The 144,179-nt window shown below is 43.0% G+C and overlaps 2 long non-coding RNA genes and 1 other non-coding gene across 3 annotated transcripts; 2 read left to right on the top strand and 1 right to left on the bottom strand.

Annotated features, from left to right (window-relative positions):
* The first annotated feature begins 41,101 nt into the window (after positions 1-41,101).
* Positions 41,102-112,456, top strand: LOC116475683 (uncharacterized). The gene is made up of 7 exons (XR_004249955.1): positions 41,102-41,384; positions 91,642-91,711; positions 96,010-96,130; positions 97,112-97,207; positions 105,460-105,507; positions 106,151-106,244; positions 111,666-112,456. It is a non-coding gene; the product is annotated as an uncharacterized LOC116475683 (long non-coding RNA).
* On the top strand, positions 92,368-92,474 carry LOC116477247 (U6 spliceosomal RNA). The gene has a single exon (XR_004250408.1). It is a non-coding gene; the product is annotated as a U6 spliceosomal RNA (small nuclear RNA).
* A 17,363-nt stretch (positions 112,457-129,819) lies between the features above and the next one.
* Positions 129,820-134,324, bottom strand: LOC116475679 (uncharacterized). The gene is made up of 3 exons (XR_004249953.1): positions 134,135-134,324; positions 133,407-133,535; positions 129,820-129,972 (listed from the first exon to the last, which is right to left on the bottom strand). It is a non-coding gene; the product is annotated as an uncharacterized LOC116475679 (long non-coding RNA).
* Positions 134,325-144,179: the final 9,855 nt, after the last annotated feature.

Genomic DNA, 144,179 nt, shown 5'->3' with positions numbered 1-144,179 from the left:
ATCCAATGGATATTTCCGAAGTTACCATTTTTTAAAGGAATTTAACACCCCATCTTGGTCAGCCATGTGGATCTGAATCAGTTAAATTTAATCCAATGGAGATAAATTTGATTTTGCATGAATTAGAGCAGCATTTGCAAAAAAGCTTTTGACAGAATGTTTTATTCATATTCAGTACCAGCATCTTTTGCTTTTCTTTTAAGTTGGTAAGAAAAGTATTTCAATCACACATTGTAGGCAAATGTCCTATGTGCTTTAATGTGTAAGGAGCATAAGATGTTATTATGATAATGTTAATAAGACCTTTCATGTAGTACATTTTGGTTGACATTTAATCCCAACGGAGAAAAACCTAAAATTAATTTTTGTAAGAAACAAGACCAGAGTGGCTCATCAGGCTTAGAAGTGGGACTAATGGTACTATAATCAGATTGATGAGCTGTTAAATATCTGATGTGAAAACCATATCATGAAATGATAAGAAAGAATCTGCACAAAAGTCCTTTTGAATTTGCTCCTTGTCCTTTATTTTGAAGTTTGTTCAAAAGGCTTATTACCTTGGCTTCAAAACACACATCCAAGATACTTACCAGCTGGTAACTTTTATTTCTTAATCAACTCAGCTTTCCTCAGAAAGATCCAAAAGGAGGGGCAAAATCATTTTTTTTACCACCTATTCGTCCAGGGTAAGATATTGCTGGTTCTATTTGGGTAAACGGATGAGCCACGAGCCTGGTTGCCCAGGACAATGATGCTAAATTGCGGGGATGAAGATCTCGCTGACTTGGATGATGTACAATTAATTTTCAAGTCTGTTTTTGGTTAAGTTGTTGCTTATATGGGACGTGGCAGAGAGACAGGGCAAAAATGGGATTGTGAATCTTGGCAGGGTAGGATAGATTTGAGAATTAATTTTTCGCTTAAGTTAAATTCCTCTCATCGTCCCTGGGCCAGGAAAGCCTTTGCCTGTGTCCTTGTCAGCACATTTAGTCCTCAGGATCTGTACGGGTTCCACGGAGATCATGCAGGACATAAAACACTAATTCAATTTTTGCTTTTCTCTCTTAAGAGGCGGAAGTTAGAGGTAGGTATTCTATGGAAAGATTTCTTGAAATTCTATGAGAGACGATCTAAAAATCTCTAAGACCATCCAAACCCAGGAAAAAAGTTGGTCAATGTCATCAATTTGATGACACTGATGAGGTCCACAGCCATGTGCTCACTTCTCCAGTCTTTGTTTAAGAACAAGTTATTGAAGTAAAGGGTTGTAACCTCAGATTTAAGTTGTAAAAAGATACTGAGGAAGAAAAAGTCAAGAAACTCAACTGCATTAAAAAAATTTGTTTGCTCTGTGAAAGACACTGTCAAGAGAATAAAAAGATAAGCCATACGCTGGGAGAAAATATTTGCAAAACACATATCTGATAAAGGACTGCTATCCAAAATATACAAAGAAGTCTTAAAACTCAACAAAAAGAAAACAAACAATTTGATTAAAAAATGGGCTTCAGACCTAAACAGACACCTCATCAAAGAAGTATACAGATGACAAACATAGGAAAAGAAACTCCACATCATGTGTCATTAGGAAATTACAAACTAAAACGACTATGAGATATCAACACACACCTGTTAGAATGGCCAAAATCCAGAATACTGACAACAAAATGATGGCAAGGATGTGGAGCAAAAGGAACTCTCATTCACTGCTGGTGGGAATGCAAAATGGTTCAGCCACTTTGTAAGACATTTTGGCAGCTTTTTACAAAAGTAAATCGTCTCTTACCATACAACCCAGCAATCATGCTGTTTGGTATTTACCCCAAACAATGAAAAACTTACGGCTCCATAAAAACTTGCAAATAAATATTTATAGCAATCTTATTCATAATTGCCAAAACTTGGAAACAACCAACATGTCCTTCAGCTGATAAATGAATAAATAAATTGTGGTACATGCAGACAATGACATGTTATTTAGTACCAAAAAGAATTGAGCTGTCAGGCCATAAAAAGACACGGAAGAAACTTAAATGCATATTACTAAGTAAAAGAAGCCAATATGAACAGACAACACACTGTACGATTAACTATATGATGTTCTGGAAAAGGCAAAACTATGTAGACAGTAAAAAGATCAGTGGTTGCCAGGGGTTAGGTAGGAAGAATGGAGGAATTAATAGGCAGAGAACAGAGCATTTTTAGGGCAGTGAAATGCCTCTGTATGATACTATGATGGTGAATACATGTCATTATGCATTTTCTCAAACCCGTAGAATGTACAACACCAGGAGTGAACCCTAATGTAAACTGTAGACTCTGGCCGGGCGCAGTGGCTCATGCCTATAATCCCAGCACTTTGGGAGGCCGAAGTGGGTGGATCATGAGGTCAGGAGTTCAAGACCAGCCTGGCCAAGATGGTGAAACCCTGTCTCTACTAAAAATACAAAAATTAGCCGGGTGTGGTGGCACACGCCTGTAGTCCCAGCTACTTGGGAGGCTGAGGCAGGAGAATCGCTTGAACCCGGGAGGCAGTGGTTGCGGTGAGCCGAGATCGTGCCATTGCACTCCAGTCTGGGCTACAAGAGTGAAACTCCATCAAAAAAAACAAAAACAAAAACACAACAACAACAACAACAACAACAACAACAACAGCAACAAAAACCTATAGACTTTGGTGATGATTTGATGATGATGTGTCAGTGTAGATTCATCAGCTTTAATAAATGTACCATTCTGGCGGGGAAATGTTGATAAGGGGAGAGCCTCTGCAAGTGTGGGGAAGAGGGTATGTGGGAAATCTCTGTACGAAAAAAAAAAAGGATACTGAGGGGTGGGATAACAAGGTACAAAGCTATCTAAGCTATCCAGGCTCAATGTTTGGATGTGGAATTTGAGGCTGAAGATGGTGGAAGCAGTAGGTAGGAATCAGAGGTGGACTCAGACAAGAAGCAGGGTTGTCAACGGAGTATAAACATAGGAAAGTCTAACTCAGAGGAGAATATTTGTATGTTTGTACATGCAAAATGTACATGCTGTAAACATCCAAAGATGCTCGTGGCATAACTGATATCACTGTTATTTGGGAGTAGGAGAAAGGCATAGTTTAATTATATGTAATTAAACCAGGTAATTTCCATTCTCCTCTGCCCCCACCTTCCCAGCATAAAGGGCACAATTTAACCAAGAATTTTTATTTTATTTTATTCTATTCTATTAAATTAATTAATTAATTTTTTGAAACAGGGTCCTGCAGTGTTGCCAAGGCTGGAGTGCAGTGGTGACTTCTCAGCTCACTACAACCTCCACCTCCTGGGCTCAAGCAATCCTCCTGCCTCAGCCTCCTGAGTAGCTGGGACTACAAGCGTGTGTCACCATGCCCAGCTAGTTTTTTGTATGTTTTGTAGAGATGGGGTTTCACCATGTTGCCCAGGCTGGTCTTGAACTCCTGAGCTCAAGTGATTTGCTCACCTTGGCCTCCCAAAGTGCTGGGATTACAGTCGTGAGCCACCGCACCCCACCTGAATGCAGAATTTTGAAAAGTGATTTAATGCACTGAAAATAATATCAACATCTATTGGCTGGACAGTGGGCCTCCTGAGAATATTGCTCGGTCACCCATAGTCACTGGGGGTAGAGTTGGAGATTTATCTCATTCTCGTCACCTTGAACCTCTAAATGCTCCATGCTGGTGCATTTCTTAGCAAGAAACCTGCTGCATCCTAAGCTTCTCCAGCCTCCTGGAAGGGGAATCCCTCCTGTGAATACAGCCCAATTGCCCCCACTCCCCACCCCCCCAGATCCACCTCCTCATCTGGGTTCTCACTTAGCCTGCTAGGTTGGTACGCTCAAGAGGCTGCCTCATTCCAAGGTGGAATTTTCACCTTGAAAGTCCTTCATTTTCTAGAGGCTCGTTCAAGACAGAGATGAAGAATCCCAGCAAAGATGCGGGTGTCTCTGGTTCTGACCTCACCGGCTGACCTTGAGTCTTTCACCGCTTCCAGCTCCCTGCCAACCTACCAGGACAATCTTTCACACTGCCCTTCTGGCCCCCAACTCACACCACAACTTGAAGGGCAGGTCAGCAAAGGAACTTTACAATCATCCCGCAAAAGTAGGGGAGAGGAGCTGGTAGACAAATCCACAGGGATGGCTTTCAGCAGAGACCAGAAACTCTGGGTAGAGAATCTGAGACAATCTTGTCTGGTCAAACCCTCCTCCCCATGCATGGAGTATAATGACCCAATGTGGATTTTTAAAAATGTTTTAGGGTCAGGTGTGGTGGCTCATGCCTATAATCCCAGCACTTTGGGAGGCTGGGGCAGGAGGATTCCTTGAGCACAGGAGTTCGAGACCATCTTTGGCAACATGGTGAGACCCTATCTCTACAAAACGTTAAAATAAAATAAAGTAAAAATAAAAACGTTTTTGGCCAGGAGTTGTGGCTCACACCTGTAATCCAACAATTTGGGAGGCCAAAGCAGGGGGATCATTTGAGGCCAGGAGTTTGAAACCACCTTGAGCAACACAGGGAGACCCTGTCTCTAGTTTAAAGAAATGCTTTAAAAACACTTAAAGAAACTAAGCCCAGGTGTGGTGGCTCATGCCTGTAGTCCCAGCACTCTGGGAGGCCAAGGTGGGAGGATTGCTTGAGCCTAGGAGTTCTAGACCAGCCTGGGCAACATGGTGAGACCCCTTCTCTACAAAAAATACAAAAATTTGGCTGGGCTCAGTAGCTCATGCCTGTAATCCCAGTACTTTGGGAGGCCGAGGTGGGTGGATCCTTTGAGCCCAGGAAGTCAAGACTGCAGTGAGCTATGATTGAGCCACTGCATTCTAGCCTGGGTGACAGAGTGAGACTCTTTCTCAAAAAAAAAAAAAAAAGAAAAAGAAAAAGAAAAAGAAAATAAATACAGTCATACCTTGTTTTATTGCACTTTACAGAAACTGCATTTTTTACAGATTGAAGGTTTGTGGCAACCCTACATCAAGCGAGTCTATCAGAGTTTAAAAAAAAAAAAACTAATGCAATGCTAAACACATGTAAAAAAATACATTTAGTCTGGGTGCAGTGGCTGATGCCTGTGATCTCAGCACTTTGGGAGGCTGAGGTGGGAGGATCACTTGGGCAACATAGCAAGACCCCATCACTATTTTTTTATTTTTAAATTAAAAAAGTACATTTATATACATATAACTCAAAGAAGATTAAACATTTTTTATTTGACAATGTCTCCTGTATAATTTAACATACCAAATAAGACTAATAAATCTCTCTTGGACTTCCAAGGGCCCTTCTGTTGAATGTCAAAAAACTAGTTTGAGGTTAAAAAAACACTTAATTTAGAATATGAAATTTGATCTTGGGAAGGCTGTTAAGTGTATCAAAAGTTTAAAACACTTGATTAAAATAGAATCACAGATCACTGTAAAATAAAAGTCATTCATTTAGCCAAGTGATTATTAAAAGACATCAGAAAATAAAAACCATTACTCTTTGATAGAGGGAAGACTCAATTTTCCAAACAAAAGATCTAATAAAGACAGCAGGAAGCAAACTCTCTTCCCTTTTTTTTCTTCAGTTTACTCAAAAGGTGAACCAAAGCCTTTTATTGTCTCTTGTTAATATTACATAAAAATCTTATTCAAAAAAGAAAACCAAATTCTACCTTTGTATCAGTTATATTATTAACACTAAACAATTTCAGTAAAACCTTATAAACAAATCCATCAAATCCATCTAATCACAATTAGCTTTACCACACAATGTAAGATTTCTATAAACCTTCTATAACCACTTATAAAATATTTCCCCTCATTTTCTTTCCCCCGACTTTCTGTATCCATTCAGTTTATCTATCTCATTTTTCCATTCTTTTATTTCTTCTGAAACAACTTTCAAATAACTTGTAAACTACACAAAGTCACTTTTTAAAATAAAAACATATTCTCATACTTCATAATTTCCTTGATAAAACATGTCATACTTTCCTTATATACTCTGTATACAGAATTATTTCCCTTTTTATCTCGTTTTACTAGTCAGAATTTTAATTCTTAGTAATCTTAATTCATAGTGAAAACCTAAGAAGTAAGCAAGTTTTAACTGTCAGTCACATAATAATAATCTATGAATACACATTTTATGATTTTTAGAAACATAGGCTTTCTAATGGAACAATTTTTAAATGTGGAACAGAACATATTTGCTAACATATTTAACTGTCTTTTGTTTTTCCAAAATAAAAAGCCTGCTGGGGGCGGTGGCTCATGCCTATAATCCCAGCACTTTGGGAGGCCGAGGCAGGCAGATCACTTGAGGTCAGGAGTTTGAGACCAGCCTGGCTAACATGGTGAAACCCCATCTCTACTAAAAATACAAAAATTAGCCGGGCATGGTGGCATGTGCCTGTAGTCCCAGCTACTCAGGAGGCTGAGGCAGGAGAACTGCTTGAACACGGGAGGTGGAGGTTGCAGTGAGCTGAGATCATGCCAGTGCACTCCAGCCTGGGTGACAGAGCAAAACTCTGTCTCACAAAAAAAAAAAAGTCAAAAATATGTAAGCTTAAATCCATATTTAGTAATTAATAGCTTAACATTAGATCTTATTGGAAAAATCTAGATATTTGATGATATCCATCATTTAATTTTGCTTGGCAAAATTCTAAGCGTATAGCTACCAAAAAGATTTGAGAAACCTTTTAAAGCAAATGTATTAGAAAATATTATTATTAAAAAGTTGATTTTAAAAGTTTTATCTCACGTACATCTATTTTATTTTAACAATTTAAATTTTATTTAGTTTTAACAATTATGTTTGGAAGATTTTATGAGACATTGGACAAATCTAGCCATTATCCCTAGTTAAATCCTCTATTAACCATTTTACATTACTGTATGTTAGGCAAGTATCATAAAAGCAGAAACTTTAAAGTTAAACACACATATATTTTGCTGATAGCACAGAAGACAGAGTTATTTTTATTAAAGCAAACATATGGCCGGTGTCTCACACCTGTAATGCCAGCACTTTGAGAGGCCAAGGTGGGAAGATTACTTGAGCCCAGGAGTTCAAGACCAGCCTGGGCAACATAGGGAGACCCTGTCTCCACACACACACACACACACATAATAATAATTTAAAAAAAAATGCCAGGCAGTGGTACATGGCTGTGGTCTCAGCTACTTGGGAGGCTGAGGTGGGAGGATCCCTTGAGCCTGGGAGGTTGAGGCTACAGTGAGCCATGATCGAGACACTGCACTCCAGCTTGGGTGACAGAGAAAGACCCTGTCTCAAAAAAATAAACAAACAATCCAATCCAACAATATTAAACTAGTCTTATAAATCAAAAGACTTATTCAAGTCATGTGAATATGAAAAATATTTGGGTTTATTTATTTAATGAATGAGTACTCATTTATCTTTAAGTTAATTTGGAACCATGTAGACAATATACAAATATATATAGACATATACATACATGTAGTGACATCATATAACATACATATGTCTATGTGTATGCATCTAAAGGCCAAAGAGAATCAAGGAGTTGAATGCAAAAAAGAGTAAAGCTTTAGACTTGAGAGAAATCTGTCCCTTAGAATTCTTGGGGATGCATCAGGAAAGACAGAGGTTCCTCTCAAAAAGAGGAGTCTGTGGCATGTTTTCTGTTTTTCTCAAGTGGTTCCAGGGCATCTTCTGTGACCACAGTGGAATAAAACTAGAAATCAATAACAAGAGGAATTTTGGAAGCTGTAAAAATACATGGAAATTAAACAATATGCTCCTGACTAACTGTGGGTCAATGAAGAAATTAAGAAGAAAATTGAAAAATTTTTTGAAACAAATGATAATGGAAACATAACTATCAAAACCTATGGGATATAGCAAAAGCAGCACTAAGAGGGAATTTTATAGCTATAAGTGCCTACAACAAAAAAGAAGAAAAACTTCAAATAAACAACCTAACAATGCATCTCAAAGAACTAGAAAAGTAAGAGAAAACTAAATCCAAAATTAGTTGAAGAAAAGAAATAATAAAGATCAGAGCAGAAATAAATGAAATAGAAACAAAGAAAACAATATAAAAGATCAATGAAACGAAAAGTTGGCTTTTTAAAAAGATAAACAAAATTGACATTTAGCCAGACTGAGCAAAAGAGAGAGAAGACCCAAATAAATAAAAACAGAAATGAAAAAGGAGACACTAAAACTGATATTACAGAAATTCAAAGGATAATTAATGGCTACTATAAGCAACTATATGCCAATAAATTGGAAAATCTAGAAGAAATGGGTAAATGCCTAGACACATACAACTTACCAAGACTGAACCATGAAGAAATTCAAAACCTGAACAGATCAAAAACAGGTAATGAGATTGAAATCATAACAAAAAGTCTTGCAGCAAAGACTGTGACCTGATGGCCCCACTGCTGAATCCTACCAAACCTTTAAAGAATGAAAATCAATCCTACCCAAACTCTTCTGAAAAATAGAGGCAGAGGAAATACTTCCAAACTCATTCTATGAGGCCAGTATTATCCTGATGCCAAAACCAGACAAAGACAAATCAAAAAAAGGAAACTACAGGCTGTTATCCCTGATGAATATTAATACAAAAATCCTCAACAAAATGCTAGCAAACCAAATTCAATAACATATTAAAAAGAACATTCATGATGCAAGTGGGATTTATCCCTGGGAAGCAAGGATATTTCAACATATGCAAATCAATCAATGTGATACATCATATCAACAGAATGGAGGACAAAAACCACATGATCCTTTCAACTGATTGTGAAAAAGCACTTGACACAATTTAACATCTTCTTGATTAAAAAAAAAAACCCTAAAAAAATCTGAGTACAGAAAGAACATATCTCAATAAAAGCCATAAATGACATACTCACAGCTAATATCATGCTGAATGGGGAAAAACTGAAGGCCTTTCCTTTAAGATCTGGAACACGATAAGGATGCCCACTGTCACCCACTGTTACACAACATAGTACTGGAAGTCCTAGCTAGAGCAATCAGACAAAAGAAAGAAAGAAAGGGCATCCAATTGGAAAGGAAGAAGTCAAATTATCCTTGTTTGCAGATGATATAATCTTACATTTGGAAAAACCTAAGGACTCCACCAAAAAAACTATTAGAACTAATAAACAAATTCAGTAAAGTTGCAGGATACAAAATAAACATACAAAAATCCATAGCATTTCTGTATGCCAACAGTGAACAATCTGAAAAAAAATCAAGAGTCTCATTTACAATACCTATAAATAAAATTAAATACCTAGGAATTAACCAAAGAAGTGAAAGACCTCTGCAATGAAAACAATAAATCACTGATGACAGAAATTGAAGAGGACACACAAAAAACAAAAGATATTCCATGTTCATGGATTGGAAGAATCAATATTGTTAAAATGTCCATACCACCCAAAGCAATCTACAGATTCAATGCAATCCCTGTCAAAATACCAGTGACTTTCTTCACTGAAATAGAAAACACAACCCTAAAATTTATACTAAATTACAAAGGCCCAGAAAAGCCAAAGCTATCCTGAGCAAAAAGAACAAAACTGGAGGAATCCCAGTACCTGACTTCAAATTACACCACAGAGCATAATAATCAAAACAGAATAGTCCTGGCATAAAAACAGAGGACCGGGTGCGGTGGCTCACACTTGTAATCCCAGCACTTTGGGAGGCCGAGGCGGGCGGATCACGAGGTCAGGAGATCGAGACCACGGTGAAACCCCATCTCTACTAAAAATACAAAAAATTAGCCGGGCGTGGTGGTGGGCGCCTGTAGTCCCAGCTACTCGGAGAGGCTGAGGCAGGAGAATGGCGTGAACCCGGGAGGCGGAGCTTGCAGTGAGCCGAGATTGCGCCACTGCACTCCAGCCTGGGTGACAGAGCGAGACTGCATCTCAAAAAAAAAAAAAAAAAAAAACAACAGAGACACAGACCAATGGAACAGAATAGAGAACCCAAAAATAAATCCATACATCTACAGTGAACTCATTTTTGACGAAGGTACCAAAAATATACATTGGGGGAAAGGATGGTCTCTTCAATAAATGATGTTGCAGCTGGGTGTGGTGGCTCATGCCTGTAATCTCAGCACTTTGGGAGGCTGAGGCAGGCAGATCACTTGAGGTCAGGAGTTCAAGACCAGACTGGCCAACATGGCGAAACCCCATCTGCACTGAAAATTCAAAAATTAGCTAGGCAGGGTGGTGCACGCCTTTAGTCCCAGCTACTTGGGAGGCTGAGGCAGGAGCATCATTTGAGCCCGGGAGGCGGAGGTCGCAGACTCCATCTCAAAAAAAAAAATGATGCTAGGAAAACTGGATATCTATATGCAGAAGAATGAAATTAGACCCCTATCTCTCACTATATGCAAAAACTAAATCTAAATGCATTAAAGGCCTAGATCTAAGACCTCAAACCATGAAACTATTAATACTAAAAGAAAACATTGGGGAAACCCTCTAGGATACTGGACTAGGCAAAGATTTATTGAGTAATTCCTCCAAAGCACAGATAACCAAACCAAAAATGAACAAATGGGATTAACATCAAGTTAAAAAGCTTCTGCACAGCAAAGGAAACAATCAACAAAGTGAAGAGACAACCCACAGAATGAGAGAAAATATTTGCAAATTCCCCGTCTGACAAGAGATTAATAACCAGAATATATAAGGAACTCAAACAACTTAGAAAAAAAATATAATAATTTGACTAAAATGTACAAAAGATTTGAATAGACATTTCTCAAAAGAAGACATACAAAAGGTAAACAGGTATATGAAAAGGTGCTCAACATCATTGGTTATCAGAGAAATGTAAATAGAAACTACAATTAAATATCATCTCACCCCAGTTAAAATTTACCAGCATATGCTGGTGAGGATGTGGGAAAAAAAGGGAACTTTTGTACACCGTTGGTGGGAATGTAAATCAGTACAACCACTATGGAGAACAGTTTAGAGGCTCCTCAAAAAACTAAAAATAGGGCTATCCTATGATCCAGCAATCCCACTGCTAGATATATACCCAAAGAAAGGAAATCAGTATATCAAAGGGATATCTGTATTCCTATGCTCACTGTAGCACTATTCATAATAGCCAAGATTTGGAAGCAAACTAAGTGTCCAACAACAGGTGAATGGATAAAGAAAATGTGGTACATATACTCAATGAAGTACTATTCAGCCATAAAAAAGAATGAGATCATATCATTTGCAATGACATGGATGGAACTAGAGGTCATTATGTTAAGTGAAATAAGCCAGGCACAGAAAGACAAAGTTCACATGTTCTCACTTATTTGTGGGAGCTAAAAATTAAAACAATTGAATTCAGGACGATAGAGAGTAGAAGGATGGTTACCAGAGGCTGGGAAGGGTATGTGGGGGATGGGGAGGGAAGTGGGGATGGTTAATGGATACAAAAAAAATCATTAGAAAGAATGAAGAAGAACTGGTATTTGATAGCACAACAGGGCTACAATTATTATTGACTGTAGTCAATAACACATTTTAAAATAACTAAAAGAGTATAATCAAAATGTTTGTAACACAACAAATAAATGCTTGAGGGGATAGACACCCCCTTCTCCATGATGAGATTATTACGACTTTCATGCCTGTATCAAAAAATCTCATGTACCCCATAAAGATATATATCTGCTGTGCACCCACAAAAACTAAAAATAAATAAAATAAAACACATAGAAATAAAGTAAAAAGTGAAAGTTTCCATTCCCTTTCTTTTTCATTCACCCCTGTCTTCTTCCCAGAGGGAAACACTGCTGGCATTTGAAATCAGTCCTTTCAGGGTTTTTTCTACGCAATATGAATGAATAGCAATTAGGTCTTTTCATGCTAGATTGTTATAACCACAAAATGGAATCCAGAAGCTTCTTGGACAACCAGAATATGCCACTGAATTATTAATAGCAAAGCCTGTAGACGTTGAGGCTCTGTTCTTTTCATTTTTTTCTGTCACTTCTCTATTCTATCTGAAAATGTAAAGTGCTAACAAATACGTGTATAGCGAATCTTCACTTGCTCTGAAACTCACACGTATCAAAATTCATAGCATTTAATGATCTCCTTTCCTCCTCCGCAATTCCATCTGTATCTGTGCAGCCCTCTGTTTAAATGAATTCTTAGCCAAGACTCATCAATATAAAGCTCTGGGTTTCTAATTTCAGCCTGCTTTGTGTGTTAGATGTGTACTTCTGTACACTTAAAAAACAATCCTAATTATTGAAAACAAGCAAACAGGTAGTAATCGTTCTCATGCTCCAAATTCCCAGAACTTCTTGTGAAATAACTGCTTTGAGAACTTCCTGATTTTGTTGCTTCAGGGTAGAAACAGCCATAACCTGAATTTTTTGCATTCTATACCCATTCCTTGGTCATGCAGGCTGCATCCAAGGTCCTCAGAAGAAGCCTGTTCCCGTTATTAAGAGATAGACTCAGCATTTCCTTTTTTTTTCCAAGGGTCAAACTCCCTGCAGAGACCATATGCTTGTGTCTTTTAGGGTCTAGCATCTTGGCTGAAATGGGAACCTTATTAAGATTGGGGTGGCCATCGCAGTCACCGCGTGCTTGTGTTTCTCAGTGTCTAGCATCTTGGCTGAAATGAGAAATTTATTAAGATTGGGGTGGCCATCTTAATGTACTGTTTCTTTCAAAGGAAAGACACGGGAAGGTGGGAGATTGTTGGTTTCATGAGAAATTTTCGAAGCGGCTTTGGAAAATAATGACAACACAAACAAGAGGCTTCCTTCTACAGTCCTGATCTGAGCCTGCCAGAACAAAGCAAAGTCAAGGAACCCTTGGGGCATGAGCTTCAACTGGGAGATCTCATCAAAGATTCCATGGGAATTGAGAAATAAACCTTGGAAAGAGGGTCCAAGCCTCTTCTGGAATCTCAGTTATTATTATTGCTGAAGAAACCTTAGAGATTTTCTAGCGTAACTCTCATAGTCCATAGGTAAGAAAGGGAAGATCCCAAGAGGGAAGTAGACTTGTCAACAGCCACATTAACTGGAGCGAGAGCCCACAGCTCTTGCTTTCTATCCTGGTTGATTGGCTGCCTGTCTATTTATGATGCTTTCAAGTTCCTTCTCCTTTGAGTTTTTGCTTCAAAATTGGTGAAGGAAGTTGTATACATTGCTTTTCTTACATTAGTAACCATGCTCATTTTTGAGGTGATGTTTTAATTAGGAGTTTTATTTGTGGCTGCCAAATAGTACCCGGAGCCCCGCTAGATTGACGTTGTGGAGTGTCGACTAGGAGGAACACATGGGCACCCGAGGTGACTGCGCATTCAGAGGGAGGGGGCCTAACCAGGAACACAGACATGAATGTTAACACGTTCCTCGGAAGAGGTCAGCTTCACGTCTGGGGGCACACCGCTGTTGCAGTGTGTGCTGTGTCTCAGGTTATAGGGTGCAATGTTGATGCTGTCTTAGAGCTGTGGCAAAGCCTATCAGAACTTGCTTTAGGCTGGGTGCCATGGTTCACAGCTTTGGGAGGCCAGAGGTGGGTGGATCACTTGAGGTCAGGAGTTCTAGACCAGCCTGGCCAACATGATGAAACCCTCATCTCTAGTAAACATACAAAAAATTAGCTGGGCATGGTGGCACATGCCTGTAATCCCAGGTACTCAGGAGGCTGAGGCAGGAGAATCACCTGAACCAGAGAGGTGGAAGTTGCAGTGAGCCAAGATCATGCCACTGCACTTCAGCCTGGGTGACAGAGCGAGACTCCATCTCAAAAAACAAACAAACAAACAACTTGCTTCAAATCAGTGGGGGATAGATAATTCAATAAATGGTGTTGGTTTAAATGATTATTCCATTGAAAAAAGTGTATCACTGATTTTTTTCCACCAGGCATGGTGTCTCGTGCCTGTAATCCCAGCACTTTGGGAGGCAGATGCAGGCAACTTGCTTGAGCCCGGAAGTTCGAGGCCAGCCTGGGCAACATGGTGAAAGCCCGTCTGTACAAAAAATACAAAAATTAGCAGGGCACGGTGACACATGCCTGTGGTCCCAGCTACTCAGGAGGCTGTGACGAGAGGATTGCTTGAGCCTGGGAGTTTAAGGCTGCAGAATGAGCCATGATCATGCCACTGTACTCCAGCCTGGGTGACAGAGTGAGACCCTGTCTCAAAAACAAACAAACAAAGAAGTATCATTTTTTTGTTTCTTATATCAAAATAAATTCCAATTGGATTGCAAACTTAAGTGCGTCAAAAAACAAAATTACAATGAACTTAAAGATCTCAGCTGACTTTATTGCAATTCTAAACTCATGCAACTCTTCTTTCCATAAACTAGAAAAAGTGTTCCAATGAGCTGAGTAGAGGAGGTTGATTTTATAGACAGAAAAGGGCTGAAAAAAGCAGAAGCAAAAAACAAAACATAGATTGGTCATTTCAAAATTGCTTTTCTTGTGGGGCAGGAACAGAAAAACAGAACAATAGAGAAATAACCGATTGGTTAACATTAGATTACTTCAGGTTACCTTTTGTTTTTTGGTAAGGATTAAAGCAGAGGGAACTTCATTATCCTGATTTCTTAGAAGGTCAGAGAACAACTCAGTTTTGGTTTAGTGATGTGGAACCTGAGCACAAGTGGCACCATTTTGATTTTTAGTCTGATTGATTGGGGCCTACTAGAGGAGCTTAGTCCAAAACAATGGTCTCTGTGAAAGTTGCAGCTACTAGGATGAAATCACCTCTGTGAGACCCAGACAAAAAAGGGTCAGGAAGGCCCAAAGGAGAGTAGGCTCATGCCTACATGTCTGAGATAAGAAGTGTTTCCAAGGCCTTTCTAACCCTTTCATATTCTTCATGCGTCTCCTGCTTTGATCAGGTTTATCACTAGACATTCTTTAGGACTGCATTAATTCACATAAGATGTTCCCAAAAGAGCACTTGTCCAGTGACTGCAATAACTGTGGCTTTGAATCTTTGGAACCAATCAATTCTGTTTCTAATCAGCATATGTAAATCTCTTTTTGCTAATTAAAGCTCCCTTTACTCTTCCCTCATCAAATGCACTGGTGGCTTGCCATTTCATGTGTTATGGATTATAACCCTTATTTCTACTCCTGAGAAAACCCCACATACTTAAAGATCATTTTCTCTAGTGTCTTTTGTGAGGTATACCTCTTACAGTTTTTATTTAACAGGGGTAAGATAGTTAAATGATTTTTTAAAATATTAGAAATAAACATGAAATAATTCTATAATTTGATTATCTCAGTGGATCCTGACTTTCTTAGGCCATCTATGATGAAATTAGAAGCCGCAAAAGAAAAGACCAGTAAGTTTAACTACATAAAAAATTTAGATTTCTGCATAGCAAAGAATTACCACAGAGATATTCAAAATACAAATAATTTTTTTTTTTTGAGACAGAGTCTTACTCTGTTGCCCAGGCTGGAGTGCAGTGGCATGATCTTGGCTCACTGTAACCTCCACCTCTCAGGTTCAAGCGATCCTCCTGCCTCAGCCTCCCTAGTAGCTGGGACTACAGGTGTGTGCCACCACACTGGGCTAATTTTTGTATATTTAGTAGAGACAGGGTTTCATCATGTTGGCCAAGCTGGTCTCCAACTCCTGACCTCAGGTGATCAGCCCACCTTGGCCTCCCAAAATGCTGGGATTACAGGTGTGAGCCATTGGTCCTGGCATAAAATACAAATAAAAATCTAAGGAATGTATTTTATACACATTATCAACTAAAGAATGATAAGGTTCATAAATTTGGAAGGGAGAGCTTCGTTTCTCCTAAAGGTTTGCAGCTTGCAGGGTGGCCATTCTGACAGGCTGGGAAGCGTAGCCTCTGGTCAGAAGCCAGTAACAGGCACTTCATGGGAGGGGTAATAGGAATGGGAATTTATGCTGAGTGAGGTGGCTGGATATACATAATTAATAAGCTATCAGAGGAGTCATGAATATTTATGAAAGGAGAAACATGCACATGTGCAACTGAGCTTCGTACCTCCTCATGGATCTGAGGGTGGGGTTTCTGGCCCTCTGACTTCAACAGGTGAAGTAGAGGACACGAAGGCCCTTTGTGTGCAGCCCCTGTAGACTGGCCAGAAACACTCCTTGGTCAGTGGTATCTTATCAGGAGAGAATGCTGGTCAGTTGTGTTGAGACCGCAAAAAGGGAGAGGCAGCATCAGGCAGTTGATTGATATCAGTTGTGGAGCCAGTCTTTTAAAAGGGCCGGTTTCTGCTTAACACTTAGGGAAGAAGCCTAATGGTGGTTGGTGAGGGAGAGAGTAGAATGAGTTGTTCTGATCTCCCACCCCATCATGGCTGGGAACTCGGTTTTCAAGGTTTCTCTGGTGTCCCAATGGCCAAGAGGGATCCATTCAGTTGGTTGAGGGGCTTAGGATTTTATTTTTATTTCTCCACCCCCTCACATGTACACAGACATAAACTCATATGTATAGGAGACAGAACTAATTTACTGAATATATTTTTAAAAGTTTTGCAACTCAGTAAGAAAAGGACCTACAATGCAACAGGAAAAAGGACAGGGCAAAGGACAACTAGAGGCAGAGAGATGATTTATAAGCATAAGGAGAAAATGGCCAGTCACATGAATAATTAAATACTAATTAAAACTTACCAGCAAGATAATATTTTTCATGTATTAGGTTGTCAAAGATCACAGTTTTTATAATAAGCACTTTAGGCAAGGCCGCAGGGGAAGAGGCACTCTTAAACACAGTTGGGAGAGTTGTAAATTAGTGCAAGCTCTTTGGAAGGAAAATCAACAATATTGACAAAAATTTAAATTTCAAATACATTTTGACCTAACGCTTTCTTTTTATGGAATTATTCTAAGAGATTTATATATAAGGATGTTCATGCAGCAATGTTTGTTACATAGAAATTGGAAATCACCTAAATGATTTTCAATATTGAGTTGGCTAAATAAATTATGCACTCCTCCTCCCCTCATAAGGAAATACTGCAGGATGTAGACATATAATTTGTGACAGGACATCTGCACAGGGATAGTCATGGAAGCATGTTTGTAAGTAGCAAGAGAAGGAGGGATAACCCCAGTGTCCTTCGATGGGGGTCTGGTTAATTGGACTGTGGAATGAATTGGCAGTAATGGGGAGCAGCTGCTAAGATATGGTGCTGGAGGCAGATGATGGCAGGTATACGATGCAATGCTATTTATGTGGCAAACACAGAGACATGTATATGTCTGCATGTTCTTTGACCACTGTCTTGATCCATTTGGGAGGCTATAACAAAATACTGGAAACTAAGTGGCTTATAAACAACAGAAATTTATTTCTCAGAATTCTGGGGATCACAAAGTCCAAGATCAAGGGGCCAACAGATCTGATGTCTGGTGATGTCCTGTTTCCTACTTCATAGATGGCACCTTGTCACTGGGTCCTCATATGGTCAGAAGGGGCTAGCTAGCACTTTCGGGTCCCTTTTATAAGGGCACTAATCTCAATCATGAGAGGTCCACCCTCATGACCTAATCATTTCTCAAAGGGCCCATTTCCCAACACTATCATTACTTATGGCTTTGGTTAGAATTTCAACATATGAATTTTGGGGGCATACATGCATTCAGATGATAGCAACCACCTTGGAGAGAAATCACAGGAAGAGGGTGACTGTGCCTGCCTCAGGAGAGAGGGCTATAGAACAGGGTAGAAGACCTGCTTTTCATTGTGTACTTATTTGTTCCTTTTAAATTTAGTGACATATATATGCACTACCTATTCAAAATAATGTATTAATTTATTTGTTAAAAAAAAAAAAAAAAAAAGCAAGGTGGCCAGACACAGTGGCTCACACCTGTAATCCCAGCACTTTGGGAGGCTGAGGTAGGTGGATCACCTGAGGTCAGGAGTTCAAGACCAGACTGGCCAACATGGCAAAACTCCGTCTCTACTAAAAATACAACCTCCCCTCCCCACTTTTGGCAGATGAGAGCCACCCCTTCTGGCCTGACTTGCCTCCCTCTGTTGGCTTTTCTGGGTCAGATCACAAAAGCCAGAGCTGTGGGTGCAGCCAACGTGCTAGGCTCGTCTCTCCAGGGCTAGAAACTCTCATGAGCTGGTTTCAGGCACCAACTGCCTGGCAGAAGATGGGGTTGGGCAGGAGCAGACACAGATTAGGTTCATTTGAAAGAGTGGAAAGTGATATTCTGGGGAGGCGGGGAGAAGGGGGCAGGCCAAGAGAGGCCTCATTCACAGGGGGGCTGAAGCAGGAGGGTCAGGCCCCTGAAAAGACCCTGAGAGTTGGAGCTGACCTGGAGAAGAGATTGACAGAGAGATGTAGGTGTCCCTGGGCATTAAGAGGTCCCCCAGGGCTGCCTTTGTGGGAATTCCTCTTCTTTTCCAAGTAGGTGGGTAGGTAGTACTGTTGATGGGTTTCGTGATTCAGTCACTCCCTGCTTCATTCCAGAGACGGTTATCAGTCCACTGGGAATCAGCTAACGGGGCCGCGCTTGACTGTGGGACTCAAGTTGACCTGGGCAAAACACTGGGTCATGCACTCCCCATATGTGTCCTCTGGGCCTCAGTTTCTCCACCTGTAAAATCAAGCCCAAATGACGTAGCTGGTCATGGGGCTCTAAAAATAAATGAGACATGGGAGGCCCTCATTATGTGGGGAAAGAGTAGTTCTGGGGGTCAGCTACTCACATGTATCCTCTTAAAATGCAGACAACATGTCTCAGGAAATAGCTCTGTGGGGGGTGAGTTGAAGCCAAGTTCTGCCTCTCCTCTGTCTCATGCCACATTGAGACATTTTATCCTCCTTCTTCTTAAGGAAAAAGGGCAGCAGTCTAGTCTTCTGGAGCTACTTTCTGCTGAACAGGGTTGTCGTCCTTGCCCATCCCTGGAGGCCACAAAAATCTTTTGATTTAATGTTTTATAGGGGCTTGGCTCTTCCTGGGATGGGAGGGTTTGGAATCCTTGCACAGCTATCAGCTTGACATGGAATGTTGAAGCCTGAAAGACACAAACTTTTATAACTGTCTGCACCCCTGTTGAATATAAGAAATAATTATTTTAAAAATCAAATCCTATCCAGTGATAATAAAACGCTTAAGCCCAGTTTAATAATGCTTATAAGAACAGATCAGATGCCATTTGGAATTTAAGTGAATAGACTGGAAAACCAGTCTCCTGTTGTTTGAAATATAAGGCAAACAGACTTTTAATAAGTATTTCTATGGTAACAGAAGAAAAACAAACATTAATGGTGAGCATAATCTATCCAGATGTTAGACTCAAAGCATCTTTAGCTACAGAGAAGGAAGGTAGTGGTACTTCTACACATTCTTCTCACCTGTACCACCAGAAATAAGCTTAAGCTCACTGGGCCTCGGGAAAAAGATAGCAGCAATTATATTATGTTGAAGTCAGAAAAATAGAAGAAAAATTTGAAAACATTACCTTGGGGACTTGTAACCTGGAAAGGATTTAAGATTCAATCCAACTTGTAGAAAATAATATTTGAAAACCGTCGAAAACAACAGACAAGACTGGAATCAAACAACATGAGTACGCTAGTTTCTTCCTGAAATATAATTTTTCTTTCTCCAGTCCCCATTTTTATTAAAGACAGATCATAGTAGGCCACACTTATTTGCAAAATAAGACCTAGTCTTAATATACTTGGCCTGATTATTTGCATAAAGTGCAGCAAGAATAATTATAATTGTAAAGTGTTATAAAGATATCTTTTTTCTTTTTGAGACAGGGTCTTGCTCTGTTGTCCAGGCTGGAGTGCACTGATCCAGTCAAGGCTCACTGCAGCCTTGACTTCCTGGGCTCAAGTGATTCTCCAGCCTCAGCCTCTGAGTAGCTGAGACTACAGGTGTGCACCACCACACCCAGTTGATTTTTAAGTTTTTTGTAGAGACAGGGTCTCCCTACCCAGGCTGGTCTCAAACTCCTGGACCCAAGTCATCCTCCAGCTTTGGCTTCCCAAAGTATTGAGATTACAGGTGTGAGCCATTGCGCCCAGCCCTATAATTTTTTTTTTTTAATTAGAGAGCAGATTAATGCTCCACGAAAACACTGTTATTCAGACACAGGGGCCCAGATTCTGGCCCAGCATCAGTGTGCTTTTTGTCTTAATGTTCAGTCCACAGAAAAACTAAATAATCCCCTTCAAACTGGCCAATTTGTTCATACATAGAAATTTCCTTACAAGATTAATATTTTACAGATCTTTTACAACTTTTTAAACCTTCAGTTTTATTCTCTTTTAACCTAAAACAATCTTTAAACCCTCTAAATTAGACAAAATTACTTTCTCTTAAAAGAAACCATATATATTTCCATGCCTTTTTACCAAAAACACATAATTTTTATTTTTAGATAATTACAATTATCTAAATTATAATTACAATACATAATTGTAATTATGTATCAGGTGCAGAGTCTAGGACACAGGACAGAACCACAGATAATGTCTGATTCTTTCTAGCATAGCTAGGGGACATGTCTAACTCCACATGTCTCCAGGCCTTCCTTAGAATCAAATGGCTCTAAAGCAGGCAAGTTGAACAATTGTCAAAAGTCAGAGAAGCAGTTCATGACTTTAAAGCATCTAGTAAAGACAGTATCTGTTTGGTCTAATTTAGACCAAATGCCTAGATTTTGGTTTTATTTTCTTTCTTTCTTTTTTGTCTTTTCTACCCTAATAGAAGCAGACATTGCAGAACGAATACCTAGATTTTGAAGACATTTTTATTTTATTTTATATTTATTTATTTATTTTGAGGTGGAATTTCACTCTTGTTGCCCAGGCTGGAGTGCAATGGTGCTATCTCGGCTCACTGCAACCTCTGGCTCCTGGGTTCAAGAGGTTCTCCTGCTTCAGCCTCCCAAGTAGCTTGGATTACAGGTGCCTGCCACCATGCCTGGCTAACTTTTTGTATTTTTAGTAGAGATAGGATTTCACCATGTTGGCCAGGCTGGTCTTGAACTCCTGACCTCAGGTGATCCACCCGACTTGGCCTCCCAAAGTGCTCGGATTACAGCAGTGAGCCATCGAGCCCAGCCTATTTTATCTTATTAATAATCGTTAAAACTGTCTTTACCAAAGATTACTAACATCACGTGAACTAAAATACATTAAAGTTTTTAATTTTTTTGGCAAAATATTTTATTTGAGTACTTATTTTGCTTTAAGCCAATTAATTAGAGCTCTTTTATGTAAACTTCACATGCACAACACATATAAATACACAGACAGACAGATCTTCTCCTATCATTTGCCAGTTTTTAAGCTTCCCTTTTCATTTCCTTTCACTGAGTCACTGTGGTGACCCTGCTCACTGTGACATAGCTGTGGAGGCCAAGCCATATTACCAAAAAAAAAGGAAAAAAAACACACAAAAAATCTTTTCCATTATGGAAACATAGGCAAAATCCTCTCAAATTACTCTATTTAACATTATAGTTGCAGATGAACCATTTGAGCTCTAAACTTTTCTTATTGTACAATAAGAAATCAATATTGATGGTCACATTCAGGTGTCCCTGTTGCCTTCCTGAAGGCCAGCTGGGCATCCTCAGCACCCTGTCTGAGGCAGTCTCCCCAAACTGACAGGACTACACATTCAGACAGATAGACTCCCTAAAACATTACAGGCCTCCCTTCCCCACCAGAAGTGAAAAAGGGAAGTGAAGTAATGATGGGTTTTGAATAGAGAGGGCCACGGTGCCAGAGAGAGAGAGAGAGAGGAAAAGAGAGAGGGACTTTTTTTTTTAGTACTCAAACCCAAACCAACTTAGGCCAGAGGAGGGGTGTGATCCATTCCAATGCCCGTAGGATTGATCAGACCCAATAGTCAACCATTTTAATCCATCCTGCAGGGATGTTATTCAGGCATCCAAAAGCAGTAAGGATTTGGAGGAGAGAGGCAAAGCAACTGGGTGACAGAAAAGATAGAAGGGGAAAGGAGAAAAAGAGAGAGCAGGGGGAAAAGGGAAGGGAGGAAAGCATTTCCTGATGGAAAGGTGAGGAAGTCCAGGAGGCTGGAGTGAGACTTACGGTGACACTGAGTCAGTAGTTCAGGCAGCTGCTTGTCAGCTGTGAAGGGATCTTGTCCAGCAGTCCTCTCAGCTCACAAGTCTTCCCCTTGGGATGAGAAAGGCTCCCTACATCCTGTGAGCCCCCAAAGAATATGTTACCCATCGTGGGTTCTTGGGCTCTTAATGCAATAGAAATTTATGCCTGAACATAAAGGAGGCAGTGAGAGAGAGAGAGAGAGAGAGAGAGAGAGAGAGATTCCTTGACTGACTCCCCTGAAAAGAGCCAGTGGGGCTTTTTTATTAGGCAAAGTGCAGGAATTGACATCAGGGGTAGGGTACGTGGGCTGAGCTGGGCAAAGCACATGGGGGTGGAGTATGCAGGGCAGCATTATCTGTTTGTGATGGTTATCTTCAGTAATGGGCCACCTGGTGGTTTGGCTGGTGGCAACAAGGCTGTAAATCAATTGTTCACCATTCCTTCCCAAGACGGGACACTCCACAGCCTTGGTTATCTTCTAAGTCCAGTTTCTGGATTTTTTTTTCTTTTTGAGACAGGGTCTTGCTGTGTCACCCAGGCTGGAGGGCAGTGGTGTGAACACAGCTCACTGGAGCTTCAGCCTCCTGGGCTCAAGCAATCCTCCCTTTCCTCCTGAGTACTTGGGACCTCAGGTGGGCACCACCGTGACCAGCTAATGTTTCTATTTGTAGAGACAGGGTATCACTCTATTACCTAAGCTGGTCTCAAACTCCTGGGTTCAAGCAATCCTCCTGCCTTGGACTCCCAAGGTGCTGGGATTAGAGGTGTTAGCCACTGTGCTTGGACATGGAATTCTTTAAGTAAAAGGCATGGTTGAACATTATGGCATCAGAGAGGTAGTGGTGTGGGTTTTGTGATCAGTGGCAATCCTCTAGTGGGAGTGAGCTGAAGCTAAGCCCAATCTCTCCTCTGTCTCATTTGGAAATAACTTTTCCCCCCAACTATTAAACTAAAATATGTTACAGTCACAACTTGCCCTGATTCTTTAAACAAACCAAAAATGTTGACTATTGGAGTTTCGATTGTTTCTCTTGGAATAATTGTTTTTTGACAAATTCGTACAGGGGTACGGTACAATCTTTAACTGTGTGTTTGATTTTCACAATACATTCATAAAAAGGTCATTTCTTTGCAAAAATTTTGCAGAGCTTTATTAGTTTTCCCAAGGGTTCAGCTCAATCCTTTGATATTCAAATGGTCTCTTTTGAAGCACATATCTGGTCATCACCCTGGAATTTTCTCTTCTGCAGTTGTTAACCAGTATAACTTTCCCAGATTCTCATTTGTCAATGGCTTCCAGTGTCTGATTTGAGCAGTTTGCCAATAACACTTTCACCTACTTTACAAAAAATTTATATTTCCCAAGATTTGCCATTATTTGCATTTGTGCATGTATACTATGCAAAACAGCTGACAAAGAGCATAACTCATTATTACTGAAGGGGTAGTGGCTAGTGTTAAAAGGGAGGAAGGGGTGGCAGAGTAGAGATGAAATAGAAAAGTGGTCAGTTATAACTGAAACTTAGGTAGGAATGCTCATATCATAAGGACCATGAGAAAGTATCCAGTCAAAAATTTAGATAAGGAAGAGCAAATAGGTTTCACCTAGTGTGCCAACTCTGACTGGTTGATAGTAGCTGACTAAAGTATTATGTTGAGAAGGATCCTGAGGCTCTTTCTGGCCTTACTAGGGAAGAGCACTATGATTGATTACTGATGCCTGTTGGAATGTTGAAGGGGTAAGTGACAGTATCTGTGCTACATAGCTGACGTAGCTTATAGTATATATTCAGCAAGTGCCAATGTTTCTCTCTTATAATGTGGCAGCATTGGGAGGGATATAAAAATGGAAAAATATGATCATTTCTCAGAAGGAGTTCACAGTCTGAGGAAAGAGAAACAAGCCAGAGTTGGTTGAATCGTCTGGTGGTGACTGCTTGGCTGTTGGGCCAGCCAGATGGTCAAAAAGAAGCCTAGTGGTTATTGGGGACATATATGACATTTTTGTTGTGATGATGTTTGCATCTCTCTGCTGCCCTGCAGTTATGGAATTGTAGATATAAAACGAGGAAGTAGGATAAGGCAGAAATGTTACCTCTTATGATAGCTCTGGAGTCAGACAGATTTGGGTTTAATTCTAGCCCCAATATTTATTGTGTGTTATTGGAAAAGTTGCTAAGTCTCTCTAGACCACAGTTTCCTCATCCACAAAATGGGCATAATTATAGCAGCTGCTACATTAGATTGTTTGAAGGGCTGTGTGTGTGCAGCAATTTCCTCCTTCCTAAAATGGGTATGGCTATTTCTCTCCCAGAAAAGAAGTGTGCTGTATAGTTAAGGTAATGCATGCGAAGTGCTAGGAGCTTGCCTGTCACCTAACCATGGGGTCACCTAGATGTCACTGGAGCCACAGAGGGAATTTACAAATGCAGAAGAAGCTGATTGGCCACTGGGGTTAATGCTCAGGATTCTCGGCTCTGTCCTTCCTGTTTCTCTCCAGGAATGCGGTAGTTGTTCAAGCAATAATACGTCCATCTCCATTAATTATCTTAGAAGCTAATCAGAAGATACCAGGAAATGCAGCATTCTCTGCGTGCCTAACCTTTGCTGAACTCCTAAATGCTTTTGCTTGAGAGAAAGTTGTATTAACTCAAATCTATTCAATCTTCCAGTTTCTACCTTCTCTGTTTCACCCAAGCTGAGAGTATACTTATTCTCCAGCCTGGGAGGGAGCACTTGAAAAAAGCTGGGAGAGGGGGATGGGGAATAGGGAGACTGAGGGAGAGGGTTAGTTATTTAATAGTCTGAAAGTCAATGGAATGTTTGTTTTACCATCTCATTTTGAGATTTTTCTTGTTGACATGAAGAGTTAGATTTTTTGAGGATGAAAAAACAAAATTATTTAGAAGCAAAGGAGAGCAAAGACTGAGCAGGCCACAATTTAGAATATTAGCAATGATTTTTGAAGTCAGAAGGGTAGTAAGATAAATGAGGGTAGTAACATGACTGCCTTTGTAAATCTGGCTCACTTGCAATTCTGTCTTAAACTGTGAGAGCATCAGTTATGGGGCAGAGTTGAAGGCACTGGAAGTGAGTAAGGCCTTGGGCCCACGGAAGCAATGGTGTCAGGTTTAACTCTTTTCTGGGTTCTTGAGGCCAATAGAGCTGGCACCTACCAGTCTGGGCTCTGCCACTTTCTAGTTGTATGACATTGAGCTATATCTCTCAAAGCTTTAGTCTCCTTGACATAATAATGGTGCTATTAGTCAAGCCAGGCTAAGCCATGCTGCTATATTTCCACCTAATACTGAATAATTAATTGTAAATTAACATTCAGCATTTTAAAGTTTACTATCTGAATTTCAGGAAATAAGGAATCCAAACCAGGATTCAAGCACAGGTTTGGCTACTCAAAATCCCTTTTTTGTTGTATTATATCTCACTGATCTTACAGAGGAAGTCATAGGTACCATAAACAGCTGCTGCTCAACCAGACTGAAGGCAAAGTAATTATCTTGGATGGTCCTGGTGCAGCCTCTTTGGAGAAATAAACAAAAGAAAATTTACTTATGTGACATATCCTACCAAGCACAATTTCTGGAAAATGCTCATTACCCTTTGCTAATTGGAAAAAAGAAATCTTTTTTTTTTTTTTTTACATTGCTTAGACTTATTTTGCATAATCTAGACTCATATGGGCCTTGGGCTTGTAAGGATAAAGGCTGAGAATGTATGAGAGCACCTAAGAGGGAGGGGCACCTGTGATCTTTCAGTCATGCAGCAGAAGCCTGGCCTGCTTCCTCTGCACCCTGCACTACTATCTAAACCCTCTCACTGTCGCCACAGGGGCCATAGCCTAGTGAGTAGAAGTGGGCACTGATCTGGCTATAGTATTGCTAAGCCAGATCTTAGCTACCCAACCCTTCTCAGCTCTTCTTTTTGCCTAACCTGCTCCAAGGCGGTGCTTTTTAGACTTTAATGTGCATGCAAAGCTTCCGGGGATCTCGTTCAAGTGCAGATTCTGATTCAGCAGGTCTGGGTTTGGGTCTGAGATTCTGAAATTGTATCAGGCTCCTGGGAGGTGCCAACGCAGCTGGTCCTCAGACCACATTTTGATTGCAAAATAACATTTATCAGCTTTTCAATCCAGAGCAAATGAAGCATCTTGATGTCTTACAGTTCTAAAAGAGACTTAAAAAAATAATAATATAATGGCACCAGGTGTGTTGGCTTATGCCTATAATCCCAGCACTTTGGGAGGCTAAGGTGGGTAGATCACTTGAGCCCAGGAATTTGAGATGGGCTCAAGTGGGCAATATGATGAAACCCTGTCTCTACAAAACAATACCAAAAATTAGGAGGGTGTGGTGGTGCACGCTTGTCCCAGTTACTCGGGAGGCTGAGGTGGGAGGATTGCTTGAGCCTGGGAAGTCAAGGCTGCAGTGAGCCATGATTGCACCACTGCATGCACAAATAATTTACTAAAATAGTCTACTCTTTAAAGATATTCTTCTCCTCAAAGAGTGTCAGTGTACTGTGTCCTGTGCATTCAGAGTCAGCTGCCATGCCAGGATTTTTTGCTGGACTCTTTCACCCTGTGTTTTATTTCCACATGTGCTTATATCAGTTTTTGCCTAGTGCTTCAAATGTAGGTCCCTTAGAGAGCAGTGCCTCTGATCTGATCTCCACATTAACCCTCGGCTGCTGATGGATGGAAAATGAGGCTGGCGGAGCACCATGAGATGAAGGGCTGGTATTCTTCTGTCTGCCACTCACCGTGAGCTCTGGCCTTGGTAGCTGGCTGCAGTTGTAAAGTCTGGCTCATGAAACCATGGTTTCCTGTCCAGGTCCCCTTTCCTTCACACTGGAAACAAGCTTCATCCAGCACCTGACGGGGCAGGATCTATTCACAGCTTCCTCTATCTGGTTGCTTCGGTGAGGCCATGGGCTTCAGCTGACAGCAGGCGTTCTGGAACTTTAGCCCTCCGTGTTTTCCATATTTTTGTTTCCTTCCTAGCAGAAGGCAGGAGGGCTGGATCAAGCAACCACTGTCCTACTCCTGTCAGTCAGACATTAACGTCCCTTCACAGGCAAGTATGGGAAGTTCTTTTACCCACGTCCCCTCGTCCCCTCCACTTCCTCCCAGCTGTGAATAGCTGAAAGGCAGCCAGAAGTTAGAAGACCCTCACAGAGAAATCTGCAAGATGGCTTTATGGACGTTACCCAGGTGTTACTTTCTTACTGAGTCTCAGAGCTGTAATCAAACGCCTTCTGATGATATTCATCGTGCAGATTCGGGAAGCTTTGTGGGTCTCATTGGTATCCCACCAAGGGATGGTAAAGGAAGGGTAAGAGATGAATGTGCCATTTGGTCTTTATCCCCCTTGCTCACATCTGGGTGCCATGGCAACCACCTCACTCTGGAGATGGGTCTACCAGGGGCCTTCCTATAGGTCAGCCACAGCTTTGAAGGGCTGCTTCAGGGACAAGACAATTTTAAAAGAGTTTCCCATCAATCACCAAGACCTGTCATTTTCTTCTTCAAAATGCTTTTTGCATGCAGCTCCTCCCCCGCTTTGCCCGCCTGCTGGCATCTCGATCTAGCCCTCCCACCCGCACCCCCTCTTCCTGTGCCTTGAGGCCTGTGCTCCTTCTGCACATGCTTGTAAGAAAGAGCTTCCTAAAGCATTGCTCTCCTTGGGCCGTTCCTCCACTTGGAAATCTAAAATAGCTTCACATTGCCTTGGAGATCCAGCAAGAATACTCTTGCCTGTTTCCAGGCGCTCTGCAATCTGGTGTTCCCGTTGTCATTCACTTTCTACCTCTTCAGTGGTGGCTCGGGTCAGCCTGCCTTCCCTGCTCTCCTCTCCTTGAGGCGGGAATTCCAGGCCCAGGGGTGTTTCCTCGCCCCGATTTTGTTCTTCAGATACTCTCAAAGCACCTTTTCCTTGTCTTTCCTAGTGCCCTGCACAGCTGTCACGACTGCATGGATTTCATAGGATTTTGTTTGTTGTCTGGCCTCCTCAACACACTGGAGCCCTCCGAGGGCAAGGACACTGTGTGAATCTGCTAAGGTCACCATGACAAATTCCACAGACCAGGGGGCTTTAACAGTAGAAATTAATTTTCTTGCAGTTCTGGAGGTGAGTAGTCTCAGATCAAAGCCTCAAGAAGCAGGTTTGGCTTCTCCTGAGGTCTCTCTCTTTGGCTTGCAGGTGGCCTTCTCTTTGGTGTCTCTTTGTGTCTCCAAATCTCCTCTTACGATCACACCAGTTAGATTGGGTTAGGGCTGACACTAAAGGCCTCATTTTAACTTCACTGCCTCTTTAAAGGCCTTATCTCCAAATGCAGTCACATTCTGAGGTACTGGGTGATTCGGGCTTCAACATATGAATTTTGAGGAGACATAATTCAGCCCGTAAGAGGCTCGATCCCCTCTGGCTCATGTACCTGCAGCACCAAGCCCATGTCTGGACGTGGAAGGTAGGACTCAGCACAGGTTTGTGGCTAGAATGATGCCTCTCTCTGAGGTGTCCTCCTCCTCACCCGCCAGTCCTTCCAGGCTCAGGTCCAGCCCTGCCCCACATGAAAGCCCCTCTTAAGCCCTGGGCAACATTCTTCTCAGAATTACTCCAGTTTGCACATATGCACAGTCTCATCTTGCTAACTCTTTCAGGGACTTTAGCTTTGACCCCTTAACTAGCATAGACCACTGGGCTGTTCCTCCCACAGATCAGCCAACAAAGGAGCTGCTCTCAAACTCCCCTCCACCACGTGAAGGGCGCTTTTTCCCTTAGGAAGGATCTGGATCCACCACTGATCAAAATCTTCATTGAGGAAGTCCTTGAGGGAGGACAGTCAGTTCCAGGGAGAGGCCCCCCTCAAAATCACCTGGCCCTCCAGAGTGAGCTGGAATCGAAGCTGTGAGTTTGGGTACTTGAATCCATAAACTATTAGGTTAGTGCAAAAGTAAAAGTGATTTTTGCATGAAGAGCAATGGCAAAGACAGCAATTACTTCTGTACCAACTTAATATGTTTCTTTTGTCCTAGAAATAATCGCAGACCAAGATGAGAAACACAATCTACTCATCAGCCTTTCCCAAATAATGGATTGAAACATTTTACTACCTCAAAGCATTTCAAATCTGTATGGAGATTTTGTTTGGTTTCTAACCATTATTCTCTTGCCAGCAAGTCTTCTGAGATTTAAAGAGTTAAGGCTGGTTATGTCTACACATCCCCGGGTAACTTAATTATTGACCCAGCTTGTAAATCTTTCATAGCTTTCCAGAGGTATCTATATACTTCTGCTGGCAGCAAATGCAATCCTGGGCTATTTGTGGAATGGAGGTTGGGGTCAGGGAGAGTGTGAAAAATTAAGAATAACACTTCCTTTCCTTCCTGAACTTTAATTGCCCCTTTAAATAAAGCCAAGGCTTTCTTCCTTTGCCACCTTCTCAGAGCACCTCAGTTAACTGCCAAGAAGGCTCTGGTTTCACCTGCCATTCTCCATGTCATGCCACTCAAGGATACTAGGTGACTTTGGTTTCATTTAGGAGTGAAGTCGCTGGGATCAGCCGTCTTGCCTGGAGTCCCCCTGGGTTACAGCCAGGGCTTTAGGAATGCAACATCTTACATTTTAGGTAACTCTTCTAATCCTATCCCTAAGGGGCTGGATAAGAAATGATGGCTTTCAGCTGGCCTGCCAGTGAGGCATCTAGGCGGGTTTGTGGTTAACCAAGGCCACACACCCAGTGAGCAACAAGATGGGGTTTAATGGTAGCTGTGTCTGGTGGGGGCCACACCTCTGTGGTGTCTGGTGTCAGCCAGGCCTGCCTACTTTCAAATCAGAGGAGAGGTCCGGTCAGGGTTTCCAGGCTGCAGGGTCAGGTCCAACGCCTGTGAAAACAGACACCCAAATAATCAAAGACTTGCATTCCTGTGTCTAAATAGCAGCTAATCCTCACTCCTTTGAAGGAGCAGAAACCACAGGTGACAGTGAAGCCCTCAGTAGAATCAGCCACCTGGTTTGTTTGTCCCCAAGTCCTATAGTTCTCGGAGCCCAAAGGAACCTTAATAGTGTCTCAGTTCATTTTGCAGACAAGAAAAATACATGGAGGTCAGAACACTTTTATTGCAAATTAATACAACCCGGAAAAAGGCTATTTTATTCAAACCAGAAAAGAAATTAATGTCAAGAGACTTTTTTTTTTTTTTTTTTTGGAGTTTCACTCTTGTCAGCCAGGCTGGAGTGCAGTGGCGCAATCTCGGCTCACCGCAACCTCTGCCTCTCGGGTTCAAGCGATTCTCCTGTCTCAGCTTCCCAAATAGCTGGGATTACAGGTGCCCGCCACCACGCCTGGCTGATTTTTGTATTTTTAGTAGAGATGGGGTTTCACTATGTTGGCTGGTCTCAAACTCCTGAACTCAGGTGATCCACTCACCTCGGGCTCCCAAAGTGCTGGGATTACAGGCATGAGCCACCGTGTCCGGCCACAAGAGACTTTTTAAGGTAAACAGTTGAATATTTTAAATGCCAAAAGCTGATGTTGTAATTTATTAAAGCCAGAGGCAAATCTTTCTCAACTTGTTCAGTCAACACAGTCCAGTTTCTAGTCAGTTTCAGCCGAGTGTGTCTGGAAGCACATTTTCCCTCTGAGGAAAACTACTGGCCTAGCTGGGCCGCTCCTTAGGGCTTTAGAGTAGTCTCTTTGTTTTCCTTGAATGTGTAGTGGCTCATTGGTGTGGGATGGGGAGGAATCCAGACGAATAGACCTGCAGGGGAATTTTCAATAAGCTTTGAGTGTTTTACAGGCATCCTTGCAGACCACACTATAAGATGTGGCTTTGCGACTACCCGTCCCCTTACAGAGGCTTCTAAGAGGCTGAGATTTCAAAATGAAACCTCACAGGCAGGCGGACTCAAAGCCTCGCATCAACCAGCCACGCACCACCTTTCTCAAGCACCTTTGGAGAACATGTGTCAGAATCAAGCAAACCCTTTCTCCAAATTCTACTCTTGCTTATTACTGTTTCTGGCCTGTTGTTTTTACATGTGATTTTATTTAATATTCATAAAAATCCTACAAGGTAGGTTTTGTCATCTCCAATTTTCATATGAGGAAACTCAAGCTCTGCGCAGGTGAGCAGCTTTCTCAAGCTGCATAATTAGTAGCATCACCAGTGTTGTCTTCATTCCATGATGCCATTTAGCAAAGCGCAGTACCCTATAATTTTTAAAAAGACTCTCTTGACCCTAGTATAGTACTCTGTTTGGATAAACAGATGACCAGAGAATGTGGCTTGTATCAAGAGACTTCACACTGCAATTTTAGAGTCCTGTACATGTAACCTGTGTGTGTGTGTGTATACACATTACTATTGCCATTTCTCCTTCTCATCAGTTTCCCACCAGGATGAAGTCCTTGTCTGGCTTGAGGATGAAGTCTCTATCTGAAGGCCGCAGAGCTTTGTCTGTTTGCTGGGGAGAGCTGTGGGCCTTTAAAGCATACCGCTGTGCTGAATTGTTTTGGGGCAGGGCTAGGCTTGTGGGGTAAGGGGAGAATCTTGTTCACTCACACTCACAGTCCCAGAGACTGTGCATCTTGCCCTGGCTCAACCAGTTCACAGCGGCCTGGATGAGCTTTATGCAAGAGAGGTCTTTTTGGAAACACAGATGAAAAAAGCTGCCTGAACACACATCAGAAATGCCACGTCAGGCTGTTAGGTTCTTGCTCTTCTCTCTCTGTACGCCTTTTTGGCTTTGAGTAATCTGAAGGGGCTTCAAACCCCAGTTCCTTACCAGGCCTCTTTCCTCCATCAGTTTCAATGCTTCTGCCAAACTGAAAAGGTGAGCCCAGCAACCCTCTTTCCTCAAGCAGTCTTGCTCCATCCCAGCTACATCCTAGGTCAGGACACTAAAAACCCACTCCAGAGTGGATGTACAAGAACAATATTTTACTTAATATTTTGGCTTTTTAAAATTAAACTTAGATGAAAACTGGCTTTACAGATGTTGGAACACTGGTGTGGCCCTAAGAGCTGGCTTAGTTGGGGTTTACGAGGCTTTTATGAGATGACGTTTTCCCATGCCTGAGTTAGGGTGTAGTCTTTACATGAGGGAAAAAATTCTTTTATCTGACCGTGCTGCAAATGATCTAACACTAAGTCTATTGTTCACACTGTCAAAATTAAGAAATATAATTGTATTCATGTTGGGATTTATAATTTATTATTTTATTGTTATTTTTGTTTGTCACATTTATTAATTCAAGTTTTATGTTGCCTCAACTTTAAAACATGTGCTGTTGCTGGGCACAGTGGCTCACACCTGTAATCCCAGCACTTTGGGAGGCCAATGAGGGTGGATCACCTGAGGTTAGGAGTTCGAGACCAGCCTGGTCAACATGGTGAAACCCCGTCTCTACCAAAAATACAAAAAAAATTAGTGGGCCATGGTGCTGGGTGCCTGTAATCCTAGCTACTCTGGAGGCTGAGGCAGGAGAATCGCTTGAACCCTCCGCCGGGAGGTGGAGGTTGCAGTGAGCCAAGATTGCACCATTGCACTCCAGCCTGGGCAACAAGAGTGAAACTCTGTCTCAAAAAACAAACAAACAAACAAATAACAAAAAATGTGCTGTTTAATATTTCATACACTCTTACGATAAGGAAATTATACGTCAACCAACAAAAGATGGTTGAAAGGTGAGTTGTTTTTTATTTTTATTTTTTAGGAATGTGTGGCTGTATATTCATTTGAGCCTCTCAACTGGGCTCCCTATCCCTGATTTTGGTGTAAATTAAGTTCTCTTATCACTGTCTGGCAGAGAGGGAGCTAAATGGAATAAAGATGGGAATGTCTGCTGGCTTCCTCCCTTTCCCAGATAACCAAAAACTCACGCTATAATGGTCTGCCAAATTTCCTCCCTTCTTTCCTCTCCCAAAGAGGAAGTGTTTTTATTCCCTTTTTAATCACGGGGAGAGAGGCAATATCAACGACTATAATCAAAGGATAGACATAAGATCTTGAGGGAGTAAAGAGAAGAAAATACAAGTGCGGAGCCTAGAGAAAGCCCTCGGGGAATTGTGGCAAGGGACACCTCCGAACAAATGCAGCACATACGAGTGAAATGGGTGCAGAAGAAAGGGAAATTCATAAGTGTTACTGTATGTTCTATGTTTGCCTTCTCTTTGTGGTTTCCAAGAATCTCAAAATAAATAATTTGAGTCTTTGAAATTCCGTCTTGTGTCAGGCTGTATTCCTTGACTACCATCTTGAGAATGAACTATTTGGATCCTGCCTTTATACAGGTTATACCCCGGAAATATTCCTGTGCCTCCCGCTTTTCTGAGGCTTTCTACTCTGCTCCATTCAGAGGTACAATATTATATTTCATGGCATCAGGATGTGGCTATCCTGCAGTAGCTCACAGTAATTTGGATGGGTCTACAATAAGTCTAGACACAGTTCACCTCAGGGGTCACTTAATTAACCTGATGAATCCAAGAGGAACTGTTTTATTACCATGAATGAGACATTTTCCAATTGGAGTTTGTTTAAATAATGAGGACATGCAGAATATATCCTAATTGTATTGGCTAGCTAATATCTGTTAGATGAGCTTCAAAATATTTCAGGTTTGGGGGCTGGGCATGGTGGCTCATGCCTGTAATCCCAGCACTTTGGGAGGCTGAGGCAGGTGGATCAACTGAGGTCAGGAGTTGGAGACTAGCCTGGCCAACATGGCAAAACCCTGTCTCTACTAAAAATACAAAAATTAGCCGGGCATGGTGGCACATGCCTGTAATCCCAGCTACTTGGGAGGCTGAGGCAGGAGAGTCGCTTGAACCTGGGAGGTGGAGGTTACAGTGAGCCGAGATCGTGCCACTGCACTCCAGCCCGGGCGACAGAGCAAGACTCCATCTCAAAAACAAACAAACAACCCCAAATATTTCAGGTTTGTTCCATTCTCCTGTCCTGAGAATCCTAAGAAGCCTACACTTGTCTTGTAGAAATGTAGTTAGAATTGTCTTTTAGAGGGAACAGTGATTTTGCTGGTGGCCTTTCAAATTGAATTTTTTATTAGAAGAATCTCCAATGCCATAAGCTGTCAAAAAGATGTGGCAGCATGTTTATCTATAACAGACATATCTTCAGTCATTTTTTCTCTGTGTGTTTAACTCAAGAAGTTGTATTATTTATGACTTTCAAAAATGCATTCTTGGGCAACGTTCACAGCTCCGTCGCCAAGAGCACTTGTGGAGTCCCAGAGAGGTGTTCTGCTTCCCTGAGCTGCCAAAGCCTCAGGTTGGGACTTCTCTCCCAGCCTTGTGGAAATGGTATGCTCTTAAGTTTGGCGCAACTTACTAACATTTCATGATCATCCAGTTTTTCCTCTCATCCTCTCATTCACTGTTCAGATGTTTGTCACCCCAGCATCGTTTGTGAATGACGAGTTCTAAGTCATGGATAAACCGGAGGCTTATTTGTGGTGGTTATAGTTTCCCTACTTCTTTTTGGACAGGAAATAGAAATTTGTCTGTATTTCCTAATGTTTTCTCTGCACTCTTTTAACGATTTAACTGAATTTTGTCTGTGCAAGGCCTCATGCTCCAATTCTTAGGCTTTCTCCATTATCCCTAGCATTTCCCCCTCCTACTTTCCCAAATCATCTCCTGGGGTTATATAGAGCTGGGGTTATGTTAAATTTTTACCAGTCCCTCCAAAGGTCACCTAATCCAGGAAGACTCCCCTGAAGACCCAACCCTTGGGTTGGGTTAAAGGGATTATGCTTTTTTCCAGACTTCTTCGATGCTTATTTTGTATTCTGTGTATAACTCACTTCCCCCACCAGGTTGCAGGCTCTAGGGAGTGGTGTCTGGATGTCACCTATTCTCTTTCTCACTGGGAAGCACCATCCAGGTAGTCAAACACAGGCGGTGACTTTGGTAGGAGCTGGGGCTGCAAGCTCCAGCCAAGATCAGGGGAGGTGACAGGGCCTGAAGGATCAAGTGAAGCCAGAGTCCACAAGGAGGACAGAGGATCAAATGCCAGGGTGTATATGGGTAGATGTGAAATCCAGGGGGCCTAAGGCAGGGAATCAGTACATAATTCTGTATCATTCAGGGTTTCATCAAAGATGCAGAACCAGTGTAAGTGATATAGAATAATGGATGGCAGAGTCCTAGCTTTGTCATGAGGGAGCTGGGGGGAGGCGATCTATGCCCATCATTGCCCCTGTGGTGTCTACTGTTGACCTGAAGTCCTATGGGTCAGACAGACAGACAGCTGGAATGGGAGCTGGGTGTGGATAAGAACAAGGACAAACAACGACACCACAAAGACGAAATGGACCCCACGAAGATAATTAGAAACCACGAAGACAGACCAACTGGAACCCATGTATCTCTCTCCCATCCACTCCAGCCTCAATTCTGCATGACCTGCTGGAGAAGCTGGAGCCCTTTGCCACGGAGCTGCACTTGCACTTGGCCCAGGACTCAGAGAAACAGATGGAGGAGATCTGGCAGGAGCTGGAGGAGCTGTGGGTCTGGGCACACCCACCACGTCAGTGACAATGTTTGCCAGCTGCCACAGCACCTGCTGCCCTGCCACTACATTCAGGGTATAAGAAATATGGCCACTGCTCCATGCCCACCTTCCAAGTCTGATGGAAAATATGTCTTGTCGCCAGCCATAACCTAGAACTACACAGGGAAGGGAATTCTTGGAAACATAGGTCTTGTTAAGCTCAGTTATCATGGTACAAAGCCACCACAGTCTATTCCTTGTAAACTTGGCATTCACACGCACTTCTTTTAACCACGTTTAACTTCCCAATAAAGACAATAGCAACATTATGCTTTTGCCTAACATGATGCAACTGTTCTTGTACTGCCTAAAACACGATATTCTCTTCTGCAAAGAGGTTTTAAGCCTCTCTATCCATCTTCGGGTGATGTTAATCCTCCTCTAGCCAAGTCACATTTCCCCTTTGCTATTCTGTAACTTAAACACTGAGATACAGGTTAATTACCATGAACACATCTTATGTTAGATGGTAGGTGAATAAGAGAAGGTAATTACCTTCTTTAGACAATCAAATATTTTTGACCAAAGCTAGGCTCAGTAAAACTTTTATTTTGAATTAAATTATGAACCTACAAACCTGAGGACTTCTTTCCTGAGATTAGGTTGGCTATTTCATCTGTTTTTAATGCTGTCAAATTTATCCTGAGAGGAGTCAGGCACCCAAGCCAAGCCTAAACTGTGATCCTGCAATGTAGCTTGGTCTATCTGATGAACTTTTATATGGTGAACCCCCTGTTCATCTATTTCTCCAGGAAAACCAAAATTGTGCTGAAGAAGCTTTGAACAAGATCGCACCACTGCACTCCAGCCTGGGTGACAGAGTGAGACTCCATCTCAAAAAAAAAAAAAAAAAAAGCTTTGAACAGAGGTCCCAGGGGGACACAGGTTTAGAGATTAGGAGGAAAGACAATGTCTGCCCAGCCCAGTCCCAGGGTTTAGGTCTGACCTTCGAAGACAAGGCAACTGCAGTCAGAACGGGTAGGCGATGTACGGTTTGGACAGATGCAATCTGCTTTGGGACTCGTGGCCAAATGCGACATAGAGCTGGAGAATGGACAGTCTCCCCATTTCTTACAGAACATCCTGTGTAAGTGACACACACTGTAGCTCCATTTGGCATACCTGACATGTCTCAGCTTCGCGGGAACGTGGAAGTAGCATCCCGGGCAGGAGGGCACAGGCCTTTAGGAGACTGATGACAAAGGGGCAGCCCCTGGCCTCCCTGGTGGCTTGCAGGAAGCAACAACGTCAAGCAGGCTGGAGTGGGAAAACATGTCTGAGATTTCTCTGAGCACCTCCTGGGGACTAAAAAATAACCGGGGGGCAAGGATAAAGGAGGGACAAGAAGGGAGGTGAGGAAGCACAAGGGCCTCTGCGCTGATGGAACTGTTCTGTATCGTGATTGTGGTGGTGGTCACACGCATCTACATAGGCGATAAAATGATACAGGCACACACACAAATGAGAGCATGTAAAACTGATGAACTCTGTGGGTTGCACCAGTATCAATGTTCTGATTTTGTACTGGATGTTAGCATTGAGGGAAATTAAAAGTACACAGGACATTAAGTCAAGGAAAAACAATAATAGTAATTATTATTTTAATTAATTAATAATTTAATAATTAAAAATATTAATTCTATTAATATTTATTGAAAGCTAACAATATGTTAGGTGCTTCACTTTTTTTTCTGTTTAATCCTTACAACACTCTTATGAAATAGATGTTGGTATTACCCATTTTTATAGACAAGGAAATTGAGTCCAAGTCATGTGAAGGTCACTCATCTAGGCTGTCTGAGTCAGAGCCAGGACTTCTAACATTGAAGTCCTCAAGGACAAGGTTTAGATTGCAGTGACATGGGGGATAGGGTGGAATACAAAATTCAGCACGAAGGACTTCTGAGTAGTTCCGTGCAGGGGTGGGCGGAGCTTGCTGGCTGGGTGAAGTTCTCCCCGGGAGGGCAGTTCTCAGAGCAGACTGGACAGACACGGTCTGTCACGGCCCCTGTCTTTTGGTTCCAGGCTACATCCACCTCTTAAATGACTTGGGCTTTCTCATCTGTACAAAGGGGAAAATAAGTTTTATCTCGTGGGCTGTTGATGGAATTGCAAGAGGTATAACAAAGGGTTCCAAACCTTCAGCCTTCTGGAAGTCACACTTTCTTTAATATCCACATCGAATGGCTCAAACCTCCATCCGAAATTACATGGGGAATCGCATTTCCTCTCAGCATTTTCAAAGATTCCCCAGGGCCTTCGCATTTGCAGAGCCTGCCTTTCCCTCCCATTCCTGCTCAGACCCAATTCTCAGTTGCCCAGTGTGGTCTTGGGCCCAGTGTTTGCCCATCAAAGCCACTGTCCTCTCTCCACACTGCTTCCTCCGTGCCGGACTTTGCTCCCTCCTTTTGTTCTCCAAGCAACAACTACATCTGTTCACAAATGTTATGGTGGGTAGTGCTGGCACATTTGGCTGACTTTCACTGAAGATTTGGTGTAGCAGAAGAAAATTACAGTTCCACCTAATGCAGCACAAAAACATGCCAAGTCACACTAGACAAACTCTTACCAATTTCTAGCAGATTGTTTTAAGTACCTTCCTTTTTCTCTGGAAAGCCCCTTCTCTCTTCAATAACCATCCTCTTTCTTCAAGTGCTAGGGCCAATTTGGCAACCCTCCATCATTTTATTATGCTGAGTAGTCCATCTTTTTTAAATCTTTTTTGTGTCTTCCAGACCAGGCCCTGGGGACCACCCTTCCTAAAGCAAAAGGGGAGGGATGCATCCATTATTTTCCTCTGTGCCTTGGCCTGTGTGATCATGGGACAGTTATAGAGCCATTGTGAGCCTCCACTTACTTGTCTACTATTTACTTGTCTACTTTGGAAGTGGAGAGTAACAGTACTTAACCCCCAGGATTATTGTAAAGATACAGTGAACATAAATCACTTAGACTGCACCAGAGCTTAGTGTCTGTTTATTCATATGATTTCTCTGACTTCATGACTTCTGGAGACATTCAACCTTGTTTCTCTTGTTAGGTAGTGAGAGTTTCTGCTGTTCCTGTCCTCCTGGCCAGAGGGAGGTAAATACTGTCCATCAGGGCACATTCTTAAAGTCTTTGCCTCTGCTGCGGGTGGTCCCTTTTTTTGATGTAGACGGCAGGAAAGTCTCAGTGTCCTGAAAGTGACCAGGCCTAGCCCTGCCCAGGACAAGAAGGTAGAAAGTGGAGGCCACAGTTGCTGTGGTCTGTTGATGAAGTGTTTGAATTTTATATTGACCCCATAGGAAATTAGATTATAGACAGTCACACGGCCCTGGAGACTTGGAGTAAGAACTGATGAGGGAGGCTCAAATGTTTGATGCATGGTTTCCTTTGAGAACAACTGGGGGAGAGTGGAAGGAATGGAATGGCATAGAAGCAAGGAAATGGATTTTAACAGTAGGATTTAAAGTGTCTGTGACTACTGAAGCGTGTTGTGGATGAGATTTGGTGCATATGAATAAACACAAAGAGATGCTCTTCAGGGCCTTATGTGAGCAAGAATGGAACAGAGGGAGAGGGAGAGCTCAGCAGCCTTGCTGAGGCAATGGAGGCGTGTGCACCAGAGCCAGGGTCAAGTGTGGCAAAATCTACTAAAGGTTCTTCAGAGGCTAGCCCACAACAGGATGGCCCCTGAAGTCCAGTAATTCTTGGTGTTCCACTCACCCCTCCCCTGATGCGAGGTGCAGCTCCCTCTTTCCCCAGGGGCCCTTCCTCTTGACTGCCTCCCCCAGGATAGGGGGATGGCTATGCCCTGCTCGTTCCTGACCTTCTCTTGCTCCGTTGGAGACCATTATGCTTAAGCATTGATTATTTGTGTCCAGTCAGTGTTTTGCAGCATTCCTGGCGCAAATGGCCTGCCTGTGTGCTGAAGTAGAAGGAAAGGGCTCTCAGGGGCACATTCTGTGGTCCAGGAGGACACAGAACTGGCCTTATCTCTAGCTATCGGCCATCTGTGTTCCCTGGAGCAACAGAACACCAGGTGCAGAGCCCCAACATGGGGATGGAGCTTGGAAACCTGGCTGGAAACAGAAATGGATTTACCCCGTTAGGTGGGGGACTTGGACAGGAGAGTGAAAAGGCTCCTGTTTCTGGTGGGTGGAGAGTCTGGGGGTAGGGGTCTGGGTTCTCTCAGATGGCCTGTAGAAGAAGGGAAGATGCTGCAGAGAGGAAAAAGCCCCCACAAGGGACCAAATGCTGCACCCCCAGGTCCTACTTGATTTAGGGAATGAAGGAGGGAGAAGAAAAGAAAGAAGAAGAGGGGGAAGGAAGCTGCTAACTACTTGTTCTGGGCTAGATGCCATGCTGGGCTCCAAGAAGAGGTACAAAACACTGCATGGCACCCAGCACGTACAAGTCCCTTGGTCAGTACAGCTGTTATCATTACAAGTGACATTACTGCTTAATTCTAACAACACCACCAAAAGGCAGGTATTATTATACTATCTCCATTTTGTGGATGACAAAATTGAGGTTCAGAAAAGAGAAGCAATTGGTGTAGGGGGTTCAAAATTGAAACACAGCCTATCTGACTCCAACGCCTGTGTGTCCAAGCCCTGTGATAGGGAGAGATATAGGTGTTCCACCAGTACCTGGCAAGGCAACAACTGGCGATGGTAAAGGGCCAGTATGGAGTGGGGTTGGGTGAGGGTAAGGGAGTTAGGGAGGGAAAGAAGCCCTCTCCCTTGAAAAGTTCCCCAGGTCTAGGCTGCTGTGCAAAGCCACTCACCTGGAAGTATGGGACCAACAGAGGCCAGAGGCAAGACTCTCCTGGCTGCCCCACAGGCTTAGAGCTGGGAGGCAGGTGCTGTGTGCCAGCAGGAACAGCAGCCTCTAGAAGAGAGAGAAGTAGCCCTGGCAGCTGGGGGAGCCATACCTGGGATGGACAAAGGTAGGCATGGCTGCTGAGCCTGCACTGAGTAGGTGGTCCTGGATGCTCCGGCAGGTGCGGTGAGGCTTGGTTTCCAGCAATCTTGCTGGTGGGTGTTCAGCCAGTGACTGTATGTGTATATCTTTGTCATTGTTGTTACCAGTATTATGGTGATCACGTTCGCTGACTTTTATGCGTTTAGGCTAAAGGAACCTGGAAAAACACATGAATCAAAATAAAAGTTGATTCACCTTTCCAGGTCAGAGTTACAAGTGTCAAAACTCTCAGGCGAGATCTGCCAGTGACATTCTGACCGCATGCCTCTCTGCAAGGAAAGTGGTATGTGTTGTTTTTTCCAGCAGTGGAAATACAAATGATTAACTCTGGAAACCATGGCTGTTTCACTGATAACTAATTTGTTTGCTGATAAATGATTACCCAGGAGCCAGAATAGAGAGCCAAAAGTCAAACTGCAAAAATTATTAAGTTCCCTCTGTATGCAGAATATTGTGCAACATGGTTATGGGTACTACAGTGGATGTGAGTGTGTAGACCTTGTACAATAGAGCTTATAGGCTAAAGAGAAGACAGGAAGAAACAACAGGAACACATATAGCTGGAATGCAGATGGGATCTGTGCTACTTACGCTAGCCATGGGGTGATTAGAACAAGATAAGAGACATGAGGAAGACTTCTTCAAGGAGGTGCTCAAGCCATGTTTTGGAAAAGAGAACTCAAGGTCTGGCAGGGAGAAAGGAGCAAGGTAACCAGGGGAAGTCTTGGAGGAGAGCAAGATGATGCTGAAACCGCCCTCACTCTTGGTTTTAATGTTGTTCTTGTCTTACTGGTCGATTCAGAGCATTCACGGTGCAAGAGAGATAGGGACATTTGATTTAAGAAATAGAGCAGACTCTCCTAAAATTAAATCAGAATTTTTGATGGAGTAGAGGTCAGAGCTATGTTTTGGAAGTGTTTGGGAAATTGTTAGTTTTGTTCCCAGGATCTGATGCTATTGCGGTTGAATATTCCATGTGAATGTTTTCTCTGCCCATGCAAATAGTAGGTCTCCCAGACAAATATCTCAGTGGTGCCAGCACTTCATTTTCCAAATGTAGGAGGATCTTTCTAATACTTCCTTTGTGGGGAACGTGAAACTGTCGGAGGCTTATAATCATATCTATATTTTAAAGAAAGTTTTTTTTATCAACAGGCTATATGGAAATATATTCAAAACTCTGTTAGTATTACGGTTGGATATTAATTTTGAAGTATTATATAGTTTTCTTCCTCCTGTATTTCTTTCTTAACCCTCTCAGCTACTTCTCTTCTTGTTTTTTATTTTATTTTATTTTACTTTATATTTATTTATTTATTTATTTATTCTGAGGCAGATTCTCACTCTGTTGCCCAGGCTGGAGTGCAGTGGCGCGATCTCCACTCACTGCAACCTCCATCTCCCAGGTTCAAGTGATTCTCTTGCCTCAGCCTCCCAAGTAGCTGGGATTACAGGCATGCGCCACCACACCCAGCTAATGTTTGTATTTTTAGTAGAGACAGCGTTTTGCCATGTTCTCCAGGCTGGTCTCGAATCCCTGACTTCAGGTGATCCCCCCGCCCTGGCCTCCCAAAGTACTTCTTGCTTTTTTGAGCAAGGTTAGTCTGTCCTCATCGTCTTAGTGAAGGGATGGTCAACAGGGGACAGAGATATAGAAGCCCATTTTCCTGGCTTTTGAGTTTTTAAAGCCCTTGTGTGTAAAGGAAGGGCTCTGACTTACACAAGAGATTTAGGAGAATGTGTGGTGCTCCACTTGAAGTTCCCTGTCTCCAGTCTCTGGGGACTTGGACCAGGGGAGGTGTGTCACAGAGAAAGTAAGAACTGTATATTCATTAGGGAATTCTTGAATGTGGTATTGTGTGTCCTGGGTGAATGGGAATGGAACCCACTGATTAGCTGGTCGACATTTCTGTAGACTAAGATTTGTACCTGCAACTGTCTAGTGCTAAATGGTAAATATTTTTCTTCCAGTTGATTTGCCTTGGGGTTCTCATTAACTTTCTAGAAGATTTTGGATAGAACTCTTGGATATTTAATGTCACAAATTTTAGTTTTGATCTTGCCTTTTGGGCTCAATGTTGCATTCCTATAACTCTCCAAATTACTGGAAAACAATTATCGGAATAACCCGAGTTTACATGAAAAGTAAACACAGCAAAAAGCTGGAAAAACAGCATGTGGTGGGTCATGGCCAAATATGCCCATGGAAAGCCCCTAAGTGGATGTAAGTAGAAAATTCTTAAGTCCTGTAACATAAGTGCAGATAAAAGGAAGTTGCTTAATATGGAGCACCAGCACAGAAAAGAAGAATGATTTTACGTAAACATTGTGCAGTAAGTATCTTAGAACCCCAAACCTGGGCATAGGCCTGGGGGATGTGGTTTATTGAGTTAAAAAAGGATTGTCTGAAACGGTGATATACATCATCCTAGGGGCTGGCATGCCCTTTCTGCAGGGAGACGAGCCTTTGTTCTGGGCTTCTGGAGTCTTGTAGATTCCTCATTCTGACAGCTGCTGCCCACAGCCACCACCCCACGTAGGTGTGTCCAGTTTAGAAACAAAAGGGGGACTCTGGCAGGCTGGCTGCTATGCTGTATTTGTGGTCATTATTATTATTATTATTTATTTATTTATTTATTTTTGAGATGGAGTTTCGCTTTTGTTGGCCCAGGCTAGAGTGCAATGGTGCAATCTCAGTTCGTCACAACTGCTGCCTCCTGGGTTCAAGCAATTCATCTGCCTCAGCCTCCTGAGTACCTGGGATTACAGGCATGTGCCACCACGCCCCACCAATTTTGTATTTTTAGTAGAGACGAGGGTTCTCTATGTTGGTCAGGCTGGTCTCGAACTTCCAATCTCAAGTGATCTGCCCACCTCGGCCTCCCAAAGTGCTGGGATTACAGGCATGAGCCACCACACCCGGCCTTGTGGTCATTATTTTTAAATACTGTAGCATAAGTAATGGAATATGTGTGTAAACCAATTAATCCTAATCTGCTTTTACTCTTTAGGGTTGATTAATTAGTGGATAACACAAACAAGTGAACTCTAGTCTGTGTCAACAACTGAGTTTCCTTTATTTGCACAAAAAGTGTTAAAAGTAATTGTTGATTTGGCAAACCAGCAGATTTTTTTTGTTTGGTTAGTAGTAATCTAATAGGACTAATTGTCTTGTGTGAATAAGGGCTAAAAATGATCAAGCCCAATAATTATGCCATCTGTGTAGGGCTGGGAGTCTAGCGCCCACTGGTGTGACATCTCCAAGGATAAGACCACTCTCCCCTTGCCCGCCACCATGTAACCATAGGAAACCAGTCTTTGTGTTTGCTTCAAAAACTTGTCTCCAACATTTTCAGGCTGGGGCAAGAGTGCAAATGGAGACCCACATAGCATATGTTTAAACATCTAAAAGCTATAAATCCAGCCAAGAAACCATAATATAGAACATACTCTATCCTCTTGCCTTGAAAAATATATATTCAGAGGGACTTAGAATATCAAGTTTGGATATAGAATTCTTGGACTCACAGTTCCATCTGCTTGTCCCAGTGTCTCCGTTCTCTGTCTGCTCCCAGCTCCATCCCTCATCCCATATTGAAGACACCCCAGTCTGCATAGTCCATTCTTTATAAATGGCTGCCTGGTGGCCTAGGGATGAGGACAGCTAAGAGACAGATGATCCTCAGGACTCAGACCCTCTGAAGAGGCCTGAAGTGAGTTCAGGGCCCTTGGGATCCTGGGCACCAAAGAGTGGTCTAGGTGGGGTATAGGATGGGCTTTCTACTGGTGATGAGTCACAGGTGCAGACACATTCCCTGAGCCCTGTGACTCATCACCTATGGAAAGAGGGTGCATAGGAGGCGCAGAAAGAGACCCTTTAAAGGACAGAGCCTAGGACAGCAACCCCCTCTTGCCTGGGTATTTCTGCTGTTTTTGTTTGGGGGAGCCGGAAGTTGCAAGGAGAGAGAGAGAGAGAGAGAGAGAGAGAAATCTCTCCTCTTAGCAAGGTTTTAAAAGATTAATATAATCTGATATCTAACAAAGATCCCTGCATTTGATGAAATGTGGTCTGAGCTGAGACTTGCATTTATTGCAACAGCTCCACTTGGTAGCAAGCTAATCGGGGTGGGGACCTACAGTCTCTACTTGTGTCCAACCACAGGAGGTGACTGATATTTTTTATGGTGAGATCATGGCTTACTGATGCAGAATCAACCATGCCCCAAGAGTTCTGTTTGCACCTGTTCACCTCACTGGACCTGACACATGCTGAATGATTAGTTGGGTGTAGTAAGAGTGTCTGTTTCTCCTTGCACATTTGAAAATGAAGTTCTCAAGTAGGTAGTGTAAAGTCATGAATCTAATTCATAGTCCCTCTCTCTCAGTCCACCATGCACCCTTCAGCAAGAACTCTCTTCCCACTGGTCTTTGAGCCTCATTTAGCCCCAGCTGGTGAGTTGAGGAAATAAGCCTAGGTGAATGCGAGCTCTGATAATCCAAAGGCTTTCAGAAAACCACGACAAGCCAGGAAAACCACCAAGTTTTCCATGGAGGCAGCAGGGAAAGGGAGGAGGATGGGTCTGAGTGTCTGCTAGATTCTAGACTCAACTTTGCTGAGAATTTACCAGTGAATTTGGACAAATCTCTTTCTTCTTTCTTTCTCAGTTTCTCTGTCTAAAATGACGAGTGTGAATTAAATGGCCTAAAGTCCCTTCTAGTGCCAAAATTCTTGGGTTATTTGGCTCTCATTGGCTACAGTGCCTTCTAATGTAAGCAAATGTAAAATTCCCTCTTCCCTCTTCAGCGCAAATGGACTTCATTCTCAAGGCACAATGGGGAGCCTGTATCCTGGAGGGCCCTAAGAAAGAAGCCAAGTCCATTTGCTGTGAGTTGACAGGGACAGGAGTCCTTCTACCAAACCCTGTGTGGCTGGCCCAGACCACCTGCTCAGCCAGGCAGTGCTCCTGTAAGAGCAGAATAATTTTCATTCCCCTCACATTAGTTTAAGCGAGGATTCACTTTTGTGTCTTCATGTCAGTTGATACTCAGTGGATCGCGTGGTTTATAGCTGGATTGATATCGTTTAAATCTGGAACTCTTCCTCTGGCCTCAATAACCCAAACGACTTGTATGCCTTTCCTCAGCTCCCTCCCTTTTCAGGAAAAGTGATGAAGAGGTCAGAGAGAACACAGTGAGAGGGAAGTTGCTGGAGCAAGCTTTCCCCAGCTGTAATGTTCTCTCAGACGTCAAGGTTGTCCCCTGTTCTTAGAGGTTGTTCCAGATCTTAGATAGTCACTATGCCCAGAGGCAAATACAGCTGGGACAGCAGCCAGGGGGAATGATCCTCCAGCTTCCTGCTGCTGTCCTTAAGTGTGGCTGTCACGAGACGCACAAGTTTGCAGGGGAGACTGAGTGCCTAGATTGCGGGAAGAAAGATAAAATTACTCAGCCTTGTTTACATCCTAAATTGGTAGTCTGACTTGGTGAGCTATAGATTATGAGGAGGTTGCTTTGCAGACTATGAGGAGTCACCGAGCAGTCATTCAATGGCAGAGGTGAGCCTGGCATCGTGGTGGCCCCTTCCCTTCCAGGGGCTCATCCCACCTTCCTCTCTTCATGTCCACATTGGTTCTCCTGCCTGACGCTCTCTTCCTCCCTCGGCCGCCTGGGTCAGCTCAGGCCCCACAAGTGTTTCTCATCATGACACCTCTCTTCCCTGGAACCCACCCCTAAGTTCCTGCTTCCCACCTGTGAGTATGTTAGGGTGCTGTCAGCAGGACTGTGGGGTGGAGATGCCTGACGCCTCTCACCTGAAGATAAGAGGTGAGCAGGCAAAGTGCCCGAGTCTGTCTGTTCTGCTATAGCAAAATACCTGAGACTATATTGGGGTAAATTTTTTTTTTTTTTTTTTGCTTTTGAATAAAATGTTTGTGTAATATCAAGAAAAGATGGCTCTGCAGTGATTTGTCTTTGGTGGAGGAGGGGAACTGGCAGGGGAGAAAGACTGTGTTTCAGAAGAAATTATAATATTGGATTAACCTTTGATTCCTGGGTGGCCAAGTGTTTACCCATGGTATGGAGCTGCCCACAACACCCCTCCTCAGCATGAAGCAGCCAAAAAGATTGATGACCGGTTTCCTCATGATGGAGAACTGTATTAGTCTGTTTTCACGCTGCTGATAAAGACATACCTGAGACTGGGAAATTTACAAAAGAAAGAGGTTTAAGAGACTTACAGTTCCACATGGCTGGAAGGCCTCACAATCATGGCAGAAGGCAAGGAGGAGCAAGTCATGTCTTACATGGATGGCAGCAGGCAAAGAGAGTTTGTGCAAGGGAACTCCTCTTTATAAAACCATCATATCTCATGAGGCTTATTCACTATCACGAGAACAGCACGGGAAAGACTTGCCCCCATGATTCAGTTACCTTCCACAGGGTCCCTTCCACAACATGTGGGAATTCAAGATGAGATTTGGGTGGGTACACAGCCAAACCATATCATTCTGCACCTGGCCCCTCCCAAATCTCATGTCCTCACATTTCAAAACCAATCATGTCTTTCCAGCAGTCCCCCAGAGTCTTAACTCAGTTCAGCATTAACTGAAAAGTCCACAGTCCAAAGTCTTATCCAAGACAAGGCAAATCCCTTCCACTTATGAGCCTGTAAAATCAAAAGCAAGTTAGTTACTTCCTAGACACAATAGGGTACAGGCATTGGGTAAATAAAGCCATTCCAAATGGGAGAAATTGGCCAAAACAAAGGGGCTACAGGCCCCATACAAGTCTGAAATCCAGCAGGGCAGTTAAAGCTTAAAGTTTCAAAATGATCTCCTTCGACTCCACGTCTCACATCCAGGTCATGCTGATGAAAGTGGTGGGTTCCCATGGTCTTGGGCAGCTCCACCCTTAGGGCTTTGCAGGGTACAGCATCCCTCCTGGCTGCCTTCATGGGCTGGCATTGAGTGTCTGCAGCTTTTCCAAGCACATGATGCAAACTGTCAGTGGAGCTACCATTCTGAGGTCTGGAGGATGGTGGCCCTCTTCTCACAGCTCCACTAGGCAGTGCTGCAGTAGGGACTCTGTGTGGGGACTCTGACCCCACATTTCCCTTCTATACTGCCCTAGCAAACATTCTCCATGAGGGCCCCACCCCTGCAGCAAACTACTGCCTGGGAACCCAGACATTTCCACACATTTCCTGAAATCTAGGCAGAAGTTCCCAAACCTCTGTTCTTGACTTCTGTGCACTTGCAGGCTCAATATCACGTGGAAGTAGCCAAGGCTTGGGGCTTGCACCCTCTGAAGCCACGGCCTGAGCTGTACATTGGCCCCTTTTAGTCATGGCTGGAGTAGCTGGGACACAGGCACCAAGTCCCTAGAATGCACACAGCAGAAGGACCCTGGGCCCAGCCTATGAAACCATTTTTTCCTCATAAACCTCCAGGCCTGTGATGGGAGGGGCTGCTGCAAAGGTCTCTAACATGCCCTGGAGACATTTTCCCCATTGCCTTGGGGATTAACATTCGGCTCCTTGTTACTTATGCAAATTTCTGCAGCTGGCTTGAATTTCTTCTCACAAAATGGAATTATCTTTTCTATCGCATTGTTAGGCTGCAAATTTTCCAAACTTTTATGCTCTGCTTCCCTTATAAAACTGAACGCCTTTAACGGTACCCAAGTCACCTCTTGAAAGCTTTGCTGCTTAGAAATTTCTTCCACCAGGTACCCTAAATCATCTCTCTCAAGTTTAAAGTTCCACAAATCTCTAGGGCAGGGGCAAGATGCCACCAGTCTCTTTGCTAAAATATAGCAAGAGTTACCTTTGCTCCAATTCCCAACAAGTTCCTCATCTCCATCTGAGATCATCTCAGCCTGGATTTCCTGTCCACATCATCAGCGTTTTAGAAAAAGCCATTCAACAAGTCTCTAGGGAATTTCAAACTTTCCTATATTTTCCTGTCTTCTTCTCCATACTGTGCCAACCTCTGCCAAAGTTGCTTCCATATTTTTCCAAAGTTGCTTCTATATTTTTGGGTATCTTTTCAACAGCTCCCCACTCTATTGGTACCAATTTACTGTATTAGTCTGTTCTCACACTGCAGATAAAACATACCTGAGACTGAGCAATTTACAAAAGAAAGAGGCTTAATGGACTTACAGTTCCACATGGTTGGGGAGGCCTCATGATCATGGCAGAAGGCAAGGAGGAGCAAGTCATGTCTTACATGGATGGCAGCAGGCAAAGAAAGAGAACTTATGCAGGGGAACTCCTCTTTATATACCCATCAGATCTTGTGAGGCTTATTCACTATCATGAGAGCAGCATGGGAAAGACTTGCCCCCATGATTCAGTTATATCCCACTGGGTCCCTCCTACAACATGTGGGAATTCAAGATGAGAGGTAGGGACACAGCCAAACCATATCAAGGACTGATAAATAGAAAGAGGGGCAGAGGACTAAAACCAGCCCAATTGTCCCATAGAACTGATGTTTCTGGTTTCTTTGAATAAACATAGAAATTGATCCTCCCAGTCTTAAAACTTGAGAAAGTTACATTTGTCTTATCTGAGTTTCTTTCTCAGGAAACCAACCATCAACCCTCCCAGATAGTGGCAAGGAACTAAAACTTACCAGATCATAGCATCTGGACAGTGAGACACCAGAGCCCCTCACCTATCAAGACTGCCTAACTGGCCACCTGCTTCTTGTTGACCAACCCCTCTTCCTTACCCCTCTTGAATTCCTATTTTCCCACACATGGCTTCATTTCTTCCCTGCTATATAAACTCTTCATTTTAGTCAGTTGGGGAAATGGATTTGAGACTGATCTCCCATCTCCTGGGCTGTAGCACCCAATTAAAGCCTTCTTCCCTGGCAATACTCTTTGTCTCAGCGATTGGCTTTTTGTGTGGCAAGCAGCAGGACCTAGACTGAACCTCTGGCATTTGGGTAACAGACATGGGTATATTATGTGATGCTGAGGTTTAGGGTATGATTGATCCCATCACCCAGGTAGTGAGCATAGTACCCAATGGTTAGTTTTTCAACCCTTGCAGCCTCCCTTCCATCTCCCACGAGTAGTCCTCAGTGTCTATTGTTGGCATCTTTGTATCCATGAGTACCCAACGTTTAGCTCCCACTTACAAGTGAGGACATCGGTATTTGGTTTTCTATTCCTGCATTCATTTGCTTAGGATGATGGACTCCAGCTGTATCTGTGTTGCTGTAAAGGACATAATTTCATTCTTTTTTATGGTTGTGCAAATATCACTTACAATTTGTAAGTGAAGAAAATGGGCTGGGTGTGGTGGCTCACATCTGTAATCCCAACACTTTGGGAGCCTGAGGCAGGAGGATCACTTCAGCCCAAAAGTTTGAGACCAGTCTGGGCAACATAGTGAGACCCCATCTCTAAAATAAATAAATAATGATTCCATACTCTATCATGACAATTTAACTTAGCTAGGTCATCTTATACTAAACATGGACAATTTTAAGGGTTATCTTGTATAACATTACTCACTAGCAGTTGATGCAGGTGAGTATTTAGCTAAAAGACTTAAAAATGCTTTATTCCTGGCTACTCAAAGTGTGGTTCATGGATCAACAGCATCGGCATCACCTGAGAGCTGTTAAAGTGCAGACTCTCTGATCCTACTCAGACCTAACAAATCAAAATCTGCATCCTAACCAGATTCCCCAGGTGATTTGTAGGCACACTGAAGTTTGAAAAGCAAATTGGCCACCTATCAGAATGACCTGATATACTTTAAAATCTAGTTACCTGGGCTCCATTCCCAAAGTTTGTTTCAACAAGTTTGGAGCAGAGCCCAGTGAACTATGTATTTTTTAAAAATATCCTCCAAAACAGACAAGTTTGGGAACCATGACTCTAGCCCATTCTCTCTATTCTGCTGATGAAGAAAATGAGGTGCAGTGTGGTGAAATGATCTCATCAAATTAACAGCAGATTAAAATCCAGGCCGGGCATGGTGGAGGATCACTCGAGCCTAGGAGTTCGAGACCAGCCTGAGCAACATGGCAAGACCCCCCAACTCTAAAAAAAAAAAAAAAAAAAAAAAAGCCAGGCGTGGTGGTGCACACCTGTAGTCTCAGCTACTTGGGAGGCTGAGGTGGGAAGATTGCTTGAGCCCAGCATGTTGAGGCTGCACTGAGCCATGTTCGTATCACTGTACTCTAGCCTGGGCAACAGAGCAAGACTATCTCAAAAAAATAAATAAATAAATAAAATAAAATACTATAAAATACAGATCCCCTGACTACTAGACCAATTTAGCCTGCACACACACACATACACACATAATCATCTTATTATATACAGTTGAAAAGACTGTGCTTATGGAATTTGTTCCAAGAAACAGAAGGGATTTTGCTTGACACAAACTGGAGCTTGGCAGCAATATGAAGAAATTTGAGGACTTGAGACTGGTTCTCAAGAAGCGTACATTCAATGGGGCAAAGAAGATACTGGGCAATCCAATAAATAAAAACAAATATAAGGAAAGGAACTCATGAATGCATTTGCCACTCCACACTCGTCTGTGTTGGAATTGTTTCCTTCTCTACAACCCCACAGAATTTTGTTTCTGTTTCCCCTGTGGACTACTTCCAGCCTCCATATCAAAATTCTTTATGTGTTGAGCTTTGTGCCTGGCCCATGAGTAACAAAGTACCAAACTCTTTCTTAAAGACCTTTGTCACCAGCCTGTCAGTGCTTTGCACATAGTAGAAACTTATCAGAGCATTTGAGGAGAGGATGGAGTGGTATTCACATAGTCATGTGATCAATTTCTTATTGTTCGATATGTATGCTATGGACTAAATGTTTGTGCCCTCCCCCAGAATTTATATGTTGAAATCCTAATTCCCAATATGATAATATTTGCAGTTGGGGCCTTTGGGAGGCACTTAGGTTTAGATTAGGTCATGAGAGGTGGGGGCCATATGATGGGATTCATGCCCTTATAAGAAGAAGAGACCAGAGCTCCCTCTCTCTGCTGTGTGAGGGCCCTGCAAGAAGGCAGCTGTCTGCAAACGAGGAAGAGGGCCCTCACCAGACAATGAATCTACTGGCACCCCCTTAGGCTTCTCAGCTTCCAGAATGGTGAGAAATAAATGTTTGTTGTTTACGCCGCTCAGTCAGTGGTATTTTGCTATAGCGGTCCAAACAGACTAAGATAATGTGCATTACACTGAACTAAGTGGTGAGTACAATACCAAGTTTATAAAACTCAGTCCCACCCTAAGGATACGTGTGTGTGTGTGTGTGTGTGTGTGTGTGTGTGTGTGTGTGTGTGTGTTAGAGGCAGGGTCTTGCTATGTTGCCCAGGCTTGTCTCAAATTCCTGGGCTCAAATGATCCACCCGCCTCGGTCTCCCAAAGTGCTGAGATTACAGGCATGAGCCACTGCTCCCAGCCCCTAAGGATACTTATAATCTAGTAGGCAGATGATTCATGGTCTCTTAAAAATATATTCAAGATTACAAGACAATATGTAACAAGAGCCATTTGAAGGATATACACACAAGCAACTTTCCCAACCTATAAAACCCTTTTTATTTTTATTATTATTATTTTTTGAGACAGAGTCTCGCTCTGTCCCCCAGGCTGGAGTGCAATGGCACGATCTCAGCTCACTTCAACCTCTGCCTCCCAGGTTCAAGCAATTCTCCAGCCTCAGCCTCCTGAGTAGCTGGGATTACAGGTGCCTGCCACCACATCCGGCTAATTTTTTTATTTTTAATAGGGACAGAGTTTCACCATGTTGGTCAGGCTGGTCTCGAACTCCTGACCTCAGGTGATCCACCCACCTGAACCTCCCAAAGTACTGGGATCACAGGCGTGAAACACTGCACCTGGCTCAAAACCCTTTTTATAACAAATAATTTCAAATGGTCTCTTAATTTTTCTGAACTGGAATTCATGAATAATATCGTTAACTTACACATGAACGATATAACTCACTCAAAATCAGTGTAATAAATTCCTTAACTCTGATATAAAGAAGAAATAAAATAAAAGCAACTTATACCAAAAACGTCTGAGGTCGGGAGTTCGAGACCAGCCTGAGCAACATGGAGAACCCCCATCTCTACTAAAAATACAAAATTAGCCAGGTGTGGTGGCACATCCTTGTAATCCCAGCTACTCAGGAGGCCGAGGCAGGAGAATCACTTGAACCCGGGAGGCAGAGGTTGCAGTGAGCCGAGATCGCACTGTTGCATTCCAGTCTGGGCAACAAGAGCAAGACTCTGCCTCAAAAAAAAAAAAAAAAAAAAAGTGTTTCAACATATAGATGTTCAGGCACATTTACACCAAAAACCACAATGAAATAGTCAGATACAAAACTGCTATGATTGGGATAGCTACAAATGCAAACTAATAGAGATATATCGTCCCGGAGATTGCACTGGGAGCAGCGTGACTGTGGATAATGTGTGTTTCCAAAGCAGTGAGTGACTTAAGGTAAAGTTCTGAACAAAGCAAAGAACGCTTTTCCCTGAATTTTCACAAAAGTTGAGTTCCTGGAAATGTGGTGTGTATTAACACTGTGCAAACAATACTTTGGGTATAAAAAGGGGGCTGGGCGTGGTGGCTCACGCCTGTAATTCCAGCACTTTGGGAGGCCGAGACGAGCGGATCACTTAAGGTCAGGAGTTTGAGACCAGCCTGGTGACCAACATGGTGAAACTCCATCTCTACTAAAAATATAAAAATTAGCTGGGTGTGGTGGCGGGCCCCTGTGATCCCAGCTACTAGGGAGGTTGAGGCAGGCGAATTGTTTGAACTGGGGAGGTGGAGGTTGCAGTGAGCCAAATCATGCCACTGCACTCCAGCCTGGGCGACAGAGCAGACTCCGTCTCAAAAACAAACAAACAAACAAAAAACTCTGTGTGTAAACAGGAATTAGGTTCCAGGCTCAAATAATTAAAAATAGATTTTTCACCCTCCAGACTGCCTGAGCAGCTCTTTAGAAAGTTGTGTGACATATGAACCAATTCTTCCCTATATGAGGCTGTACCGTACATCGCAGGCTGTCCAGCATCGACCCCACTGATGGATGCTAGTAGTCCTCCCCGCCAGCACTCAACATTGTGACAGTTAAAAACATCCCCTCTACATTTCCAATGCCCCTGTTGGGGTAGCAGGACTCCCACTGAGAGACGCTAGTAGAGATGGTAAGTGGAGGCAGAGCAGCACCTCTCACACTTCCATGTGCCTTTGAATGCCCCCACGGATCTTGCTAACATGCAGATTTAGGACGTCTGGGGCGGAGCCTGAGAATCTGCGTTTCTGCTAGCTGTTCTCGGACCCAGGCTGGCGAGATCAGAAGAAGAAGAAATGACCTTGGGTTTAGGTAGCAAAGTCTTCACAGAAAAGAAGGGAACACAAACAAGGTTTTGAAGAATACATGGAGGTGGAGCTGATGACATCCCATGAGGTGCAGGCTGCTGGGAGGCAGGCACACTGGACCAGCGGAGAGGGATCCGTACGTAGCAAACTGTGCCCAAAGTGAGCAAACAGCCTTGAGCCAACAGCAACAGCACTGCTGGGCACAGAGGGTAAAAATAACAACTCCCTACTGGGGTCGAGTCTGCCAGACCCTGGCAAAGTTCATTTCTTTCAATAAATCCAGCAGCTTTCCCTTTGATAAATACTGTCAAGGCTGGAACATGTGATGCTAACAAAATATGGTTTTAATTTGGGGCCCCTGCGCTCATGGTTAAATACTGCGTGTGTGTATACACAAGCAGACTCACAGCGGGCCAAGTTAATATGCTTGGGCTGAGAATGGCTAAACCCATGAGGATTCAGTTATACAGATTTTGCTGCTCTGAAAAGCAACCTAATCACCATCATCAATTCTAATGCTCTAAGACTTCTTAGGAACATGGAAGCTTTTAAAGTTCAGCCATTTGTGCGTTTGCATTCAGTGCAGACTCAGGGGCACATTTGTTTTCCTGATATTTTATGCCTACTTTATTGTCATATGTTGTCTGACATTCGGAAGATAACATGCTGTTTTAATCCACAGCTCAACACTGCATTAAAACTTGATGGTCCATAGCTTTGTAGCAAAGGGAGGTGGGGAGGAAATGAGAATCAGAGTTTAGCAACAGACCGAGGCTTGTTCTGGTGGGATTAATTCCTGGGAACACAGAAACTCTCAGAGTTTTTGTTAGTCTATGTGTGTCAGTTTTGGAACAGCCCAGGGAAAGAAGGAAACTGGCTAAACAAGTTTCAGTCTGGCCTCTGCGGTGGACGCTGCTGGTAACTGGACCTCCAGGCCATCATGAATAATGAAGAAGTCTGCTTCTTCAAGAGTGCAGGTCACAGCAACTGCACCGAGGCAATTGCCCAGCAAACCAAAGATTACAGCACCTGGCCAGTAATCTTATGGGGGAAACAAACAAAGCTGGGAATGCAGTGAGCAGCAGGTGTCCTCAGGGCAGTAGGAGGGCAGAGAAAGTGAAGAAGCCGGGTGGGTAGTGGGAGTGGGAACCTACCCGAAGGTCCTCAGTGCAGGATGCAGAACAGTTTGCCCTTCCAGAGACCAGCTCCTCAGGAAGGTGAAACTCAGGGAAGGGAGCTGGTTGTTTCATGAAACAAGCAAGGATCAGAATAATTTCCTGAAGGGACTAGAGGTTTATCACATGCGGAATACCAGTATGAAGGGAGCTGCAGGAATTCTTCATTCCAGGAGGCACCTGCCCTGTTGCATTTTGAAATTGGCTAAAAATGTATTTCTATTTTATTATTATTTATTCGTAGTGACAGAAAAAGCCTGAGATCCTGTGAGCAGCGACTTCCCAGTTAGTCACTGGTCAGCTAGAGACTATCTAAGGTAGAAAAGCTTGGTGGGAATACTTAAATTTTGCATACCCATGCTTATTTTTTGTGGCAAAAGTGAAGCCTGTTTATTGGAGAAAAATGTTAGTCCCTAAACAGTGCAGACATTGTTTAAAAATCAGGGAGAGTCCTCCTAGTTATGAGGGGAAGTCCTTCTTTAGGCTACTGAAAACTTCAAATTAGAAGGTGCTTAGGAGCAATCAATGAGGATTGAGTGAATTAGGGATTCCCGAGGTATTTTCCACTGGTCTCTAGGGTACTCTATGTTTTCTCTGGTGTTCTGGAAGGAGAGAGAAAAGGCAATTCTCCCTATCCTAAGAGCTGTTAGTTGGTTTGGAGCCGTGGGGGATGCTGGTCAGATGCTGCCTAAGCCGAGTGCACATTCAGGGCATGGCTGCACTTGGCACTGGCTTCTTTTTTCCTTGGATTGCTTCCTCACTAATGGAAAGGATTGAGAGGAGGGCCTGGCAATTTTATCTGGAAAAATAATTCAGATTTCTAATGGTATAGAGATTATGTACCATTAGAAAGGGCAGGGGAAAGGAGGATTTGTTCCTGCGTATTCATTACGGTGTTGAAATGCTCTGGGGACGAGAGGTCAGTGGGCATTGAACCCAAATCAAATTTAGCAAGTGGAATAAGCCTCTAATTGGAGGCCTGGATTCCACATTAAAAGCTATTCTCCACCTGATACCTTTTAAAGATCCCGCTGCAGTGTGTATATTTCATGGATTTCACTCATTGCAGGTCCCCAAGCATGCTAACCATGAAGCAGTGATATCGCACAGCACCTGCTTCCAGCAGCCCGGAGCCAAGGGGCAAAATGGAAAGAGTCAGCATTTCTCTTTTAGGTTCTCTGCCTCTCCAATGTGTAAGCTTTTAACCCCCACTATGCATCATTGTTCCATTCTCCTCCAGTACCCATTTTAGTGAGCTTCTGTTGTTTCTGCCCCAGGATATCTCTAACAAAGAACCAAGATATTTATCAGGGGAACTTCTCCCACTCTCCTCTCAGTCCTTGGGGATCTGATGAAATGACACTTCTTGGACTGTGGGGTGGAGCATGTGAGTCACACCTGGGCCAATCATTTTATCCTATTTCATGACCACATGACCAATTCAGGGATGGGAACATGACCCAGGTGGAACCTATGAGAGGCAGTGAGATATTTCCAGGTACTTCCAGGAAAGAAGGTCTCACTTTTCCCTCTATAATGTACACCAGAGAAGGTGTGTGGCTGAAGCTGCCACCATCCTCTTGTGGCCACAGAAAGCTGGCATTAATTGTAACAATGCAATTGGCAGATCTGAAAGCTGAGAACAAAAAAGCAAAAAACCTGTGTTCTAATAACACTATATATGAGCCCTAAATCCAGCTATGCCTGGGGCCAGTCTTACCGTGGAATTTTAACCTAAGCTGGTTGATAAATTGTCTTTTCACTTAAGGCAAAGTCATGGCAGATTTTCTGCCACTTGTGAGAAGAAGACAGATATACCCAAGAAGTTCCTGTTCTTTCTCATTAACCCATATTAAAACCCACTTTCAGGAAAGGATTCTCCATTCTAAATTATGAATAACTGATAATGTTTCAAAGTATGACTCCTTCGAGAAAGTTTTCAGCTTTCAGGATTTGTTCAGCAAATACTGAGCCCCTTCTGATGCAAATAGACATGGCAGTGTATGGTAGGAGAGTAAAGCCAAGTTTTCCCAACAAACTCAGTATTTCAGTGCCTAATTTTGGCCATTCAGATAAGTTTCAACTTCTAGTAATGGCCAAGTAAATTATATCTAACTAACCCTTCTGCCAAAGACAATGGTAAATTCTGGACCCAAAACACAATGATAACAACAAAACCTGTTTGAAGGTCCTTGAAACTGGCCAACGTGGTTTGGTTCTGCAGACAAAAACTGAAGACATGACCCTTGAAAAAAGGAAATCACATATGGTGAGATACACATTTATCAGGTTTTCCTTTGGCAGTGCTATCTATTTCTTGCAGTGGACAGAGGTAGAGCTCAGCAGAAAGTGGCAGTTGTACTGAGCTAAAAAGTTAGAGGTTAGAATTTGGGGCTTCCACAGTAGCAGAAGATTGGGAAGGAGGGAATCTCGCAAAGGAGGGCATCTCAGATGGGGAGCTCCCAAATGTGTGTACAAATTCTCTGACTCCTAAACTGTGCATCCGGATGAGGTTCAAGGAGCCGAGGGAAAAATAACAGCTGGAAGGCTAAAAAGGTGTGGTCTTGTGTTGAGCAGATGGTGCTTAGGGTTTAGTTCTCACCAAGTTAGAGGGCTCTGGAGAACACCTAAAGTTTTCTACTGAGACTACAGAAGGAGTAATGATTACTCCCCAGGACTAAAGCCTATGTCCTAGGAATAAAGGCAAAACCAAAATAGGCCTGCCCTGACAAAGCCTAAAACCAACTCTTCATAGCTGCATTATGCAATATAGTAACCTCTAGGCACACATGGCATTTCAAATTTGATTAAAACTAAGTAAAATTTAAAATGTAGTTCCTCAGTCACACTAGCCACATTTCAAATGTTCACAGACACATGTGGTTAATGGCTATGATACTGGACTGCACAGACTACAGAATATTTCTATCATCATGGAAGTTCTATTGAATGGCATTGCTCCATAGGATCAAGAAACTATGCTAGTAATTTAACTGCTTGCTAGAACAAATGTCAAATTTCTTCTAAGGAAGATAGCAGACTCCAAAGTCTTTTTAATATCATCCAAAATGCTCAGCATACAATTTTTTTAAATTACTAATTGTGCAAAGAATCAGGAACATGTAACCTACAGTGAAGAGAAACAACAGGTGATAAACATAGACTCACAAATGACCCAGATGTTAGAATTACAAAAGACTTAATAACTATAATAAATAAGTTAAAGAGTCTATAGGAAAATATATCTGTAGTAGGTGAAGAGATGGAAAATTTTAAGATAGCTATAGAAACTTTAAAAAAGAACCGAATGGAAATCCTGAAACTGAAAGATACAATATCTGACATTGAAAATGCATTAGTTTGGAATTAACAGCATAATGAACACAACCTAAAAAATCAGTGAGGCTGGATGTGGTGGCTCATGCCTGTAATTCCAGCACTTTGGGAGGCTGAGGTGGGCAGATCACTTGAGGTCAGGAGTTCAAGACCAGCCTGGCCAACATGGTGAAACCCCGTCTCTACTAAAAATACAAAAATTGGCTTGGCATGGTGGTGGGCACCTGTAATCCCAGCTACTCAGGAGGCCAAGGCAGGAGAATTGCTTGAGCCAAGTAGGCAGAAGTTGCAGTGTGCCGAGATCACACCACTGCACTCCAGCCTGGGTGACAGAGCAAGACTCTGTCTCAAAAAAAAAATTAAAAATAAATAAATAAATAAATAAGAAATCATCAGTGAACTTGAAGACAAGTCAATGGACATTACTTAATCAGAGAGAAAAAAGATTAGAATAAAAAGAAGAATAGGGCCTAAAAATCCTGTGGGATAATATCAAGCAGTCTAACATATGTATATTTAGAGCCCCAGAAAGAGAGGAGAAAGAGAATGAAGTAGAAAAAAGTATTTGAAGAAATATTGACTGGAAAGCCAGGCACAGTGGCTCACACCTATAATCTCAGCACTTTGAGAAGCCAAGATGGAAGGATTGCTTGGGCCCAGGAGTTCGAGACCAGCCTGGGCAACATAGCAAGACCCAGTCTCTACAAAAAAATTAAAAAATTAGCCAGGCATGGTGGTGCATACTTGTAGTCCCACCTACTCAGGAGACTGAGGCAGGAGGATCACTTGAGCCCAGGGGGTCAAGGCTGCAGTGAGCCGTGACTGTACCACTGCCCTCCAGCCTGGGTGATGAGTGAGATGTCAAAAAAAGAAAAAGAAAGAAAGAAAGAAAGAAAGAAAGAAAGAAAGAAAGAAAGAAAGAAAGAAAGAAAGAAAAGAAAAGAAATATTGGCAGAAAAATCTTTCAATTTGATCAAAAACAGTAACCTCAGCAAACTCCCAGTAGAATTATTTCAGCCATTTAGATGTCTCTGACCCAAAACCCAGCCCCACCCAACTCACTGACAAGACACAAGGTAACATACGGACTAAGGATTTCTGCAAGGATAACAGGGCCTGAGATGAGGGTACAGATATTCAGAGGCAGTGCCGACACTGAAAAAATTCCACAGGTCTCTTCTCAGAATCTTGCTGACTCCAGAAAACAGGTCTAGAGTATACTTTTCCTACTGAAGCATCTGACAGTCCTCCTTCAGGCCACCCTGAGACGGGCTCCATAATATTTTGCAAGTATTAGGTTGATTTGACTTTAGCTTCAATTCTACTTAAAGGAAAGGTATATTTAGATAGAGAATAGATTTCTGGGAGCTAGAGAAAATGAGGCAAAAAAGAGCTAGAGTAAAGCTAATCCAAAGCATAGATAGCCCCTTATCAAGAATTGGGTTGAGTGGAATGAAGAAAAAGCTGGTAGGATTTACCCCCACAATGATGCACACATTCTTGGTGGGGGCCCTTAGTTACATGGGTCGGGAACTAATAAGTTCCTGTGGCACTTTTGATGCTTTCTGTGGCAAGTAACAACAACAACAATCATTACAATCATAACAACTTATCAAACTGACTTAAACATAAGGAAATTTGTTATTTCACAAAACTGAAATTTTAGGACTAAACTCAGGACTTTTAAGTTGCACCTTGAATAGCTAAACAGAGTGTTGAGTGGCACACTTAGCTAGCTGAACAAATCTGGAGCTGGTTGATTGAGAAGCTCAGCGATGCCAACACGGACCCATGCTCTTTCCTTCCCTCTTCTGCTCTTCTTGTCAAAGGTTTCACCTTAAGGTCAGTTCCCTTCAAGTGTCAAGTATACATGTGCATACCTGGTCACATCTAGCAGAAAGAGAAAGCAAGAAAACTCTTCCCTTGATTAAGGAGTGTAAGTCCTTCGCTTTAGCCTGATTTAACCAAATTAAGTTGTACCTATAAGGAAAAAGGTAATTTGTCTTAGGTAGTAGCAATGAGATTTTAGAACTGATACTGGTTGGGTGTTTCTATACAGTTTCCTAACATGGGCCTCTGATATTAGGGAGATTCTGGAGTTGCACGTCTTGATAATTTAGGAGTAAATCTCCCTTAGCAACATTTAATTATGCCTTAATTTATTTTGTGTTGCTAAAGAGCAAGTGATGAACCCATTGAGTTGCTATTGAAGCTTTGATTTGAATTTAGTAATTCCTTATTGCCTGTATCATGGGACTTTCTCTAGTATTAGACAATCTTCCAGTTCCTCAAATGAGGCATGTTCTATTAGGCAGGAACTGGTGTGTTTGAGACCATTTGTAAGTATTTTAGGTGATAGACAATACTACACTTAGTGCCAATGATAAAGTCAATCCAGTCACAGCACCACCCAGAAAATATTGAGGGCTCTAACGAAAGGAGCACCAAAATCCAAAACAATAATAACAAAACAAAATGAAAGAGGGAACACTGAATTTGATGAATTAAAAATTATAAGAAGATTTTTGTTGGAAATATTCAGGTGGCAGTAACTTCTTATGTGACTAAGCCATCTTGTTTCATAGTGAAACCAGTTTGCTAAGTACCTTTTGTTTTGTTTGAGGCAATGTCTTACTCTGTCACCCAGACTGGAGTGCAGTGGTGCCACTACAGTTCACCGCAGTCTCAATCTCTCAAGCTCAAGCGATCCTCCTGCCTTAGCCTCCTGAGCAGCTGGGACCACAGGCACATGCCACCACACCCAGGTAATTTTTTAAATTTTTTGGTAGAGATGAAGCCTCACTGTATTGCCTAGGCTAATCTTGAACTCCTGTGCTCAAGCAATCCTCCCACCTTGGCCTCCCAAAGTGCTGGGATTACAGGTGTGAGCCACCGCACTGGGCCCAAAATACATTTTTTATACCTGATTGGATTTGTGTTCTAGTGGGCCTATCCACTATGTGGTATGAGTATACTTCCTGGGTAATGAGAAAAATAATGGCAAATACTTGTGATTATCTATTTGTCAAGATGATCACTAATTCTAATCTAGAATGCCAGATTAGAATTATTTGCCAGAATTAGTTTCTAGATTAGAATTAGTAATCAAGTCACAGCGAAAGAAAAAAAGAGTTTCTGGGAAGGCAAAAGGAAAAATTGGTAAACTCACTTTTACTGTTTACATATTGATTTGTTTTTCTTAATGTTAACTGTGGAATTTGTTTCATCATCCAAGGTGCAAATAAAAGTCCTGAGAGTTTAGTTCCATGTCATCCCTTTTATAAATAACAGATGTCAGTTACACTGCCGTGCACCTGTTAACCTTGGAGTCACCCTCACTGCCCACTAACCCCCTCATTGCTCTAGAGGTGCCGAGAATGGGTGAAAGCAGAGGGTGGATACCCAAGCAGAAGTGAAGCAGAGGTAAAATGGCATGGAGAAAATCACTGCAGCACAATGCAAAGTCAAGGTCAAATGATGGGATGAGACAGAGACAAAGAGAAAACCATCCAGAGAACACTGGTCTAAAGCAATCCTTGGTGGTGGTGATGGGGGTGGGCGGGGGATTCTTTTAAAACCATGGTGTTTGGTAAACTAGGAAATAAAGAGATGAAGGTAAGTATCATGCCAGACTCAGCAAACAGCAGCTGGAACGAAAGAAACCCAAGGACAGCCCTGAGCATGGAGAAAATACTGCTGGGTAGGCCTTGTTCTCTAGAGCCAGAGCACACACACAGAGGCCATCATTGAAAGTGAAGGACAATTAGAGTTGGAAGTATATGTGCATCTTTGAAAAAGGAATAGCGTGTTCTGGAGACAGACACTGATTTTGAAATCATTTTAATGGCAATTCTTTTCACAAGTTGTGACCCAAACATACTTAAGTTGAAGCATCACCTCTTTTTCCCTGGTTACTTCTGCTGCCTCAGCTTATCTCAGGAGACCTTGGTATCACAACCCTGATATTTTCTCCTCCATCTCCTTGCCTGAATTAAAACTCTTCTTTACCCAGAGAGCACTGCTTTTCTTGCAGCCCTCTTAAGTCCTTTTCCACACTCTACATACCCAAGATTAGGATGTAGATGTGGCTGCCTCCTCATTCCCTAATGCAGCCCCCAAGCATTCCTGTAAAAATGGCTGCTTCTCTGAAGTTCAGGTAGTGTTGTTCTTGTCCACTGGTCTCTGGAAACTCCCTCTTGTTCCCCAAGGACTTTCCCTTCTTGCTTCTAGTATTCCCTCACACCTCAACCCTGTCATCCTCCGGAGAAGCGTTACTGTACCCATGGATGACCTAGTCAACACTCTGGCCTCTCAATGCCTTAATCTACTTTACTACCTCCAGTACCCACCTCTCAGTGGCACCTGGATCCTATCACCTCTTCAGTCTCCTTCTCTGACCACAGCTCCCTCATTCCAGTCCACTTGCACACCTGCTCTGCATCTCACCACACAAGGTCCTTAGACCCCAGCCACTCTACTTTTCCTTATCCATTAACCTACTCTGCCCTTGTTTCTCTTTGAAGCCACATGAGACTCCATAGTCCATTATCTCAGTCACTGTCTTGCCAATACCCTAAACTTACTGGCCTATTTTTTCCTTTCATCACGTCCACCTGGGCAGGGGGGGAATCCTAGAACTCAACTACATACTTTCTTATTTATGTCTCTCCCTAGGCAGCAAAGTATGACTAGAGAGAAATATCCCAGCCTACAGCCTGCACCCAGTCACCACCTTCCCTGACTCTCAAACCTTCACCTCTAGGGAATCTCACTGTCCTCCTCTTGTCCCTCATCCTTCTGTCTCTGAAACGACCATTTTAAACTTTCTCCACTTCTCAAAGCTTTGAGCCCCCATCTCATTGCTCACTTCAGTAGATGTCTTTGTTCTTACTTCACAGAGGTAATAGATGCACTCTGGTGGCAATTACCTCACTTCCTGCCACCGGCTCCTATAAACCAACCTGCACCTCTGTGCCCATCCTTTGCTCTTCCCATCTGGCAAAATGGAACTGATGTCTCTCCTCCTACAAAGGTCAAGTCTCTTCTTCTGCCATGGATTCCAGCCTTCTTAGGAAAGGTACGTTATAAATCCTCCCCTTTTTCTATCTTTGAATTGTTCCTCTCTAATGGGCCCTTTTCCTCAGCATCTAAACATGCTCCAGTCACTCCCATTCTAAAAAATTCTATTCCTGGACTCCAAATTTTCTGTTCAGTTCTACCGTTTTTCTCCTCCCCTTCACTTCTAAATTGATTGGAAGAGTTGTGCACGGTCACTGTTTGCCCTTATTCATTGCCTGTTTACTTATCAGCCTCCTCCAACTGGCTTCCTTCCCTATTCCTCTATTAGAACTTTTTTTGCTGAAGGACCTAGTGAGCTCCATTGCCCAAAATCCCATGGATACTCCTCAGTCTTTGTATTATATGACCTCTCAGCCTACTTCAACAAAGTTGACCCTCCCTTCTTTTGGAAAAAGCTATTTTTCTTGGTATCCAAACTACCACACTCTCCTGGAAGACACCAGCTGTCTCTGTCTCTGGCTCTCTTTCTCTGTCCCTTTGCCAGCTTTTCCTCTTCTACCTGACCTTTACACATTGGAACTGCTCAAGTTCAGTCTTAGATCCTCTTCTCTCACCCTGGCTGCTTAAATCATCTCAACCACTCATATGGCCTTGCCTCTATGCTAAGAGCTTTCAGATTTATACAACAGCCCAGAATTTCCTCCAATCTCCTGAGCCATGTAAGTACCTACTCTGCACAAGCACCTCATACTAAGGTTGTTTAGAACATCACTGCCTTTCCTAATGTGTTTGAGATTTTTGCATTTTCCCCTCCAGATCCATTCTCTACCTAGGAGGCTGACATAGTTGACTACATCCACTGGCTCCCTTGCCTCTAGCTTTGCCCTGGGTATGGCCACTGGGGATCCCTGGCAGGAGACTGGAAATTAGGGAGAGGGTGAGGTCAAGGTGATTTTTCCTTCAGCTCTGTTTCTGTGAGGTTGCCACAGGCTGTCTGAGTCTCTGGACTGAAGGTCACTGCCTCTCTTCTCTTTATGCTCCACTGCTAGCTCTTGGTTATCACCCTCTCTCTTGGGATTTCCCTGTGCCCCATCTACACCACTGTAAAACCTCCCCTTTCAATCATCCTAGTTTGAATGTACCACGTGTTTCTTGCCAGTAATGAGACTGATACAGTAACTGATACTAGAAGTTTCACTAGGAAATAGATCCTCAGAATGGGATTTGGGATTGGGGTGATCATGTTTGAGGAGCTGAAGTATAACCTTGTGGGAAGTGGGGAGGTTTGAAAGATAAACATGAATACTAGTAATCTGCCTGCAGTAGCATTATGCACATTATCAGTGGTCATAGCATGGATGAAGAGTAAGGGGAGGGCAAGTATTTCATAAAACCATCAAGCTGAGTTTTTCCTCTGCTCTCTCACCACAACACAACAATCAGTATAGAAGAAGACTTCTGTGACCAAATGTGGGAGGGGATGGGTTCCTCACATATCAGCAGTGGACATCAGCTGGGTGTCTTCCAGTTAAATCTGACACTACCTGGAAATAGTGTCAGATCCCACAGGTTGAGGGCTCAGTCCCCAAGACTGCAACTTCCCTCCCATCTCCCCATATACTGGCCACAAGTTCTGACCTCCAAAACTTCTGAATAACTGGCTTCAAGCTGAAGTTCCCAAGAATCCCCCCTTTGGGTTCCTTTAATTTGCTGGAATGGCTCACAGAACTCATGGAAACAACGCACTTACCAGTTTATTACAAAGGATATTATAAAGGATACAGATGAGGAGATGTGTAGGGCAAGGTATGAGGGAAGGGACCTGGAGCTTCTACGCCCTCCCTGGGCACACCACCTTCCAGGAACCTTCATGTGTTCAGCTATCTGGAAGCTCCCCAAACTCTGTCCTCTTGGGTTTTTACGGAGGCTTCATTACGTAGGCGTTATTGACAACTGTGTAGAAATGTGATTGGACAAAAAGTGCATTATCTAAACCCAGCAAAGCCCATCTGTTTAGACTTTACTTGGCCTCTCTGTGTACCATTCTTTCCTCTAGGGTATGGGGCAGGACTCTCTCTGGAATGAAGGTTTTTTGACCCAATCAGATTAGAGTCCTGCCTTGGGCAGGTCAAAGAGGGAGAGGAGAAGGTCAGAGAGAGAGATTCTGTTTCCTGAGGTCTAAGGTGCCCCAACATTATAAAAGGACGATGGGAGTCAGGACCCAGGAACTATGGATGAAAACCAATATATGTATCATAATACCATAACAAGACGCTGGGAGATGAAGTGACTGTGGCTGTTTTTGTTCATCTTTTGCTGTCATAACAGAACACCACAGACTAGGTAATTTAAAAAGAATAGAAGTGGCTGGGCACAGTGGCTCACGCCTATAATCGCAGCACTTTGGGAGGCCGAGGCGGACGGATCACAAGGTCAGGAGATCGAGACTATCATGGCTAACATGGTGAAACCCTGTCTCTACTAAAAAATATAAAAAAATTAGCCAGGCGTGGTGGTGGGTGCCTATAGTCCCAGCTACTCAGGAGGCTGAGGCAGGAGAATGGTGTGCACTCAGGAGGCGGAGCTTGCAGTGAGCTGAGATCGTGCCACTGCACTCCAGCCTGAGTGACAGAGTGAGACTCCCTCTCAAAAAAAAAAAAAAGAACAGAAGTTTATCTGGCTCATGGTTCTGGAGGCTGGGAAGTCCAAGATTGAAAGGGCTGCATCTGATGAGGGCCTTCTTTCTGTGTCATAACAAATTGGAAGGCATTAGAGGGCATCCAAGAGAGGGAAGGAGAAGAAACCAAATTTTCAAGGTAACTAACCCACTCCTGTGATAACTGCATTAATCCATTCATTAGGTTGGGGCCCTCATGATCTAATTACCTCTTAAAAGTCCCACCTCTTGATACTGTCATAATGGCGATTAAATTACAACATGAGTTTTGGAGGGGACATTCAAACCATAGCAGTGACACTTCATTGTTCTGTCAAAAGTAGTGATTTTAAAGATTATGGAGCCAGCTGGCTATGTCTTACAGTTATGGAGAGCATATATAGACAAAAAGATAAATTAAGAGCTATAGCTATATATTGAAGAATACTTGTGTGTAGAGCCAAGCCTCTGTGGAAACCTTGAGGGGATCGCAACAATCTATTGTTGTTGCAGTTCACAGTCAAGCCCTGGGCCTCCTTGCAAGGGTTGCAGAATTTCTATGGCAATTAAAGGTTCAACCTTGCCAGGTCTCTAATACTAATGCAAGGCACTAGTGGGACATAGATGAGGCTGAGAACTTTGAATCCTAAATTTCCCGAAGACCTCTTTCTGGAAAAAAAAACTTTTCAGTGACTACACCTGGAACCGTTGCCTCAGGAACTGATGCCTAGTCTCAGACCCACTCCCTCTCTTCTTTTTGCCTCTGGTTCTATAACAAGAATTAGATTCCAACATAGCCCAGAAAGAGAGATATATAAGACCTGCTCCAGAGTGATAGAGACTATCCACTGAAAGAGTTACAAGATCTTGACAAATGGGAGCCAGAGGAGTATATGTAATGGGGAGGTTTTTCGGGGTGTTAGAACAAGGGGGAAACTATGTAAGGCTCTATCAGGCTAAGTTTATGGACATGGGACATCATCTAGGATTCACAAGCTGCTCAAGCACCAGGAAGTTGTGTTTGTAGTCTGCTAGATTGGCTCAAAGCCTGGAGCCAATGATGGCCTATGGTTATTTGGGTTGAAATTGTATAACTTCAGTGAAACCGCCCACGTAATTTCCTGCCATCGATTTTTTTTTTTTTTTTTTTTTGAGACAGGGTCTTTCTGTGTCACTCAGGCTGAAGTGCATTGGTGTGATCATAGCTCATTATAGCCTCAAACTCTGGACTCAAGGGATCCTCCCACCTCAGCTTCCTGAGTAGCTGAGACTACAGGCATGCACCACCATGCCCGGCTAATTTTTTATTTTTTGTAGAAACAAGGTCTTACTATATTGCTTACCCTGGTCTCGAACTCCTGGACTCAAAGGATCCTCCTGCCTTGGCCTCCTAAGTGCTGGGATTACAGATATGAGCCACCACGCCTGGCCTCTGTACTAGATTGTATAGTGTAAGGAGACATGCTCAGTAACTGGCTGAACCCCCATGTTGGTTCCCTGAGGACTATTATGGTAGGAAGGACCAAAAGAAAGCCCCAGATACTAGCCACCACCTCTCTGCCTCCACTCCCAAAAGAAAATCAAAGCAATATTATATTTTTGTCACCATTGGATAGCCCAAAAAGGATACCTTTCTTCCCTCTTACCTTCAACCCTTTACATACCTTCCTCAAACTCTTCACAGGATACTCTCCTGAGAGCCCTGTTCTGCCTCAGATTCCACTCCCCTGTCTACAGCCTCCTGCTGTCTTTATAGAAACTTGCCTCTCCCTGATCCCAGCTCGCTTGAGACACTGCTCATTATCCCATAATCTAGAGAGATTTGTAATCCTCCATTATTGGCATATTTAATTTATCCTTAAAATGAAAACATTTTTAGAAATCATGATAGTAAGACATGTTGATTGTAAACCATTGCAAACAATACAGAATAATATAGAGCAAAAACTAAGTTTCTTTTCCCTTTCTTTTCTCCAGAGATAACCACCATTTTCTATTTATTTGCTCACATACAATCTGATATAGGGCTTTGTTTATTATAAATATAATCACACTCTGCTCCTATTTTCTTGTGAGATGCTTTTCTCATGCAACAGTATATCATAGACCTCATAGTATGTTATATTCCGCCTTATATATGTTTCTTAATTAAACTTTTTACTTTGAGACAATAGTAGGATCACATGCAGTTGTAAGAAATGATTAGCACAGCATGATGGCATGTACCTGTAGTCCTAATGATGTGGGACAATCGCTTGAGATCAAGAGTTTGAATCCAGCCTAGGCAATGTAGAGAGATCCCCATATTTTTTTTTTTTTTTTTTTTTTGAGACAGAGTCTCGCTCTGTCGCCCGGGCTGGAGTGCAGTGGCGCAATCTTGGCTCACTGCAAGCTCTGCCTCCCGGGTTCACGCCATTCTCCTGCCTCAGCCTCTCTGAGTATCTGGGACTACAGGTGCCCGCCACCACGCCCGGCTAATTTTTTTGTATTTTTAGTAGAGATGGGGTTTCACCGTGGTCTCGATCTCCTGACCTCGTGTTCTGCCCGCCTTGGCCTCCCAAAGTGCTGGGATTACAAGCGTGAGCCACCGCGCCCGGCCCCCCATATGTATTTTTTTAAAATGTTACAGAAAGATCCCTGTTCCCTTTACCAAGTTTCTCCCATGGTAATATCTTGCAAAATTATGGTACAATACCAAAACTAGGATATTGACATTGATACAATCCATCAATCTTCTTCAAACTTTCCCAGTTTTGTCTGTACTTATTTGTGTGTGTTAGTTCTATGCAATTGTATCCTGAGTGTGGGTTCATGTATCGACCATCATAGTCAAGATACAGAGCAGTTCCATCACCAGGAGAATTTGTCCTGTTATCCTTTTATGGCCACACCCTCTTCCGTCTTGCCCCTTCCCCACATCTCTAACCCCTGACAACCACTCATCTGTTCTCCATTTGTGTACTTTGGTCATTTCAGAAATGTTATATAAATGGGGCCAGGCATGGTGGCTCATGCCCATAATCCCGACGCTTTGGGAGGCTGAGGCGGGTGGATCACTTGAGGCCAGGAGTTTGAGACCAGCCTGGCCAACATGGTGAAACCCCATCTCTATTAAAACTACAAAAATTAGCCGGGCATGGTGGAGGGTACCTGTAATCCCAGATACTTGGGAGACTGAGGCACAAGAATTGCTTGAACCTGGGAGACAGAGGTTGCAGCGAGCCAAGATCGTGCCACTGCACTCCAGCCTAGGCAACAGAGTGAGGATCTGTCTCAAAAAAAAAAAGCCATATAAATGGAATCATTTAGTTTGATTTGGTTTGCCATCTTTTGGGATTGCTCTTTTCACTAACCATAACTTCTTGGGGATTCATCCAAGTTGGTATGTGTATCACCTTTTTATTGCTAAGTAGTATTCCACGATTTGGATATACCACAGTTTGTTTAACCAGCATTCAAGAACATCTGGATTCTTTTCAATCTTTGGCCATCATAAATAAAGTTGCTATGAACATTTATGTATAGTTTTTATGTGAACATAAGTTGTTGTGTTTTTTTTTTCCCCTGGGATAATTGCCCAAGAGTACAATTACTGGGGTGTATAGTAATTGCATGTTTAGGGGGAAATGGTCATACGCATATTCTGCAGATGTAAATATAATGTAGGGCAATATTTTAGGAGAGTAAATTGGCAGTATTAGGCCAGGCATGGTGGCTCACATCTGTCATTTAGGAGGCCAAGACAGGAGGGTCGCTCAAGCCCAGAAGTTTGAGACCAGCCTGGGCAGTACAGTGAGACACTGTCTCTACAAAAAAAAAAAAATTAAAAAATTAGCCAGGCATGGTGGCACCCTCCTATAGTCCCAGCTACTCAGGCATGGCAGTGCGGAGGGTGGGGAGCAGTGGGAAGACTGCTTGAGCCCAGGAAGTCGAGGATGCTGTGAGCCGTGATGATGCCACAGCACTTCAGCCTGGGTGAAAAAGTGAGACCCTCTCTAAAAAATAAAACAACAACAACAAAAAAAATCTGGCAGTATGTATCAATTTTTAAATTGCATATAAATTTTAATTCAGTTTTGCTGTTAGAAACCTATTTTATAGAAATATCTATGTATCTGCTAAGAAATATATGTACGAGGATGTTCCTTGCAGCATCATTTGCACTAAAAAATTTTTAAACGACCAAAAGATTCATATAAAACTACATGCCACGTTCTTCTTATTTTTATATTTATTTATTTATTATTTTTTGCCACTCGGCTGAGTGAAAACTGTCATCTTGTTTTAATCTGAAACTCCTGGCCGGGTGCGGTGGCTCACATCTGTAATCCCAGCACTTTGGGAGGCCAAGGTGGGCGGATCACATGAGGTCAGGAGTTAGAGACCAGCTTGACCAACACGGGGAAATCCCATCTCAACTAGCTGGGCATGGTGGTGAACGCCTGTAGTCCTAGCTACTGAGAAGTTGAGGTGGGAGAATCACTTGAAGCTGGGAAGCAGAGGCTTCAGTGAGCCGAGATTGCGCCACTGCACTCTATCCAGCCTGGACAACAGAGCAAGACCTGTAAAAGAAGAGAGAGAGAGAGGAGAGAAAGAAAAGAAAGAAAGAAAGAAAAGAAACTCCTTCTGTAGGAGCTAGAATTACATCTTTTTTTCTATAAGACTTTGCATTATTTGTATTTCTTCGGGACCTAATCATCATGTTCTCCGCACAAAACATTTGAGTGGTTGGCCTTTTACGGCCAACCATAACCATTTTACAGGCAGTTTTACACAGTTGTGGGTGTTACCCTTTGTCTGTTGTTCTGCTGCTTGATCTTTGCAACACAGAACTTTTAGATTTCTGTGTAATCACATCTGTCACATTTTCCTTTAAGTCTTCCTGTCGTGTTTGGGAAGAGCTTTTCAACCTCCCATCCTGGTTTTATTCTTATTTTGTTAGAATTGGGCTATACATATTAGTTTGTAAGTTGCTTCAAATTCTTTTTGAAAGAAGCAAGGGATACATATATCCTATAAATAAATAAAAATGCTTATGAGACATGAGAAATCATTTTTATTTATTCATAACCATCACATTTCTTGAAAAATATAATTCTTGCTGTGCTGTATATATTTTCAAGTGTTGCTGGAAGGAGTATTATATTATAACTTTAAAGGATTATGAACACCAAAGGGAAAGGTGCTGTTTAAACACATTGCTAATAATATGTTTACACATTTTGAAACTGCTCAAATTACATTCACGTGGATCAGCAGCATGACTTGTATGACTTGTTTTGGCTTCCTCTGAGAAGGACGGAGAGTGAGAGGAGTTCAGATTATTATTGCCTGAGAAGTTGGTTAGGCAAGGAAGTCATTTATCTTGCTGTGGACAGAATAAAGAACTCACCATCCAGCAATTTATAGTTGATCACAGTTGTGTTGCCTAGTGGTGGGGTGCAAAAGGATGCAACGTATTTGGTTAAAAGACAAGCACAAATATCAGAGTATTTAGTAAGATCCAAAATTTAAGTTGATTTAGCATTCACAACAAAAATGAAGTCATTTGGAAAAAGCAAAAATGAACAAAGAAATGAAAATGGAGATTTAGTCCACATGTCGTGGGTTGATATTTCCTTGAAAAGAGTGGTCAGAATTTTTGAGCCTGAAGCAACCACGTATTAAAGTAATTTAACTAATGTAGACATGTCATCCGCTTACCACAAAGAAAATAAATTATAGCGGGCTCTAGACTGATGGCTAAAAAGCCAATTCTCCTAAAATGGAAGGATATTGATGGTGCTCACATTATGTAATCGGTACAGTATGTCAGTCCTAGTGGTCTGGCTAACCAAGGAAGGCTCTGGTTTCAAATGAAAGCACATTTAGTAAAATTCTGTATAATTTTTTCCTAGAACTACTTTGCTCAATTATGGCAAGATAGATTCTACTAATCACAGGCTGCAGAGACTTGGAGATTGAGCATGGTTTTTTGGATTGAAATACTTTTTATTTTGTGTTTGGTCTTCTGCAGTGCCTTAGGGGAGATGTGTCACAGAGAATAACATGGTTTCTTTCTTCTCTTATTTAAGAATTTAAGTGATCATGGAACTGGAACAAACTTCAGTGCCCATTTAGTCAATTGCCTTCATTTTATAGAAGAGGAAATTGAAGAATAAAGGTTGTGATTTTCCTAAGGTCATGTAGTGAGTTCATGACAAAGCCTGGATTATACTTAGGTCTTCTGATAACCAGACCAGTTTTCTTTCCTTTGTAGAAAAATGCGTGCTCCAGAAGTCCAGGCTGACCCAATATTGGGTAACTCAGACATTTTCATTATTTTTCTACATATAAAGCTATGTTGAGTTATTTCCATTGAACAACGGAAGTACTCTTCCAAGTAAAAAATTGATCCAAAAACTAGATCTCTGAACCATGTGGTTAAGGTTTTTGTCATTTTTTTTCTTTTCTAGAGCAGACTTTGAGTCTTTGCTTCAGATGCAGATCAAGATGTGGCAACCTGTTGTGGAGAACCGGGTCCCTTGAGCCTGTGCTGTCTCTTTTTTTCTGGTGGCTTTGTCATTTGGAACAATGCATAATGGGCTGGAGGCTGAGAAGCTCTGAGCTGAGGTAGGAGTGCCACCTAAGAGTGGGAAAGGTTGCCTAAATGCTGAATGGAGCGCTTTAAAAGTTAGAATTTGCTATTTTCTTTTCTCTTATCTTTTTTTTTTTGAGAGATGGAGTCTTGCTTTGTTGCCCAGGCTGCAGTGCAGTGGCATCATCATGGCTCACTGCAGCCTTGGCCTCCTGGGCTCAAGCTATTCTCCTACTTCAGCCTCCCAAGTAGCTGGGAATACAGGCATGTGCCACCACCCTTGGCTATTTTTTTTTTCTTTTTTTCGTTCTTGTTGCCCAGGCTGGAGTGCAATGGTGCGATCTCGGCTCACTGCAACCTCTGCCTCCCAGGTTCAAGTGATTCTCCTGCCTTAGCCTCCCAAATAGCTGGCATTACAGGCATGCGCCACCATGCCTGGCTAATTTTTTTTTTCTTTCTTTTTTTTTTAGTAGAGACAGGGGTTTCTCCATGTTCGTCAGGCTGGTCTTGAACTCCCGACCTCAGGTGATCTGCCAGCCTCAGCCTCCCAAAGTGCTGGGATTACGGGTGTGAGCCACTGCGCCCAGCCTACCCTTGGCTATTTTTAAAATTTTTTGTAGAGATGAGGTCTCACTACGTTGCCTGGGCTGGTCTTGAATTCCCAATCCCAAGTGATTCCCCTGCCTCAGCCTCCCAAAGTGCTGGGATCATGGGTATTTTGATTTACGTATTTTGAAACCCATACTTTTTGTCCTCAAGTCTCAGACGTTTGCTTAGGCCTTTAGAAGCTCACACCTGAAAAAGAGTGCCATACCTGGGCTGTGATCTTCCCCCTGTTCCACAGTCTCCACCTCCCCCCACCTCCACCCAGGATCCCCTCACGCAGGTTGTACCACACTGCAAGGAGATCCTAGAGTGACTCAGACATGCCAAAAATGACAAATTGAGAAATTTTGTGTGACCAGGTGTGGTGGCTCACACCTGTAATCCCAGCACTTTGAGAGGCCAAGGCAGGTGAGTCATGAGGTCACGAGATTAACACCATCCTGGCCAACATGGTGAAACCCCGTCTCTACTAAAAAGATACAAAAATTAGCCGGGCGTGGTGGCACATGCCTGTAGTCCCAGCTACTCGGGAGGCTGAGGCAAGAGAATCACTTGAACCCAGGAGGCAGAGAGGTTGCAGGTAGCCGAGATCGTGCCACTGCACTCCAGCCTGGGTGCGACAGAGTGAGACTCCATCTAAAAAAAATAAAAAAAAAGAAGAAGAAATTTTGTGTCATGCATTATCATCTTATTCAAGTCCATTTGAGAAGCGGTGAGCAAATCGGCTAGGCCTTTATTGTTGATGTCAAATTCCCTTTCCTTGCTCACCCTATAGGCCCAGGCCAGTTTCCTTTCATCCCCCGGATAGCTATTAACACGATAGTGTGAATTTAATGCTGTTGAAGGCAGGCCTGTAGTGAACATGTGGCATTTCTTTGGCTACTCAACATCCATTCCTTCTTCCTGATGGCATCTGATTTCTTTTGGGGAATTACTTATTCTCATGGATGCAGCCTTAGTGGGGTATAATCCAGGTGCCTGCTCCCCACCATGGAAGATTGTGAAGTGGCCAGATTCTGCTTCCTCCAGCCCTGAGGGTGTGCATGTGGCCTAAGCTCAACCAAATCTGATAAACACTTCTGGATCTTTGAACCTCGAACAGGTGACACAAGGATGACAGAAACAGTTAACAGGGAAGCACACTGATCGACTGAGCTTGCCTGCTCCTGGCCTTCTGGATTCTCCTCAGTTCCTGCTCATCTCTAGGCCAGGCTCTCAACTCTGTCAATTCTGTGGGTACACAAATATCCTTTCGTACATTCCCACTTGATCATGCTATCAGGTTGGAGCAAAAGTAATTGTGGGTTTTGCCATTTAACGTAATGGCATTACTTTTAATGGCAAAACCCACAATTACTTTTGCACCAACCTAATAGCTCAAGCTAGTCTCTATTACTGGCAACCAAGCATCCTGGTCTGAGCTCCCTTTCTGATGGATCATCAGACATGGGCCTGCAGTATTGTCTTAACACCCTACCTGGAGTGTTATCCTAGAATTAGCCTAAATTCGCCCTTTTCTCCACTGGTGACACCCTCCCACCACCCCCAGAATTGGCTTTCTTTTAGTTGGTACTGATACAAGATAAAAAATATGTCTCTAGCTTTCTAGCCCCACAGTTTCTCGTTATTAAGACGAAACAAAACAAAAACTCATCAGAACTCTGCTTCCACATCTGTCATTGATAGGAGACCTCTATTCTGCCGACGACCCCCAGCGCAGGAGTTTACCTCTCGTAGCAAAAGTACTGCAAAATTTTCTCTGCCAGAATAGCTAAAATTGAAAAGACTGACCCAATGTGGAGTGACTGCAACTCTCACACATTTGCTGGTGGGAATGCAAAAGGATATAATCACTTTGAATATCTATTTGATGGTTTTTAATAAAGTTATGTACATGTCTACTCTATGAAACAAGAATCCCACCGCTAGGTATAATCCAAGAAAAATTAGTGCATATGTTCACAAAACCTTGTACAAGAATGTTCCAGCAGCTTTATTCAAAATAGGAAACAGCTTTTTGCAAAACTGGAAATAACTCAAGTGTTTATCAACAGAAAAACGGATTAAGACATTGTAGTAAATACATGCCATGGAATACTAAGCAATAGTAGAAAAGGACAGATGACTGATATGTGCAACAACATGCATGAATCTCAAAAATATTATATTGAGTCAAAAAGTCTGGGATCCACATGGCTCCATTTACATGAAGCTCAAGAACAGGCAAAACTATTCCAGGGTAACAGAAGTCAGAAAAGTGGTTATTTTTGGAGGAATATTGACTAGAAAGAGACGCAGGAGCCTTCTAGGGGCACTGGAAATATATTTAATCTAGGTGGTAGTTACATAGTATATACATATGTAAAATGTATAAAGCTGTACAATTAAGATTTGTAGACTTTATTGTATGTATGTTATAGTTAAATGAAGAAGATTAAAAAATGGAAAAATTACTATATGGACATCAGCAGTTCTATAATTTCAATGTGTTTTGTTAATTCTGCACCCAGTCAAATTAGATTTATACTCCAATCCCATTGGGAAGGTTTGAAACCTTCGGCACTTCCCCCTCCATTCTTCATTTGCATAGAGGCATTAGGAAGCAAATCTTTTCTCTTCTGGGAGTGCTTTTATGTTCAAAGGAAGACCATTAGGATAAAGTAATGATTAACACAAAAGAACGACGAGGTTAATGGTAGGCTTTCAGGCACCAGTAGAGGAAGTATTTTGGGTCAAGGGAGGGGCAAGAGAATCTTCTGGAGTATGCCACACTAAATGGATAGAAATGAGTAGTAAGCTCGTAGTAGGCACTAGATCCACTGGTACAACCAACAGCCTTTGCTGTTTCACTCCTGTGATGGAAAAATCAACCTACTTGTTTCCAACAGACAGGAGGAAGGGTTTGTCTTCTGGGACCAGTATTTCCCCTTAAAGCTGGCAGTGAGGATGAGAGAATTACCTGGGGCACAGCAAGCAGCTTTCCCCACCCCTCCCCACTACCCGCCCCCCACCCCGTGTTGAATATCAGAGCAGAGAGTAGGAAAAGGAGAGGTGAGCTCAGGAAACACTGACGTAGGGTGCAAGTGGAAAAGTACAGGATAAAAGGAATACAGGGAAGCACCCAAGGGGGAGCAGGCAGGAGATACAGCAGAGGGATGGGGAGTCCAACAGAAAGCACCATGAAAACAGACAGGGCAAGTGGAGGAGCCTGCAGCCTGGGAATCTCCTTGCCCCTCACGGAGCAACTGGGCAGAAGTGGCCTCTTGGCTTCTTCTTTCAAGTCTCCAAACCCTCACTCCCACCTCCATGCCTACAACAGCATAGGCATTTTCTTTGTTTTTCTTTGTTTACTTTTTTTTTTTTTTTTGAGACAAAGTCTTGCTCTGTTGCCCAGGCTACAGTGCAGTGGCGCGATCTTGGCTCACTGCAGCCTCCGCCTCCCGGGCTCAAGTGATTCTCCTGCCTCAGCCTTCCGAGTAGCTGGGATTACAGGTGCCTGCCACCACACCCAGCTAACTTTTTTTGTATTTTTAGTAGAGCTGGGGTTTCACCATCTTGGCCAGGCTAGTCTCGAACTCCTGACCTCAGGTGATCCACCCGCCTCGGCCTCCCAAAGTGCTAGGATTACAGGCGTGAGGCCCGGCGCCTGGCCAGGCATTTTCTTAAAACCTCATCTGATCACATTATTCTCTAAATTAAAATTGCTTGATAGCTCAACACTGTCTCCTTAAACAAAATCCAAGCTCCTTAATGTGTCCTACAAGAGCCTTTTACGACAGGTTCCTGCTTCTCTAGCCTCACTGATTTTGTGAATAATGAGTGAATATGTTTAGTAAATTTTAGTCATAAATTCTCTTTACAGAATTTGGCTGTAAAGTTCCACTTTAAGAACCCTAGGAGGATATTGGTTGTATTTATACAACCCAGCTCCAGGAGGACACTGTGACTGAACACCTGTCTGTGCAGCAAGCGGGTGCCCTGGCAGGAGCTGATTCCACCAACCAGGACGACCTGTACTCTTACCTATTGAGTGGGGCAGGAGGTTGGGGTTACCTAATAGAGATTTGAATGAATTACACCATCACCCTATGACTCTCATCAAGGACCCTGGTGCTGACAGAGGAAGTCTTCTCTTTTATTGTCCAAATCCTGGCCACCCTTCAAGACCCATTTCAAATACCACCTCAGGCTCAGGAATAAGGATTTCTGGTATTTTGGCAGCATCCCTGGTTTGTAGGGATGAGGAAGAATTTGGTACCAGAAGTTGACAGGCCTTGGGCTGAGGGGGTGCGAGTGGTCCAAGGTCCAGTCTTCAGGGCCCACAGCAATCTGTCCCCCTGCTGGGGCATAGAGGCAGGCAGTTCCAGCAGGAAACAGTAGCTGAAATAGAATGAAAGCTTTTGTCAGGGTGGTTCTGGGTGACCATTCCTTTAGAGCAGGAACCTGCCTGGGGATATGAAACTAGGTTCAGGTGCCTGAGGTAAGATACAGGCAAGAGAAAGGCAGGGTGTCAGGGCCCCAGCCTGGGTTAGGAATGTGAGTCAGATCCCAGTCATGCAGGCCAAGTCAATCCACCAGTCATGGGTGAGGGAAGGCAGGAATTCTGTGGGTCTCCAGGTGTTAGGGGCCCAGTAGATGCTGCTGCATCCATGAACTATCAAAAAATGCTTGATTCAGCCTGACGAGCTGCTAGATTGGCAAGGCTAAAGTCATTCTGGCCAGAGCTCAAGAACTAGGTGTGGCTTAGCTTGAGGGCAAATGGTGCTGTGAGCTGCAGCTGCTCCTGGTTGGGGAGGCAGGGGCTGGACCTCCTCCTGCCCTCCGCATGATATGTGTTGGCACCTCTCCTCACTTAGTCTACATGCTCTTACTGTAAACCACCTCCGCAGCATGAAGCACAGGGCCAGGCACACACAGGAAATGAGAATTCAGTTGGATGCAATTGCATGTAGCTCCTTGGCAGTGCAGGCCTTGGTGTGCGCTAAGCTCTGTAACCCAGCCCTTTCCCATCGTACTGATAGCACTGATCAGGACCCCTTTTCCTCTGTGTGCAGTAGAAGGTAGAAACAGCCACTCTCCATTCTTGCTGGGGGGTAGCCTGGGACCAGTAAAGAAATGGAGGACAGTACGTTATAATCCATACGTACCTTCCCCTGCCATCTTAGCGTCTATTCCTTCTGCCTTTTTGCCCCCAACATCAGCGGAAAAACTTCATCTGGTTGCCATGGAGACCAGCCACCGACTCTAGAGTGCCTGTTTATTAAAGATGAAAGTAATATATGCCTGGTTAATCTGAGCAGCTGTCAGAGAGAGATTCGGCTATTAGTAAATGAAGGCACTAATTTTGAGGCATGATCACTCATTTAAGAGAGAGAGAGACAGGCTCTGCTCTTTCTTCTGAGTGGAGCTGGGTAGTGGGGATAAGGTCTGCCCTAGGCAAGCATTTCTTGTTCAGGTTTTTAATGTTTATTTTATGATGATTATGGTAACTGTACTTCTTTTTCCCCTTATTTCCTACTGAGAATATATAGCCTTTCAGTAGTGTGATAGATTAATTAGGCTTTGTGGGCAGGCCCAGGAAACCCAAGCCCTCCTATGACGTCGTTTCCTTTGGAAAATGCATTCTGGATTCCAAGCCACCTACTTACAAGTGAGGTTGTCTGTTTATTCATTCAACAGTCTCCACCAGGTGTGCGAGAGGAAAAGAGGTGGCGCTGAGCCACACGGAGGACTTGATGTGTTTTATGTGTGCTTAGACAGGTGGGGGAGAAGCCGTCACCTTCCAAGGGAGTCCATCAATTAGTAGGGAATGGTGATGACTTGTGTGATCTTTAAAAAATCTGTCCATTTGTTTTTACTTTTTGTTCTTTTCATTTGTTCAATAGTAAAATCTGAGAGAAAATGTGAATTCTGAAATTCATTCTATTGATTCACCAAGTACTTTCTAAAATCAGCTAAGTAGCCTGCGTTAATCCCTGCTGGGTTATGAAGGAGAGCACACTCTCCTTCCCCGCACTGCAGTGCGTTGGGGCGAGCAAACCACCTGGGAGTGGTGCAGGGAGGCTGCTGGCAGCTGGCCCTCAAGTGCAGAAACAAGGTTCCAGCCCCAGCGATCTCGTCATAGTCCAGCCAAGTCTCTCACCCTTTCTGATCTCAGTTTCCTCAACTGAAAACGAAGGAAAGAGCAAGCTAATCTTTTCCAATTCAAAATATTCTTTTGTTCATGAAGGAGACTGTCAGTGCAGAAAGGGCTCCTAACCTGGAACAGCTGGGCAAGGATTAACCCTGGTATAGGTTACCGTTAAGCAAGTACATCCTGTGCCTCTGGTCAAAGATGTCTCAGGCCAAAGCAGGTACTTGTCTCTAGTTAGTCTCTCTGCCTCAGCACCCAGGCATTCACGTGGCGGTCTGGGCAGGAGCTCCCATTCTGTTTTTCCTGAGCTACCTAGTCCATGGGAAGGAAGACATATGCAGCTAAGGAATAGGAAGTGGATATTGTCAGTGCCTTCAAGACATGAGGCATCCAGAACCTGGATCAGCCAGGAGCTGCAGAAAAGAAGCTTCAGGGCAGCAGGCGTCAGAACTGCTGCTAGCCAGTCCCCCGAAGCATTTATTTCTCACCCTCTTCGTGCCTAGGGCAAGTAGAGCTGCGGCTGTCTGGCGCCACTGTAATGCTGTCTCCTCCTCTGAGTTCATCCTGGAAACATTTTCTCCCATAAGACATGCACAGGTCTTACGTTTACATGTTTCACTGAAAGAAATTCGATTCCACTGATGGGATGACAAAGTAGGTCATAAATGAACACTTTTTAAACACATCTTTAAAAAATAATTTTATGCCAATTGTACAAAACAATAGGGGAAAGGAAATAATACTCATTTGTTTATCCATTCATTGGTTTAAAAATTACCTAGTGTAGGCACTTACTATGAGCCAGGGATGGTTCTAAGTATAAACCTGCCCTAGAGGATCATATATTAATTTTTCTTAAAACCAGCTTTATTGAGGTATACTTTCTGTACAATAAAATTCACTCATTTTAAGTGTAAAGTTTGATGCATTTTGACAAATTCACGGGGTAGTATAACCACCACTAGGATCAAGATAGAGAATATTTACATCACCCTGAAAAGATTGCTCGCACTGCTTGTAGTCAATCTCTTACCCTCCCCCCAGCTACTGGCAACCACTGATCTGCTTTCTATCACTATAGTTTTGCCTTTTCTAACATGTCATATAAGAAGCATATATTTTAGCAGTGAATACAGCCAAATGAGTAAATAGACATTTGCATTCCCAAGTGAGGCAAGAGCTTTGAAATGGGACATACAGGCTGTGCTATGGGAGCATGTAAGCTAAGTTGAGAAGAGGCTTCTAAGCTGAGATCTGAAGGGCCAGTAGCAGTTTTCTAGGTGAAGAGTGAGAGTAAAGAGTGTTCCATGCTGTGAGGCTACTGTATGCAAAGGCCAAGAGGAGACAGACCGCAAGGCAGATTCATCTGGGACCTACAAGTTTTCACAGCTCAACGATGACGACGACGACGACAACGGAGTAGGAGAGGGTAGGAGTGGCTAGTCAAGACTTTGAAGAGATAAACCAGTTCAAACAAAGAAGTTCTTTCTAAGCATTGTTTGACCTCTTCCCAGTAGGGAGCTATGGAAGGATCTTCAGCAGAAAACTGACGGGTTCAGATTTGCATTTTTAGAAGGATCACTCTCCTTCCATGTAGGGAACAGATGGAGGGCAAGGCAGGAGGTAGGGCCCCCCATTAAGAGGCTAGTGCAGTGATCCAGATGAGAGATGCTCAGAGCCGCCGCCAGGGGAGGGGCAGGCAGTGAAAATGAAGAGAAGTGGATAAATATGGGAGAAATGTAGGAAGCAGCAGTAACAGGACTTAGTAACTAACTGGATAGCAGAGAGGATGCGAGAGAAAGGCCTCACGGAGGATTCCTTGGTTTCTAGCTTGGACACCTGGGTGGAAGATGGTGGCATCAATGAGATAGCAACTTCAGTGGAGCAGGGTTGGAGGGTTAGGGAGAAGAGAAAATAGGTTCTGTTTTAGACATGTTGAATTTGGGGGTGTCTAAGAAAATGATGTCCAGCAGACAGTTGGGTGTTCAGGTCTCAGGAAAGAGCTCTCCACGGAGCTTATTCTTCTCTAGTCTCTGTAAACAAGCTTCCAGGCTCTTTCATAAAATTTCCTTGCAGAAAAATCAAAGGATTTGTCCTGTCAAGTGGAATGTTTTTCATATGAAGGGGATTGGCTTCTTGTGTAGTTTAGTCTAGAGAGATTTGTTTCCATGCTACAAACCTTTGAAAAACCGGGAAAAAAGTAGTGATGTCCAACTTTAGTGACATCTCCTCTTCTTCCCCAATACAATCAATCTATTGACATAATAATCTTGAATATCTTGCAGATGAGGAAAGAAAAATGGAGTCAAATGAGCACACCGAGGCCAACCAGATCTGAGCTTTCTAATCTTAAGTTGCCTGGGGGTGTGGATGCTATGTGTCTACTGACACGGATAGATTGTATATGGTTGCCTTTATAAAACGAAGCCCATAGAAATGTTTCAGTAAATAGAGTCCTCCAAGTGAACTAAATGTCAAAGGAAAATCTCTTCCTTGTCATCCTCCTTTTCTCTTTTAAACAGGAAGATCCTAAAGAAGCTGTATTAGTGCCCTCAAGAGAAACAGAAGCAATAGGATATATAGATCTATATATTGGATCCTATATATAGGAATAGAATATATAGATGTATATATCCTATATATAGATATCAGATATATAGATCTATCCTATTGATCTATAGATCTATATAGATCTATATCTTATATCTATATATAGGATATAGAGACAGATGTACACATAGGCCTGATATATATACATAGGTCTGATGTCTGAGGCCAGAAGATAGATGCCCCAGCTCAAGAAGAGAGCACATTCACCCTTCCTCTGCCTTTTGACGCTACTTGGGTTCTCCACGGATTAGATGATGCTCACCCACATTGGTGAGGGCAGGTGTTCTTTATGCAGCTACCAATTCAACGCCCTCATGACACACCCAGAAATAATGTTTTACCAGCTGTCTGGGCAAACCCTTGGCCCAGTCAAATTGACACATAAAAGTAGCCATCATAGAAACTCATTTCAATGTTGTTTTGTTTTATTACAGGAAGACTGGAGAAACCTAATCCTAGGTGCTGCTGTTGCGACAAACAAGAAGCACGAGACACAGTGCTGTTTTAGGGTGGGGCAGAATTATGCTGAGGGAAAAGTTATTATCACTCTTTAAGGCCAAGGAAGCCACAATTTTTAAAGAAGCTTCTAGAAATTCTACCCAATAGAAAATAAAGATAAACTTCTGTAAGGAACTTCATTCTTTTCAGAATTCACAATCTGAAACGTAGAAGCCCATTCCTTCATGGTTCTCATAGATATTTAGTGTGACTGAGGGGTCACTGGACTCATAGCACTCAGGCCAGGCTTCTCCTGAGTCCCTTTCTTCGGCACAGAGGGAGTGATTCACAGATCCTCTACCCCCAAAGGCATTGTTTTCTCATCTCAACAAGGATCCAGCACCCGTCATTTTATCAGCACACGTCACTAGCTTCTCAAGTGAGACTACTCTTAAGTGATCTGTGTTTGAAGAGTGCATTTCCCTTTCCCTTCCATAACTAAGAGAATGAAAAAGGACACTCACTCCCTATATGAAAGCTGTGTATTGTAAGCAGTCATCTTGCCTGGCTGAGAACTCTAGGATATTTTTCTCTGCTCTCCTTTAGGCTGACACTCATAGCCAGCCCTTCTGTTTATTAGCCCACTGAATCTATTTGAAAATATTTTTGCTTTCATTATAATATAAGTCACATTCTTCTTGCATCTGCCACTGCATTTTCCAAAAGGGTTATGTCAAGGGAAATTCAACACTCACTTTTCTCATTATTTGCTTACCAGCTTGCTCACTCATCAAAAGACCAGAGTTATTTGATACTTCAGAAGATTATTTTCCCCCTTAGATGATGTGTCAAGGGAAGGGGAGCTGGCCCCAGTGTCAGGTGACGGAATTTTCTTCGCATTTCTACTGTCGACTCAATAAATGCCCTTGGGCAAGTCACGGAGCCTCTTCATGCTTTGGTCTCTAGGGATAAAACCTGCCAACCGCAGCGTGTGTATTTGAACCTCAGTGCCCTCTGGAATAAAAATAGGAGGGGACCAGGTGTCCACGTGACCCCAAGCTGATGGGAAGAGGATGACCACAGGACTTCAAAATGTCCTTGAGCTGTAAATTCTATAATAGGGTCAGGCCTACCAGTGGCCTTCAGGCATTTGTCCAGTGGTGTATGGATAAGTTCTAGCACTTGAGTTTTTTCAGCAGAAAGGAGGCACTGTGTCAACCTCCCACCCATGGGTATTGTGCTTGCTCTGTGTCCCCACTTCTCTGCATTTCCCTGCCATATTACTCACCGCTGGTCGTAATTACTTGCTTGATCACTTTTCTCCCGGTCTGTAAGCTGTTTGAGGGAGGGGAGCACATCTGCCCTATGCAACACTGTACCCTCAGTGTGGTACACAGGAGCACATGCCTGACATATAGAAGTTATGTGAGAAACATGCCAAGTGGACAAATGAATAATGCTGCCTGGACTCTATAGAAATCCCTTTTCTGCATCATTAAGGTTCCCAAGCCTGGCCAAGAAGTAGTGGGATCTGATTCGCCTCATCTCCTCATAACCCTACTTCCTATCATGTTATAATGAAAGCAGATCTCAGCCCAAATGCTGGCACACATACATATTTATCAGTAAGAAGATCCAAAATCATTCACGCAGCTGGTTCTGTAAGCTTGGCAAATTTCCAGCCCTCTGACCTTTTCAGTGCTTTGTCCACACTCTACATGAAAGGGCCTCTTAAAGAGTGACAGGGCAGTATTCTAAAGACCGGATTTTAATTGCACCAGGTAACCGAATTGTCTGAATTCACAGCTGAACACAGGACAAGGTCAGACTCATATTTCTTATGCCATTTAGAAAGGTGACAAGTGAAGGGCTGGCCAAAATCTTACACCCAGCTTACCTAAGAGTAGAGACTGTCCCTAATGCTTACCCCAGTTCCCCAGTTCCCCCTATTGAACACCATTAGGTTCAATTGTAAAAGCCCATTTCTCACTTCCTTCATGTTAATTAACTGATCACTAATTTTACCAATGAGAAGCCATTTTTATTATTTATCATTATGACTTTTATCATTTTGTTAATTAGCCAAGCTTCTGCTGTTGACTCCAGATAAAGGCAGTTAAAGCACTTGGGGTGACCACCTAAGTAAATTTTTTCATGGTGAACAAATGGAAGCAACAGAAGCAGCTCAGACTTTTGAAAAGTGATGAAAAAGGCCCATGACGCCCTGCTCCTTGAAAATGAAAAAGAGGGTTACTTAGCCCTGCAGGGTTCTTTTCTTTGCATGTTCTTACCAACTCTCAGGGGAGATTCAGTCTACTAGCTGGCTTCCCTGCGTGGACCTCAGTCTGTGGCATGTAACTGGTAGTAATTTACCTTCTGGGTTCTCTTACAACCTCCTTAGCTATGTAGATGATTTCAGGCCCAAGGGGGAAGATATCAGATGAGCCAGAACATTTTGATTCTACTGACTGAGGTTCCTCACCTCCCTCCCTTTGTTTCTGATAAACACATATGTTAAGATCAGCTGAAGTGTCATCTGTGATAATTGCCTTGAATCCTCACTCACTCATCTGAGTTTCTGTCTTCTGTAGCCTCTTAGCCATGTTGTAGGTGAAGTTCTCAAGTTCTTTGCACCACTAGGAATCTTTTGTGTTATTGTGACTGATATGTGTCCTCAGAGTTGTATCGGTATTTTCCCCTACACACACACATGCACACACATGCACCACACAATATGCACATTCTATAAGACAGAGCCTCTATTTTTGGTGTCTGCTTAGCCCTCCAGTTTCCCACTGGGATTAGTTGTTTTCTCCGAGTTTCAGACAACTTGGAGATCCTGCCTAACTTTGGTTGCTCTTCCTTGTCAGACTGGAACTTACCCTCAGTACGGTACAACCAATCACTGGCTCTCAGGGAATTCATCACCTTAAACTATGCTTGACAGGACAGAAGCACCATCATCTTGGACAAACACTGCCACTTTAAGTTCCAGCTCCCTGTCTAGCCTCATGCATTTCAAGAAAATCACTTGTCTTCTCATTACAAGCAACCAGAAAGAGCAGACAGTAAAATTCAGATAAGATAGGCAAAGAGGGAAGTGGGAGGAAAGTCTCTTGGGTAACTGCCAAACTTCACCCCCATACAATGGGCCCCAGTAAAACAGTGGGCCTTAATAATCACATTCTTTTCCTTTCAGGTGCACTAAGACAGGGAGGCTAAAGGCAGATTGGGGGGATATGCCTGCAGCTGCAGAAGGATGTATGGGAACAGACACACAACTCTCCCTCCCAGATAAGCACAACAAAGAGACACAGAAGCAGTCCAAGCCTCTGATAAACTCTCCCACCCTGAATCTTTAAAAACTCTTAGTCTGCAAGAGAGTGTGGCTTCTGACCTAACTCGGTCAGAAGTCCCTCCCAGGTTTAAAATAAACCTGTTAACTGTTGAGCCACCCTTCGTGTTTCTCTCCTCTTTCTTTAATTCTTACAATGACTTCCTGATGGCTGACTGCCAGGAAACCCCTTGGATACAATACTCAGCCTGAAGCTGCTGACTCCCCTGGGTGTTGCCCTCCTGGCTACCCACGGAAGAGCAAGCCCTGTTGACAAGAGCTTCCCCCAGCTCTAATCCTACCTGGCTATGGTTTATTTTCTTTCCCTACCATCTGGGCAGTTATGTTGGCCCAAGGACTTTGACTCATAGTATTATCATAGCATAGAGCTAATTTTATAGGTATTTATTTCCATGGTAAACAAGTTATTCACATTGTCTGTCATTCCCACTAAGCCTGCTAGGGACAGCCCAAAGGAGCAGCTCTAAGTGAGGATACTTTGTCCTGTATGAACGTGTCCCTAGAGCAGATTGGTTCATGGTTGACACCTAACAAAAAGACAGCCAATTGATAGGTTGGTCAACAACTTTTCTCATAACCTGACGCACACATAAAAGCTGGGTTAAAAGCCATTTCTTCCTTGGAAATTTAACCAAAGAAAGGTCAAGAAAAAAAAAAAAGACTTGGTAGGATTCTTTGAAATGAAAAGATAAGAATTGGAGCTACAATAGGTTGTAAGAAGCCCCAGTTGCAAAATATTGAAACTATCAGCAAGCTGTAGTGATGGTGGAGAGAAGAGTTTCAGGCCAAGGGAAAGAAGCAGCTCAGGGGAGACTGAGCTAGGCCAGTGAACACGGCCCCCTAACTCCTGCCACAGAACCCTGGAGCCTCCTGGAGCCAGAGAAGCTCCTCAGTCCCAGGGCAGTGAGGCCTATTCCTTCCAATGCCTCTTCCTGCCTTCCGTGGAAGACCAACACCATTAATGTTCCACATTTATCTCCCTCCTGAGCTAACCTAGCTGAGTCTGCTCCTTACAACCAAGAAAACCCACCCACTTTACTGGATTCTCTCTGTGTGCAGAGATGGTGGCATACATCTTTGTAGCTTTTTGCCTCTAATATAATGCATCGTAAGGGTAAGTGATGAGTTCTCAGTAAATAAATGTTGAATAAATGAATTTTTGAAAGCCCAAAGGAACAGACAAGTTCATACAGTTACTGTTACGTTGTAACGTCTTCAGTTTGGCTTTCTCAAAGTTGAACAAAAGATGGCTACATTCCTAGCGTCCCCCCTCCACTCAGTCCATGAGTTTAGAGATAGACTGCAAATTTTAAACAATACAAATCTATAACCAGATTCAAAATCTCCCTCAAGAGGATAAACTCTCTACTCCTATTCTCAACCCTGTTTGAACTGATCAGCCTACACACACACACACACACTCAAAATTATTTTAATATATGGATAGTCCTCAGTGTTTTTGTTTGTTTGTTTGTTTTTTGAGATAGAGTCTCGCTCTGTCACCTAGGCTGGAGTGCAGTGGTGCAATCTCGGCTCACTGCAAGCTCTGCCTCCCAGGTTCACGCCATTCTCCTGCCTCAGCTGGGACTACAGGCACCCGCCACCACACCCAGCTAATTTTTTGGTATTTTTAGTACAGAGGGGGTTTCACTGTGTCAGCCAGGATGGTCTCTCGATCTCCTGACCTCGTGATCCACCTGCCTCAGCCTCCCAAAGTGCTGGGATTACAGGCGTGAGCCACCACACCCGGCCATCCTCAGTGTTTTTAATACCTAAGTTTGTGGTTCTGTGTCCGGAATTGGTGGGTTCTTGGTCTCACTGACTTCAAGAATGAAGCCACGGACCCTCGCGGTGAGTGTTACAGCTCTTAAGGTGGCGCGTCTGGAGTTTGTTCCTTCTGATGTTCGGATGTGTTCGGAGTTTCTTCCTTCTGGTGGGGTTCGTGGTCTTCCCAGCTCAGGAGTGAAGCTGCAGACCTTCCCGGTGAGTGTTATAGCTCATAAAGGCAGTGTGGACCCAAGGAGTGAGCGGCAGCAAGATTCATTGCAAAGAGTGAAAGAACAAAGCTTCCACAGTGTGGAAGGGGACCGAGTGGGTTGCCACCACTGGCTCCAGCAGCCAGCCTTTATTCTCTTATCTGGCCCCACTCATATCCTGCTGATTGGTCCATTTTACAGAGAGAAGTGTGGTCTGTTATGACAGGGTGTTGATTGGTGCGTTTACAATCCCTGAGCTAGACACAAAGGTTCTCCATGTCCCCACTAGATTAGCTAGATGCAGAGTGTCAACACAAAGGTTCTCCAAGTCCCCACCAGAGTAGCTAGATATAGAGTGTGGATTGGTGCATTCAAAAACCCTGAGCTAGACACAGGGTGCTGACTGGTGTGTTTACAAACCTTGAGCTAGATACAGAGTGCCCATTGGTATATTTACAATCCCTTAGCTAGACATAAAGGTTCTCCAAGTCCCCACCAGACTCAGGAGCCCAGCTGGCTTCACCCACTGGATCCCACACCTGGGCTGCATGTGGAGCTGCCTTCCAGTCCCGGGCGGTGCGCCCGCACTCCTCAGCCCTTGGGTGGTCGATGGGACTGGGCGCCGGTGGAGCAGGGGGCTGCGCTCCTTGGGGAGGCTCGGGCCGCACAGGAGCCCACGGGGGAGGGAGACGAGGCTCAGGCATGGCGAGCTGCAGGTCCCCAGCCCTGCCCTGCAGGAAGGCAGCTAAGGCCCGGCCAGAGATTGAGCACAGCAGCTGCTGGCCCAGGTACTAAGCCCCTCACTGCCCGGGGCTGTGGGGCCAGCCGTCCGCTGCGAGTGCGCGGTCCGCTCCAAGTGCGCGGTCCACCGAGCCCACGCCCACCGGGAACTCGCGCTGGCCCGCAAGCACCGCGCGCAGCCCCGGTTCCCGCCCGCGCCTCTCCCTTCATACCTCCCCGCAAGCTGAGGGAGCCAGCTCCCGCCTTGGCCAGCCCAGCAAAGGGCTCCCACAGTGCAGCGGCGGGCTGAAGTGCTCCTCAAGTGCCCCCGAAGTGGGAGCCCAGGCAGAGGAGGCGCCGAGCAAGCGAGGGCTGTGAGGACTGTGAGATCCATATCTAAACCCACATACAAAGGAGATTTCCAACAGACAAGAGACCTAAAGGTAAAAGATAAGATCATAAAGTTAACAGGAGAAAAGCATTGCAACCTGGAAGGGGTAAAGAAATCCTTAAACAAGACTTCGAAAGTGCAAGCCACGAGGCAAATTGATAGATCGGATTACACCAAAATTAAGGATTTCTGTGAACAAGTGACTGCCAGCACGCTGTCACGTCTGAGTTCTAATTGTCTGATTGAGCTAAAAATTAACCAGAACTCGTTTGAGAATCTTCCTGCTTGGAAGCAGAATTTTCCTGCTTGGAAGTTATTTCATCAATTCGTTCTTTTAAAACACTGTAAAAAAGTAACTTATTACAAGGAAGTAGTAACCTTTTCTTCCAAAGATATACAAGGTTATGAAGATAACTTTTGAACTTGGAGTTACTGAAAATTATTTACCGTCAGAGGAATATGTACTGGTACTAAGAACAATGATAAAAGCCACGGCCCCTACTCTGGCAGCTGCTGGGCTGGTGGCAGAAGTTGTCTCATCTGCTTTTCCCCACCATTCTGGGAGCACTAGTAGGTTTGACTATACACAGCTATCAGGAGAGGGAGAGTTCAGCCTAGACCAGGGGTTGGTCCACAAACCTTTATTGCAAAGGGCTGAACAGTAAATATTTCAGGTTTTGTGGGCCCCATAGTCTCCACTGCAAGTACTGCACTGTGCTATGGTCACACAAAAGCAGTCATAGACAATATGTGAAGGAATGAGTATGACTATGTTCCAATAAGATTTACAGGTGCAGAAATTTGAATTTTATATAATTTTCATGTGTCTCAAACTGTTATTATTCTTTTCAGCCATTTAAAAATGTAAAAACCTTCCTTGCCTTGTGAGCTGTATCAAATCAGAGGATGAGAACATGGACGCAGGTTTAGGGTCCCTGCTTCCTACCCTAGCTGAGTGCTGGGGGAACAGGCTGTAGAATAGATGCCTCAGGTCAACATGGAGGGCTCCCAGGGTGGAAAGACTAGGGTCTCCCTTCCCAAGGGGAGTTCTGGAGTGACTGTGAGCCCTAGTGAAGCTTCATGTCCCCCATGGTACCAGAGCAGCGGAGCAACGGTGGCCAAGGGGCCTGGACAGAACACCCTGGAGCCAGCTCTGTGACAGGCCCCTACAAACGATAAGGGCAAAGAGTCAAAGTTCCTGAGCCTCCATTTCAAAGGAGAGAAGAAGATGATGATGGCTGGCCGGCAAATTCAGAGAAGGCTGGGATGGAAGGCGAGATCTGCCTGGACTCTACAGCCAGAGGCCATTACAAGATGGGGTCCCCTTGGCCCACACAGCAGGGGCAGCAGCTGATGCCCAAAGACTGCATGGTTTGGAGGAGGCTCTCCTCAGAGGAGAAGTGGCCTGCTTCCACTCCTCTGGGTTCCCTAGAGCTGGTGAGGGGTAGGAGAGAGGGTCTCATTGTCTGTTTGTGCTAGAGGTACAGGGAGGGTTGTACACAGAAAACACTCCAAACTCCTCCAATGCCAGAACTAAAATGGAGTGCATCTTCGAAGCAGTATCTGCCTTTCGTTAGAGAACATTTTAGTCCATAAACAAGGGATATTTAAAAGCCACACAAGGCTAGATGTTTAAGACCAGCCTGGGCAACATAGCAAGACCCCATCTCCTAAAATAAAAGCCACACCCATCTCTTCCCACTGGATCAGGGGTCTTCCCAGACCAGCTGCAGGATGCCTGACCTCCCGAGGGGCTGCATATTCTGTTTGAGACAGGGCGTCACCAGGCAACAGCAGGAAACCCAGCCAGCCTCTGTGCTCTGGGCACTTCATGCGTGGCGATGACTTTACTCTGGAGAGAGGTGGCCACACTGAAGTGCTCCCCCTTCTCAGGTCAGCTTCCACGACCTAGAAGAGCTCTGTGAGTAGGGCTGTGGTCTCAGGAGGATTATTCCAGAATCCCCTCAAAGTATTTGTTTAAGTTTAGAAACAGTGAGGCCTGGAAATGATAAAATCGTCCACATTTGTCTGCCATTAATCCACTTTTATGAGAAGCAAAGCCTTTGGTTTCTTTAAGCCTCAATTTCTTTCTTTCTTTCTTTCTTTCTTTCTTTCTTTCTTTCTTTCTTTCTTTCTTTCTTTCTTTCTTTCATTTTTTTGAGACAGAGTCTCGCTCTGTCACCCAGGCTGGAGTGCAGTGGCATGATCTCGGCTCACTACAATCTCCGCCTCCTGGGTTCAAGCTATTTTCTTGCCCCAGCTTCTCAAACTTCTGGGATTACAGGTGTGAGCCACCGTGCCTGGCCTATGCCTCAATTTCTTCCTGCCTCACTATAGTTACGTCATATTTAATTCTCTAAGTCCCTCCTCAACAGATTTTATTCTACTACTGAAATCCAGTCTGCAGAAACTAAAAGTTGTATAGTGGATATGAAATTTATATAACCACCATAGTTCAGTATCTCAGGGGTAAAAATAAAATGTGACGATTTATTTCCACAAAACTGAACCGATCAATTCAAGATAACTTTTGCTTTAAAACTCATGACTCCTTGAATCAATAGTCAATTTCTGGATCTTTCCCCTCCTCCTAGGTCGTCTTCTCCCTGAAGGCTGTCGCAGTTCGTGTGCAGAGAGAGAGGGCACTGCAGCACCTAGGCGCTGGTAAGAGGGAGTTTCTGGCTCACACTATTCTCTGCCTTCCATTGGCATTGACTCAGCCGAAACTTGGCACATCTTGTCCTCTTAGTCATGCGCTGGCATCTACCACTTGTGCCCAAATCCACCATGGCCTCGCGTCACCAGGCCCACATATTCCCAGGTTCCTTTCGCTCTGTAAGCCTGTGGTGCTTGAGCGCGCTTGGGCACGCTTGGCTGCTTTTTCTTCCCCCTGCTGGGTATTGGGAGGGCTTCTGAGACACTGACTTCTCTGGCCTCTCACCCAGTCCTTGCCAGATGGGGGCTTCTCTTATATGCCTGCAGAGCCTCTGGTTCACACCCAGGGAAGCGAAACATAGTTCTCTCTGCACCCAGTTCTTCTTTGACTAAAATGGGCTTTTATTGCCCAGCCCCCAAACTCAAGCAAGGCCAATGGTAAGGACAGGACTTGGGACCCTCTCCAAGACATTCATTGATATCTATTTTAATCTCTTCTCACAATTCTCTCCCCTCAGACATGCCAGGTCTTCGATGACATGACTTAAATTATAAAGATGTCAAACATCCCCAAATTAACTTATAAATCTAGTGCAATCCCAGTTAAAATCCTAGCTGTAATTTTTTTGTAGATACTTGATATACTTATTCTAAAATGTATGGGGGTTCTCACTGTGGTAGCACCTATACTAAAATTGGAATGATACAGAGAAGATTAGCATGGCCTCTGTGCAAAAACGGCTTGCAAATTTATGAAGCATTCCGTATTTTAAAAATAAATAAATAAAATGTATAGGAAAAAATAAGTTCCACAGGGAGCTAAACCAAATGGTAGAATAAAGAGGGGAAATTGCCTACCAGATAGCAAGACACCCTACAAAGTTGTTTTGAATGTGGGAGTGGAGTGGAATAGACGGTTCACAGGTAGCTCTGCATTTACCTGTGAATTTCATACAATGTGGAGTTGGCTCCACAGTTTAAATAGAGGGTGGATGGATTGTTTAGTAGATGGTGATGGAAAAATAGGCAGAGAAAGAAAGATAGAGAAAATTAAAGTAGGATCCATATCTAAACCCACATACAAAGGAGATTTCCAACAGACAAGAGACCTAAAGGTAAAAGATAAGATCATAAAGTTAACAGGAGAAAAGCATTGCAACCTGGAAGGGATAAAGAAATCCTTAAACAAGACTTCGAAAGTGCAAGCCACAAGGCAAATTGATAGATCGGATTACACCAAAATTAAGGATTTCTGTAAACAAGTGACATCGCAGTTGAACTGAAGAGATGATGACAGCTTGGGAAGAGATTATGAGGTCTAAAAGTGACAAAGGGCATGAATATCTAGAATATACAAAGAAATCCTGATAGTACCCCAGATGAAAAATGGCTGACATATTCAGACAATTTACAATCACTCAAGGTTGTGTAAGGCTGTAAGGCTGTTATACAGCTATTAACCTAGAGAATTTAGAGAGCTTCAGAATGCCAATGCTGGCAGAGGTGTGGGAATAACATTTTCCTGCTGCTGGTGGGAGCACAGGTTGGAGAATGATCTGGCACCAGCTAATCAAATTAAGTGTCTGCTCAGGGGCATAGTTCCCTTAGAAATTCTCACACAGGTCCATTAAAGGGGTATGTAGAAGCAGGGGTCAATCCAGGATTTGTGGGGCTTGAACTTTATATAATTTGGGGAACTCTGTTATGATATTGTGATATAATCAATAATACATATTTGGTCTCTGCCACTGGTTCCTGACACCTGGCTCCTAAAACCTTTGGAATCTCTAAAGGGATAAGTGTCTTTTTGTAAGCAAATGAGACGACTGGTGGCTGGGAGCTCCTAGATAGCTTTGGGATGGAAGCTGGTCACCAAAAGACCAAGGCATGATTAGGGAATTGGGACTTTCAGCTCCAGTCCCCAATGTCCAGGTTGGGGAGAGGGACTGAAGGTTCAGGTGATCACCGATGGCCAATGATTTAATCAGTTATATCTATATAATGACTCCTCCATGAAAAAAACAAACAAACAAAAGGACAGGGCTTGGATGAGCTTTTGGATTACAAAACATGTGGAGGTACCTGGAGGGCATGCTCAGAAAGGGCATGGGAATTTTGTGCCCCCTCCCACATACCTTGCCCTGTGTGTCTCCTCCATCTGGTTATTCATCTGTATCCTTCGTGATATCCTTTATAATAAATGGATAAACATAAGTAAAGTGTTTCCCTGAATTCTGTTTGCCACTCTGGCAAATAAATCAAACCCAAGGAGGGAGTTGTGGGAACCCCAATTTATAGCTGGTGGTCAGAAGCACAGGTCACAACCTGGGGCTTGTGATGTGCATCTGAAGTTGGGGGTAGGGGCAAACTTGTGGGACTGAGCCCTTAACCAGTGGGATCTGATACTATCATCAGGTAGACAGTGTCAGAATTAAACTGAATTAGAGGACACCCAGCTGGTGTCTGCTGGAGAATTGCTTGGTATGTGGGGAAATATCTCATCAAAGAAACGTTCTATGTTGTGAAAGCATAGGAGGAGAAAAACAGTTTGGCTCTTTTTCCCCTCAGACCTGTTTAAGAAAAAGAACACAAATTATGAATACACAGTTAGGTATGGAGCTTTGGAAGAAGCTTGCACAAGTGAGGAGCCCCAAAGCTGAAGCTTTATCAGCCTCTCTGTGGATTAGCCTCCATTTATGGGGAGGTTCTCGGCAATATTGTATGCAGAGTGAGGAGATGAAAGCTTTTAAGCCTGTTTGGTTATCACACCTCTTGGGCTCATTGGGATAGATAATTGATGATACTATCTCAGCATTCTCTTTAATACTAAAACATATACCTAAACTTAAAAAAATAGTCCTCAAATAATGGGCACCCAGATGGCCAAACTGGCTCAAATAATCTCCCATCACTAAGGCTAAGGGCTGCTGGGTGTAAACATGCCAGGCCCATAGAGATAAGGTTAGGAAGTCCTCACGCCTCTGGCAAGGCAAGATCATTCAGTTATACCTGTTGAGAGAAAATATTTTGCAATACTTCCCAGTTTGTTTATTTACTTTTAGACATGCCTGTCTACTAAGGAGAGTGTTTGAAAAAAGAAGCTCCATGAAATCTTCTGGATGTGCTGGGGCTTGCTCCACTCTGTGAACTGTGCCCCCAGGGCATGTGCTGAGTTCACCTGCCCCAGCCAGTTTTTTGGGAGGGGATCTCCAACCTATTTCTAATGAGAGGCAGTGAAAGCTGGAAACACTGGGCTTCCCTATGAAGTAAGGGACTCAGAGAAGAGGAAGAAGCTAAAGGAGCATCAGTCTCTCCTGAGTGGAGCTAGCTCTAGAGATGGCTACTGTAGGGGATCAGAATATGCCACCCTAAAATTTGTACTTTGGTGTAAGGATTATTTGAAGCTGAAAACAATTGAAAACAGTGGACACCAAAAAAACACTCTCCTCTCCTTCCCCCACCATTTGCCTAGAAGTAGGTTTAGATGCTTAATCACCCGACTTTTTTTTTTTTCTTTAGCCCAGTGACAGCATGAGGGGAATCTATACCACGAACCTTACTAAGACAATCCTGACTTTCTATTAGTTTCCCTCATATATCTTCCCACAGTTTTCTACCCTTGTGTCTTAGTCTGTTTCCTGCTGCTATAACAGAAGCCACAGATTGCATAATTTATAAAGAAAAGAGATTTATTTGGCTCATAGTTCTGGAGGCTGGGAAGTCCAAGGGCATGGCACCTGCATCTGTCAAGGCTCATTCCATGGTTAAAGAGAGGAAGGTGGAAGTGAGTCCATGAAACAGAAACAGAGGAAATCTGGCCAAACTCTTCCTTTTTATCAGGAACCCACTCTCAGTAACTAACCTACTCTGTGATAACAGCATTAATCCATTCATGAGGGCCAAACTTTCATGACTTAATCACTCCTTAAAAGCTCCACCTCCTGCAATAAATTATTTTTAGAGATGGGGTCTTACTATGTTGCCTAGGCTGGTCTTGAACTCCTGGGCTCAAGTGATCCTCCCACCTCAGCCTCTCAAAGTGCTGAGATTACAGGCATGAGCCACCATGCCTGGCCCTGCAATAAATTTCAACATGAATCTTGGAAAGGACATTGAAACCATAGCACCTTGGAAGCCTAAAATCCTTTCCTTTGTCTCATCACTTCTCTACAAATTTATTATTCTTTGTTAAGATGTTATATAAGCCCCAACCTCTAACCATCCCTTTGACTTGCTCATCACTGAGTTTTTCTGTGAGTACGTGCATTGCATATGTTAATAAACTCTGTTTTTCTCTTGTTTTTTAGACTGCCTTTTGTCAGTCTCATTTGCAGACCCCCAGCTGGAGAACCCAGGAGGAAGAAGAAAAAAGTTTTTTCCTCCTCTACACTCCCCATGCATGACTAAAGAGTAGGAGGAGTCAGCAAGGTATGTGACCCCAACTGCAGAGCAGAAACAGCAATGATCAAACAGGGACCAAGCTACATTTGTGCAGCTATGGTCAGTGTGTATCTGGCTTGTTTGACGCCCAGAATGAATTCATTTTTATCAATCTTCATCTATACAACAAAATTATCTTCAGTAATAATCATAAAAATGGAATAGATAATAACAATGTCCAGGAAAAAAACAGTCAGTAAATTTTAAAAATTGAACTTCATATATACTGTTATGCCAGAAAAAAAGAAAAAAGAAGTGAAATAAATATTATAGTAAAATAAAAAGAAATAGATTAACTATTTTATAACATTAATACGACTTTTGAAAACAGGGAAGACTTATACCTACATGTTTGTTGTAGTATGAGATGATAAAATTACAGTTTATAACAAATAATAATAAAGAAAATTTCAAACTAAAAATATATTATGGCTGGGCGTGGTGGCTCCATCTCAGTGAGCTGAGATCACACCATTGCACTCCAGCCTGGGCAACAAGAAAGAAACACCATCTCAAAAAAAAATATATATATATATGTATATATATATATATGTGCATTTAAAAATTAGTAAAAAATTTCATGTGTGAACCAAAATTTGTACTTGCAACCAAAAATGGGGGTGAACAGGGAGTAATTGCATAATGGGCATGGAATCTCCTTTGGGAATGATGAAAAGTTTTGGAACTCGACAGAGGTGATGGTTGTACAACATTGTGAATTTACTAAATGCCACGGAATGTACACTTTAAAATTGTTATTTTTATGTTCTATAAATTTCACCTCCATTCTAAAAAAGTTTAAAAAATACCATGCCTTGAAGTGCATGCTCTGTTTCACTACTACATTTTTAAAAATACAAATAAAACTACAAGTGGTTACATGGAATGGCAGTATTGAAGCAACTGAAGTTCTATTTCTTTATCTTTACAGTCATTGTTTTCTCTTTGTTTGAAATGCATTATGTAAAGGCAGACATATATAGTACCCAGGAGGTGGACAAACAACTGCCTTGGTGGAAACTCTGACCTTTCTGGGCTTATCCTGGTGCCACTGAGACTGTGCAGGTGAGTCTGTGTGTATTAGGAGACAGTATGACTAACAGGGAGTTCCAAAATTCGCTTTCATGTAGAGAACAATGCATATCAATGGATAAGTAATACAATTTGCTAATTTAAAGCTTACATGTATTTAATTAAAACTCACAGAAATTGTTTAGAATTTAAACCCAAAAACTACTTTGTGAGGAAGGTGTTTTATCACAGCCATTATGTAGAACTGCCCATTTGTCAGCAATTGCCAGTTCATGGGCTTTTCATAAAAAGCGAATTACCTTTTATTTGGTTTTATTATTGCTTATAAACCTCTACTGTCTGCACCTGTAGCAAACCATGCATCTGGCTCCCCTCCCACCTTCTCACCTTGGAACACCACCGGCTGTAGGCATCTACGTGCAGCAGGAAGCGTCACTGAGTAAGTTGGACTACACATCAGGGGTAGACACCGCACTGTCCATCCAGCCTGCTCTCAACTGGCCCTGGGAAGGCATGTCTGGAGAAGCTGTGTTGGAAGGATTAGAATAATACACACCTCCACACTTACCCACTCTGCATGGGCTGCCTGAGAAAACTGTGTACCAGATTGTGTTAAGAGTTGGAGAGGACAGATGCAGGTTTTAAGAGCCTGTTTTTTGTGCCCACTTCAGGAAGATTAAGTGGATCCTGCTATAGAAAGGTGCATTCATGAAGGCTGCCTGCAGTGGACCGAGTGATCATTCCACTTGGGGTCAAGATGGGGTTCATGACAAAGCATGTAACAGAGCACCAAGGAGGTGCCCTGGCCATATTGGATGGAGTTCAGGACAGAATCCAGTGACAAGGAGGAATGGAGTACCTGATCAGTGCTCAAGACAAGAGTCTCATCCTTTTCTTTTCTTTACTTTTTTACTTTTCTTTTTCTTTTTCTTTCTTTTTTTTTTTTTTTGAGACAGTCTCACTCTGTCATCCAGGCTGGAGTGTAATGGCGTGATCTCGGCTTACTGCAACCTCTGCCTCCCGGGCTCAAGCGATTCTCCTGCCTTAGCCTCCGGAGTAGCTGGGATTACAGGCGCTCACCACCATGCCTGGCAAATTTTTTTTTTTGTATTTTTAGTAGAGACAGGGTTTCACCATGTTGGTCAGGCTAGATTCAAACTCCTGACCTCAAGTGATCTGCCTGCCTCGGCCTCCCAAAGTGCTGGGATTATAGGCGTGAGTCACTGCGCCCTGCCAGCCCATCCTTATAATGTGCCCATCATGCCAACATGATGGCATGTTGTAAGTCCATGTTATGTGTGTGCCTGGTGTGTGTGTGTGTGTGTGTGTCTGTGTGTGTATGATGTGTTGGGGGCGTGGCATTGCTGCTTCAGCTCCCTAGGTTCACCCCAGTCTCAGCGCACCAGGTTAAAAACAACTCAAAAAATTCTAGCCACCATCTGCTGGAGCAGCTGAGGCTTCTGGTCGTGGGCTCAGTCTGCAACAAAGGAGCAGCTGAGCAGAACTGGACCAAGTTACCAGCCCCTAGAGAAGCAATGAATTCTGGCTCTGGCTGGGAGTTGAGAGCTATTTACTGGTAACATTTTACCTGGTCTTACAATTGAAGTTTGCCTATCAGGTATAGAAAAGGAGAAAACCTCATGAGCCAATGTGGAAAAGAGACATTTTATGGCCCCTTTGGGGAACTCTTGACTGTAGCATGGATCTATGGCCTGAAACGGTAGAAGAAGAACATAAAGGAGAAATTTGGCATCAGGTTGGCAAGAGTCTTGAATGCTTGCCACAGAGTTGGGGCAATGGGGAACAATAGAAGGTTTGTAAGCAGAATAAAGGGGGAATGAAGTGTTTTAGAGATACAACTCTGGAGGCAGTGAAAAGGAAGAACTGGGGAGGGGAGATGTTGATTGGAAGCATCAAGACCTATTATGAAGGTGCCTACAGAAGTCCTGGAATAGATAACAAGGGCCTGGGCTGGGAGTACAAGGATGAAAGGCCCAGATAGATCCCCACTAAACCTAGTGTGAAGCTAAACAGATCAACGCACTCATCAGATACAGCCATGGCGGGGACTATGGCAAGGCATAGACAAGCACTTCAGCCAGCATGATGATCAGGGATGTCATACAGAGATGCTCCCTGAACTGCATTCTGAAGGATGATCCAGTGAGCCAGGCAGGAAGGCACCAGGCAGAGGCGGCAGCACGTGCAAAGGCACGGAGGCCCAGGACAGCATGGGGCCTTTGACCTGCAAGAGATTTCCTGTGTGTGATTGCTATATGGGGTAGGTATGGGTAGGGGAGTGTCCGCAGGAGGCTGACTCACAAGGGGCTGGTTGGTTTACTGTTGGTTTGTTTACCTGGGCTGATTAGTTTACTAAGGGCAAAAAGGAGCTGTTGAAGGTGAAGGTTGACATATGGTTCTGGAGCCTACAAGACAAGGTGGGGCAGTAGATACAGAATGGAAGGTCTTTGTACATGAATCTGGTTTGGAATAGCTGGAAGAACACGCCCAGATTTCTTCTCTGTGTGCTCTATTCTTTAAATTGCATTTTATATGGCAATCCATTTACTGGTACTTTACCCCCAGTCTAGATAATTATTAAGTGTATGGATTTTGCCAGTATGAAATTAATCTGCTCTGTGGAGCAAATTGTTTGGACAGAACAACCTTCAAACTTTGTTTCTGCCCTGGCAGCCAGAAGGTTGCAATATGAGCTGAATTTGGCCCTAAACTAAGCCCTGGTGGCTAATGAGCCATGAGCCAAGGCTGAGAAGTGGGGTGGCTCGTGCCCTGCAGTCGTGAGAAAAGGCACAGGGCAGCGCTACGTGGACTTGGGCTTAGCATCTCTGGGTTGCTCAGAGGGCAAAGTGTCCTGAGGGAGGTAAATTGTTGTAAAACAGTTTAAAAAGTGAGAGGAATGGGAGAGGTGAAGCTTAATTCCTGCTGGTTCCATGGTGATGGTATTATGCTTAGGAGTTGAAAAACGATTTCTCTAGCCCATAGGAACTCAAACTTACTGAAAGAGAAAAAACTTGGCATTGCTTTAGCAAAATTCAAGTAGACGCTACATTCCACTGGAACAACCTAGAACACATGTGCTAGTTTCTTCTATATTGCAGGTTGCATTCTCTGGCAGGCCTGCTTCACTTGGCAGCAACACTTTTAAAGAGAAACGGCTCTATCTCCAGGTTCTGTGCCCTGGGCTTGCAGAGAAAAGGAATAAAATTAAAACAGTATTTGAACTTTTAAAAATATTTAAATTGCTGCCTCATTTCAGACTGGCATTTCTTAAAATAATGGTCTCTACTCACCAAGCCACTGCCAAGGGACCCACGGTGGCTGTCCTGTATCCTTGGATTCGATTAGAAGACGTCTCCTTGCTCAGCAAGGCTCTCCATAGCTGTCTTTCCCATTTATCCTCCACACCTGTGAACTTCTGTCATAAGTTCTAGTCCAGCCCATCATCTCACTGGTTCCACTGGGCACCAGGCACTCTACTTACTTTTTCTTTTCTTTTCTTTTTTCTTTTCTTTCCTTTCCTTTCCTTTCCTTTTCTTTCTTTTCTTTGTTTCTTTCTCTTTCTCTTTCTTTCTCTCTCTCCCTTCCCTCCTTCCTTCCTTCTTCTTCTTCTTTTTTTTTTTTTTTTTGAGAAGGGCCCTCACTCTGTTGCACAGGCTGGTCTCAAACTCCTGGGCTCAAGTGATCCTTCTGCCTTAGCCTCTTGTGTAGCTGGGACCACAGGTCCACAGGCATATGCCATCACATCTGGCTAACTTTTTGATTTTGTGTAGAGACGGACTCTCATTTTGTTGCCCAGGCTGGTCTCGAACTTTCAAGCCATCCTCCCACCTCGGCTTCCCAAAGTGCTGGGATTGTAGGCGTGAGCCACCATGCTGTACCTGTACTTGCTTCTATTTTTGCATTCTGTTAGATTATGTCCTTCATGACGTAAAGAATGCAGACCCAGTAGAATGCATTTCTGTTCTTGCATGCTACCTTGCATTCTTGTTTACAAAGCTTCCCCTAACTTCCTCCTTCCTTCTCCATCTGCTCAAATATGTCAACATTCAGACTTGGACCCAGCCCTTCTGTTGCTGACTGTACTGGTGGCAGGCCCTTCTCCCTGCCAAACAGGACCTCAGTGCTGTTTAGGGGTGCAGCTCTTTCCAGCTAAGGGGAAGCTGACCTGGCCACAGCTCAAGATAATTTCCAACTTCTAAGTCGATTATCATGGTCCCATCCCCTGACCATGAATAGCTGGGGTGGGCGGGCTGGTTGGTTTGTAGAACATCCTTCAATTTCCAACTTCCAATTCAATTTGCCTCATTGTTCCCTCATTCCTCATGATTAGATTCAGCTTAAACAATTTGAGGTCGGAATATGAATAATCTCTTGATTAACCGAGAGGGTAACTGGTATTTATCATTCCTGAATCCTTTAAAATGTGAGGGGAGCCATAGAATCCGTGTCCTTGGGGACATCTTGTTTATTTTTATTTTTACTTTTATTTTAGGTTGGAGGGTAGACGTGCAGGCTTGTTACATACGTAAACTCGTGTCATGAGGGTTTGCGCTACTGGTTGTTTCGTCACCCAGGTATTGAGCCTAGTACCCAATAGTTATCTTTTCTGATCCTTTCCCTCCTTCCATGTTCTACCCTCAAATAGGCCCCAGTGTGTGTTGTTCCCCTCTACGTGTCCATGTGTTTTCGTCATTTAGCTCCCACTTATAAGTGAGAATATGTGGTATTTGGTTTTCTGTTCCTGCATTAGTTTACTAAGGATAATGACCTCCAGCTCCATCCATGTTCCTTCAAAAGACCTGATCTCATTCTTTTTTATAGCTTCATAGTATTCCATGCTGTGTGTATATGTACCACATTTTCTTTATCCAATCTGTCATTGATGGACATTTAGGTTGATTCTATGTCTTAGCTATTATAAATAGTGGTGCAACAAACTTTTGAGTGCGTATGTCTTTATGGCAGAATGATTTATATTCCTTTCGGTATACACCCAGTAATGAATGGGATTGCTGGGTTGAATGGTAGTTCTGTTTTTAGCTCTTTGATGAATCACCACACTGCTTTCCACAATGGTTGAACCAATTTACACTCCTACCAACAGTGTATAAGCATTTGCTTTTCTCTGCAACCTTGCCAGCATGTTATTCTTTGACTTTTTAATAAAAACCTAACATTCCAACAGGTGCGAGATGGTATCTCATTGTGGTTTTGACTTGCATTTCTCTAATGACAACGATGTTGAGCTTTTTCTCATATACTTGGCAGCATGTATGTCTTCTTTTGTAAAATGTCTGTTCATGTCCTCTGGGGGCATCTTTTTTATAAGTGAGTTTCTCAAATATATGCCAGTCGTGGGGATCCTGTGATTTTGTGTTTCTCGTCCAAACTAGTGAAGCCACTTGCATTAAGAGAGGCCCTTATCTCTCCAGGCCCGTGGCAGTCCTGCATTATCCACACAATGCCCAACCCAGGGCCCCACAGTTAGGCCTGTGCTGCTGCCAGGGATTGCTGTGGGTGGAGATGGCAAGGGCCTGACAGACGCCTATGTTATTGCCACCACCCCCAGGGCAAGCTTCTCCAGGGATTCAGCAGAGGCTCAGCTTGCAGCCTCAAGGGCTCTCTGGCTCTACCTCCTTTCTGCCTGGAGGATCCTAGCCCTGGCCCTCAAAAGGCTGAATATGAAGGGGAATGGGGCCAGCACTTTTACAGTACATCACATAGGCACAGGATAAATGTTTTGAGGGAATCAAGAGTAAGGAAGTAGAAAGAGCTTTAGTGATAATTGACTGTTTTTCAGATCAATGCCATGAAATAATACAAACAGCAAGAGGAAATCTGATTGTTATTATTTTGCTTACCGATATTCTAGAGCTTTAGGCAAAATTGCAAAGGAGCTATTATTTTTCTTTGGTGTCTTCAAGCCTCCCCTTCTGGTCCCTCACAACTGTCCTTCCTTAGACTTCTAGAGCTCAAAATGGCTTCTATCAGGAATTAGCTTCAGTTTCTTTGTTCACACTAAAGTGTATACGGCTAGTAACATTTTAAAGTGTTACTTCTATGGAGATGTTGGCATTTTGCCAGGTTCAACAGCCAATAGAAGAAATGCAGCTTAAAATTCCTTGCATCTGCCAGATGGGGAAAATATGTGACTCTGTATATGGAGCTCTCCTAAAATTCATTTATTTGTTCAATAAATATTTATTGAGGCCTATTATAGCAAAACCTTAGGGAAATAAGGAATGCATATTAAAGTACACAGGAAAGAATTTACACAAATGGGCAAAATGAGGCAGGGAGTGTTACATGTCTTGTCTGAGATTACCAAATTTACTTCTGACAATCAATCCATACATAAATCACTCAAGAAACAGGAAATACTGGAGACCTGTTACTCAGTCTGTGATCTGCATTTACAGTGTAGTTTGGGTAGCAAGAATAACATGCATGAAGCAATTAGCCAATTGTTATGGATTGAACGTGTCCCCCCAGCAAATTCCCATGTTGAAGCCCTGACTCCCAGTTAGATAGCATTTGAAGATGGGGCCTTTGGGAGATAATTAGGGCTAGATGGGGTCATGAGGGTGGGCCCTTGTAGGGGATTAGGGCCCTTGTAAGAAGAGAAATCAGGCTGAGTGCGGTGGCTCACACCTGTCATCCCAGCACTTTGGAGGCCGAGGCAGGCGGATCACCTGAGGTCTGGAGTTTGAGACCAGCCTGGCCAACATGGTGAAACCCCGTCTCTACTAAAAATACAAAAAATTAGCTGGACGTGGTGGCAGGCAGGTGCCTGTAATCCCAGCTGCTTGGGAGGTCAAGGCAGGAGAATCTGTTGAACCCGGAGGCTGAGGTTGCAGTGAGCCGAGATCGTGCCATTGCACTCCAGCCTAGGCAACAAGAGAGAAACTCCATTTCAAAAACAAAACAAAACAAAACAAAAAAAGAAGAGAAATCAAAACTTCTTCTCTCTCTCTCTCTCTCTCTCTCCACATGTGAACACACAAAGAGGTCACGTGAACACACAGTGAGAAGGAGGCTGCCTGCAAGTCAAGAGAAGAGGCCTCAGCACGAAACCTGCCTTACTGGCACTTTGGTCTTGAACTTCCCAGCTTCTAAAACTGTGAGAAATAAGTTTCTGTTGTTCAAGCCACCCAGTCTATGGTATTTTGTTATGGCAGCGAGAATTAAGACACCAATGAAGCAAGATAATCAGTAACTGGATACTTAACTGTGTGGTATAAAACATAAGGGCTTTAGTAGAGAAGAAAATTGGACTTTCTTGGGGACATCCTTACTACTTCTGCTCATGTATCACGCTTTAGCTTGTTTGTGTCTTTGGAGGAGGCTGCATATTTTTTAAATACCCCCAAAAGTACAAAGACGAATGCTACAGCCCCTATGTTCTCATTATCCAGGCTTAATAAATGTTAGCCATTTTCCACTTTTGTTTCATACATAAGTTTTCTACAAAATGAGGACAACACCTTAGATAAAACTGAAGTTCATGGTTCATTCTGCATCCCTTCCCTCAAGGGCTTCTTTTGCTCAATATGGGACTCATGAGAGTCATCAGTGTTGTGTGAGGCAGCTGTTTGTTCATTTTCTAGACCAAATAATGTTCCATTGTGTGACTGGACATACTTAGTCTATCCGTTCTACCACTGATGAGCATGTGAGCTGTTACTATTTTTAACTATTACAAATTATCTTGCTAAAACATTTTTGCACATGTCTTTTGGTGACCAAATGGACTCATTTCTCTCAGGTATGTATCTCAGAGTGAAACTGTTTTATCACAGTGTGTACTTTATATTTAGTGCTTTATAATTTCTGATTAAGAAATCTTTGCCTGCCCCTAAGGATGTAAAATTATTCTCTTATGGCCTGGCTCAGTGGCTCATGCCTGTAATCCCAGCATTTTGGGAGGCCAAGGTGGGAGGATTACTTGAGGCCGGGAGTTCAAGACCAGCCTGGGCAACATACTGAGACTCTCATCTCTACAAAAAAAATTTTTTTTGTTTAATTAGCTGAGCTTGATGGTACACGCCTATAGTCCTAGCTACTCAGGAGGCTGAGGCAGGAGGATCGCTTGAGCCCAGGAATTCAAAGCTGCAGTAAGCTATGATCATGCCACTGTATTACAGCCTGGGTGACAGGGTGAGACCCTGTCTCTAAAAAGATACATCTATTAAAAATAAATTTTAAAAAATAATAAATTATTTTCTTATGTTATTGTCTAGCATCTTTATTATTTTACCTTTCAGATTTAGATCTACGATCCACCTGGAATTGATTTTTGTATATGGAGTGAGGTAGAGGTCAAGTTTTGCTTTTTCCCGTATGACTATCTTATTAACTTAACATCATTGATGTAAATGACCACTCTTTTCCCACTATGCCTCAGTGCCACCTTTGTCATAATCAAGTGTTCCTTCAAGTATGCATCTGCTTCTGACTCTCCCTTCTGTTCCTTTGAGCTATTTGTCCTGGGCCTTTACTGCACACCTCAGATTTGTCCCAACAAGGATTGAAGAAGCTGGGTTATTCGTCCACCAATTCCTATTACGCATTGGTGAAAAGTTGCTCCTGGGGACATGAACTCCCTTGCAGTTCTGCCGTGCTCTGGGAACAAGCCAGGAATAGCCCTATGACCAGGGAAAGTCTCCAGGATCTACTTCTCCACTCACACAATTGTTGGCAGCATCCAGTTCCATGTAGTTATGGGACCGAGAGCTTCAGATTTTTGTTGATTGTTGGCCAGAGACCACTCTCAGCTCCCAGAGGACACCCCCAGTTCTTTGCCATTTAGGACTGCTCAACATGGCTACTTGCTTCCTCATAGTCAGCAAGAGAAAGACTAGCATGGTGGGCAGTACACTCCTATGGAATGTAATCACATCATCATGTATACATAATCACATGTATCTTACCACCTTTATTCCATTTGTGTCACAGGTCCCACACTTACGGGGAAAGCATCAACCGAAAGTGAGAACGCCTAGAAGCAGGAATCATGGAGCCTTCCTTAACTGTCTGTCTGCAACAGCAGGTATGCAAGCAATCTGTCAAGCTGAAGGTAACTGCCAGGGTGTGCCACATAGAGACTGGCAAGACACCGTCAGGGCCTGCTGTATGTCTGTATTCCAAACCCCTCTTGAATTTCAGACTCATATATACAATGGGCTATGAAACATCTCTTAGACAGCTAATAAGCATCTTGTTGTTGGCATGTCCCAAGCTAAACTAATCCACTCATCCCCACCTCAGTAACAGAAAAAATCCATCACTCTTCCAGTTGTAAAAATCATGGAGTTGTCTTTGACTCCCCTCTTTGTCTCATAACTCTGTTGGTTCTGTTTTCAAGATAGATCCAGAAACAGAAACTGACCACTTTTTACCCCCTCTACAAACTGCCAAACTGGACCACCATCATCTCTGGCCTGTTTCTGTACTTTAATCTCCTCTATAGTCAGTAGCCAGAGAGAATCTGTTTCAATAAAAGTCAGAAAATGGCAGTTCTCAGGTCAAAAATCCTCCAGTGGTTTCCCAAGTTCTTCAGAGTTCAAGCCAAAGATCTTCCATGCCTGCAAGCCCTACATGTCCCCAGCCCCAAGCCCTCTAGCCCATCCCCACCCTTCTCCCCTCTTCACTCTGCTCCAGCCACACTGGCTGCCTTGTTGTTCCTTGACCATGCAGAGCACATTCCCACCTCAGGGGCTCTGCACTTGCCGTTCCCTCTGCTAGAATACCCTTCACCCAGTGAACACATCGTTCACTCCTTCAGCTCTTCCTGGTCTCTGATTAAATGCCCCCTTGTTGGCAAGGTCTTCCCTTTCCATCCAACATAGCACCAGACCCTATTCCCCTTACTCTGCTTTATTTCCCTCCATAGCAGTTATCACATAATGTGACATATTATGTATTTATTTCCTTTTTCTTTTTCTTCTTTGTAGAGATGGGGTCTTGCTATGTTGCTCAGGCTAGTCTCAAACTTTGGCCTCTTCCCCTGGCCTCCTGAAGTGCTGGGATTACAGGTATGAGTCATCATGCCTGGCCTGTATTTATTTTCTTATTTATTGTTTTTCTTCCCCTCCTAGAATGTGGGTTCCCCGAGGTTAAGGACTTCATCTCCTTTATTCACTATTGCATTCCCCAGATACAGCCTAGAGCAATACATCACGTGCAGGAGATGCTCAATGAATAACTGTTGAAGGAATAGATGCTGTGTCCCAGAAGAGATCTTAGAGGTCACCTGGTCTGGTCTCAATTCAGAGAAGGACCAGGCTGTCGTCACACATTTAGTGAGTGGTAGAGCTGGGACAAGAATCTAGGTCTCCTTTTTCTTGTCCACTGCTCTTCCCACTCTTCTCCGTTCTATGCATAGGTGAAAGCTCAACACCATCAACTGACAATTAAGTAAAATAGTGGGGAATAGGACTGAATGTGTTCCTGAAGGTTTTGCCAAATAAAATGATACCGCTCTTTTAATCTATGAATTGATTATCCAAAGCAAATATCGACGGTGAGTAGAAGGCGGCAAGGCATGAGTTATTGTAACTGATAAAGCAGGGGTGGCGCAGTAGGGGGTTGGTAGGAGGGTGATTGATCAAGTGAGTCATCATCCTGCCCCAGGGAACAATGGTCTGAGTTGTCTGCAAGGTAAATGACTCTGGTAAATAACTCGGTTTGTTCCTTTGATTAACGGGGGAGGGTTGGATCTAGCAGCTCTGCTCAATGGCCCCTTTCATTGTGTTATTTACCTGAGCAGTGGCTCCAAGAGTCACTCTTAATAAAGCCAGTGTCTAACCTACAAAGCCCAGAAAGTAAATCTCTCTTCTGTGAAGGGGCTTAGGCTCCTTTTGCAGAGAGAATGCATGTAGAGAAGAATGTTCTCCACCCACATCTTCTTCCATCCCTTTCCTTGTTCCATCCCTCACCATGCTTTTTAGTAAACTCTGCTCTGCTAAAATAATTTAATTAAGCTAAAACAACTCCCTAAGTTCCCAGGTCATTTCTTTCTTTTTTTTTTGAGACGGAGTCTCGCTCTGTCGCCCAGGCTGGAGTGCAGTGGCGCGATCTCAGCTCACTGCAACCTCTGCCTCCTGGGTTCAAGCAATTCTTCTGCCTCAGCCTCCCTAGTAGCTGGGACTACAGGCATGTGCCACCATGCCCAGCTAATTTTTGTATTTTTAGTAGAGATGGGGTTTCACCATATTGGCCAGGCTGATCTTGAACTCCTGACTTCAAGTGACTTCAGCCTCCCAAAGTGCTGGGATTACAGGCGTGAGCCACTGCGCCCGGCCCCAGGTCATTTCTCTTGTCACCTTGTTTTCATGTGCTTTCCTTTCTCTGCGCTCTATTCAAATACATTTTCTGTAATGGCTGGACATTGAGATGGCAGGAAAACTAAAACAAAAATTGTGTTATTTTATTTGCATATTTCCACAATTTCTCCAGCAATATGATAGATTGGAATGATAGAGGGGTTTAAGGGGTTAATTTTAAAAAATTAATTAATATTTAATTGACAAATAAAACTGTATATATTTATCATATATAACATAATGTTTTGAAATATGTGTACATTGTAAAATGGCCAAACTAAGCTAATTATCATATGCATTACCTCACATACTTATTTTTTTTGTGGTGAGAACACTTAAAATCTACTCTCAGTGATTTTCAGAATACAATACAATGCATTGTTGTTAACTATAGTTACCATGTTGTACAAAGATGTCAAATGTATAGGGAGGATATGTCAGAAAGTTATATCTCTAATTTAAAATAATTCTAGGCCGGCACAGTGGCTCACACCTGTAATCCCAGCATTTTGGGAGGCCGAGGCGGGTGGATTACCTGAGGTCAGGAGTTCGAGACCAGCCTGGCCAACATGGTGAAACCCCATCTCTACTAAAAATACAAAAAATTAACCGGGTATTGTGGCGAGCACCTGTGATCCCAGCTAATCAGGAGGCTGAGGCAGGAGAATCACTTGAACCGGGATTAGTGGTTGCAGTGAGCCGAGATCCCACCACTGCCCTCCAGCCTGGGCAACAGAGTGAGACTCCATCTCAAAAAAAAAATAAAAATAAAAAATAAAATAATTCTGCATAACCACTATGATATACCTCTGTGTAATTTAACTTTAATATCACTCTAGGCGGCATGGATGGCATTTGAAAGAACCTAATCAGGAAACCATGATCTAGAAGTGGTTATGTAAGCTTTATAAATATTGTTATAGATATCTACACCAGAGGGTGTGTTTAGCCAATTTTAATTGGCTAAACTAATAGTCTTCTAGCTATGAGGTTGGATAGATTGTACTAGGTCCCACCATCCTTGCCCGGGAATAGTACACCTTTGCAGCAAGCCCATGAGCCGTACACCTTGCAGCAGCAGTGCCCCAGGTCCAGAGGCCCATCTGGCCCTGCCTCCTTCTCCTGCATGAGGGGCTCTGCTGCCTGATCTTCCCGGAAGCCCGACTGAGCTGCTGTCAGAATAGCATGGAATCTGTCTCCTTCTCATGCAAGGTGCTTGTTAGTATCTGAGTGTGGGGGGACTTAGAACCAACACTAGAAGAAGGGTTCTATGATGATTTGGGGGCCTACTTGCTAATAAAGCTTTGTAAGTTTGTCAGAGACTGGCCTAAGACTAGCTTTCATCATAATGAACCACCTGGGAGCAAGGATATATATACATATATATATATTTTTTTTAGACAGACCCTCACTCTGTCACCCAGGCTGGATTGCGGGGGTGCGATTTGGCTCACTGCAACATCTGCCTCCCAGGTTCGAGCGATAAATTGACTCGGGTCAATTTGCAACCCATATCTTCAGCTATATATATATATATATTTTTTTTTTTTTTTTTAAGACAGAATCTTGCTCTGTCACCCAGGCTGGAGTGCAGTGACACGATCTCCGCTCACTGCAGCCTCTGCTTCCTGTGTTCAAGTGATTCTTGTGCCTCAGCCTCCCGAGTGGATGGGACTACAGGTGCGTAACATCACACCCGGCTAATTTTTGTATTTTTAGTAGAGACGGGGTTTCACCATGTTGGTCAGGCTGGTTTCGAACTCCTGGCCTCCAGTGATCCGTCCACCTTGGCTTCCCAAAGTGCTGGGATTATAGGTGTGAGCCACCGTGCCCAGCTGTATATTTTATTTTTATTGTTCTTGATGAAAAGTAAAAAACAAATAAGCCCTAGTGGTTAGTGGAGGGTGGCAAGAGGTAAGATTTTCCTTCAAATTTGTCTTTCGATCCACTTAAGGATTCTAACGTTCTGGAATTCTTGATGCCTGTTGCTTCCCTCATCTGGGAACATGACAGACCCAAATGGTGGAACTTGGGTTTTCTCAGGTAATATTTATTTAATAAAGGAGAATCCTTTCAATGCTAGATGAAAGTCAGGCCTGGAGAGAATCTAGGCCAAATAATCAAAATATAATTTTTACCTGTGATTTTGGCATAGCAGCCATGGGTACCTGAGGCCAGGATGGGGTTACAGAAGGAAGAGAATGAGAAGAACATCATCACAAAAAATGTTTCTCCTGGCCAAGGTATCCCCTGAGTAGACAGGCTGGGGCATCCTTCTGCAGGAAGGGTTTGGGCTGATGAAAGCTGATTCCCAGAAAATAAGTGATGACCAATCAGGAGAGGTGAGGTTTCTAAGGGCCAGATGCAAGAGGGTGTCCTCACTTATAAGACCGAGGAAGTGGTGCACGTGCAGACTGACTTAGAAAGTTTTACTGAGCCAATCAGCTCCAAAACACAAAGAGATACACTTTTGCCCTTATACTTTTAGGGTGGGTAGGCCTCCCCCAAAGCATACACTTGGAGACCATGCCTCCAGCCATTCTGTCTTTTGGCCTGGTGTATATATGAAAGAAGAGGCAGCTACAGGCAGGCTTTGTTTTCCTTTTTTCAGTCTGGAACATTTAGGGGCAGATAAATTGGCATAAAGCAAACATAATTACATTTTAACTTCAAAGAGGGAAAATATCACTTACGTTAAATTCTGTAACCTGCCATGAAGGAAATTATTCATGTTGACCTAATTTTATTTCTGATCTACCTACCATAGTTTAGAATAAAAATGTTGGTTGATTTTATAACTCAATGCTTTTATTGGAAAACAAGGTTTTTAAGTGGCAATACACTTCTGAATAGAATATGCATTGTCCCAACAATGTATTTTACAAGTAACTGATAACTATGGATAATGAGTGGCCGCTAAGGTAGGGAATTTAACATCTTCTTAAAAAGTAAAACTATAAGCTCATTCATTTTTGTCTTTATTTAATTTTTTTGTATTTTATTCTTATTATTATTCGTTTATTATTATTAATCATGGTTTCTTTACCTTCTTGTTTTCATGCATTGACTCAATCAAGTATCTAAGTTTCTGGTTAGAGCAATATTATTTTCACTCTTTCATTAACTTCTGGTTTATTTTATTTTAGGTGCTAGAGAAGACACTGCAGAAGAGAGAACAAAGGAATCTTAGTAATTGTTCAATCCAATCTCCACACTTTAAAGATGAAGAAACTGGTATTGAGAAAAATACACAGCTTACCCAAGGTTGCACTGTCAGTTGGTAGCAGAGAAGAATTTAGAACCCACATCTGATGACTACACCATATTGCTCTCAGTTTCCCTGTCTATTCCACATGTAAAAGTCTGACTCTTCACTTCTCCTTTGAGTATATAGACTTTTAACATTTTTGTATGTCAAGATGGAATTTTCCTCATACCCAGCCCCTGCCTTTTCTCCTCCCTTCATACCTTGCAGGATCTTTAACAGAATTTAAAAGGAGTTTTTTGTTTTGTTTTGATGTATCTAATAAAAGTCAAGGGAGGGAGAGGGCCAGTATAAGCAAGAGAACAGTTTGTCTATTTTGTAGACGCTGTAGTCTGAGGAATCAGAAACACACAAAGGTTTGAAGAACTGGTACATGCTCCCAGGTGGGAAGCCAGGACTCTTGGTAGGATCTTCAGGATAAGGCAAAGGACAATAAGAGGGTGAGGGGATCCTAGAGGTGGAATCAAGGAAGAGAAACTAGAGAGAGAGAAAGGAACTGGCTATCCATCCAAGATGGATCCTGTGTGGACTGATGGGAGGCTTGGCATCGTCCTTTAGTAGACTTCATGTGGTTGAAAAATTGGCCAATGGAAGGAATTTCTTTTTTGGTAACAGACTCTGTGTGTACAGTTATGGGTCTTAATTTATAATAAAAGGTTACACTGAAAATTGGGCATATTGGCAACTTTGGGCTTTAATATTACTACTGTGCTATTTAGGTCCCAACCATCCTAGCTAATCTGGGCATTCTTGAAACAGCTCTCATTATTGGTATGTCAAACTGTCTCATAGGGCATCTACTTAGCAAAAGTGGAGTGAAGTGTTCGGGATGCATAAATGGGGTGAAGCTTGTGGTATTCCATTCCTTTTTGCTGAAGCCACTCCTACCAGCTGCCTTCTAGATTGTTCACCTTATATGAGCATGGTACAGTACAAAAGTTGTAGACTTTGGCCTCAGACAGATCTAAATTCTAATCTCAGATCACTACTTCCTAGTTGAGGACAAGATTTCTTTAACCACCCCAAGTCCCAATTTTCTCATGTCTAAAATGGCAGAAATAATGTGTATTTTGCAGGGTTGTTGTGAGAATTAAGTAATATGGGTAATGCACTTGGGACAGTGCTTCACACAACATTGTCAGTAAATGGTGATCTTTCTTTTCCTGGCACTACAGAGCTGAGGAGAGGAGGGAGGGAGATGAGTGTCTGGAGGAAGAAAGGGCAGGAGTTTCTTCATCTTTGAGTGGAGGAGCATTGGGGGTTAGTAGGGGTATAGGAATAGTGAGTTGGCTGGGAAGAAAAAAAGAAGGATGAAAAGAGGAAAAGAATAGGAAAAAAGAAGGATACCATGGAGAAAATGAGCAAGGGCCCCAGAAAGAAGAGCGAGAATGGCAGTGATGGTGAGCATTGCTGGAGTGATGGAAGGTTCTCCAGCCCCAGTGATGCGTGGGCATCACCGGAGAGCTTGTTAGAAATGCAGAGTCTCAGGTCCCTCCCCAGACCCTCTGAATCATAATTTGCAGTTTAACGAGAGGTCCCCAGGTGATTCCCATATCCATTAATTCTGCAGAGTTGACGTTTTCATCTGCGGTGGGTGGGTGGTGGGGGAGTGGGGGTGGGGGGCAGGTGTTGAGCAGATTCAAATCAAGAGGAAGTCCCTAGGGCTTTGGGTTATCTCTAAATTTATCAGGAAGACTTCCCAACGAAGTGGGTTGAGATCCAGGATGTGTCACTTTCCTTTGTATTCTGATCTGGCTGGTCTGGACAGAGGTTCTGCAAACCAGAGTCAGGCTGTGGACTCAGGGATTCTTGGAACTTCTCTTCTGAATCCAAAGTAGTAGGTGTGCAGGAACAAGGAAGTGGAGTGGTGAACATTATTTGTCTATAGAGGAAACAGGAAGAGAATGGGGATTGTCCTTTTAGACACATCTGGCAGGTGAGGCAGTCATCCTGCACCACACCCTCCTCCCTGCCCCTTCAGCTCCCAGTACCCTACCTTTTCTCTGAGCAACAGAAGCACTTTTGTCTGCATTTAGGTTGCTCATCGCTGGTGCATTGGAAAGAACACTGGGCTAATGCCCTCAGGCAAGCCATTTCACCACCCTGGTCCCAGTTTCCTGATATGGAAGAAGGGCTTAAAATTGTGATGGTAGGTGCCAAGGGTTTCCCAGTGCAGTGGGGACTGGAACTGTGGTCTTCTGATGACTATCTCTACCTGATGGTACTCTCAAGTCAGCAGCTAGCCAGATGATAAAAGGGAAAGAAGCTACTGGGTATAAAATAAAAAAGTGCCGGGCCTGGGGCCAGCGGGAGAGCAGAAACAGTTGCTATTCAGTCCTGCCACTTGTCAGCATGAGGGAATTTGGGCCCAGGGTAGCCAGACAATCTTTTTTTCCAAGAAAAACTAAAAGTCCAGACTTTTCTGTTAGATTTTCTGAGTTTTAAAGACTGTGAATTCATTTAAAAAAAAAAACCACACACACACACACTGAGAAAACCTGCTGCTCATACAAAACAAACCTGAGGGCTGAGTTTTGAAGACTGGCAGTGAATTCATTAAGAAAACAAAAACAAAAACACAATGAAAAAACCTGCTGCTCACACAAAACAAATCTGAGGGCTGCAGCAGCTCACAGGATGCCAGTGTGTGACCTCTTTCCTAAGTCTTTTAAAAGAAAATTAACATTTTCATTAGACTTGAAATGGGTAAACAGGACAAAGACTCTGGAATAGCTGCTTGCCCCAGTATGGCAGGCCCTGGCAACGCCTCCCGCAGGGATATAAAAACATGGATTTGGCTGGGTGCGGTGGCTCACCCCTGTAATCCCAACACTCTGGGAGGCCTAGGCGGGTGGATCACTTGAGGTCAGGAGTTTGAGACCAGCCTGGCCAACAAGGTGAAATACTGTCTCTACTAAAAATACAAAACAATTAGCCGGGTGTGGTGGTGCACACCTATAATCCCAGCTACTCAGGAGGCTGAGGCAGGAGAATCACTTGTACCTGGGAGGCGAAGGTTGCAGTGAGCCAAGATCGCACAATTGCACTCCAGCCTGGGCAAGAGGAGTGAAACTCCGTCTCAAAACAAAAACAAAAACAAAAACAAAAACAAAAACAAAACCACACACACACGGATTTGCCCTTCTTGATGGACACAGTTTGAATAAAATATAGTTGCCATACCCTTTCCATTGCAACTAAACATAAAAATACAAGAATATTCAATAAGTCACATACTATGGGGTGAAAAGAGCATGTCATAATTAGTTGATTAACCACTGTCACCCTCTTGTCATGTGCTGATACATGAGTAATGTATGTTTGGAGTATTGATTGCATCCAAGCTAGGATTCCTTTGTGGCATCAGCTGAAGGACATGGTGACCACAGAGGTCCACCTCAAGTTACTACCTTTTGTGAAGTGATAATGGGGTGCACAGCCAGGTGTAATTCAAGCACATCTTCCTACAGGCAGTGGGTGGTTATGGCTGCACTGCTGTCGCTGTATTGCTTTCAGTCTTAATGGGAATCTTTATTGAAACGGAAATCTAATTCCATTTAGGTTAATAATATGCTCACTCAATCTTCCTTCCCAGAACTAGCCTGATCTTTACACCTTCCGAGGGGAAACTGGCAGTGATTCCTCACTGCAGGTAGCTATCTCATCAGATAAAGCAAGGTTAGGAAAGATTTACATTTTTACTCCAAGCCATTTTGATTGCTTTTTTTCATAATGAAAGTGCAGTAACTCTCTCTTATCTCTGCATGCAGTGGTGCTAAAAATGTGTAGGACCACAGTAGTTGGCATTTGTCTCCCAGATAGGCCAGCCTGAAACTTGGGAGTGGAATGAGCTTGTATTCAAGCTGGTGTTAACCAGGACTGTAGCTATTCATTCCAACTCTACTTTTTTCATCCAGGCTGTTGCATGATCAGTGGCCATGGAAATAATTTATGGGGCCAAAAGAGGGTTCTGGGAATGTGATAATTTGGATGCAATTTCTATCTTTCCCACCTCCGACTCCAAAAGTTCTTCCTCTCTGCACTCAAACAGCTGCTAATTCCTGTGGATGGCTGGGTGCCAGTGAGGCCTCAGGCTTTGGTGGGTTCCAAGCAGACAGAATTGTAAGCTTCCTTCTTCCAGTGGGCTGGGCAGGTGCCTAGAGAATAATGTCAAAGGTGAAGAAGGGAAGACAGTCAATCCTGAGTGGAGAGGGGCTGTCAGGGCTAATGTCAACACAAGCCTAGTGTGACTGTGCTGGGTTTTCCTAGCTGAAGGGGCCAAGGAGGAGCTGAATGGGAGACTGAGTCCTCTACCTGGAAGCTGGGGCAGTGTGAGAAGTTTGGTTGGTTTCCTGCAGGCGACTAGCAGGGTGCTGGCAGCTTCTACAATTCAGTCTGTGGGGACCTTCTGCCACCTGTGGGGCTCCCGCCACTTAGAACACATAAGCCACCAAACCCTGAGACCTATGAGCCCACAGAAAAAAATAACAACCTATTTAAAAAGGGCCAGCAGCCAGAGAGAGGAGAATCAGTTAGAAAAGCAGAACACACTCCCAGCAAACTAAAGCTTGGAGAGGAGTGTCTGAGTTGGGGAGGGGTGGGGATAGGGGCTTAAATGAGAAAATAGCAACTTTTGGTGGGTGGAAGGAGAGGGAGAAATAAGATTCTAAGGGGCTAATGAGGGGAGGAGAGAGAAAGTAAAATGATCCTAAAGCTCTCATCTTGTTAGAGTGAAGGTATCAGGAGGAAGCAGAAGCATCTCAGTGGGGTAAAAGATGAGTATTGGTGAGGATAATAGTGTCTTGTTTTCAAATGCTGGTAGAGAAGTATGTGTCAGAATGCAACCAGGAAAGAATGATTTGTTCAGGCAAGCTAATATAAAGGAAAGAAAGAAAAAAACACTAAAAATAAATTACAGAAAAAGTAAGTCGGGCTGGGCATGGTGGCTCATACCTGTAATCTTAGCACTTTGGGAGGCCGAGGTGGGTGGATCACTTGAGGTCAGGAGTTCCAGACTAGACTGGCCAACATGGTTAAACCCTATCTCTACTAAAAATACAAAATTAGCCGGGCATGGTGGTGCATGCCTATAATCCTAGCTACTTGGGAGGGCGAGGCAGGAGAGTCGCTTGAACCCAGGAGGCAGAGGTTGCAGTGAGCCGAGATCATGCTACTGCACTCCAGCCTGGGCGACAGAGTGAGACCTTGTCTCAATTTAAAAAAAATTTTAAAAAAAGTAAGTTGGAAGAAATAAAATCAAGTACTATATCAGTCACACACAAAATGTGAAGACTAAATTCTTTCTTTAAAAGACAAACTAGTCCACTGGATTAAAAAAGCAAAACCTATTTATATAAGAAACACAATTAAAATATAGTAATAAAAAAGGCTGAAAATCAAAGAGTAGGCAACTGCAAACAAAAAGAAAGAAGTAGAAATGTTAATGCATAGTGGAATTTTAGAAGAAAAGCACTACAAGGGGTTACTATGTAATGATAATATAAGAAATACTATCATTAAGGAAAATATAACAGTGAAAAACCTTTAGGTACCAAACAATATAGAAGCCAAACCTAAAGCAAAAACAATCAGAAATGCAACAACAACCCAACAAAACTGTACAATGAAGGTGAGGGACTTCAATATATTCTCTCATGAGTGAACAGGTCTAATAGATAAATAATAATCAAGGACAGAAAGGAATTGACTAATATGATCAATAATATTGACTTAATGGCTATATGTAGACATTATGTCCCTCAAATAGAGAGTAGCATATTTTGCTGTGTTTATGAAACTCTAAAAAGAAAAAAAAATTCTGTATTTGGTCATAAAGAAAATACATTTTTAAAAAGTGAGATCTAGCAAATCACATGATCGTAATTCAATGAATTGAGACACAAATAATATGATTAAAAGATTCTCAATGACATGGAAATTGAGAAATGTGCTACTAGATAGCAGGTGGATCAAAGAGAAAATTTATAGGAAAATTACAAACTATAAAGCAAGGAAAAGAATAACTTACACCAAACCTATGGAACACAGTGGAGGTTTACTCAGAGGAATGTTTATAGCTTTACATTTTTTTAAGGAAGAAAGATGAGAAATAAAGAAACTAAATATTCATCTTAAGATATTAGAAAAAGAGCAATAACCAAAAGGAAAAGGAAATTAACAAAGATAAAAACTTACATAGAAAGCAAACCAAAAAATATATATATAGAGAGAAAGTATAAATCAAAACGTGGCTCTTCAAAAAGACTAATAAGATAGATAAATTCCTCATGAGCCTGACAAGAAAAAGGAGTAAGAGAAGAAAAATATGCAAGAATTAGAATGAGAAAGGAGATATAATTTAAATAAAGACTAACAAAATCATCAGAGACTACTATAGGAAACTTGGGGCAACAAGTATAAAAACCTAATGAAAATGAATGATTTTCTAGCAAAATATGAATTAACAAAATAAATCCAAGGAAATGTGGGAAACTTGAACAGATTAATTACCATAGAAGAGACTGGAAATGCAACTAAAAAATCTACCATTGAGAAAAGAAGGCCAGGTGCGGTGGCTCATGATTGTAGTCTCAGTACTTTGGGAGGCCAAGGTGGGCAGATCGCTTGAGCCCAGGAGTTTGAGACCAGCCTGGACAACATGGTGAAACCCCATCTCTACAAAAAATACAAAAATTAGCCGGGCATGGTGGCGTGTACCTATGCTCCCAACTACTCAGGAGGCTAAGGCAGGAGGATCACTGGAGCCCCGGAAGTCAAAGCTGAGTGAGCCGTGATTGTGCCACTGCACTCCAGCCTGGGCTATAGAGTGAGATTCAGTCTTGAAGGGAAGGAGAGGGAAAAGGAAGGGGGAAGGGAAAGGAAAGGGGAAAGGGATGGGAAAGAAGAAGGGGAAGGGGAAGGGGAAGAGGAAGGGGACTGGATGACTTCACAGCCATGTTTTATCTAATCTTTAACATAGATAATTCCATGTTATTTAAATTACTCCAGGCCATAGAAAAGGATGAAAAGGCAACTACTTTGTGGGCCAGCAAACCTGTAATACAAAAGCCTGATAAAAGATATTAAAAGAATAGAAGATTATAAAGTAATCTTACTTATGAATGGATGCAAGTTTCTAAATGAAACACCAGCCACCACCTCTGGTTAAGCTTCATGTAGTGAACAGAAGTATTTGCTACTGTTCTTTCCCAAAATTCTGATAAAATGACAGTAAAATGATTTGAGAGGCATAAACTTGAAGGACAAAAAGAATAGGAGAGGAGGCAACAGCAACAAAATTTTGCAAGTTTGAAAACACATGTACAAGTGGTAACTGACTTAGCAGATCACAGAAAGCTGAAACCCAAGCCAGAAGTAAGTTTGCCCCCAGAAATGTTCAGGAACTGGAAGAATCAAGTACCTTTGAAAATGGGGGATCTAAGAGGAGTGGAAAAAACAGGAAAATTAATTTAAAATCTACATAAGGAATAGTCTCCCAGGTCACTTCCCTTGCCTTACACAGGATGAAGGGCCCTCTACTTCCTTTTGATGCAAGACTCTCTGAAGAGGTTGAGCCAGAGGGATTCTGAACTCGGGGACACCAGGCACACAGAGGCAGGGATCCCATGCTGAAAACGGGGATTAGGAGATTAGTTACAGAAAAGTGAGACCGCTTGGCCCTAGTCTTCCTCCAGACTTTACCTCCCAGAATGCTAACAGTCACCCTTATCCCTTCCAGGAGGGAAATTAGAGGTTTTCTCTTTGGGAACCTGACCAGCTAAGGAGAGAAGACCTAAAGATATTGACAGAAGCCCCCAGTGAAACAGATAGTGGTACAGAGCCCAATCAATGAACAGGTTCCACCTACATCCCTGAACAACTCCCAAATAGCCATTTAGTGCATCACTCTTAAATATGAACAGAAGTATTTGCTACTGTTAACAAAGGACCATCAGACATGTGAGGAAATCTAACATGAAAGGCAGAGACAAAAAAAAAAGAGAGAGAGAGACAGAGAGAGAAAGTGGTAGCAGAAGGAAGCTTTTATTTATTTATTTTGCTATGTTGCTCAGGCTGATCCTGGAACTCCTGGGCTCAAGCTATCCACCTGCCTCAGTCTCCCAAGTACTGGTGTTATAGGCGTAAGCCACCACTCCCAGCCAGAAGGAAGCTTCTTAAAAGCCCTCAATCTCTCTAGAGAGAAAAGAGAAGGTATCCTATTCAAGAAACAAAAGAGACTATTATAATGGAACATTTAGAGAACAATTGGGAGATCTTGGAGATTAAAAAAGGGACCACATAAAGGAACAATTCAATAGTAAAGTTAGAAGTTTTGTCAAATTGGCCAGAGGATGGTGGCTCATGCCTGTAATCCAAGCACTTTGGGAGGCCAAGGTGGGTGGATCACTTGAAGTCAGGAGTTTGAGACCAGCCTGGCCAGTATAGTGAAACCCTGTCTCTACTAAAAATACAAAAATTAGCCAGGCATGGTGGTGTGCACCTGTAATCCCAGCTACCAGGGAGGCTGAGGCAGGAGAATTGCTTGAACCCAGGAGGTGAAGATTGCAGTGAGCTGAGATTGTGCCACTGCACTCCAGCCTGGATGACAGAGTGAGACTCCATCTCAAAAAAAAAAAAAAAAAAGTGTTGTCAAATTTAGCAAAGAAAAGTTCAGGACTCCCCATTTAATTTGAATTTTATAAAAATAACACATAAGGCCGGACGCAGTGGCTCACGCCTGTAATCCCAGCACTTTGGGAGGCCGAGACGGGTGGATCACAAGGTCAGGAGATCGGGACCATTCTGGCTAACACGGTGAAACCCTGTCTCTACTAAAAATACAAAAAATTAGCCGGGCGTGGTGGTGGGCACCTGTAGTCCCAGCTACTCGGGAGGCTGAGGCAGGAGAACCGTGTGAACCTGGGAGGCAGAGCTTGCAGTGAGCTGAGATCACACCACTGCACTCCAACTTGGGCAACAGAGCCAGACTCCCTCTCAAAAAACAAACAAACAAGCAAACAAACAACTTTTTTTGTATAAGTGTGTCCCATGTAAGACTTAGTTTGCCTGAAATTCAAATTTGCCTAGGTATCCTGTGTTTTATCTGGTAACCCTAGTTGGAAGATGAAGTCTCCAAGAAAGCAGAGAGAGAGAGAGAGAGAAAGAGAAACAGAGAGAGAGAAATAGAGAAAAGATAAAATCCAAAAATCAAATCAGTTGAGGAAGTCCAATATTTGAATGACAAGGAGTTCCAGAAAGGGAAAACAGAGGAAATGAAATTATCAAGGAAATTTCCCAGAACAGAGTGAGTGTCTACCCAGAGCCAAGCATCAAGGACAAAAAATACCCAACACCAAAGCACATCATTGTGAAATTGTAGATCACTGATGACAAACAGTGAAAGATCAAGCCAACACAGAGGATGAGGAATGAGAATGGTAATATTTCTCTGTATAAATAATCTATCTATCTATACACATGCACACGCACACATCAGTGGCTCATGCCTGTAATCCCAACTACTCAGGAGGCTGAGGCAGGAGGATTGCTTGAGCCCAGGAGTTTGAGGCTGCAGTGAGCTATGATCACACCACTGCACTCCAGCCTGGGGACAGAGTGAGAACCTGTCTCTAAATAAATAAGCTAAATTTTAAGAAATGATCAAATTGATGCTGAAAATATTTTAAATAAATTTTAGCAGACCTTTCTAATAAAATTTCTAAGAAGAAACTATATATATAAAATATATGTCAGGTTTGTCAAAGATCAGATGGTTGTAGATGTGTGGCATTATTTCTGAGGGCTCTGTTCTGTTCCATTGGTCTATATCTCTGTTTTGGTACCAGTACCATGCTGTTTTGGTTACTGCAGCCTTGTGGTAGAGTTTGAAATCAGGTAGCATGATGCCTCCAGCTTTGTTTTTTTGGCTTAGGATTGCCTTAGCTATATGGGCTCTTTTTTGGTTCCATATGAAATTTAAAGTAGTTTTGTTCTAATTCTGTGAAGAAAGTTAATGATAGTTTGATGAGAATAGCATTGAATCTATAAATTACTTTGGGCAGTATGGCCATTTTCATGATATTGATTCTTCCTATCCACAAGCACAAAATGTTTTTCCATTCGTTTGTGTCTTTTCTTATTTCCTTGAGCAATGGTGTGTAGTTCTCCTTGAAGATGTCCTTCACGTCCCTTGTAAGCTGTATTCCTAGGTATTTTATTCTCTTTGTAGCAATTGTGAATGGGAGTTCATTCATGATTTGGCTCTCTGCTTGTCTATTGTTGGTGGATAGGAATGCTTGTGATTTTTGCACATTGATTTTGTATCCTCAGACTTTGCTTAAGTTGCTTAACAGCTTAAGGACTTTTTGGGCTGAGACGATGGGGTTTTCTAAATATAGAATCATATCATTTGCAAACAGAATGAACAGGCAACTTACAGAATGGGAGAAAATTTTTGCAATCTACTCATCTGACAAAGGTCTAATATCCAGAATCTAGAAGGAACTTCAACAAATTTACAAGAAAAAAAAACAACCCCATCAAAAAGTGGGCAAAGGATATGAGCAGACACTTCTCAAAAGAAGACATTTATGTGGCCAACAAACATATGAAAAAAAACTCATCATACTGATCATTAGAGAAATGCAAATCAAAACCACAATGAGATACCATCTCACGCCAGTCAGAATGGTGATTATTAAAAAGTCAGGAAACAACAGATGTTAGCAAGGATTTGGAGAAATGGGAACACTTTTACACTCTTGGTGGGAATGTAAATTAGTTTAACTATTGTGGAAGACAGTGTGGCGATTCCTCAAGGATCTAGAACCAGAAATATCATTTGACCCAGCAATCCCATTACTGGGTATATACCCAAAGGAATATAATCATTCTACTATAAAGACACATGCACACGTATGTTTATTGCAGCACTATTTACAATAGCAAAGGCATGGAACCAACCCAAATGCCCATCAATGATAGAGTGGATAAAGAAAATGTGGTACACATCCACCATGGAATACTATGCAGACATAAAAAAGAATGAGATCATGTTCTTTGCAGGGACATGGATGAAGCTAGAAGCCATCATCCTCAGCAACCTAACAAAGGAACAGAAAACCAAACACTGCATGTTCTCACTCATAAGCGGGAGTTGAACAAAGAGAACACATGGACACAGGAAGGGGAACAATGCATACGGGGGGCCTGTTGGGGGGTAGGGGCAAGGTGAAGGAGAACATTAGGAAAAATACTTAATGTATGTGGGGCTTAAAACCTAGATGACAGGTTGATAGGTGCAGCAAACCACCATGGCACATATATACCTGTGTAACAAACCTGCACATTCTGCACATGTATCCCAGAACTTAAAGTAAAATAAAATAAAATAAAATATGTAAAAGACTACCAAAAAAATAAGAACAAATATTATTCTAAATGGCAAAAGGAGACTAGTAAGAGATTGTTCTAGAGAAGCAGCAGCCCCTGCATCATGAAGAACCTTTTTCTATGAAGTTAAGAAATTTAGGCCGTATCTTTCCTATATTTCCGAAAATGTGAAGGACCACTTGCATTAGAAGCACTTGTTTGGGAGTCCCCAAAATTGACATTTTAAACAGAACCCCAGGTAATTCCATTTTGGGGTAATTTTGAGAATGCCAGCTTAGACCAACAGTAATTACCAGAAGGGTTTGAACTAAAGAGAAATAAATCAGATTTCCAGAGACCCTTCCTTTCCATTCTGCCTCCAGCCCACCCTTCCCCAAGTCATTCCCATGTGGGACCAGCAGGGTTGTTTTGTAAGTCAACTGCACCATTTCCTATGGAAAAGTTAGGCCACTTGACCTCTCAATGCTGGAAAGGTTACTGGAAGTGGCCCTGGTTCCTGGAGCATCATGCTCTACCTGATTCACAGAACATAGCAAGATAACATCATCCTGGGACAGGGAAAGGAATAAATGCTGGGTCTTGTCTGAAAATCTGAAGCTGGTTTTGAAAGTTTATTGTTTGTTGTTGTTGTTTAAATTCCATGATAACAACAATCAAAATAGTTCTCCGAGGTGGTCAGTGCCATTTTTGCAAATGCTGGAGGAAGTAACCAGGGTAGAGGAAATCCTCTGGGTGGGTCTCAGAGCCTACCTGGAGTTGTTTTCATTCAGAATTTGGTGACATCAGTCTAGGGAGGGAGATGGGCTGTCTCTAGAGATCCTGGTGAGTAACAACCATACAGAGCCACAGAGCATCTCAGGAAACTTAAAATAACAGCAACAAGAACAAAGTGTCCTTCCCATAACATGGTTCTCAAATGGGCACACTGGTTCCATAGAACTCATGTTTGTGGTTTCTTTTGAATAAATACAGAAATTGACCTTCCCAATCTTAAAACTTGAGAAACTTACGTTTGTCTAACCTGAGTTCTTTTCTCAGGACACCAGCCATCAGGCCTCCAAGACAGAGTCAAGGAATGGAAACTTACCCAATCACCACATCTGGGAAACACCAGACCCCTTGCACATCATGATTGCCAAACTGACCAGCTGCTGCCTGTGGATCAGCTCTTCTTCCTTATCCCCTCCCTCATTCCTGTTTTCCCACACTTAGTTACATTTCTTCCCTGCTATATAGACTCTGAATTTTAGTGGGCTGAGGAGACAGATTTGAAACTGATCTTCCATTCTCCATGGCTGCAGCCCCTGAATAAAGCCTTCTTCCCTGGCAATACTCAGTGATTGGCTTTCTGTGCAGCGAGCAACAGGACCTAGATCAAATCCCTGGCGTTTCAGTAACTACTCCATAGAGGGCAAAGGAAATGACTGAGTGACCTAATGAAGCCTCCCCCTGCCTTTGAGAACAGAGAAACTCTAGGCAGTGGTTCTTAAAGTTTAGCACACGTCAGAATCACCCAGTGTTTTAAACACTGATAGCCGAGCCCCATTCCAGAGTTTCTGATTCTGTAGATCTGGGCGCAGCTTGAGAATTTGCATTTCTAACAAGTTCCTGGGTGATGCTGATGCTGATGCTTAAGGGACCACACTGTGAGAATGACCGCCCCGTGGTAGGTAAAGGAAATCCTCTCATCAACATGTTTTTTGCTTGGGCAATGGCCTCATTACCTTTCTGATGGAGAAAAACTAGGAATGTTGATGGGATGGATGCTGGGATCACGCTGAAAACGCTTCTTTTTTTTTTTTTTTTTTTTTTTTTGAGGCAGAGTCTCATTCTGTGGCCCAGGCTGGAGTGCAGTGGTGTGATCTTGGCTCACTACAACTTCAGCCTCCTGGGTTCAAGCAATTCTCCTGCCTCAGCCTCCTGAGTAGCTGGGACTACAGGTGTGTGCCACCATGCATTGCTAATTTTTGCATTTTTAATAGAGATGGGGTTTCCCCATGTTGGCCACACGTGATGAACTCCTGACCTCAGGTGATCCACCCACCTTGGTCTCCCAAAGTGCTGGGATTACAGGCATGAGCCACCGCGCCTAGCCTTGAACACTCCTCTTGAAGCCAAGAAACAGACTTGGGCCTACTTAATCAGATAATTATGCACCTGTTTCTATGAATCAAACCATAGACAACTGATGAGTGACTCATAACTATAGCTATCACTTATTAAGTGCTATCTATATGCCAGGCACGTCATGCACATTTAATCGTCACAGCAGCCTGCTACCCCCTCCACACTAATCTTCCCAGGCATATTCCCACCCCAGGACCTTGGCATAGGCTGGCCCCTAGACCTATGTAGAGGAAAATAAGTATCTTTCCTTCCCATCTTAGGTTCACAGCTGAGGCCCCTATAATAGAAAACAGATTAATAAGAGAAAAGTATAAAAATGTATTTAATATAAGTTTTTTCATGGCATGGGAGACTTCATAAGAAAATGAAGACCCAAAGAAACAGGTAAACCCGTGTATTTTTTATGCTCAGTTTGATGGAGAAGTATGATTGGACAAAGGAAATATGACCTAATGCTAATAAACTGGGGGAAACTTAGCAAGGGTTCTTTGCTCAAATTTTTCTGTGTGTCCCTGGGTCTTCAGAGATAAGGATGTCCCTTTCCTTGGCATATAGGGAGGGTACCTCTTGAATGAGGGTCTTATGACCTGCTTCAGGGGAAAGTCAGAAAAATCCTTCCTAGGTTTAATTTGACCTGCTTCAGGCGAGAAGAGGGGAAGGTTAGAGTGACTTTTCTGCTTCTGCTGTTTTCCTTAATTCCAAGGTTCATACTTTGGGAAAATATGTCCTGAAATTCATCACCTGGAACGTGCTTCCCCCACACATCTCTCTCCGGCTCTTCTTTAAGGGTCTTGCAGATACCATTTTGTCAGAGAGGACTTTCCCTTCCCTGGCCGCCCCATCTAGAATCTCAGCCCCACCCCTGTCCCCAACCCATCATCACTGCTTTATTCTCTCTCCTGAGCATTTATCACTAACATTCTATATGTTTTGCTTGTTTATTATCTGTCTTCCTTAGCACATGAGCGCAAGGGCAAGGATTGTGTCTGGTACATAGTCTAGAACTATTTAGTATGTAGTTAGAGGCAATACTTATTGATACAATGAACAAATTAAACCTTTAGAGAGCCAAGCCTTACTTGGCAAGGATGTGCAGAATTTGGTAACATGATGATTAGAACCCATCAGTTGAAAAAGCAACACATCTGACATTATTTCCTTGGTGGGAGCTGTTTAAATATGTGGGAAGAAAATATTAATAAGTAGAAATTAAAACAGAGAGGATGAGAAGTAGGGGATAAGGAAAAAGCAGGATGGGCTAAGAGGAAGTCTGGGCCATGGCACTACTTACTCTGGTCCTGGGGGCCCTTCTCCCTGAGTCTCCTGCCGAGGGTGGCTTTGGGCAGGTAGGTACGTCACCCTGGCTCTTACTGGGGACAGAAAACAGCTGCTGCAGTTAGCCAGCCTGGAGAACCCTGTCCAGCCCAAATGCTGGAAAGCAGGGTTCATTTCTGAAATGACAAAGAACGGTTCATTGAAAGAGTAGCTTTCAAATAGCTAAACCAGCTGACTCTGGAGGGAGCTAGAACTAGGTTTTCACCCAGAAGTAGCAGCGGCTCGGCAGCATGGCGGCATTGAAGATGCAGGGTCAGAGTGAGGGGATTGTGTAGAAGCTGGCTGCGAGCCAGCCACCAGACAGACTACTGAGGCAAAAGGAAGACTCTGAACCTATGATTTAACTGGGTAAACAGACTCTGGTTGGAAACACTGTGACAGAGCCCGTGCCACGTGGAAAATATTAAACATTTCCTCTCTTGGCACCTGTTTCTAACAGACTGGAGTGTTGACTATTTTGCAACGATACATAAATTCGGTTTGTTAGTGAACTCCATGGAGAGTCCACATGCCCTGGCCAACCTTGGTTTATCTCTTATTTAAACATGAAAAAAAAGAAAGTGGCTGAAAGATTGAGTTCACGGTGCTGTGCACACAGAGGCAGGTGCTCTGTCACGCTTCGCAGCACAGCACACACGAAGCAAGAGGAGAAGGAACGTAAAATACTGTAAAAAGCGACCAACAGACTTCACCCACAGTGATCAGCTGACCACCACTAGATTCAACTTAATTCCATAAACAGCAGTTGTAGAAATCAACTTAGAATAGAAACTTACTCTTTAAATAAAAGCTAAGAAGTGAGAGTGATGATTCCTACTCCATCAAGAAATTGGTGAGGACCTACTATGGGCTGCTGAGTAAAGACCGTACATTGTGTGACAATAGTCACAAAGCTAAGAGGCAGGCAGCTGCAGTCAGCCCAAAAGGGAGTAGCTATCAGGCTAAGGGCTCAGGCTAGGGTAGTGGAATTGTTAAGAGAGGTTACTCCACGATCAAAAAAGTTTAGGACATAACGGGTTAAACAAAGTTAAATGGGTCTCTTCTTTTATAGGCTAGGAATCTATAAGAGAAGATAACAGTACAGAGTGTTTCTCAAATATTTGACTGTAGCAGGCTTTTCTTAGAGAGCCTACGTTAGAAAAAACTGCTCTAAACTTCTTTATTTCATGTGCACCTACGTTGGGGAAGAAGGCTGTGGTCTCAGTGCGATTGTTTATAAGCAAACTTGGTTAGATTGGTAGGAAAAGGTTTGGTCACAACTAGATTAGTGAGTTTCTGAAATGGAAATTAAATTTCCTCAAGCCCCTAAAACTGACTGTGACAAATGGTGACCTAGAGAGGATGCCCCTCTAGGTGGGACTCGGGTTGACCTTTTCTGAATATGCCTCACGCTGCAGGGCTTTAGACAAGACAAGACCTACCATCAGATACTAGTGTGTTTGTTTGTTTATTTGTTTTGTTTTTAAAGTGCTGTTTGCAACCTACCAAATTGATTTTATTAACCTTTAAGGGATTGCAATCTGTCGTTTGAAAAACACTAAACTCTATCTAAACCTAAGCATATTGACATTCTTATACCCAGCCAGGCATGGTGGCTCATGCCTGTAATCCTAGCACTTTGGGAGGCTGAAGTGGGAGGCTCACTTGAGTCTAGGAGCTCGAGACCAGCCTGGGAAACATAGGGAGACTTTGTCTCTACAAAAAAATTTAAAAATTGGCCAATCATGGTGGTGCATGCCTGCAGTCCCAGCTATTCAAGAGGCTGAGGTGGGAAGATTGCTTGAGCCCAGGAGTTTGAGGCTGCAGTGAGCTGAGATCACACCACTGCACTCCAATCTGGGTGACAGAGCAAGAACTTGCCTCTAAAAAAGAAAAATTCTTAAATGCTTTTCCTCAAATAATTTGATGCTCGCTATTTTATGAGGTAAGAGAAGAGCAAAGGTGGGTTGGAGGGGCTTTAGGACCACGTCTTTCTTTCAGGAAAGGTAGTACCTAGGACCTTCTTCAAGCAATACAAGATCTGGACCAGACCCCTGGGTTTGAAAAAGAAGGGAGAACTGTGGTTAGAGCAGTTGCTAACATGTTGCTTTTAAATTTTAAATGTGATTTCATATTCTAATCTTATTCTGTAAGCAACTCACATCTATCTGTTTCCTATGTTAGTTCTAATCAAGATCACAGATGAACTCCCAGATAACAGGATTGCTGTGGGTTTGGTCTGCAACACATTAGGTGGCTCTCAGGAGTAGGAAAAAGAAATATTTTTCTTTTCCATCTTAGGTTGGAAATGTTATAAATGGCTGAGGCATTTATAACAAAAGACAGATTAATGAGAGAAAAGCATTAACATTTCCTGTGGCACAGCAGCCTTCAGGAATGAAGATCCAAAGAAAGGACTAAACCTGTGTATTTTTTTTGTGTAGGTCGTTGAGGAAGTGAATGGTTGTGGAGAAGTATGAATGGAAAAAGGGCATGTCTAATGGGAATTAACTGGGGAAAACTTAGTAAGGCCTGTTTGTTCAGATTCTTCTTTGTGTCCCTGTGTCTTCAGAAATAAGGAGACTTCTTTGGTCTGGGTATGGGGAGGGCATCTCTGGAATGATGGCTTTATGACCTGCTTCAAGGGAGGTCATAAATAGAGCAGGTAATTTGGCAAACCTTATTTCATATCTTCGTCAAGATTCAAGGGAGAAGGGTGAGGGGAAGGTGAGAGAGACCTTCCTGCTTCTGCCATTTTCTCTAATGCCAAGGTGCCATATTTGGGGCCAGTGTGTCCTGAACCCCATCACAGGCAATCACAGGGCAGGTGGGCTTACCTAAAGATGTTCTTTCCTTTCCCTCACAATTAGTGTCTTGATGTCAGCTCCTTGATACTGAGCCTGGCTCAGCTTCGGAAGAAAAGCAGACCCCCAGACCCAGGACCCCCACGGTCTCCTGCTGCATTGAGAAAGATTAATGGTTAAAAAAAGACAAAAAGATTCTCTTCATACTTTCCTACCATATCAGAGAAGCCTGAGCCTAAAAACCCCGGCCCCCACCCTGGGGTGTGGTTTACAAGATCAGCCAGAGACTTTACAAGACCTCCTCACCTTCTGCTGTCCCAGTGGCACTTCCAATGAATTTATTTTTTATTTTTTTATTTTTTTTTAGCTAGCAATTGAATGTGATATTTTGCAAAGCACTGTGGTTTTTCAAGCTTTATTTCAAGGGGTCTAGAAAATATTTTTACTTTCAGTTTTCTTTTTCCACTCTCTTTCTTCTGTGCTTGATTCACCTGATTTCCTTCTTAGTATTTTGTCCATGAAATTCCTCAATATTGTTCCTTGGAGTAATATCTGAAATACAAAATGCTACCTTGTTTGGAAAATTAAAAGAAAACTGTAAGTGCAGGTAATAGGGCTTGAGGAGCAGCGGGAGAGAAGAGGGGTAGCTGCAGGGGCTGGAGGGCCATAGTCCAGTGAGAATGGCAAATGATTCGGTATAATTTCAAGACTAAAAAACTATAGATTTTTACCTTCTTAAATCCATTTAACTGCTCAAATGATTATTGCTCCCCTGGTGTTTATAAAAAACATTGCAATGAAAGGAGACAGACTTACACAGACTTAAAAGAGTTTTTAGAAACCATTAAACCCCCTAAGTCTGTTTTTTTTTTTGCCCGATTGTTATGAATCCTAACTTAACCATTTCACTGTCTGCAGAAAAGGGACAGTGGCATTCTGTGGTCAAAGGGGTGGCTCTGGACACCGCCTCTGCATTCCTAGCTGTGCCAACAACTCTCTAGGTGATCAAGGGCAAGTCACCTCACCTTGCCAAGCCCGTTTCCTCCTTGTAAAATGGGAGGTCAGCCGGGCACGGTGGTTCATGCTTGTATCCCAGCACTTTGGGAGGCCGACGAGTGTGGATCACCTGAGGTCAGGAGTTTGAGACCAGCCTGGCCAACATGGTGAAACCCTGTCTCTACTAAAAATACAAAAATTAGCCAGGCGTGGTGGCACACACCTGTAATCCCAGCTACTTGGGAGGCTGAGGCAGGAGAATTGCTTGAACCCGGGAGGCAGAGGCTGCAGTGAGCTGAGATGATGCCATTGCACTCCAGCCTGGGCAACAGAGCGAGATTTTGTCTCAAAAATAAATAAATAGGCTGGGCGCGGTGGTTCACACCTGTAATCCCAGCACTTTTGGAGGCCGAGCCCGGTGAATCACCTGAGGTTGGGAGTTTGAGACCAGCCTAACCAACATGGTGAAACCCCGTCTCTACTAAAAATAGAAAAAATTAGCCAAGCGTGGTGGCACATGCCTGTAATCCCAGCTACTCGGGAGGCTGAGGCAGGAGAATCACTTGAACCTGGGAGGTGGAGAGCCGAGATCGCGCCACTGCACTCCAGCCTGCGCAACAAGAGTGAAACTCCATCTTAATAATAATAATAATAATAATAATAAATAAATAAATAAAATAAAAAGTAAAATGGGGGATCATTCACAATTCTACTCAGGGTATTGTCAGGATTAAATGAAACAATGTGTGACAAGCCCTCACTAAAAAGTCTGTCATATGGTGAATGCTCAATACATTTTATTTTGGAACGCTACGTGAATAGAATTACTGCAAGTAAACCAAGATTCAGTCATTGGCAGAGAGTTCCATGAAAGCCCTGCAAGAGATGGAGATTGCAGGGGAAAGTTCCCTGTAGGCCTTTGGCTCCATGTATTGAACACAGCAGATTTCATCCTGGAGTGATTTGCTCCCCAGGGGACATTTTCACACTAGTGTGTGTGTTGGTGGGAGTGGGAAGTGCTACTGGCATCTACTGGGTAGGGCCAGAGATGCTGCTTAACATCCTACATTGCACAGGACAGTCCCTGCAACAGAGTTATCTGGCCTCAAATGCCAACTGTGCAGAGGTGAGGATTAGCACGAGAGGACTAGCACAGTCCTTTAGCCTCTTAGCTCCAGGAGTAATGCTTTCCTTTATGGCTAAAAAACAAAAGTTGTAAATGGAGTTGAAACCTCCCTTGCAAAGATAATGACAATGAGAGGAGTCTAGCATGGCCAACTCCATCTTGCTTCTAGTCTCACAGGCTGGCTATCCTTGCTCAGTGGTGGGCACACGCTAGGCTAACCACGGGAAGAATTTAGTTTACAGTTTAACTTTGAAGCAAGGATGATAACAGTTCCTTCCTTAAACTGATTCCCTCCTTGTTCCGGGGCTGAAACCATCTTTGGTAAGACTAATGAAAGACCACAAGATTAGGATTATGAAGTTGAAACATTCCAAAATAATACAAAAATTGAATAGCCTTCTTGGTTTGGGGAGGGGATGATGGCATTATACAGAATACACTGACCTTGCCACTTTAGGAGCAAAAGGTAGTTGTGGCTTACAAAAGAATGTTTCATAATATCCACAGGAAGTGAATAAAGATTCCCCTGTTGTCCCATTTGAATGCTATGCCACAGTTAGGAAGGTCAAAAAGTTTGATTATATGGCTGCCTTTGTGGCAAGAATGGAGGTTCCAGTAATCTTCATAAAGTTGGTAGAAGTGGGTTGCATAAAATGTTTCAAAGTTAGAATGCCCCCCAGAGCACTGAAAATTTTGGTCATAGAGGGAAACATCTGCAAGCACATGACTTTATGATGAGCATTATATTTCTCATGATCAGCATTATATTTTGAAGAGCTCCCCAACTGACCATGATATAATAACGACGTCTATCTTCAAAACACTTAGCACAAGAGAGAGACTTTAATGGAACCTGATCTGTACGGCCAGAAGGAAATCTCCTTGACATCCACATGAGTTAAAAAGACAGCGTGGAATAATGCTCAGTGGTAGGGAGAGCACTGATCCAGGAATCTGAAGATTCGAGCGGCTTCTGACTGACTGCATATGTGATCTTGGGCAGTCTTCAAGCCCTTTAGTTCAGTCCTGTCAGTAAAATGAGGATGGATGTTGGCATTTGCTCTGTGTACCCCAGTGGGCTGTGAACATTTGCGAAAGCTTCACGAATCACTGACTAAACAACCAGTGTCTTACTGTTCTTGTCAAAAGGTAATGAGAGTTAGAATCGAATTGTATCCTATTAAGGAAATATGTTTATAACCAAATTATTTCCTAAGAACTTCATGTTTCCTGGCATAGTCTTTCATTTCTCTCCTAACATAAAATCTGTCAGGAAATCTATGTTTCACTGGGTAGAAAGCTGCATAACCAGTAAGCATATTTTATAATGTCTTATTTTATAGCCATCTCCTCTGGTCATCTAGATAGGATCTTTTGGAGGTGACCCTAGCCAGAAATCTTTTCATGACAATGGAGAGAAACCCATCCAAGTTAGTACAAATGAAAGCTCGTTACAAAAACTAAATAAAAAGCAGCAGGTCATCTCACATGCATCCCAATCAAAGTAGAACCACTCTTCACATAAATCTCATCCCAAACCCACAAATGACAAAATCAGCCCAGTCAATTCCCCCAAGCCTATATGAACTTACTGCTCCAGTACTCATCACTGATGTACTACAATTTCTTTCTTTTTTCTTTTACTTTTTTTGAGATGTAGTCTTGCTCTGTCACCCAGGCTGGAGTGCAGTGGCACTATCTTGGCTCACTGCAACCTCCACCTCCCGGGTTCAAGCGATTCTCCTGCCTCAGCCTCCTGAGTAGCTGGGATTACAGGCAGGCGCCACCATGCCTTGCTAATTTTTGTATTTTTAGTAGAGACGGGGTTTCACCATGTTGGTCAGGCTGGTCTGGAACTCTTCACCTCGTGATCCGCCTGCCTCGGCCTCCCAAAGTGCTGGGTTTACAGGCATGAGCCACCACACCCGGCTGATATACTACAATTTCTGCATCTCTTAGTTTAATCTCTTTCCTTCTTCCTTTATCTTCTTGCCTGCAAAGCAGATGCCATTCTGTTGTCTCCACATCAGCTTCCTTTTTAGCACTTCAAGTTCAGAGTGCATACCACCAAAGCAATAGAGGGACAAGGACATTGAGAAGGGTACTTATACAGAACCACCTTTGGATAAGGTGCTTAACCGCTCAGTGCCACAGTTTCCTCATCTGTAAAATAGGAATAATATTATTCCCAACCACAGTGCCTGATCCATGATGCTCAGCATTGGCCATTGTCATTAATTTTAGGGATAGGTAAATGTATGAAACTGACCAAAAGCAGGCATAGAACTGCATAATCCAAACTCTACCAAATTCTAAAATAAGATGAGCTGTATTGAGTTTGTCAAGTACATTTCCAACGTAGGTGACTTGGCCTCCATCTTGAAGGAAGTGATGGAAATGACTTGGTGGAGAGAGGTGTTTTGGTTTTCAATGGCTATGTAACAACTCATCCCAAAATATAGTGGCTTAAAACAATAGCGATTATTTATTTACTCACAATTCTGCAATTGGGCAGGGCTTGGCAGGAATGGCTCACCTCTGCTGTACATGGCATCTATGAGCTGGACCATCCAAGGTGGCCATTTTACTTACATGATGGCATATCAGGTAACAGCTGGCCAGGCATCTCCTTCTGTGTGATCTCTCCACCTGGCTAGCTTGGGCTTTCTGTCATCATGACAGTCTCAGGATAGTCTGACTTCTTACAATGTGGCCAGCTTCCCCCAAATACAAGAGGAGAAGCTTCCAGATCTTGGTGCCTGGACTCAGGAGTCCCAGAAATATTTTCACCACATTGCATGCATTGCTCGAAACAGTCACAGGGCCAGCCCAGCTTCAAGAGGAGAAGACTGTACAAGCGCATGAGTCTCAGGGGGTGTGGCTTACTGGGCCGCCCATGAAAGAGACGATGACAGGAGGTTAACACAGAAGCTTAGCTGTAGGAGATGGTACATGTGAAAATCAATGCAAAGAAAACACACTAGGATCAGCCAAGATGAGCATGAGAGTTGTGAAAAAGACTGGCCTGGCTGTTGCTTTGAGGGGCAGAAATAGAATCTGAGGGTTTATTCGAATCTAAGAGAGTTCTATCATATCCCCTGTACTGTAAGATTTAAAGGTTCAAACTATGAAGTAACAGAAACCCCCACAAGTGTCCCTGGAAGTCATTGTCTTTTGGGAGTTTGAATGTCTTCTTTCAACTCCTGTCAGCTTTTTAAACTGGGAGGCTCAGGAGCAGATACCGAGTCACAAAGGCCCTGGGTCAGGCCTCTAATAGGAAATTCATTTCTATGGTCATTTTTTCCGTTACTGTCTAGTACAGTACTTTTCCTATGTAGTCTTTCCCTCTGTTTCTCTGTCTTCTGAAGCAGTAAAACCCTTAGTTTTCTATGGGCTGATTATCTTCCATAGGTATAGATCTAGAAAACTTCCCAAGGAAACAGCTCTGGGCTTGATTGATCCAGGGTGCTGTTTGGGAAGCTGCTCTCTACCCCATGGTGCGGGTGTATGGGGTGGGTATAGGGGGAGATCTGAGGTAGGTGAAGGGGTAAGGGGAGTGGTATTCAGTGTGACTGCTGATCTGGGGCTTGCAATGTATGCACCAGTGCTTCTCTCTCCTGGCTGAGAAATAGCAAGCTTAGGCCTGCCTCCGAGAGTCACTTGGAGCCTAGAGGGCTGGCGGAGCCTGATACCAGCAAGGCGTGCCCGCCACAGAGAAGGCATCACAGCTACATGTTAATTAACCAAGAGGACATGGTCCAACCTCACATCTCATTGTCAGAAAACGTTTTTACCAGAGGAAGCCATGCCAGGAGCCCAGCATTTGTGCTGAGCTGCGACCTGCCCTGCAGTTACAGCTGAGAGAAGGTCAAGCCTTCCTCTTCCTTAGCCCCTGCCTCCTCTTGTCTCTGCCTTCTAAGGAAACCACTGCCTCACTCCACTCCTGCCTCTTAGCCCTCCAGAGAGTCCATCCCCTCCCCTCCTTTCCTCATTCTAATCACCAAGCGTCTCTATGGTGCCTTCAGAATGTGAGATTTTTTTTTTTTTTTATGCACACAGTTTTGTTTTAAAGCAGCGTTAGTCTCAGGGTTCATTAATTAAAACAACACACTTAACTGGACCATTAACTCATTCATGGCTAACTTCTCATGGCTAGATCCCCTGCGCTCACTCTTTCTGCCAGTTCCTAGGACTGTTGAAACAGGAATGAGCTATAAACAGGTTTGAGAACAGTGCAGGGAGCTTCAAGATTAGCTTTCCTTTTTCTGTTCATCAGAAGGAAAAGAAATTAGAATTTGGAGTCTAGGGGCAGGAGGGGGGCAAGGAAACTGTTACTTAATTATTAATAATCTTTTTAGAAGTCCCATAGGTTTATCACTGAGGAAAACCCATGGGAGGTCATATTACCACCCTGGCACAGAGGAGGAGTTCCATCCACAGCTGTTGAATGATGTGTGAATATCAATCACCCTGCAAGGAATCACTCCCCTGCTTGGTATTTTATATTTTGTTCCCTAAGTTTGTCCCTTAGGACTCTTCTTCCATCACAGACTGTATCAATGGAAAACAAGAGATGAGTTTCTTAGAAACAGCTTCTGTCAACAGTCCCTCCACCTCCCTCCACCTCCTCTGCCAAAAGTGGTGAGGCTGTAAACAGCTTTTATCAGAAAACTGGCACTTGGAAAATATAAAACCAATTAGGGAGCTGTGAAATGACTCAAGAGAGCATGATTGGAGAGCTAGAAGGAAGAATACACACATACCAGACAAGAGCCTTTAAGATGTAACCTTTTGGAAGACAGCGTTGATTGTAAATAGTCAAGCTCTAAGTTTAATCATTTGGTAGTTACTGAACTTCTTTAGATACATTTGTGTGTGTGTGTGTGTGTGTGTGTGTGTGTGTGTGTGTGTGTGTGTGCTTTGTAAGGTTGCTGGACTGAGGAGATTTATCAAGGGGAAAGTCTAGATAGTTCTTCAGGGAAACGTTTTAGGTGTTCTTTTGCCTTGTGTATTAATCTGCTCAGGCTGCCAGAACAAAGTACCAAAGACTGCATGGCTTAAACAACAGAAATGTATTTTCTTGCAGTCCTGGAGGGTGGACATCCAAGATCAAGGTGCCAGCAGAGTTGGATTCCCCTCAGGTCTCTTTCCTTGGCTTGCACATGGCTGCTGTCCTGCTGCCTCTTCACACAGTCATCCCTCTTCGGGTATGGACCCCTGGTGCCTCTCCCTCTTCTTACAAGGATATCAGTCAGATTAGATTAGGGCCCCACCCAATGACCTCATTTAATCTAATTACCTCTTTTTAAAAACTTAAAAACAAATAGAGGCAGGGTCTCACTATGCTGTCCAAGTTAGTCTTGAACTCCTGGGCCCAAGCGATCCTCCCACCTCGGCCTCCCAAAGTGCTGGGATTACAGACATGAGCCACTGTGCCTGGCCACCTAATTACCTCTTTAAAGGCCCTTTGACATACAAATTTTGGAAGGACATAATTTCTTCCACAACATCTTGTTTGCTTGCATTGGGTGACAAGTAACACCCTTTCTTCCCTGCACCCTCTCTTTCTGCCAGTTCCTAGGATTGTTGAAATAGGAATGGGCTGTAAACAGGTGAGGGAATTGTACAGGGAGCTTCCATAGCTTTCCTTTTTCTGTTTGTCAGAAGGAAAAGAAATTAGATTTCAGAGTCATTTGACAAGGGGTGGGAGGGGACAAGGAAATAATTAATTATTAGTAATCTTTTCATAAGTTCTGTAAGTTTATTACCGAGGAAAACCCGTGGGAGGTCACATTACAGTGTTTTCATTTGAATCTAAGACAAAGAATGGGCTTGGTAGTTATAGTTTCTCTCCAAGTCTAGGAATGCATAACATTTGTAGGTTTTAGTCTCCAAGGGTGTCTTGTGTAGCAGTAGAAGCCAAATTCATTACAAAGGAGAGGCTGGAGCAAGTTGTCATGTGATGCCGCCAACTTGGCAGGTCAGGACTTGCCACCAAAGCCCAACTGCCTGGCAGTCCCCTGCCAGATAAACTCCAGCAAAAACCCTTTAATGACCTGCAGAAACCAGATGGCAGGCTTTGCTTTTCAAAGGAAAAAGATCATGTCAGGACCTCTGGAATTAAAAGTCCAGATTATTTTAAAAGGACTGGATATATTGCTATTTGTACAAAAGATTTTTTTCTATATTATGTAAGTTTTTCAAGGTGCATACGATTATTCAGTAGTCTAGAAGAATATACACTATAGAAACAGATCAACCATGTTTCCTCTGGATGGTGGGATTACAGGTTCCTTCTTTTAATTTACTTGCATTTTCTAATTTTTTAACAAAGAGGTTGATATTGTTAATAATAATAAAAAGGTTTTTTTCAAAGATAGGAGCATTTTCAATCGTTATTTTAGTCTTTCATTTACTCTACTAGCACTTGACAGCATAGAAATATCACCTTTATTCAATGCCACAGATTAAAATGTGTTTAACTACCAGTGTCTTAGATGAGAGTGACTGGATGTGATGACTTTAGTGTGGCTCTGGGAGACACATCTTCTGTATGGCTATGGTTACTGGAACTTTGTTTCATGTCCAGGAGAAACAGGTAGGTCTTCTAATCTCTCTGAAGGAAGAAATTTCCTGATAGCTTAAAACCTGATTTAACCTTAGCCAACCAAGATACTTTATTTGAAATGCAATTGTGTTTACTTGCTTTCTTTATGAGAATGGGAAATGACATCAGAAAGAAATGATATTGTATGTTTTTGCCTTTACTTTTACGTCAAGGAGTACTGAAATCATTTAGTTTCAGAAGCATTTTATCTATAATAAACACCATCATGAATGCAGGCTTACATTTCCTTTTTAGGCTACCTAAATACTTTTTTCTTCAAATAATAGCAAATGGAACTATTTACACAATTGAAGCAATTCTTTAATATTGAATATGTAAATTTATCAAGTTTTCCTTATATAGGTATTTCTATTGTGTTTTTGAGAACCATAGAGGTTTTTCATGGAAAAGGACATATCCAGATATATTGGGAGAGTATGTGTATGATTTTCAACCAAAGACTTTGCTTTTAACAAGGATAATTTTCTTAACTATATAAAAATCCTTATTGACCAAAAATAAGAAAAAGCTTCAGTTAAAATAAGAAAAAAAATCTTAGAGAATACACTTAAAAACTGCTCCTCGGAGCTGGGCGTGGTAGCTCACTCCTGTAATCCCAGCACTTTGGGAGGCCAAGGAGGGCGGATCACAAGGTCAGGAGATCAAGATCATCCTGGCTAACACGGTGAAACCCCCGTCCCTACTAAAAATACAAAAAATTAGCCGGGCATGGTGGAGGATGCCTGTAGTCCCAGCTATTCGGGAGGCTGAGGCAGGAGAATGGCGTGAACTCGGGAGGTGGAGCTTGCAGTGAGCCGAGATTGTGCCACTGCACTCGAGCCTGGGCGACAGAGCAAGACTCTGCCTCAAAAAAAAAAAAAAGCTGCTCCTCAAAACTTTATTTTAACTTATATTTCATACATTTGATTTCACAAAAACTCACTGAGCTTATTTTGCAGAGGTATGCAAAAGTCATTCTTGTTAGCACAGTGATTCATTCTTTTACTTAATTTGATTTATTTTCCTTCATAGGGAATATATTAATTTCCCAAGTCCATTGGAAAACTAGCAATGATAAAACTACATAATTTAGCCTGGCATGGTAGCTCACGCCTGTAATCCCACCACTTTGGGAGGCCGAGGCTGGCAGATCACCTGAGGTCGGGAGTTCGAGACCAGCCTGACCAACATGGAGAAACCCCGTGTACTAAAAATACAAAAAATCAGCCGGGCATGGTGGCGCATGCCTGTAATCCCAGCTACTTGGGAGGCTGAGGCAGGAGGATAATTTGAACCTGGGAGGCAGAGGTTGCAGTGAGCCAAGATCATGCCATTGCACTCCAGCTTGGGCAACAAGAGTGAAACTCCATCTCAAATAAATAGATAAATAAAATACGAAAAATTAGCTGAACGTGGTGGCGGGCGCCTATAAATCCCAGCTACTCGGGAGGCTGAGGCAGGAGAATCTCTTGAACCCAGGCGGTGGAGGTTGCAGTGAGCCAAGATCGTGCCATTTGCACTCCAGTCTGGGCAACAAAAACGAAATTCTGTCTCAAAAACAAAAACAACCCAACAACAAAAAAGAACGACATCATTTTAAAGCTGTTTTCTAGTCCAGAGCAATTTCTAATTAGACTTTGTAAAAACAGTTTTGATTTTATTTAAATAAATAAATGGGTTTATTAATTTTTCAAGGACTTTATGAAAGTGTTATACTTTTAAATGAGGTGCCAGAATAAAAGACCAAAACACTTAATATGCCCAATGCTAGCACACGGAGCTTTCAGAGAATGACGAGTCCATGGTGCAGAGGGAATGGAGTCTCTGGGTACACACTAAAGAGTTTCCATTCTGTATCCTTACACTTAGTTACTTACAAACCTCTTTACTGATGGCCTGCTGTGTTCCTGTCTTAAGATTCAGTGTAAATGCAGCAAGTCCTGTGTTATCTAGTCTCAGCTTAAGCCAACACCACTAACCAGAGCAACCAATGGGAAATGCTAATGACTCTTAGGCACACGTGGTAAGTTTAAACATAATGCAGGGTTCGTGACTAGCCCGGGGAGCATGGTGAAACCCCGTCTCTACAAAAAATACAAAAATTATCCAGGCGTGGTGGTATGTGCCTGTAGTCCCAGCTACTTGGGGTGGTGTGGGGCTGAGGTGGGAGGATTACTTGAGCCCTGGAGGTTGAGGCTGCTATGAGCTGAGATCACGCCACTGCACTCCAGCCTGGGTGGCAGAGTGAGACCCTGTCTCAAACAAATTTAATTTAATTTAATTTAATTAAAAAAAAAAAAAAACCAGGCGGGGCGCGGTGGCTCACGCCTGTAATCCCAGCACTTTGGGAGGCCGAGGTGGGCGTATCACAAGGTCAGGAGATCGAGACTATCCTGGCTAACACGGTGAAACCCCGTCTCTACTGAAAATACAAAAAATTAGCCGGCCGTGGTGGTGGGCGCCTGTAGTCCCAGCTACTCTGGACGCTGAGGCAGGAGAATGGCGTGAACCCCGGAGGCGGAGCTTGCAGTGAGCTGAGATCGCGCCACTGCACTCCAGCCTGGGCGACACAGCAAGACTCCATCTCAACAAACAAACAAACAAACAAACAAACCCATAATGTATGGAGGTGCAGGAGCCAAATGTCCTTCATAAAAATTCTGGTCAGCCCCTGTGAAAATAAAAAAGTATTTTTACATTTCGACTGCAAACCTACTGCTGTTGTTGCCTGCAGCTTTTATTTCTGCATTTTTAATTTAAAAAATTAATGGCTTACCTTCAGAACAATTGTATGTTACATAAGACACAAAGTCTCTTTCTAGCAGACCCTGCATGCTTTCTGTTTCACTCCTGGGTTAACACATTCTTCCCAACACTGAACATTTGTCTATGCCGGTGTTTGAGACAGGAATTGAAACACTTTTGCAAATATGAATTCACATGTCAACACATGAGTTCTGGTTAAATGTGCCAATTAGACAATTATGTTTACTATCACTCCCTCTGGAAACAACTCCTAAATGACATTAAATAATTTTAAAAGGCAATGTGATTTTAAAAGTCGCAAAAACAAAGAGAACAAGAGAAAAAAGCGAAGTAGCATAAAAAAACTAGAAGCTGGAAGTGTTTGCACTAAATGATTTAGGGCAAGGTTTCTCAACCTTGGTACTATTGACATTTTGAGCCATAAAATGTTTCACTGTAGATGGCATCTGTAGCAGCATCCCTGGTCTCTACCCACTAGATGCCAGTAGCACCCCTCCCTAGTTGTGACAACCAAAAATGCCTCCAGTTATTGCCAAATGTTCCTGAGGGTAAAATTCCGCTGACTGAGAACCACTGATTTGGGAAATAAGAAAAATCAAAATGTATCCCCAGGAAAAGTCTAGAACCAGGCTTACTCTGGCCAAAGGATGCCTCACTCCCCTCACCCCCGACCTCCCAAAATAAAAAGCTCAGGAGCTAGAGGCACCAGGCAGAAAACAGCACTGGTTAAAAATCTGTAAAAGAGGTAGGTTGAATGCTCTGTATGTCCTCTGCTTTAAAGATTCATTCTTTAAAGAGGCTGAATCTTGGGGACTCCAGGGTTGACGACACCAGGCACAGCTGAGGGTGAAACTTCCATACTGAATGTGGGCATTATATAGAAATCCACTAAACAGGTGTGGGATCCTAGCTCTTTGCTCAACTCAGCTCTAAGCACAGTGGCATCTAGGTGACTATTTTTTAGGGAGGAGACTGGAAGATTCTTCTGATAAAAACTGACCGAGCCATAAACAGAAAAAAAATGGATTGTCACTCCAATTTAGTGAATTGGCCTGGCCAGATCACCCTAAAACCCTAAAGTAAAATCTACCAGTCAATGACCTCTCCCTCTCTTCTCCACACATATCTTCTAATCACAGGTTTTTCAATGCCTCACTCACATGCAAATAGACAGCCAAGAATGGCCAAGCATTTAAAGAAAGCCTCCAGCATGGAAAAGAAAAAAAGAAACAGGAAGGAACTTAGAGAAAGCAGAAATATTGGGGAGCAGATGCAAAGTTCAAAAATGTTTTAAGTGAAGCTTCCCTTCTCAGATCTTGGTTTCCAAATACCAAGGCGGGCCCCCACTGGACTGGGGGCACAGAAATATCCTCTTGTGTCAGAAAATGTAAAAATATGCAAAGAACGATGAGGCGGTAAGACAGAACATAGAAGCTAGTTTGAAGCGGTATCCCCTGGCCAAAGGGAGGACAATTTGAGCATAAAAATAAATAAGAGTATAGAATTATAAACCTTGATTACGATAGAAATCCATGAGTCCATGATTATGTAAACAAGAGAAAGGGAAAGCACTTCCTTTCAGTAGAATGCCAGCTAATAATTGTAGAAGGAATAATGGAAATAGATAATTACCATTTGGCAGCCCAATCTGTGGTAGCTGATAGAGATGAGGTCATCAATGGATGCTAAGGCTGGCAGGTAGAAGTTTGGTGAGGAACAGGTGTTGGCATAATCTCAGAATATTTCTGCACAAAATAACCAACCAAATGCAAAGGGAGGACTGGTGACTTTACAGTCGAGAAAACTGGCAGACTCCAAATACGAGTGATCAAGGGAAATATCAACAAGTGGTGGGACGGGTTGGCCTTGTATGCCTGATGTGATGGGCTAAGAAAGAGCACAGAATCACTGTTGTAGTATTCCTTCCAAGAACCTATGGCTCTAGTCTGGCCATGGGGAAACACTGGACACACCCAAGTGGATGATCATCCTACAAAATTAAAGGCCTATACTTTTAAACTATGAGAGAGGGTGGTCTGGGCATGGTGGCTCACGCCTGTAATCCCAGCACTTTGGGAGGCTGAGGCGGGCAGATCACCTGAGGTCGGGAGTTTGAGACCAGCCTGACCAACATGGAGAAATGCTGTCTCTACTAAAAATACAAAAAATTAGCCGGGAATGGTGGCACATGCCTGTAATCCCAGCTACTCGGGAGGCTGAGGCAGGAGAATTGCTTAAACCCAGGAGGCGAAGGTTACAGCGAGCAGAGATCACGCCATCGTACTCCAGCCTGGGCAACAAGAGTTGCCGTCTCAAAAAAAAAAAAAAAAAAGATATGAGAGAGGGTGAAACGCTGCAGAATTGTTCTAGACCGACACATAAGTGCAATGTATGTTTTCATATGGGATTCCTATACCTTAAAAGAAAAAGAGGCATTGTTTGGACAGTTGGTGAAATTTAAATGGGGTCTAGCAAAGATATCACATGTGGCCCAACAGCTGCAATCAGGGCTACTCCTTAGTCCACAGTTACCCTTCAAATTGTTTTTGTTTGTTTACATGGGACAAAATGGTGAATTAAAAGGAGATATGATGGGGTTCACCACCCCTGTATTCTTTACGTTTTTAAGGGTGGCACTCATTTCTGCCAGACCCTCTGTGACGCAATATTGTTTTTGCTTTACTATTTTGCGTGTGTGTGTGTGTGTGTCAGAGGGCACCAATTTCAGAGCTTTACACTTGGCTGTATTCACCCTGACAGCTCTTACCCCACTGGCCAAAGGAGCAGTGTGGGTTGTGTTAATTGCCAGGAATGTCTATTCCAAACATACATTCAGAGACTAGGAAATGACTATGGATGAGTGTGCAGACCCAGTGAATTCACTGTAAGCCACACCTGAGCCATAACGCCATTTACTACCAGGCCCCTCATATATTCCCCACCATGACCAACTGCATATATATTTTTTAAGGGGCCTAGCACAAACTGAAAATACAGGACCACTTGTTAAAAAAATTATTAAGCATTTTAAGAGGGTAACAGTAGAGCATTAAACCAATAATTAAACCACACATAGAACCTTCTAAATGCGAAGTCCTGTGTGGCTGCACACGTCGTACATCCACAAAGCTGGTCCTGGCACCTGCTCTAAGAGGGTTCCATGATGGTGGTTCAGGTCTCTGGGTATTACTGTCAACCTGGAATCTGTGTCCAGCAGTCCTCAGAATGTTTGGATAGTCCCCTTTCTCCAGTGTGAAGTTACCC

The sequence above is a fragment of the Hylobates moloch genome, unplaced genomic scaffold (assembly GCF_009828535.3).
Source record: "Hylobates moloch isolate HMO894 unplaced genomic scaffold, HMol_V3 SCAFFOLD_2, whole genome shotgun sequence".
NCBI classification, from domain to species: domain Eukaryota; kingdom Metazoa; phylum Chordata; class Mammalia; order Primates; family Hylobatidae; genus Hylobates; species Hylobates moloch.
The sequence above is the reverse complement of the archived record's forward strand: the minus strand, read 5'-3'. Positions and strand labels throughout refer to the sequence as shown.